At 43.7% G+C, this 141,237-nt stretch overlaps 3 protein-coding genes and 4 long non-coding RNA genes across 11 annotated transcripts in view; 3 read left to right on the top strand and 4 right to left on the bottom strand.

The window, feature by feature from the left end:
• Window positions 1–6,443, bottom strand: part of LOC100710803 (acylphosphatase-2) — a 6,583-nt gene extending 140 nt beyond the window's left edge. The window contains exons 1-5 of one of the 2 annotated variants that reach the window (XM_025897225.1): window positions 6,233–6,443; window positions 5,932–5,948; window positions 5,660–5,734; window positions 5,067–5,176; window positions 1–247 (exon numbers count right to left, since the gene is read on the bottom strand). The exon at window positions 1–247 is cut by the window's left edge and continues 140 nt beyond it. In XM_025897225.1, coding sequence (XP_025753010.1) covers window positions 133–247; window positions 5,067–5,176; window positions 5,660–5,734; window positions 5,932–5,948; window positions 6,233–6,302 — 387 coding nt within the window. In that variant the 5' untranslated portion in view covers window positions 6,303–6,443 and the 3' untranslated portion in view covers window positions 1–132. The remainder of the gene's footprint in view (window positions 248–5,066; window positions 5,177–5,659; window positions 5,735–5,931; window positions 5,949–6,232) is intronic. The other variant, XM_003455685.4, reaches the window with a different exon arrangement.
• A 5,283-nt stretch (window positions 6,444–11,726) lies between these two features.
• Window positions 11,727–14,293, bottom strand: LOC112841924 (uncharacterized). Its single transcript, XR_003213405.1, has 3 exons — window positions 14,161–14,293; window positions 13,420–13,491; window positions 11,727–12,468 (listed from the first exon to the last, which is right to left on the bottom strand). It is a non-coding gene; the product is annotated as an uncharacterized LOC112841924 (long non-coding RNA).
• Window positions 14,294–33,701: 19,408 nt separating this feature from the next.
• foxg1b (forkhead box G1b) lies at window positions 33,702–38,391 on the top strand. The gene is made up of 2 exons (XM_019367119.2): window positions 33,702–35,047; window positions 35,107–38,391. Exons 1-2 carry the CDS (start codon window positions 34,080–34,082, stop codon window positions 35,276–35,278), a joined length of 1,140 nt encoding a protein of 379 aa, XP_019222664.1. The 5' UTR covers window positions 33,702–34,079; the 3' UTR covers window positions 35,279–38,391.
• A 14,941-nt stretch (window positions 38,392–53,332) lies between these two features.
• Window positions 53,333–100,162, bottom strand: LOC102079163 (uncharacterized). Of its 3 annotated transcripts, none has more exons than XR_269717.4 (4): window positions 99,512–99,733; window positions 99,280–99,431; window positions 98,960–99,187; window positions 53,333–54,190 (listed from the first exon to the last, which is right to left on the bottom strand). It is a non-coding gene; the product is annotated as an uncharacterized LOC102079163 (long non-coding RNA). The 3 variants fall into 3 exon arrangements; XR_003213618.1 differs by lacking the exons at window positions 53,333–54,190; window positions 99,512–99,733 and adding exons at window positions 76,784–78,165; window positions 99,753–100,162; XR_001222927.3 differs by lacking the exon at window positions 53,333–54,190 and adding an exon at window positions 76,784–78,165 and having other exon boundaries at window positions 99,512–99,732.
• On the top strand, window positions 56,050–63,736 carry LOC102078897 (uncharacterized). Of its 2 annotated transcripts, XR_269713.4 has the most exons (4): window positions 56,050–56,275; window positions 60,374–60,545; window positions 60,624–60,749; window positions 61,639–63,736. It is a non-coding gene; the product is annotated as an uncharacterized LOC102078897 (long non-coding RNA). The 2 variants fall into 2 exon arrangements; XR_003213617.1 differs by having other exon boundaries at window positions 60,374–60,749.
• Window positions 86,280–90,537, top strand: LOC102079065 (uncharacterized). The gene is made up of 3 exons (XR_269715.4): window positions 86,280–86,704; window positions 88,602–88,765; window positions 90,110–90,537. It is a non-coding gene; the product is annotated as an uncharacterized LOC102079065 (long non-coding RNA).
• A 20,187-nt stretch (window positions 100,163–120,349) lies between the features above and the next one.
• slc30a6 (solute carrier family 30 member 6) overlaps window positions 120,350–141,237 on the bottom strand; it is a 57,650-nt gene continuing 36,762 nt past the window's right edge. The window contains exons 9-15 of the mRNA XM_003455688.5: window positions 137,870–137,964; window positions 134,314–134,362; window positions 125,277–125,396; window positions 124,726–124,828; window positions 124,573–124,620; window positions 123,566–123,634; window positions 120,350–121,303 (exon numbers count right to left, since the gene is read on the bottom strand). Coding sequence (XP_003455736.3) covers window positions 120,671–121,303; window positions 123,566–123,634; window positions 124,573–124,620; window positions 124,726–124,828; window positions 125,277–125,396; window positions 134,314–134,362; window positions 137,870–137,964 — 1,117 coding nt within the window. The 3' untranslated portion in view covers window positions 120,350–120,670. The remainder of the gene's footprint in view (window positions 121,304–123,565; window positions 123,635–124,572; window positions 124,621–124,725; window positions 124,829–125,276; window positions 125,397–134,313; window positions 134,363–137,869; window positions 137,965–141,237) is intronic.

Here is a 141,237-nt window from a genome sequence, read left to right as displayed (position 1 = left end):
CTGAATAAACCAGCGGCAGTGATTCCATGACATCCAGAGTCTTCATTCATTGAATCTGTAGGAGCATCGTTGACCTCTGACCTCTCCCAGAGGATGGTGGAGAAGCTGTTTGCAGGATCTTTGCTTCATTGGTCAGAAGCGAGTCTTGAAGCCGGAGAGCTCCAGCTTGTCGATCGTCCTCTGGTTGGTGAAGGAGGCTCTGGTGATCCGACTGGTGGGACTTCCTTCTTTACTCAGCCACACCTTCCTGTAAAGGACCCAATGAGAAAGAAGAGAGTGCAGAAAATTAGTTCAAGTTTATGGTACAAGGGTCTAAGTGCTATAACCTTCCCCTGACCCTACATGCACTGCAGAAAGATAAGAGATTTTTAGTTTTTACTGTGACAGCCGATGATCGGTCACCAATGACTCTTCTATGGTTGCTGCCTAAAGATTTCAAACATTCTTACTTAAACTAGCCAAAGGTTCCTCGAGGATCGTGACAGTTTTACATTTCCTTCAGCATCAGTCTGGTTGAGACCTGCATCGTCCAATAAAAGATGATTTATGTCTGCAGACATTTATATTCAGCTTTGATAGCAGCATCAACACCACCATACAAAAGGGAAAGAGCATTCATGGCGATTCAGTGAGAAAAAACAAGAAGAGGAAGAACTAGGGTGGAGGTGGGCTGCAAAGTGGCTTGCAGAGCAACTGTGAGCTGGTTAGAGCAGCTTCAACAGTGTCTCCTACTGGCAGATATGGAATGGCTTATGCAGAGACGGCAGCTGATGGTGAGTTGCTTCGAGAGTTCAGTCAGTCCACAGACAGCTCTTCATTCAAGTCCAATAAAAACTGGAACCAGTCGTGGATCCAGTTACTTTTAAGCACCACAGACTGTGATGTAAAACTGTCAGAGCTGCTGTTAGTTCAACTCCACTAACCGACCGTCCGAGAAGGCTGAGCTCCGGCTTTGCGGAGTGAAGTTTTAGGATTTTATTTGGTTCTTACTGAGCACTGATTGGCTGACTTCAGTGTCTGTCTGATGCTCCTACATACAGTCTATGGATGCCGCTTGGGAACTACTCCAGCTACTCTTAGCTGGTAACTTTGCACGCCAATCTCTCGTCCAAATACGGTCACGTCCAGCTCCAAAAACCAACATGCTGACGGCCAAAACAATAAAGTTGTGGATTCAAAATGCAGAGTCCTGAAACCGATGTTCCTGACCTCACGGCTCGTGGGACAAAAATGTTCAAAACAGGAGAAAAGAAGGCCCCACCAGCCGACTGGGGGTCAGGCCTGCATCTGGACAACCAAGGGCATGATGGGTAAATAAAAACATTCCTCTAGTTTTACATAACCCTGGGAGTTATGAGCGTTTGGTCCAGTGCAGGCGTGTGTGTAGATTAGAGGATTGCAGGGGATCAGGGTCACGTCCATGTAGCTGCGAGCAAGAGAGAGTGGGCGAGCGAGCATGAGAACAAGAGTGGGGATGGGGGAGAGAGAGAGAGAGAAAGAGTGGCTGTCCTAGTTTTGCTTTTTTGCCAAACTCTGTCTACAGTGGACCGATCTGCTCCATGACCCACTACTCTACTGTCCACACACACACACACACACACACACACACACACACACACACACACAGCTTAGCACTAATTCTCCAGCAGCTGGATGTTTGCTGGTTTCTAATCTGCTGCCATTTCTCTCTGATCCGCTCACGCGCAGCTGCACTTCGACACTCGCAAGGACTCCATCTATGACAAAAGCTCCACCCTAATCAAGATATTTCCAGTTATTACATCATAAGTGCATCATTTCTGTCAGCACTGACCCTGTGCACAACCACCAAAAGGTCTCATGCAGCGAGTTAAGTTTATTTTTTATCACTTTCACTGTTAGTGGAAATCCTGGTGTTTGTCAGGGGTCTGTGGTCTCTCTAACAGGTATTCTAACATAGTGAAGGTGTTTGACTCACACTCATCAGACATCCTCAGTCTCGATATGTAAATGCACAAAGCCTCATCAGACCAGCTGTGCTGCAGTTTAGCACACAGAGAGACTAAAAATGGTTCCACTTAGTTGTGTTTCTCCCCCCAAAATCTAATTATAATTATTATTATTAATATCATGAAGTGTTGAATTAGGACCCAACTTGCAAGAAGATGGAGGTAAACGGAAAACAAATCCCATGAAGCAAGAACACGACGCCCACGATGAGGGGATGACAGCGCTGCACGTACACAGGGGTAATCAGGGGAAGTGGACACAGCTGGGAAACCAAGGCACAGGTGGTAATAATCACAGAACATGAGCCAGGAGGGCAGGTACAGCTAAACACGAGAGATAAATGATTCCTGAAATCAGACATGAAGTGAGAAGCAATAACTAAACATGGAGAGGCAGACGCGCAGGAGGAAGAGACAGGAAACAGGAAGTCAGAACTCAAGACTGAAAACTGCAAAGAAGAAGCGGCACACGACGTCGTGGGGCGGCTGGCTGACATCTGCTTTTTCTTTAAACATTTTCCTTGTTGTGAAGCCTCAGGTGGAGTCACAGGTGTAGTCCTTTCTCCTGCTCCGCCCCTGGGTGGAGTTTCTCCCTTTGAGCAGTCCTGCAGCTGCCTGTTAATCAGCTGTGAGGAAGCTGCGATGCTTCTCTGCCAGAGCATCGTTGCTGCGACCGTACTCACCTGCTCACCTGCCTGCGCTCCACCTGCCCCCTCCACCAACTCTCTGACCTTCACCAGCTGGCGTCCCCAAACCAACGAATAAACTGCAAAGCTGCCACTGTTGTTGATGTTAAATAAGAGAAAATGTTTTTGTGCAGTTAGTAAAATATGAATATAAATACAGTAAAACTGAACAGATTTCCTGTGTATTTCTTTCATTTTATTGCTTTTGAAATGACACAAATATTATCATTTATATTTCAGTGACCCCAGATCTGTTTCATCGTCTAGCTTTAGTCTTTAGTTTATGTTAGCTACAGTAACCTTGTCCTCATGTACAGTATATTCCACACAATGCCAACAGGAAGTCAGCAGCTCAGCGACTTAGCCACAATACTGCTGATCTGAGCCAAATAACTCTTTACAGGTTTGTGACAAAAACACAACATGTTCATTGACCTGATTATAACTAATCTAAGGACCTGGAAGGTTTTTAAAGTGCCTATAAGTTACATGTATTATTCTAACTACAGGTAGCCTTGAATAAAACAAAGGACTCCCTAAAGTGGATCTATTCTGCTTTTCCTTATTTCCCATCAAACATCTCCTGTTTCAGTGGTGGAAGTTTTTGATAATGAGCTCAGTGAACGTGCTGTAACCTCTGTGAGCCTGAAGCTCAGACTGCTTTTTTCCACTGCTGGGTCTGTATGATGTCACAAAGAGGGGATATCCTTATATAGCCACCTCAGGCACTGAGCTCAGTGCTTTATCTTACAGCGAGGCAGCTCGTCTTGTGTAATCAAACTTTTTATTGCCAACATGAGATACGAGACCTTCCCGGCTCTTTTGGTCACCTCTAACAGTTTGAGGAATTTCTATGTGGAAAAATGTGGAGCAGACTTTCCAGGAAAATCCCCAAAAAGCTTCAGTGTCCATAAACACCATCAAACTACTGGCTCCCAGGACACACGCCCCAACACACACTCCATAAGCTAAACTAAAACATACTTCCTACAGTAACAGCCAACATGTGGGTGGGAGCAGTGGGTTTGCTGCTTTAAATCAGTGCCACATTTGGCCCAATAATATATTTTAATTACATATAAATTTTCCATGCATTTGGATTAAACCCCATATTTCCCACGACCAGCAGGTTGCTGATATCCAGTGTTTTAATTCAGCAAACTGCAAAGCGTTTGTAGTTTGACGTCAGGATTTTCCCTTCTCTTTCTTCGCTTCCATTCCTTCACTTTCATCAGCTCGGCTCTGGGAATTTTTCTCCCAGAGGAATAAATAGAAACCACCCACTGCTTCACCTCCCACCGCCAGCCTTCGCTCTCCATGCTTCCACACAGCCTAACGTTTGCATTACTCTCCTTTCCTCATCTTTCCTTATTTCCCTCCTGTTCCTCGTGCACGCCCGGAGGAACAGCTGGATCCCGTTTCACAGGCCCGGCAGGAAGTGAGGTCGTGGTGAAAGTGGACTCGACAGGAAGGACGTGAGAGCAAGTGTGTTAACATGGAAATAATAGGTGATATAGAACGGAGGGAAACTGTGTGTGTGTGTGTGTGAACTGTATTAACCCTGACCCTTTACAGTCTTATTGACTGTTAGATGTCCTTTTGTTGTAATACAGCCAATCACAGTTCCTCATGTGTGTAACCAGCCTGTAAACACATTGAATGCCTGCAGTTGCTTCTGTGTTCAGACTGAAACATCCAGCTGTGCGTACAGCTCCTAAAATTTATGCTTAAGCTTTAAATTAAATCTGTTTTTGTGCCGTTTCTTCCTCTGGGGACCCCGCCCGCCTGGCTCTGCAAGGAGCCAAAAACAAACAAGCTTTAAGTGATTGTTGTGTGTGTGTGTGTGTGTGTGTGTGTGTGTGTGCGATGTCAAGGAGCATCAGCAGATCCCTTGAGGTGGTGATGTCATCTAAATCGGACGTCCCCACCCGGTGACATCACTCCACCCGGACAGAGTGGGACATTCAAAACAAACTGAGCCCGGCTTCAGTCCCAGATCTGATACCATTACGTTGCATTCACTGACAGCTGGGAACTCAGAGTTTCTAATGTTCAACTGGAAAACAAAGGAAACATCACCAAAGGAAGCAGATATAAATCCATTAGCTCTGCTTGAAGAAACCGCAGTACGGTCACATGTATTTAATATTTAACAATTCACCTGCATTAGAACAAGAACTCTTTAAACTGTTCATAAATCTCCTGAACCAATGCATCTGTGCCTGCAGATCTGCTGCTGCCGCTCTCTGAACGACATAACAGACCTGAAGCAGGTAACCGTTGCGTTGTGAAGGTAAAGGTCGCCATCTAGTGGTTGAAAAAGAGTATCACCGCAGCGCTTTGCAGTGAGAGTTGCACCAGAGGCTGCTGTGGTGTGTCAGTGTGCACTCACATCTCCTCCACCATGTTAGCCGGACCCTGGACCTGTCCCACCACCGTCCCTTTGTAGGTGTTCTTCACCCAGCCGACCAGCCCGAGCCGCAGGCCCTCCTTCTCCGTGTACTGGAGGGAAGAAAGGGGTTAATAAGATCCTTCAACCCCGATGTTAAAAAAGATTGATGTGGGACATAAAAACATTAAGTAAATAAAATAATGGATTAAAAAAATAATTTTATATACTTAATGTCTGTTTTGTGTTTTGGATAATCCTTCTAGATTATTGGCTTATCTCCACAGAGGAACGATATCCCTCCAGTATGCTGTTAATCATAAACGAAGGGGCAGCCAATAACAACAGCTGGTTAGAGATGACATAAAGGGGGAGGAGCTAAAGCAGGTTGTTTCATTTCAATGCTTTCACTGGGATTTTTTTTCCACTGTAACCTGTTGAGTTTTGTGAAATCCACACCTGATCGTGCCTCCAGTTGTGTAAATTAATATGCAAAGTGTCACAATGATCAGTGGTCACGACAGTTTGCATATTTATGGTCAAAAAACTGACCTCACAGCCGCTTGTTAGTCAGCGGCCTCATTGTGCAAACGTACTGTTTGTAAGGCTGGAAACCTGCAGTCAGCTGAGACTGAAGAAGTCACCTGGATGATGACGTAATGTTTCTCCCACTGAAAACGTCCAGATGAACAGAATCAGTTTGTTAGGATTTCCTTACCTGGATGATTGAGACACCGTTTACATGTGCGCAAAAGGCCAAGATGCATAGAAAAAGCTAAGTTTCTGTGCTCATGCAGACTGGGCCTCGAACTGAGCTGAGGGTTTGGTTTTTGGAAGCAGCAAAAAGAAAGATTAAAGGAAAACTCACCATTCGGAAGCAGACTCCTGTCAAAATAAGAAGGAGAGAAAAGAAAGTTGAAATTAGTAGCTGCTATTTTTTAACAGCTTGTTTCCAAAAGTCACATTTTTTGTTTTGTGCATTTTCTTATTTACACAGCCTAACAGAGGTGGTCTGTTTGGGCTTTTGTGAAATTGGTGGCATTCATGAGGCTCTAAGAAGTGAAAGTGAGGCCAGCCCAGCTTGTTCCTAAATTAAGCAGCAGTGGATCATTTTACAGGCTCTCAGAGGCCAGCAGGTCTAAGAAGCAGAGGGAGTTAAACATACAGACCCTGGACGTGACCGAAGACTTCAAAGTCCACCGACACCAGATTGCTTCCGGCTGAGTCATCAGCAGACATCCCGAGAGACTCGAACTCAGAAACGTCCCTTTAACAGAAGAGCTCTGCAGCGTCTCCGTCCACCTCCTCACCACTGCACCAACATGGTCATGTCTTCCTCCTGAGCTTTTTAAAGGAAAATCTCACCACCACCCGAAGAGCTCGTGGTACATGTAGTCCATTAAAAACTACAAACAGTAATGATGGGCAGGTATCCTCCTGTAAACTGATCACATCCTTTGAAATCAGCAGTAAGAACTTCCATGGCTCTGTTTGCTCTTCCCGACTGTTCAAACTGGACTTTTCCAGCTTTCCAACAGGAATGTCTCACACTTCAAATGTATTCAAATGTACGGATAAATGGTTAAGACACTGCAGCTGACCATAACCAATTAAATGTAAGGTAAAAATAAGCATGATCTGATATCGTCGTGTTGGTGTTGTTCAGGATCAACATTGCAAGTGACCAATCAGGATGTTGTGACGTCATACTTTTGCCACTTCGGGAAAAACTGCCGTAAAACAAAAAACTGTACTTAAGCTGTGAGAAACCGCCTCTGTCCGCCGATCAACAGACCCCGACCCTTTAATAAACGCTAAGCAGAACTGATATCGTCCTTGCCACATTGGAATTTCATAAATGCACGAATGGCTTGGCGCGCCAAAGAATAACGTCACAACAATGTGATTGGTCACTTGCAATGTTGAACCTGGAACAACATTTTCATGATGATCTGGGAACAACACCAACATGATATCAGATCATCCTAAAAATAATCACAGACAGCAAATAGTAAACTCAGCTGACTTTAAGTCGAGTCAAATAACAGAAAAAGGTTATAACAAGGTTAAACAGTAAGAAAAAAATGATTAAAATATTTCCGATGGATTAAAAATGGTTTTGACCACTTTCACTACGTTAATATTGTGAGACAAAATCCAGTTTAAAATATTGTTTCAGCATCAGAAACCGTAGCTTCTTAAAGCCCTCTGACAACCTGCTGTGCTGAAACATGTCGCACAGACTCACATTCATAGAAAACAGCAGCTCGTCAGTCCTGTTCCTGAAGGACACTGATCCCAGCTGGAGCCAGGGGGTCCGAATGTGCCGGCACATCCAGTACAAAGAGCACGGCTCGACACACAACACACCAACATGTGTGCGCTTGTCTTCGCAAGGACACTCGCTGACATGATGCAGCCTGATTCCCTCACAACCAACGCTCACCTCGACTGAAATCTGAGCCCGGCAAACGTGTCCTTACTGTCCAAAAAGTCCTCACATCAGTGTTCCTACAAAGACAGATGGAACAGCTCGCGACCTCGTGCATCATCAGAGGAACACAGAGGACATCATGCTGAGCTACAGATACACTCCTACACACGACCTTTAACCCCCTAAAATACAGATTTATGTAAACTCTAGCAGTTTAACACTGTTTCAAAGATCATTCTTATCCACTAAGATTTGCATCTCATTAATTTAACGAGTGTTCGTGACAAACAGCAAACAAAGTTCCTGCACTGTTACAGAAAAATGCAGCAAACTCCACTGAAACAGTAACGCTCTCAACGTGATGGCAAAAACAGCAACACACAGACAGATGCTGATGATCTACCAATGATGGGGTCACTCACACACACACACACACACACACACACACACACACACACACACACACACACACACACACACACACACACACACACACACACACACCAAACCCCACTGTCAAGAGATTTATTCTAAACACTAAACACTTCTTCACCTCAGAATCAGAGAGTGGAGACGCACACGCTGCAGGTATTATTTGCAAGGGCGGGTCACAGAGCGCTCACGTCAGAGTGGGGGCCCTGTGAAGTGCGCTCTGTTCTTGCACTTGTCTTTATTTATACACAAGAAAAATGAATACATTTGTTCAGTGACGTGAGCATGTGAGCATGTGATTGTGTGTGTGTGTGTGTGTGTGTGTGTGTGTGTGTGTGTGTGTGTGTGAGGTCAGAACTGCTTGTTCGACTTCTTACTATCGCTGTGAGAAGACTCATATACAAATATCAGAACATGTTTTATAAAGAACAATCAGTTCTAAGCAAGGAAATGATCATCATGCAGCATTCTATCACAGTTAAACTTATATCATTAAAAGCTTATACTGACTACTCAGTACAATTTTCCATTGACATTCCCTCCTGTTGTCAGTATAACTTTTGAGTGAGACATCAGTATGTAACTTCTTGTTGTACATTTTCTGTCACATCATCATTAATCACACAAAGTCTTCACATTCCAACAGGTCGGGGTCATCATCATCATCATTTGTCACGGCTATGTATGCAGCTACAGTGGAAACGATTATGCGGTTAATCATGAGTTTTAGACATGGCAGGATACATGTTACAAAACACAAAATAAAAGTAAAAATACTCCAACTCCGATGAGTAGTCTTTGTAGCACCTGTAGCCAGGAGCCAGTGTAAAGTCAAGAAAACCAGTCACTTGTATTACTCACATAGTCCTGATTTTGGGCCTGCTGGATCTGTCTCAAGGTGTTCAGGGCGTCAGTCATGTTTGATGAGTGTACATTGTCTGGTATGTAAGTGCAGCAGGTGTTGTTGAAGAGGACGCAAAGTCCCCCTTTCTCTACTAGTATCATGTCCAAAGCTACTCGATGTTGCATCACTGCGATCCGTAATGCATCGATTTCCTGATTCTGCTGTTCGTTGATCTTGCATGAAGCGTTCAAGAAGAGTCCAAAGCGGTAGTCCAGAGTTTCAATCCCCAGCATGTTTTTTCCGGTTCCCACCCAGGGGAACAACGTGTGGAGTACTTTCTGTCCGGTAGTCCACAGTTTGAATTCCTTGGGTATGTCGGCAGATACCAAGATTTGGACCCAAACGCAGACGAGAGACAGCGGTTTCTTTTCAGCATCGATTTTATTAAACTCAGGAAGCTTCAGTCACTGAAAAAGAGGGAACCAGGAGAGGAGATGCTACGGTGCTTATGTTGATGTTTGAGTGAGAGGAGGGAGCGTCTTACTTGGAGCGGCAAAGAAGAGTCAGCCAGGTGAGTGTTTGAAGCAGTGGGGTTGATTCCTGAGACGTCCAACCTCTTTCCACACTTTGCAGTGATGAGGAGGGCAGACAGGCGAGTGTCCAGCAGATCCGTAGGAGCGGAATTGACCATCATTGGGAAAGGCGAGAGAGGAAAACAGGTGAGCAGTGAATACTGAACCCAGAGCGTGGATACTGGAGACACAGGGACAGAACACGTTAACACAAGGAAAACATTTATCGGCACATGAGGGAGCAGAAGGGCGAAGGCTTGCACTGGTCCTTAGATGCTGGTTACTGATGATCTTCTATCCTGTCTTCCTTCTCTCACCCCAACCAATCACAGCAGATGGCCCCGCCCCTCCCTGAGCCTGGTTCTGTCGGAGGTTTCTTCCTGTTAAAAGGGAGTTTTTCCTTCCCACTGTCACCAAAGTGCTTGCTCATAGGGGGTCATATGATTGTTGGGTTTTTTCTCTGTATGTATTTTTGTAGGGTCTACCTTACAATACAAAGCACCTTGAGGCGACTGTTGTTGTGATTTGGTGCTGTGTAAATAAACCTGAACTAAACTGAATCGTTTGAAGGAGAGATGATTCCAGAGCGGGAACTCCGCCCCAGGGGGGAGGGGCCTGGAGCCAGGAGCAAGAATGGAAAACACTCCCAAAAACACAAACCCTCATCCTGGATCATGACACAAAAATCATCCTGAAACCATGATCAGAAATGGACGAGGCATTTAAGGTCAGCATTTGTGGGGCTGAACAATTCAGCCTCACTCAAACAGACCCCACACAGGACTCCTGATCCGACTCCAGCTGCCCAGCTCCTCCTGCAGGTGGTTATGGGGGAATACGTCCAGGTTTCCAGAAATTATGATCACAGGTTTACACTGGGCCATGTTTCCCAACCTTCTGGATCCACGGCACATATTTCATTTGACTATTATGGAATTCTTTGTTCATCTTCTTCTGTTTTACTGGCAGTTGGCAACTGATTTAATTAGAACATATAGTTGTACTGCCCTCTAGTGGAAGAGAATGTAATTGTTCTGCCTGTTACTCACGCCGGTGGCTTAGAGTACTAATCAGGTGGAACCAGATAATCCTGCACAGCACAGTGGTTGGGAAACACTCCTCTAGCCATGCCTGGACTGGGAACTAAACACATGACAACTGACATGAAGGAAGCAGATTAAAAATAATGTGTCTTTTACTTTCCGTGATTGTGTCGAGGCGGAGCTGCCAGTATATTTACCACACGCACACATACGAACACTGTGGTTATAACGGTTTCAGTGGGTGAAACTCTCAGAGGTACTTTGGTACTGCCTGTTGTATTTATTACTATCAAACTATACTCTGCATTCTTTAAATCATGCATTTAAAATGCATGGCAGTGGTCAAAATGCTGCTGACATAAAAGGCTTTAACAGTGACATTAATGTAGAAAAATGTAAAGAGGAAATGGATTCTCGTTTCTGCTGTGCCAGCTCTGAGGCTCTGCGTACATTTAGCAGCACTTTACTTAATTGAGGATTTCCTGCAGATATTATGGTTCATAATGACTTTTCATTATAATCCTCTTTATGATTTCTATACATTTCTAAATAAAACACCAAACAGATGAAACTGTGTTTAAAAGTGTTTTATTTGATGTTTCTGGTGCTTTTACTTGATGTCTAAGCGTGTGCTGTAATATGTAAGTAAATACACACATTTTTGTTTCATTCTTTTGTGTAATATTTGAACGATATTTGATTTTAAACATGTAAAGGAGTGATTCTGACTGCAGTGTTTGAATACTGTGATAACAGATGCCTTCCTGTGCTCGGGGTTTTCTGGCTCTCTCGCTGCTCTTCGTCGCTCTCCCTGCCAGCGGCCCGTGTTGTGCTGACAGCTGAGGACTCTGACATGAAGCTAACATGATCCGTGCTGTAAAAATATTTACTGTACACGACCACAACACACTGAGCGCGCTCCGTGCAGCCCGGCGGCGTCTGTAGCGCAGCCAGGCCGTGTCTGGTATTAAACCGTAACCGGCACCGTTTGTAAAGGATGCCGTCTGCGTGCAGCGGTGAGGCTCTCGGGTCCTGCTGTCACTCAAATGTTTCTGCACGCTCCACTTCCTGTCACATAACAAAATGTGAACAAGTCATTAAAACATGTAGTTTTGCATATATTCTAATATTTCTGTTATCACAGTTACAAACAGACGGAGCTCTAATGGAAGATGATTTTAGAGCCTCAGAGCCGTTTGACAGGGAGAGGTCACGTGGGATTGTGACTTCTTCCCCAAAATTATACGTTGACACACATACTCACAGTAATCAGTCAAAGATTTATCATAAAGCAAAGCCAACGTGCATCTGAAGAGCCAGCGTTTAGACACAAGCTTTGTGGTACTTCACCTGACTTTTTATTTCACACTCAGGATAATGACACACTTTAAAAGGCAAATAAATACACGATTAAATAAGTCGTTAGTATTATTATATTACATGTGCATCTTATTCATGTGAACTAGAACTGCAGGATGAAGCTGTAATCAGCCGCTGCTAGTCTCTTCTTTACCTCCAAGCTCAATCCTGACATCATTGCTCTTGTCCAATCATTTTAATGCCCGCCTTCTGCAAACCAATCAGCCTCTGATCAACTTTAAATCTCAGCAGTCTTTTTTAATTCTCTCTCTTTACTCATCTTCAGCTCAGAGCTCCATCCAAGCCTCCGTCTTCATCTTCAACACCACCATCTAGACTCTGGGGGTCCGGTCCTAACTCCCATCACTGCTGAGATTCTGATCACAGGTCATCACAGCAGAGCGGTCATTGTTCCACATGGTCTCTCCTTATTGGTCTGAGCTCAGTATTCATTTGGTCGCTGATCACTTTCACTGAAATCAGTTTTAAGGGTTCAGAATAAACAGAAATACCACCTTAAATGCTCCCACAGGCGCCCGCCTCATTTTTAAAAGCCGAGAGTGGTTCAGATTATAAATGTGTGTCTGGATTCACGTACACTCGTACAACACAAGATGTCAGCAATGCAACTCTGAATAATTCAGTCTGAGAGGAAGCATGGCTTCCCCCGGTCGTCATGGAGACGCTTCAGTGGTCATCACATGATCTGAATTTCTTGTTTCTGGAAAAGAAAAGATTTGTCAGGCTGAAAGAGGACACTGCACACACACACACACACACACACACACACACCCACACACACACACACACACAGTGTGTGAGGAGTGTGTGTGCAGCACCATTGTTCTCTTTGAGTGTGACGGTTTGTGTGTTAATTTGTCTGCATCTGCTGTGTGTGTGTGAGACTAACTGCATGTGTCCACGTGCCTTGTGTGTGTGTGTGTGTGTGTGTGTGTTCACGCTGGTCTGTACTCTGTGTGTGTTTACACTTGGATGAGCCTTCTGTTCGGCGTGCAGTCGCTCTCAGTGAGCTGGGTTTTTAGGTCGCAGTGTTCTTTCTGCCACAGCCGTGCGCACACACGCACACACACAACATGCACGCACACACACAGACACACAGTCACGTCGGAGAAGATGTTGGGCGCTATTAGACGCTGGGCTGCCGAGTTTGGGTGGATGGGGGCGGTGGTGGTGGTGGTGGTGTGTGTGTGTGTGTGTGTGTGTGTGTGTGTGTGTGTGTGTGTTTAGGGGGTCCCAGAGGTCTTGTCATGCATATGGGCACAGAGCCAAGCTGAGAGGCTGCGAGTGTGTGTGTGTGTGTGTGTGTGTGTGTGTGTGTGTGAGTTTGAGTTTGTGTGTGTGATGCTGGAGGGTTTAAAACCTCCACTGCTGTGTAACATGTCGACTCTTTTTAGTAATGTCATCCAGTACACACACACGCACACACACACACACACACACACACACGTGAAAGCTGGTGAAGTCTCTCTGATTCGTTGTGACTCAGAGCTTTAAACTTACAGGACCTCAATTCATACGTTATATTCATCGAGCTCATGTGTTTGATTTTAAATGCTTAACAAAAATTCAATAAATAAAATAAAACATATGTTCTATCTTATATTCTTAATTATTGTATGCAGCCATCAGCTACGACATTCAAACTAGGCACCTGGTAGTGGGTTGGTCCCACGCCTGCTGCTAAAACCATCAGGGCGAGGAGTCCACAGGCTCTGAAGGTGTCCTGTGGGGCCAGATAAACAAGATGTTTTCACCAGATCCTCAAAGTCGTGAGTGATCAGAGCAAAGATCGAACGCTGTCCCTCTAAACACAGTGAAGACTTAACCAGAGTGAATTCCCTGGCACTAATTTCCAAGTCGATCATCTGCTGCAACCGGGCATATAAAAGGAAGAAATCGCTCAGACACTCAGAAAAAGCTTTATAAAAACTGAATGAAACTCTACATCCTCTAAGTTAGGAGACAGTCTGACGACCATAAAGATGGTAGAGATTCATCCATTTTCTTTTACCTAAAATTACACCACAACTAATTTGATGATAACTGCATATGTGTTTAATAAAGTTGGCATGGCTCACGCTGTTATTGTGTAATCTGGGAATTATATTTGGTGGTCAGTGGTTAAATAAATTCGTTATCGTCTTTCTTATCAGACAGAGATGAAAACAACAGTGGACAGCAAGTTAATAGTCATGTTTACACTCAGATTGATCAATCTAACGAAAAAGGGAAATTAAACCGAGTTACTGGTTTTCACAACAGTCCAGCATATTTTGTGTTGTAGAACAAATCATGTCTGTGATTAGCAGCAGTCTGAAAACACAGACTTTAAATTCCAACAGCTAACCAATAAATCAATCAATAAATCAATAAAATAAATAAAGTCACTCACTTTCAGAAGAGGAAATGGATAGATAACTCAGGAGCCACACATATACGACAGAAGACGTCACATGAAGTCCTGAATTACTTCAGACTCAGTGAGTATTTGAAACAACGCTTTTAGCCAGTCTAGCATGCCTAGCTCTTGGGTTGTAGCTTATGTCAGTAGGTTGCAGCCAACTGAAGTCTGTTTTCTTACTCCTCCCAATCCAAGTGCGACTCGACTCGGATCAACTGTTTTTTTTTTAATCGAGTCCCACTTAATGTGTGAAGTCATCGTCATAGCAACACGGTGAAGCATCACGTCACGTAATTAGCATGTGACACAAACGCTATGACAAAGGCGATGACATACCTGCTGCTCGATCTGTGGCTTTTCATCAGACTTGGGGAACACTGTGTTGTTTTTTTTGTAGCCATTTCTTTCATTGCCAGGTTTCAAAAATGGCAATTTAGATTTTCTTGAACGAGATACTCTCATGACTCATCGAGTGATGCCACTGACCAACCAATCGGTGGCATGCGGTCTGATACCGTCACATTTTAGTACCTGCACGCATGCTTGGAGTCCCAGCTGTGCAGGTATTATTTTAGTACCTTGTACCAGGTACTCTGAACCTAATGGAAAACCCGGAAAACTGCAGCGGACTGTGGTGAGTCAATCCGAGTAGGTACTAATGGGAAAGGAACTTATGTGTCCACGTCTATTTACTGTGGAAGAGGTTGTAAACTTTGGGAAAGGAGTCCGAGTTGGGAATATGAGTTGATGAGTCAGTGAAACTCACTTTTGTCTGATGACAACCATACTGAGGTGAGCTGTTGAGGATATCCTGAACTTTTCTATCAGCATTGCTACTGTTTTTGCCACTGTTAGCGGCAGTTAGCCTCTGTTAGCAGCTGTTAGCCTCTGTTAGCAGCTGTTAGCCCCTGTTAGCAGCTGTTAGTCTCTGTTAGCAGCTGTTAGCTGGCATAAGTGACACTTTCTTTGGACATTTGCCATGGTCATCCATGTCTCTGAGGTTTTCCCATTTGTTTGTTGTTGGTTTTGGATACTGGTTGTTTTTCTCTCCCTCTCTTCCTGGGCAGAACTCATTACAGGTTAGGGTTAACCCTAACCCTTTACTCTACACCTGCAACAAATCGACTCACCGGCTGCTTGTTATGTCCATGTCTCCAGCCACTACTTAACTACTACTACTACCTTATTATTTTTCTCACTTTAATCTTAATAACTGTACAGTACTCTGTTTTTGTAACTATTGTCCATGATGTAAATTTTTTTTTCTGTAAAAATTGTGTGTGCTTTTGTTCTGTGTCCTGATCTGTTTGTATATGTGCTTTCATTCTGCTGCTGTTACAACCAAATTTCCCCTTGTGGGACAATTAAAGGATTATTCTATTCTATTCTATTCTATTCTACTTAAGACGACGGCTTTGTGCTACTCATCGCTGGATCGTTGTACTAGTTTATCATATTCTTTGGATCTGTAACCTGTGTACACGCATATATATGAGTACAATATCCTTTTTTATAGTAACACTTTTTGAATACTAATTTCATGCCAACCATCGATCGTTTGTACTGTTTACACCTGAGCACAGAGTTCCTGTTACTTCTAAACACTGAACAGTTTTTCCAGTCACACAGACCTGGTACTCATCACCACGCTGTGAACATCGCGTGACGCAGTGCATCTTTGAGGGAAGCTTTATTTCTGTTTGTATTTTTGCTATTTTTTTCAGCTCTTCCCTCATTTCCTCAAGAGCGTTTGCGGTTTCCCACGCCGCCATGTTAAATAAAACTGTGTTCCAGTGAATTGCCTGGTAGACGGGCTGCACCATCTCTCTACAGCCTGAGCCTATTTTTAACTTCAGCACAACACACGAGAGTTTGTGGACAGAACAGGACCGCTGTTTCCTCGTATTTGATTTTGGAAGGTTTTAACATTTTAGTGTAAATAAGTTCATTTAAAGCAAAAATACAGTTTTTAAAAAACACGGTCAGCAGATAAAGATGCATGAATCCATTTTTTAAATGACAGAAATCCTGATGTGGACATGAGCCTGTAGATTTTGCATTAATCTTTAACACTTTCATGCCTTTTTTGTGAAAATGCCACATGCTGATTACAGGAAACGTTACAGGACGGTTGATTTGACTCAGATGAAATGTGTGTGTGTGTGTGTGTGTGTGTGTGTGGGTGGGGGATGTGTTTCCAACCCTACTAACGAAATTGACCTTAATCAAAGGACACAGGAGCAGCGGGCCGCTATAATACACACAAACCTGGAGGGTGGGAGAGCATCAGCACACACACACACACACACACACACACACACACACACACAAACATGCACACACACACACACACACACACACACACACAGACACACACACACACACACGCACACACACACAGCCAGCGGCAGTGTTTTGAGAGAAAAAGCAAAAGAACATTTGTCTGGTCAGTTGGTGTCTGACTCCTCTGAGTCCAAACAGCACACAGGACGCCTGGTGTGTCTTTGTGTGTCTGTGTGTGTGTCTGTGTGAGAGATGAAGGATGCTCGTCCTTTCAGTCCAATGTTGACATTAATGCTCAATTTAATGGGTTTGTCATCGTGTGCGAGCTGGTGTTTGCATTCTGTCTGAAGCCCAGCAGGGGGCGACTTCTGTGGTTTGAGTCAGATTGTAAAGCAGTCTGTGGGAAAAGTCACCTGTGTCCTCACGCATTGAGCTCGGTAAACAAGCTTTCCTGATGAGTTTATCATCTTCGTGTCACTGAATCCGACGCGGTGGTCATTCTGTAAATTCTGGTCCTGTTAAAAGAGCATGTTTGTTAGGCTGTAAGTGCGCAGTGTCCTTTGGGTTCTTTGCACATTCACCGAAAACAGTAAATAGTCAAGCTTTCCTGACCAATGACTGACAATGATGAGCCTGGATTTATTCATGAACTTTTAAAGGAATGTGTGCTGATAATCTGCAGACCACACATACAGACTGATAAAGCAAAGATGTAAGTAAAGTAAGCACAGTTTATCCCTCACAAACTCATCTAAAGGTTTTCCAGCACTTCTCTGATTCGTGTCTGCATTCAGTGAAATTGAGCTTGTTCTTTAATCTCAGTGTTAAATGTTTTTAATGCTGCTTTCAGGGTCACTTGGCAGTTTTACACACAAATACATAAATAAGGAGTTTATAGCAGGGCAATGTGGCGGCACCGAGGTGAACAAATGTGTCACTTCATCTGTGTTTAAAATAATGAAGTACAAGGTACAGTATTCACATCCAAAATACAATGGAGTATAAGTACAACATAAAAACACTTTAATATGATAATAACTTACATTCCACCACTGGTCTTTTGCAGTGGTGCTGCTGGTTATGGTGGTAGGAGGCATTCATTAGGTGTTTTCTACACCACAGACTGTATATAAAAGATGGATGCAGCTGCTATGACTCATTGGTTACTGATAGGTTAACACAGCGTTTTGCCCTCTGCTATACAGTATAAACAAGCGGTCTCCAGCTGAACGGCTTTTGTCCGACAATGTTTTCACGAATTTTTTTTTTTTAAATTTAAATATCAAAACTTGTAATTTGTTTCATTTTTAAAATGGATAAAAAACTTGACCCTGATTTAGCTCCATATAAACCCTCCACAGAGTCCACATGTTTTCTGTGTAGCAGTGTGCTCTCTCAGCTGTTGTATGTTGTCTGTTTTTTCTCATCTTCTTCTTTGACCTGAGGCGATGAAGCTGTTTCAGACACTCCTCTGATCAGACTAAATGTGTCACCTGTTTTCCCTGGAAACAAAGTAACTGCAGCTTACTGCTAATACAGAACTACAGCGTTTCACTGCTGTGGACCTTCATCAGGTAACTGTGATTTTTTTGTATGTGTGAGCAGTTTTCCTCCACCTGCAGCACATTCAGAGACATTTAATCTGCATTTTTCACTTGATGAAAGAGAAATTAATAAATATTTCATCGAGCGTAACCACATCACGTCCATCCACCGTTTCTCCCTGTTATGTGGAGTGTAACTGGCATAGCGAGTCATCTGTTTACATCACCAGCTGCTAGCATCTCCTCCTCCACAGCCATCTCATATTTTTTGGTTTTGGTTGTTTCCACCTTTTTGTCTCTCAGCCGTAAAAGGCTGATGGGGTATAGTCGATACTCAAACTCTCAGATGAGTTTGAATACTGGTGACCTTGTCCTCAAGGTCAGAGGTCAGCTTTTCTGAAAATAACTAGGATCATCACATTGATACCTTTGTGGACTACCACGGGTGGCGGCCAGCATTTTCTTGGCTGACAGCAGCTCTCGCCCTCAGACATGTCTGGCTTTGTCTTGTCGTGTGATCGAGCGATACACATGGTTTCATGATATCACTGACATCACATAAAAACGTAGCGGTATTATGTTAGCAGCACTCATTTACAGACCTCAGTGATGTAAACTACACTTGGCAGAATCCTGGCAGAAACACGAACAACAGAAAAGAGGACAGGAAGAGAGATGAACACTGGACCGATCAGTTTCTTCAAGAGGTGAAATCCTCTGTGGCGTCCATACACGACCGTCTCTCTGTGACCTCCGTGACCCCGACCTCACAACTGCGGTTTAACCCTGCAGCTTAAGCCTGAGCTGGGAGGTCGGGGTAGTAAAGCGGCGCAGAGCTGCAGCTATAGCATCATGAATAAGTCAGACACTGTACCCGCCCCCTCCCAATCCCGGGTTCAGCCAGGAACAAATGCTCACACTGTCGTGCATAATTTACCACGACCATAAGCTGTACGTTAAGTCTGCAGTGCAACAGAAAAACTGCGACGTTTATCTGAGTTTTGAGTCTTCATTGATAAAAGCTGAAGGTCAGCAGGACCGACACCTGCATGTTTTGTCCCCTTTTGACCTTTAACACTGATTTAAAGACACTTTTCTCTTCACGCATGATTTTCTGCACACATAATGAACTAAATGCTCTGTGTTTGCATCTCTTCATCCTGTTATTCTATTTCCATATTTCCATCTCTTCAGTCTGCAGCGGTTTCCAGCAGAGCGGCACAGACTCTCCCTCCTCCCACCGTCTCCGCTCGGCTGAACTCTAGCTGAACCTTTACTTGAACCCTGGATGAACTTCGCCAAACTGACCCATTAATCTACTTTGGATGCGAAGTGGACTATACGGTGGCCTGTGAGGGACACCTCGAACTGGTCCAGAGTCAGCGGCCGCAACAGAAAAGTCTGCTAATCATCGAACACGTGCACAGCGGGTAACAAAGCACAAAGGAGAGCAGATTGCATAAGAGGGAGCGAAAGGAGGAGGAGGACGATGGAGGATAACAGCAGATTTACTCTGAAGAGTCACGAGAGCTGATCGCAAATCAGAGAAATCTGTTCTATTCACAACAAGCAGGGGACACGATTTTAAAAAAGAGTCAGATTTTACACATAAAACCAAAGTTTGTGATTATTTAAGAGTCACAGAACTGAAATATGAATCTATAAATGTTTATAAATATAGTTGAAGGATGAAGCTGCAGATATATCTCCTTCCCTAAACTTTAAAAATGTGTTTATACTCGTTCCAAAGTGACTAAATCAGTGACAGAAGAACAGATAACAGAGCGAGCGCTGTGTGTGAACCTTCACCTGCTTAACTGGATTGTGAGCTGTGTGTTATGACACTGTGGTAAGTTACAAAACACAAAGTAATGGTTTTATAACCAAAGAGTTCAGGGCATCCAGTGACTTTTAGTTACTAAAGTAGTACAATTAATCCCAGAGTCGCTGGTTGGTGCGAAACAGTCACAGACTGATGCTGATGTGGAGCCGTAAATCTCAGCCTGCGGGTCAGACTGTCACCGGCAGCAGGCTGATTGTGCAGATATGTTGGAAAACCTGTGTCGAGGTGCAGCCGCTCATCATCCGCCCTCAAACAGGACACAAAAGTCTGGCTGAACAACTTCTACACGCTGAAAAACTCCAGCTCTGTTCTGGTTTTGTAGGAGGCGCTCTAACAACCACGAGTCCAAACTGAATGGCATCCTGAAGAGCCGAGAAATGTTTTAAATGTTTTCCTTCTGGAAACATCCATCATGTTTTACAGAAGTTTATGTTTTAGGTCGCGGTCCTGTTGGACGATGACTCAGACCCAGTTTTACTGCTGAATCTTCACATGTTCTCCTTCCTCCATGATCCTTCCACCTCAGTGAGATTCCCAGATCCACACAGTGTAACAAACTTATTATGGGATAGCACCACTGGGGGGTGTCGTCCTATTATTGTAGTCATTGGACAGTCTCCTAGTGTGAGTACAGCAGCAGCCAACACAGTCGAGCAGGCTGCCCTCCGTCCGTCTGTATAGAGAGACCGTACCATTGCAACGGGCTGGCGTCGCGACTACCTGACCTCAACACATGTATGTGCGGATAGCGTAGAGGCGTGGAGACCTGATTTGTATGGTCTTGTTCTGTTGTTCTATCTAACTGACTGGCCTCCGAGATGTCCGGCTCACCTCCACGTCACATGCCTGCTCGACCTGCTAGCCGCTTCCTCCTCGCCAAACGCCGTTACAACTCACTGAAGTATCCCCACAGCATAATGCTCCCACCACCGTGCTTCACTGTTCTCTCCCTTCTTTCTCCAAACATAAGCAGCATCTCTGTGGCCACAGAGCGCTGGTTGAGTCTCATCTGACTGAAGGACGCTTCCAGTCTGCAGGATCTTTCTCCAGGTCGTCTTCAGTCTGGCTTGAAGGTGTTGCTTCTGCAGAGTTTTTCACCAAAGTCCTGGTGACTGAGACCTCGTAGACTGGTCCTCTGCAGGTTTCTAAGTCTTACACTTGTGTCGTGGCATTTTTTCTGTCATCTTTAGACACATTTCTCATCAGTTTTCCTTCCAGAGTCTTTGAAATCTTTTGCTTCCTACCTCTGCCAGACTTGTTCTGTACTGTGTGGCTCTCGTTGGGTTTCTTGATGCCTGGAAACACTGTGATAAGCCTGTAGCTCCATCTCCTGCTTTGGGAGCATCAGTTCTTTTTCTCAAGACTGAACTGATTTGTTTTGTTTTTGGCTTCGTCAGTAACAGCTTAAAGTAACTGCTGTCATCCAGTTTATCACGTGTGTAAACTGGATGACAGCCCTCATTTCTCTAACTAAGCAATACAAAAAGAACTGAAAAACCACAGGTGACATCATTAAACTACACGAAGGAAAGCATTTGTATAAAGTCTTTTGTTCAGTAATAAATTTACTCAGCAAAATTATGCGAGGCTGGAGACTGTCACAGCGTGAGGGGCGGGGCCAACACAGAGAAGGACAGTCACTCACACTGACTCCGAACCATTTTAGAATCACCAGGTAACCTGACATAAGCCACACAGGCATGAGAACAAAGTGCAGACTCCACACAGAAAGACCCAGCTGACAATGGATTCAAACCCGCAACCTTCTTACTGTGAGCTGTGCACAGACATCGCTCCACCGGCTGTGACCGTGTGGGAAGGTCTCGTTTTACAAATGATGCTTCAGTCCAGTCAGACATTTTAAAAACATCCAAATACAAGAAAACATAGGTTTACTGTGCATATTAAAGCTGAAGGAGGCAAAGACATGATTTCGCTCTCATTTTTTCCTCAGTTTTTATTTCCTGGTACCTGTTTTTTCAGGTACATCTTCAGTTTAGGAACAGTTTTGTTTGGGTCTAAAAATCTTCTCAGTAAGAAAAAGCTCCAAAAATATGAAACTCTTCTTGTGCTTCACGTGTCATAAATAGCACACGTGTGCATGCAGGCGTGCAAATGTGAAAGGCAGGAGTATAAACAAACACTCACGTCCTCAACGTGGCATCGCCAAGAACACACACACACACACACACACACACACACACACACACTATGATTTCATCACAGCCGATGTAGGTCAGTGTGTGAGCACTGTAAACAGAGGAGGAGGAGGGAGCGAAGAAAACATCCTGAAATGAATGAACCAAATGTTTTGTTGCCTCGTGGCCGTGTGACGCTCCGCCACTGTACCAGCGAGGCCTTCCTCCTCCTCCTCCTCCTCCTTCCCATTCTTTCAATGAAGAGTGTGCAGTTTCCCTGCACTGTTGTGTGTTTGTGAAAAGCCTTGCAGGAGACTGCATGTATGAAAGTAAACACAGGAGGGAGTGTGTGTGTTCAGAGGGGGTTTCCACTCCAATGCCAGGTGCTATTAATAGCGGTGAACTCGAGATGACCCCGAAGCTGCCGGCGATTCAGCTTGCTTGATTTAATTTGGCGTGTCTCGGTTTAATGGCTCAGACCGTCATAATATCGCCAACTTGGAGGACCGGGACTCAGCTCCTCCCTGCACTGTACTCTCCACTGGGAGTTACCGCGGTACAGTACGGCCGCCTCACTCCTAACAGGGTCTGACAGCGAGTAACTGCCCGTCTACTGTCCTTGTTTCTTCGCCCGGACTCCCTCCTCCTCTTCCTCAAACAGTTTAAACCACTCTGATCTGGATCATGTCAGGCTTGCTGAGTAAATATGATATTGTTTGCCGATGACGCCACCATATCTGTCACAGTTTGTTTGAGAAGGGGCGGGTGACCGGTGTAAATACCTGAAAAGGAAACAGTCGGGTTGAGAGGTCTTTGTCAAACACGCAGACAGATTATCGGTGATCCTGGAAATCTGGCGCGTGACGACAGCTGCGGCTGTGACCACGTGACCTCCAGACCACGCGATGACAGAGGTCAATCAAAGACCCGCCACGGAGGTCAAAGACACAGTGCCTGCACCGGCATGGGCAGATCATGCTTCATAAATTGCGTTGGCGAGCTTTTACAGTGACAGACAGACTGTCATACCTCATCATAGTCGTGCACAAACTATCGATGAACTCTTTGGCGTACGCTTTCTGGTTCAACAAAACAAAGTCAAAAAAATCTTCCAGGCATTCAGAACGAAGACGAAACATGAGGCAAAAGATAGAGATGATAAACACCAACGAAGCTCATTTAAAATCAAGTGGCCAAGTGTGAAAACTGCAGTTCTTCAAATGTCCAAGTGAGGCTGGCTCCAGAAGTGAGACGGTTAAAACTTTATATCAGAAATAAACAGAACAACAGAGAGAAGAGACTGGACGGTAGGAACAAGAAGAAAAGTGCGACTATACACAGATGACACACGTTTATATGCTGGAGACAGTTTAGCAGTTTATGTGAGGCTCCTCTGGGTTATATCAGGAGGGAGAGAGAAACATGGCTGACATGGACCCCTGCACTGTGTTTGGGTCTTCTGGAGAATTTTTAATGCAATTTTTGTTTGGATGTTACTGAGCACTAATTAGAAGGTTTCCGTGTGATGCTTCCACACAGTCTGTGGATGCAGCTTGCTTGGTGATAACTTAGCGCCCCACCCTCACACACCGTTGCCAAGTCCTAGGAGATCATCTGATTGTTGGAGTGTGACAGGTAGTGCTTTGTGGTTGTAGAGAGAGTGTCAAGGAACGGGCATGTGGCAGGCAGAGGGTGGACCCAGAAGCAGGACTCTTCAGACAGGAGGTAAACCCAAAATCAGAGCTTTATTTGGCTGGAAAAGGGGACATTACTGAAACTGGAACTAAACTGACTCAGGGCTAAACAAAGCCAGAAGTTCACGTACCATGAGGGAGACTGAGACACCGGACACAGGAAGATGTAGAGACTAAATACACAGAAGGGTAAACGAGGGAACAGACCACAGGTGGGAGCACAGCTGACACAAATCCAGACCAATGAGGCAAAGGAAGCAAAACTGAACACACGTGACACGAGGGACTAAAACAGGAAGTACCACACACACTGAGACTCAGACACAAACGGACATGGAGACAAGCACATATCAGACAGACAACACTGAAGACAGAACACAGTAACATAAGTAACTAAAACTCAGAGGCTCTAAATAACTAAACATAACCATTCATTGTTCCAAAGGAGACAGACACTATCTCTACTTTTCAGATTAGGCTTCAAACTTTTTGCTAAAGCATATAGTTAGGGCGAGTTTCCCTCATCTCTGTGTGACCACCCTCAGGGTTTACATTTAAAAACTTTCTGGAATGGGGCCCAGATCACTATAATACAATAATAATGCATATAATGCTTTTCAATGCACTCTTCAAATGACAGTGTCCACATTATGACATGCGACCTGCTTTGTCCTCAGAGTGAAAGCCTTATCCTCGTTACTTCTGTTGGCTGGATCTCCTTTAAATCTCCTCCCTCCTTTGGCTCCTCTCCTTGATGACTAAATCGGATTTTGCAGGTGAAATCAAACAAGAGATCAGACCTTCAACGTGATTCACGTCTTCCAGTTGGTTCTGAAGTTTGGAGCGCTTGGTTTTACATCAGAGGTAAGCAGAGAGGACAGCTGGGAGGTTACATCAGGCGTCTGCGCCCCTCGTGAATGGAGGGCTTATGGTAGCTGCTGAGCGAACAGGGAGTCAGCCAAGTTCATGTTTTGTGAGACCAGACACACGATAATCTAACTCCTGAAAGCTGCTCATAAATACCCGTGCTGTTTTGGCAACAGGGCGGTAATCTGTGCAGCTGGTGGCGAACCCGGCCAGCGGAAAAACTGACACCGCCGACCGACCGCCTCGGAGAGAGGAGAGGAGGGAAGCGGGGATCAGACGAGCTTCTGCTGTCAGAGAAATCTGATTGATTACCCACGGTGAAACTGACTTCAGAAGGCTCTCCGAAAACAAGAGCTCGGTTTGTTGAGGCTGGTGTGAAATCTGTCCACAGTCTGTTTGAGGACTTAAGTCACTTTAACTACAACCTGTCAGAAATCATTCCTAATAAGAGATGAAGAGTCTTTTTGGTCCAAAATACAAAACAGTCACATTTTCGAGGCTTCAGCACACGAATAGTGATTAAACCTAATTCCTCAGTCCACTGTAGTCACCTCAGGTCCTTTCATGCAGATTAATGTACTTCAAAGTGCTTCACAGATAACTGACCAGCTGATAATCAGACTAAAAATCTAAGTGTTACAAAGTGCTTCACTCAAACACAAGTTTAAACAAAAATAAAAGAAACGAGTTTCATGTAAATTTAAAGCAGGCGGCACAAGACTCGAGACCCGAGTGCAAAATGTAGTTAGTTAAGTTTAGTCAATCGAGGACAGCACATGAGACGATGTTGCAGGATAAAACAATGCAACCGTTGTTTTGTACAAAGGTTTTCTGGCCAAAGGTGAATTTGCAATTCACAAATCAAAAGCAGAAGGTTTAGGTTCCTGTTTCAGGATCGAAGCGCCAAACTCAGACTTATTAAACTAAAACTGTCAACAGGAAAAATCGATATTACTGTTTTAAATAAACCATGTACCCTCCTATCTTTATACCTGTTGATCTCTTATCTCAAACCAGATCCGGTGTGGATTAAGTCCGGTCAGCAGCATCAGTTACCGTGGCGATGTAAAAAGTGCATCACGTGTATCACAAAGTTCGACTCATCCTGCTTCGTCATGCAAAGCTCAGGTCACACTTGAAAATGAGACTTTTACTGCATAAAGAATCAGTCGTTTTTCTGTAAGAGACAAACTGCCATCAAACTACTGAGCAGTGCGATTCACGGACAGTCGAGCTTTGTTGGGTTTACAAAGGTCGTTTTTTACCTGCATGTAGCTGTTAGATCAGTGCGGTAACGATGCTGAGCCCGTCACAGAGCCTGCTGGGAGAGCCACGCCTTCACGCACTCCAGGTCAGGGAAACCCACAGTCGAACTCATTCACAGCCTGTGGAACGACTCTTTATGTCAGTGTAAAGAAGTTTAAATACACATTTAATTCTTGAGATATTTTCATGTAAGAAAAACAAGTGCAGCCTGAGTTTTTCCACATGGTGAAGAAATGCTGCTCTGGGCTCGAGGGGGAAATGACTTGTTGCACAGACGGTCCTGTAATTATGGAAGAGAAAGTTTTCATTGACAGAATCTACTGTAAAAATCACACAGATTCTTTATCAGCAGGAAACGTATAAAAATACAGTTAAAAGTCTGAAAAGCATGTTCACCTTCACTTTTTACAAAGCCAGTGGTCCAGATGGGAGACCTTGGCAGGCTGATTCTGCTCCCCGGACCTTATGTTTGACACCACAGGTTTAAGACTCTCCGCTAAAGGAAAACATTTCGAGCAGAGACGTCAGACGGATCGGGTCGATTTAGCAGGAAATAAAAGTTTAATGTTTAGTCTGAATCTGCAGCCACATGGAGATATTTCTCCCCCAAACTGTTACATTTAAATCGTTCAAACTGACTTCAGCGATGTATCGTTTCACCTCAAACATTCTGATGTTTCAGAGCTCTAATGTGGAATAATCAGCAGAGCTGCAGCCATAACTTTGCAGCTTATTGTTGACAGATGTCACTCATTCATGCGAGCACAGAAAGGGTTAACAGAGAAAGCTCCGTCACCACAGCTGTTACGGCTGACTGAGGTTTCAGGTTTGATCGAGCCAGCGAGAACGACCTGTAATAACCAGCTGACCACAATGTTCTTCTAAAAAATCTTTAACGTGTTGTTTTCCATGTTTCTGATTTACAGACGTTTGAGTTTCACCTGCTGGCAAAAAGAAAGGTGAGGCGGCTGCGTTTGCACCACCTTTGTTGGAGGTTCAGATCCAGTTAAACTGAAACACCATCTGGCACAAAAACACAGCAGAGATTTAATAAAGCAGATTGGAGGAGGGAGACCTGTGTGTGTGTGTGTGTGTGTGTGTGTGTGTGTGTGTGTGTGTAATCTGGATTTCAGCTCTGTTGCCCAACACAATCGGCAGTGAGTGTAAACAAAGGTGATTGTAGAGCTCGTGTGTGTCACTGAACACGGCTTGTAACTTGTTCAGTTATTTACTGTAATTAAAAAGGTTCATGTGGTGAAGTTTATGGTGTTTCTGTGACTCTGACCCTGACAATTAAACTGGAAAATCACCATCACAGTCATCTTACTGGCATTTTAACTGGTTTGAGCTGTTCATGTATAAAGAGGACTGATTTTCATGCTCAAAATGGAGAAAACAATGTTTAGTTTTCAGATTTGGGATTTTTCTAGCTGTAATTTTGGATTTGGTTTGGAAAACATGTCTGAGTGACTCAGCAGCCTTTTATAATAAAAGTGCTGTAGTGCGGATTAGCATCCCGGCAGCGCTCCAAAGGCTCAGAAAGCTGCAGGCTTACTGTGTGTCAACAGGTTTTGTTTGATAGATTAGGGAAAATTTGGGAAGATTGAGCCTCAAAAAACAGGAAAACCCAACCAAACAGCCCCAACAGAAGTTCAGTTTCCTGTCTGCTCGTTAGGATCTGTCTAAATGTTTCTTTTCTCACATCAGGCTTTGCAGGAGTCTGTCACGCACACGAATCTGCCCGGACTTGTTGATTTTAATCATCTTTTATATTTTACTTAGAGAAATTAAAGAAATCCAGCTTTCAGTGGCTTCAGTGGCCATGTTTGTGCTGTTTCCAGTCTGTGATAAGTGATAAGTGAACTCTAACAACCTCAGGTGCAAAAACACCTGAAATCTGTAATTTCCTGTTGTGATCATTAATCTGTGTGTTGTGTTTACATGTTGATGTTCTCGTGGATGTGTGCGATGGTTCCCAGTGTTTGTGTGGCCAAGAACAGCTTAAAGGTTTAGCTGTCAACAGGCCGCCATGTCCGAGACTCCTGCGGTGATTAATGCGTCCGCGCCAGCGTTCGTGCCCGGGATTGTTGTGTAAATGTAAAACCCGTGTTCCTGTAATGGTGCCACAAAAGGACATCATTCATTTTGTTTGAAAGAAACACATCTAACAATGATCTAGGAAATTTACTGCAAGTATTTACTATAAAAGATATTTTATGACTTTAAGAGCCAGTTTGTATCCTATGTTTTTATTTGGTCCGTCTGTCAGCGCTTTGTCCTCTGCAGAATATTTGAGGGAGTGTCGGAGTTTATCCAACAAACATGTATCGTAGACTTGGATCTGATCGCATTCCCAAAGAAATAGATCTGATTTGCTTTGGGAATACGGGGGTGTCGGGGCCCATTGTCAGGCTATCTCGTCCCTGTACAACTGTAGTGAGAGCTCGGGTCCATTTCCAGCATAAGTCAGACTGGTTTCCTGCACGTGTCAAACTCAATTCAGAACCTTTCTTTCCAGGCGCAGTCGAAGGGTGGAGTGTCTCCACTTCCATGGCCTCATGTCTCTGTTTGCCGATGATGTGGTTCTTCTGACTTATTTGAAAGATCTCCTCCAGCTCGCACCGAGGCAGTTAGCAGCTGAGCGTGAAGCGACGGGAATGAAAATTGGCACCTGTAAGTCTGAGACCAGGGTTCTGACCCACGGTGCTCACTCCAGGTCAGGGATGACTTGCTGCACTAAGCGGGAGCCTGGTGGAGGGATCGGTGTTTGCAGCGATGAAGATGCTGCGCAGATCTGTTGTGATGAAGTGAGCACTGAGCATGAAAACAAAATCTGCTGATTTACTCTTCGATCTACGTTTCTGCCCTCATGTAAGTTTTGAAAATGAGCTTCTGACAACAAGAGAACCGATAGATTACATTTCTCAACCGGCTTGGGAACGTCTGAGTCTCCCACCAGGAGGAGGTGAGGAGGGAGAGGGAGGCCGAGGCCTACTTAGTCTGCTGCTCCAGAGAAGCAGGATAAGCACCTGGATGGATGGATGGATGCACACTATGGAGTTCATGTAACATATCCTCCTTAACCTTTTAAAGTCTGAACCATAAAATAATTACCACAAAATTTGAATTTATGGAAAATGGAATGTTTATTGAACATTAAGATTCTTTATTTATTTATTTTCACTTGTTTTTTTGTTTTTTTACTTTTTCGTTTTGCAATTTATTGCTTAAAACATATTGCCCACATATTGGGGCGATCATGGCTCAAGAGTTGGCAGTTCGTCTTGGAAGGTTGCCGGTTTGCTCGGACAGTCTCGGTCGTTGTGTCCTTGGGCAAGACACTTCACGTGCCTTTTGTAGCACGATGAGGGGGCCGATGGCGCGATATGGCAGCCTCGCTTCTGTCAGTCTGCCTCAGAGCAGCTGTGGCTACAACTGTAGCTGCCTCCACCAGTGTGTGAATGAATAGTAGAATTGTAAAGCGCTTTGGGTGTCTCGAAAAGTGCTATATAAATGCAATCCATTATTATTATTACTTAATTTAGGCAAAAATCACACCGATGATGTTGAAGTCTCAAAGACTTAACTATGATACACTCGGCTTTACAGGGTGAATTACAGCCCACATAAACAATGCAGTGATCAGTGACTCCCAGTTATTTGTTATCCAGATATTCAAATGTGCAGAGAACCAGTGTTCCTGTAAATTATTTTGAGTTCTTTTTCTACGGTGGCCCTGAGAGGCCAAACGGACTGCAACTTCAGAAAACACCTGCAAAAAGAAAAACGCTGCAAAAAGAAAAACGCTGCAAAAGCACACAAAACACAATGGAAATGTTTCTGGGGAGACAATAACCCGACGGACCAGTTGCACGAACCAAAACATGCTAACAAGTGCGCTGGGACTGGGAGACACTTCAAAGAAGTGGAGGGGAGGTAAATGTGTTGTAATAATATGATTCTAATAATACTACAGATATCTGGAATATACATACATGTTTTGGTTCGTGCAACTGGTCCGTCGGGTTATTGTCTCCCCAGAAACATTTCCATTGTGTTTTGTGTGCTTTTGCAGCATTTTTCTATTTGCAGGCGTTTTTCTTTTTGCAGTGTTTTTCTATTTGCAGTGTTTTTCTATTTGCAGCGTTTTTCTATTTGCAGCGTTTTTCTTTTTGCAGCGTTTTTCTTTTTGCAGGTGTTTTCTGAAGTTGCAGTCTGTTTGGCCTCTCAGGGCCACCGTATTTTTCCCATTTCAGTCATGTTTCAGTTTCAGTCATGACAGGTATGTTTTTAGTTTAGGTTTATGTTTCCGTGTTGTTGGCTTATCTCACACGGGCCCAAGTTTAAATTAAAACACAACAGAGACAAGAAGCCTAACAAAACCCCCCAAAAACCTAAGAGACAGCTCATTAACTGTTTATTTAGATAGATCTGAAACTTTAGGTTATGTTTTATGTCACTTAAATAAAATGTTTTCCTCACACCTGGTTCTTCTATTTTACGATAGAACTTGAAAAATACATTTACCTTAAGCATAAGCAGAGCTTCTTTACTTTGGTGTGCATCATTAAACGTGGTATAAAAGCTTAGACCTTTGGTCCTGTGGATGCGACTTTAACACATCTTTTATAAGCACTGCACACTTAAAGCAAAGGTTTGTTTTAAACGCCGTGTAACTTTCGTCTTTTAACCTGATGTTACTTATTTTTCTTAAATTAACAATTTTGCTTTTTTTAATGCAAGGCCAACTTTCCACATTTTAAGTGTAAAAATTATTATTGAACTAATGAATTTAGAATGAACCCATCATGTAATCCTGTAGTGACTCATAACAGGCTGAACAGAAGCACACCTGCGCTGATGCTGATGAGGGCCAACAGGAGGCTCCGCACAGGGACAACACCCACACTTCCTGTGGACATTTTTACTGTCCAGAGTTTGGATTTAATGCTGTTCTCTGATTCCTGATCCCTCCATCGCCGAGAGGTTTTTAACAATTCCTGAACAGGAAAAAGAAAAAAACAAACACTGCAACAGATCTGGGCATGCTCAGAAACATGCAAAAATATCATCTATACCAAAACTCGCCTCTTCTTCTTTGGTTTGTTGCCTCCTCTCGACTCCACCCTGACCTTTGGCTGTAGGTGTGGTGTTGTGATCTGTCAGCAGTGAATCTGTGTGTGTGTGTGTGTGTGTGTGTGTCTGTGTGTGTGTGTGTCTGTGTGTGTGTCCAAAATGACTTTGTCTGCTGTTAATGTGACTTTATTTGAAAATAAAGTTTTTCACGTGTTTAAATTTCATCTTAATGATGTGGAACCTGTGGATTGTATTCAACACAGGGGTGTTTCCAGAGGTGACCGTGGGGTGCCACAAGCCCCGACCCCGCCCCCACCCAAAATACGGTCTGCGGAATAGCTACGTTTGGATGAAAGCAGGAGTGTAGCTTTGCTGAAGTTCCGTTTTAATGTACTTTCAGTGTTTCTGTGTTTGTTGCAAAAGTTTATATTTACATTTATTTAAAACACAAAATTCTTGTGCCGTCACTTTTTATGTATTCCATCTGTTCTGAGCACAGAACTATTCCTGATCACATATTCAGGTTTCCTGCAGGCGTCCACGTGCCACGGGGCCTCGTGCTGTGCAAAAGTTTAGTTTTTGTGTTTAGAGTTTGAAGCAGGATTGTCCAACTCAGTTTAGTTCATGAGCGACTTTGAACCCAACACACCTCAAATGTGTCAGTACCACTAAATCTAGAATTTAATCTGTCTATTAAAAAAAATAAAGCACAATTTTGTCTTTCTTTAAGTGTAAAGATGGAAGTTATGAAGATGTAACCTGAGCCAAGATTAAAAAGCCAAAAAGCTTTAACAGTTTGTCCACATTCATTGAGCCTGCTGGCGTTAAACCTCACAGATCACAGAGAAAGGCACAAAAACCTTCACATGTAGAGTTTCTGTAACTGATTAATATTTTATGATTCAAATAACTGTTTTTGATCTTTAAATCTCTCCTGTGTAATAAAGCTGCCACAGACGCTAACAAAATGATCCAACCCCTCAGATTAAAAACCTTGTTTCACACTTCGGCTCATGTGACGACTCACATGATTAATGTTAATTCAAAGACCCTCGGACCACCTCACACAGGAGTTAAAGACTCAGGACGTTTTAGAACTGAAGAAAACTTCTGGATGAGAGGCAAACATCCTCGGGAACAAAAGAAGTCGTCCAGCGGCCTTTTCTCATGATCCTGGTGGCTGAGAGTCGACACAGACTAAAAATCTCTTATAACAGTTCAATCAGGAGCAGTTACAAAGAGTAATAACACACAAACACGCAGAATAAGTCCACAAATGTACATATGAGATAATGAGCATAGTAAAGATCAGGTTCAGTCACTGCAGCAGTCTGGGGGTTTTGAACTGCCTGCAGCTCTTTCAAATTGAGATCAGCTCCTTCAACTGAGGGAAGCAAATTCACTACAAGTTCTGGAGCTGGACTGACGGATTAAGTCTGCTGAGAGAGGCTGGAATGTGGACCAGAAAAACAAAAGGTGAAACGAAAGACAGGAAGTAGAATCACGAGAGACACAGACAAAAGCATGATCAAAATAAAGCGAGAGGACAAAGAAGAGATAAGATAAGCTTTACTGTCACCGCACGCTCTGCTGGTCTGCAGTCATACCATTAAAACAGCCCAATGACTGCTCACTGCAAGGGACAAAAAACACGAGAAGTCATAAAAATAACAGGAGGAACTGGTGGCCACCAAAAACTCAGAGAGCAAAAACTTCGATGACTAAAGAATAAAAACACCCCAAAACTAAAGCTGGACTCAAACAACAAAAACACTTAAAAAAATCATCAGCTGGGCCGGATTCTGGCTCCAGAGCCGCATGTTAGACACCACCGATGCAGGGAAGGTTTCAACAAACATGCCAAAGGTTCCAGTCTGACCCAGGGTGCAAAACATAAGGCCCGGGGGCCAGAATCAGCCGGGCAAAGACTCCAATCGGACCACTTTGGAAAATATGAAGGCGAGCATAAGCTTTTGGACGTTTAACTGTAGTTTTATGAGTTTTCTTGCTGACAAATTTTTCCCCCACATCCACACATACTTCACCAAAGTAATAAAGTACTAGATAAACAATTAATTTTTTTCTACTGTCTACTATAGAAATGTTATTTTAAAAAGCCTAAAAAAGAACAACCCTCTGTGTGAAAAGAGTTTGTGCTTTAGGAAATTGCAAATATAACAGGGACGTAGTTTATAAAATTACATGGAGAACCGATCGTTGTTGTTAAAAATGCTTCACAGGAGTGAAAATATCTGAAAGTTTAAATTATTTTTACATGTTGACAGCTTGTTTGAATAAAGTGGTTTTGCATGTAATGACCTGTGAACTGAGAAGGTAAATTCAGTGGGTTCTTTTTAAATCCCCCCTCTGATGGTCGCTCAAACTGCTCTGTCTGCGGCACACAAACTGACACCGGAACCAACTGTTCACATGGATCAGTCCTGCCTGCTGCCGACAGGAGGCGCTCTGGCTCCAGCGTGAGACCCGCCGCCTCTGCTGTGTGTGTGTGTGTGTTACTGCCGACACGATGATTTTTATTAGTAGACAATGGCGCTTCTCTCGGTGCCCTCCTCCTCCTCTCCATCCCCAAACACACACACGCACGCGCGCGAACACACACTGTGCGTGCACGCGCCATGTTTGCCGACATGAATTCAAACTATTATTGTCGCCGAGAAAACAAAGCCCCGACTGCCCGTGCGCTTTTACGCACGCGCACACCTAAAAGCGGACGTGCGCTTTTACGCACGGGCTTGGCGCACACACACGTGGTTGAGGGAGATGTGCGCGCGCGCGTAAATATGGAACGATGGAGAGAGAGATTAAAGCGGAGCAGATGAAGTGACAGGTTTGTGAGGCTCGAGACAGGAAAGGTCGGAGGTTTGGAGACGGAGGCGCGCGGAGAGCGAGAGGAGGAGAAAAGAGGATTTGTTGACAAAATCACCAAGTTGGAGAAGCTCCTCCTCTCCGTGATGTCGTCGGAACCTCCTTAATTACTAATTTCTCCACATCCACGCCACGCTCTCCCTCCCTCTCTCTCTCTCTCCCTCCATCCATGCGTCTCTCATCCTGAGCCTCCTTTCTCTCTCCTCTCTGTCTCTCTCTCGGATCACGGAGGTGGAGGACCTCGGAGTTGTTGTTGTTGTTCATTTTTTTTTATTATTTATTCCTGGTTTTGTCGGGAGAGCCGCCACCGGGCATGGAGGATGTAAAAGACCCGCCGACCGTGCACCGGTCCTCCTCCTTCAGCATCAAGAGCCTCCTGCTGCCCTCCAAGTGCGAGCGTGCGGACTCCGCGATGGTCGCGATCCACGGAGCCCCGTGTCCCTCCCCGGGCTCCGACTGCGAGAAGTCTCTGGACCCCCCGGAGGTGGACTCCGCGGCCTCCACGCTCCTAGAGCCGGAGAAACCGGGCAAGGAGGAGCCGGGGGAAGAGGAGGAGGACGGAGGGGGAGGCGGAGGAGGGGACGGTGGCAAGGCGACACCGGAGCAGAACACCGGCGGCGGCAACGGCGCCAAAAACGGGAAGTACGACAAGCCTCCGTTCAGCTACAACGCGCTGATCATGATGGCCATCCGGCAGAGCCCCGAGAAGCGGCTCACGCTCAACGGCATCTACGAGTTCATCATGAAGAACTTCCCGTACTACCGGGAGCACAAGCAGGGCTGGCAGAACTCCATCCGGCACAACCTCAGCCTCAATAAGTGCTTCGTTAAGGTGCCCCGGCACTACGACGACCCGGGCAAGGGCAACTACTGGATGCTGGACCCGAGCAGCGACGACGTGTTCATCGGCGGGACCACCGGGAAGCTCCGCCGGCGCTCCGCCACCTCTCGGGGCAAGCTGGCGATGAAGCGCGGGTTGCGCTTCGCTCCTCTCGGGCTGGGCATCAACGAGCGGAGCAGCAACCCGCTGTACTGGCAGCTGTCCCCGTTCCTGTCCCTGCACCACCACCACCACCATCACCCGCACTACAACGGCTCGTCCGCCGGCTTCCTGAACCAGGCGGCTGGCTACGGCTCGTTGCTGCCCGCCGTGGAGCAGCTGAGTAACGGGGAGCTGGGCCGCTCGCTGCCGCTGGGCCTGACGAACAGTTACGGGATGAGCTCGTCGCCGGTCGGGCTGCTGTCTGGTCAGCCCGGGTACTTCGTGTCGGGGAGCCAGCACTCGGCGGCGGCGGCCCCGCCGGGGGAGGAGGCGGCCCGCCGCCCGCGGCACCTCCGCCGCCTCCCCATCTCCCGCAGGGCGCGCCGGGCTTCGGCGGCTCCCCGCAGGCGCTGCTCTCGGACTCGCTCAGAAACAGCTCGCTACCGGCCTTCTCCCCCGGCATGTCCGCGGGGTTCCCCGGGGTGCTGTCCCACCAAAAGAGGGTGACCCCTAACGCGTTCCTAAACTGACCCCCCCACGCACACACACCCACACACCCTCGCTCCGTGGACTGCACCGGGACGAGGACGCACAGACGTCACGTTAAGGGCAAATAAAAAGTGGTAAATATCAGAAATGTGTGTATGAATCCATAAATGAAGCGAGACTTCTGGCCACACGGAGTGCGACGCACAGCTCGGCTTCATCTTTACTGGAAAAGGGAGAAACTTTTGTTACCGCCGGTCGTCCAACTGTAAACTAGACTTGCCAAAGGTAACGCTATAAGTATATTTCAAACTATTTATATCTTGTACAAAGATTTTCAGTACTTTGTTTGTCGTTTATTTATGTTTTGTATTTATTGTATTTAAATTCTATTCGTCAGTGTCTGCGCGTCAGTATTAAGGAAAACGAGGGGGTGGGGCTGGAAATATGACAGGGTTAATAATTATTTATGAATTTTGAGACAATCGTGGAGGAAAAAAACGAGACAATCAAAACTTTTATTTTGTGTTTTACTGGGAGGAAAAAACTTGTGAACAAAGCCTTAAAATTGGAAACGATCAGGGTTTTTGAGAGGAAGCAGAAGCCTACAAATCATATCTCAGGTTTGACCTCTGAATTAGAACAATACGATTAAATGTTAAAGCCGCTCTGTGTGAAGAGTTTCCTTCCAAAAATAATTCGATTTTTTTTTTTTTTTTTATTACTGAATCGGCCTTCATGAGAACTAAATCCAGAAATGTGTGTAAATGTTTTTGGAACAAACTCTTCAGCTGAAATTATGCAAACACGTTTTTTTGTTCAGCATCAACACGCAGACTGTTCACTCCGTTTATTTTGCTGTGTGTGTGTGTTTGTGCGTAAAGGCCTGAATGAGCGTAAAAGCTCCTGCGCATGTGCGCTCAGAGCCGCCGCACAGCCCTCTTCTTCTTCTTTGAACTTTCTCTGCCGTCTTCTCGCTTTTTTTCTGGCCCGCTGACCCGCTCTGGTTCCTGGAGAACATTTTTAAGTGACCCGCGGAGGCTTGAGGCCTCTGTGCTGCTGCTGGGACTATTTTCTTTCCTTTTAAGGAGCTCCAACAAGCATCAGGCCCTCACACACGCACACACATAAAGGCCTATTTGCATGTAGCTTTGGTCATGTGAAAAACTTTTATGTCCAGATTTTTTCTTGTCTAATGATTTTTTTTTCTTTGTGATGAGAGAAGAGTTTAAAATAATGAAATGAATGAAAATCAGAGCGTCCTCACAGCCATAGAGTCACTTTATTTTACCTTTAGGAGACAGCCATTAAAAAAACTAATAATTTAATAGTCAGAGGACTCAGAGGTGTGGGAAGAGTTAAAAACGTGCATGACAATCAATGAAACTGGAGATACTTCAGGCCAGCTGAAATCATATATATGCAACTTATTTTTAAAAAATATTCTGGGGAGGAAAAAAGTGCACGAAAAGTTCTTCATGTGGAAAATGTTGGTCAGCTGACCTCAGCAGGAAGGGAGGGGCAGATATTTAACATTTAAGATGACACACACACACACACACACACACACACAGGGAAGCTTTAGTGAAAATAAAAGCTGATGTGGAAAATAAATGAAAAAAAAAATCATATATTAAAATCCAGGTTTTTGCACATTTTTGTTATTTGGAAAAATATTTTAAAGTAGTTTTTGTGACTTTAGTTGAACACGTGGTCCAAAATTTTACTGTTTATGCCTTTATTTATAAAAACAAAAGCTAATGTCTTTCCACTGCAGCCACGTGGACGTATTATTATATATAGATATGATTTGATTCAGTTTCCTCTGTAAATATGTTTACTAAAATATTTTAGCTCACAAAATAAAACAACATAAACCAACAAAAGGAAAAAAGGAGCGAGTTTGACACTTTTAAACATTTTTAATCAACAGAAATTATTTTTAATCTAACCGCCAATTCTTCACTTTAAACGTGAGCAGTGTTTGACAATCAGCCCTGATCACTGTGGTATTGATCCTCAGATCTCAGGTGGATCCAAGTAAAAGCGGCTTTTCAAAAATAAAACACAAAAAAATGTTTGTGATCATTTTAAAAGTTGGATATAAATGTGGTGGTAATTTCAGAAAAGAAGAAAATAAATCCGGGTGAGAACTTTTCCCAAACAGGAATCAAACACATGGATCATAATATTTCACATTTAAGGTTTTATTGTAAAATAAACAGAATTTATTGAGTGTAAATGAGCTGCAGGTTGGATCCTTCACACCGCTGAGTGTGCACACAGGAAACAGGAAGCCCCCCCCACATCGCCAACTTTGTTTTTTATTGTTACTTTTTACAGTGCAAACATAAAAACTTAACCTCGGTGAAATAAAAGCCTCCTGCAGCTCAGAAGACGCTGACCTTCTCACACACACACACACACACACACACACACACACACACACACTGGGTGTACGCAGGTCTGTCTGTGGGGAAACTTTGGGGGAAACTGTCGGCTCGGTTTTTCTCTCTGTCACTTTTTTCTGGGTTTGTAAAAATTGTTTTTGTTTTTTGGGGATTTGTTTGGTTTTTATTATTTTTTTTGCACTTTTGTAGTTAGACATCACTCAGTTGTACAAAGTCTGTAATGTCTGTTTCTTTGCTGTCTGTCTGTTTTATTTTTCCAGAGAAACTAAACTTGATTAAAAAGGATGAAATAACCTGAAGCAGAGTTTCTGCCTGATGATGTGTGCAAACGTCACAAAGCAATAAGTTTTTATTCAAAGTGCACACACACAGAAGCCGTCACTGAGGCTGTGAGTGAATTTGTTTCATTTTACGTGCTGTATTTATTGTTTTTCATTTCTTTGATTTCATTTGTTCCATAGTGAATTCCATATTTTATTTATTTTTTATCTTTTCATAAGTCAGGCGTGTGTTTATCACATGGGAGCTTTTGGAAGATATTTTTATTAGTATTAAATGGATTATTTGATAAATGATTCAGTCATGCAAACTGCAGTTTTTAGTTGTATCGTGACTTATTTGACCGCTTTGGTTCCTTTAGGGTTATTATGAGGCCTGTTTATTGGCCTAATTTATATGTTTCTATGATTTTTTTGTCCCAACGGTTTTCCATAAATATTTAACGTTTTGTGCATAAAATCTGAAAACAAAAAACAGGTTTACTTGCAGTAATATAGATAATTTTATATATAGATAAATATATATATATAGATATATGGTCATTAAGAATATTATTGTGTCTTTTGTACTTTTTCACGTGGCTGATTTTTCTACCTCTTTCATTTTGAATGTTTGGCCTTCACACTCACATATTTACACATTTATTTCTTCTTTTTCTCGGCTGCTCAGGAGCTCAGAGGCTCCTTCACAGCTCCGTGTTAACGCTGATGTTATCAGGAGGGTTTTTAAACTGACTCTTTATCTCCATAACTTTTATTTTGAACAGGACAGTTTTCATGATTCGAGGTTTATTTCAGCTGCTTTATGATTTGTTTTCTTCTCTGTTGTTTGATTTCAGTCTGAAAAAGTGGATTCAGTCAGTTTACACACAGCCTGGGCTTTGCTGAGTTGAAAGTCACATGATCCCTGTGTGTGTGTGTGTGTGTGTGTGTGTGTGTGTGTGTGTGTGTGTTCACCCACTAACATTCAGCTGTACTCAGAAAAAAAAAGACTAAAATGAGAGGAAATTCAAATGTAAATGGGAGTTTGATTAAAGCAGATTTAGTGTTTTATGGATGTTTAAAATAAAAATGTAATAGAATTCAGACGTGACTGTAAATGTAGATTCTAATCTTTGTGTTTATTTTTGCAGCTGTGAAACATTTCATTTTCTCAGAACCTGAAATTCACTGAAAAATATTAAAATTATTATAATGGAGAAAAGAATGAAACTCTCACAGTCGGCACGCCGTCAGCAGGTCACGTTTGTCCTCTAACACCTCAGAATAATATTTGTTTAAAGGGATTAAATGTCGGCTTTACTGAGACAACGTTATAAAATTATTGTGACTTTTTTGTTGTGTTACACTTTTCCAAAACAAACGGAGAACAAAACACATAATAAAGGTAAAGATTAACATTACGACGATATTTTATATCACAATAATATAACTAGTTATTTTGTAATAATTATAGTGTCGTGTTATTGTTATTGGTAAAGACGTTTAACGTTTAAGATAAAGATCAAATTTTTTATAACACAAACAATAATGTTGTTATTTTGAATTCTTTTTATTTGTGTGAGTTTTCTTTTTTTGGAGGGTTTTTGTTACAAATTAGACACAAACAATAAAGTTAAAGATGAATTTGACTTTTGCACTTAAAAAAATTACAATAATGTTTTTGTAAATTCTTTTTGTATTGTGATGTTTAAAAAAATAATAGTCATTCTTCTTTTTGTACACTTTTGTAAAGTTAATCCTCACTTTGCTAAATTTTGATTATTATAAATTAAACATTATTTAAACACAGTAATAACATGTAATTTTTTTCTTTTTTGTTACAAACAACACAAAAAGAGACAAACACAACAAAGCAGTTTATATGGTTTAATTATTGTGATATTGTAAAAATACGTTTATCATGAATTATTTTTGCCACAATAATCATTTGGTGAAAAAGTGATATCGTAATAGTGATATTATGATAGTCCAGCATTTAGCCTGAGCCCTTTGGAGATCACAGTAGATTTACAGTATTGTTATTGTTCCTTTTATATCCACATATCTCATACCTGTGGATAAGTTTAACACTTGGGGGTTTTTTTAGGCTGTTAAAAGTGAAATTTAAGAACAAACTCCGTGAGTGAGATCGATCTTACACTTTTTCAGTGGTCTGAGTTTAAATTAAATCAGTAAATTTGAATCCACACACAGCAAAATTTGCCTTGTTAGCATTTTTCCAGCTTTATTCCGAGTTATGCTTGCTGTCATTTTTCCATTTGTTGTTGTGCTTTGGGGGCAGTGGGGGTTCAGAGGGTCGAGTGGGTTGTGTGCAAAGTGTCCTTGGGCAGGAAGCTGAACCTCGAGTGACCCTGATGCCTCCACTGGAGTGTGAGAGTGAACGTAGGTATAGTAAAGAGGTATGAACGTGTGTGTGAACGAGGCTTGTGATTAAAAAAAGACTTTGAGTGCTGAGTTAGAGTAGAAACGTTTTATAGACGTAAAAGCTCCTTTAGCATTTAGACTAATGAGCAGGGTGGCTAACGTGGCCTCCTTCATCATCTTCACTGTCGCATTATTAACCCGGAGGCCTGCTGATCCCCTGCTGGGTGTAGGTCACCTGGGGATTTTTATATATTAATGTTTTTATTTGATGTGAGCGATAACTGTTAGCTAACGGATCTTATTAGCCAACTGTTGCCATCACCTCTTTTAAATCACAGCCAATCGAGCTGTAAATCTATAGAGGGGCTTTTGATTTAAATAATGTGACTAAAATAATTTCAGAGCCATGCAAACTGAATTTAAGACGATGTTTATGACCTTCTGTTACTTTTTGTGGACCCGTAGATACTCTGTTCCTTTAAAGTCTGTAACTGTCTTTAAAATAAAACTATTAAAATGTTAGTTTTTCAGTAAAGATGACAAAATCAAGACAAAAAGCAAAAACCGACATGCGGCCACCTGTATGTTAATCAGCCAGGTACCCAGACTACAGTCGGGACAATGAAATAAACTCAATAAATTAATCTCAAGTTACTATAAGCACTGAGAAACCAAGTTATGTGCACCACTCATAATAGTAACAATAATAAAAATATCAATCATGACCCCAAACTGCCCCGTTTTATGCACTCCTGCACTCTGTAAGCTGCAGAGTCGGGTGAGGGAACCGTGTCTATCAGGAATTGGGGGGTGTTGTTACTGTTGACCACTGAGTGGTTAGACCAATCAGGAACCAGGACTGTCAGATGTGTGTGTGACAGCATCAGGTACAGTGTTAGCATGGACTGTAGATCTGTCTGTGGGTTGTTTTTAGTGTTAATGTGACCCTGTTTACCGTCACGCACTAACAGTTTAACCGATGAAGTCGAGATGACGAAAAATCTGCAAGACTTTCAACCAGGAAACTGGAGTTCAACTCTCACACGGATCCATTATTTTCTTAGTTTTATTTAGTCTGATTTAAAAATCATTGGTTAGGTTGAGGAAACAGTTTGTGTTAATTCCCTTTTACAGTGATATAGAAGAAGAAGCAATAGAAGAAAACCACGAACGTTAATATCAAAGATATTTGTACAAACATGTCAAACGTGATGTTGAAGCAAATATGTTGTAATCAAAATGTCCCTGCTGCAGTTTGGAGACGGGACTTAGTGTCCGAGTTAACGTGACACTTCCAACCCAGCACGGATCAAAAATCCACAAGCAGACTCAAACATTTGGTGCCCAAACCTCATCGTGTAAATTAAATTGGTGGTGTTCGCTCTCTCTGCGGTAGAGTATCACTTCCTGTTCCTGCTCCAACACACAGTGGTGTTTTTGTGTAGCTTATTTGCTTAGATATCTATTTAAGAACTTATAGATAACCTCTTATTTCATGGTGTAATCTTCACGCTCTTCTTCCGAAGCACTCTCTGTGTACTCACTCGCTAATTTAAAGCCAAACTATTCACTCACTGTGTCTGTACTTTAGCTTAGCTTAGCTCGTAGCCGACTCGCTAGCAGCATGGCCTCCTCACCCGTCGCTCCTGCACTCTCCTGCTCATTGTGTCAGATGTTTAGTTCTCCTCGACCTCCTTCAGCAGTAAAATCTTAGAAAGTAGTTTGGGGCCATAAAACCAAACAAATCTGGTGTGCAAACCTAACTCAGCAATGAACTGAAACAAAAGTAACGTGAGGATCAAAATGATCGCTTCCACTCAGAGTGGACATTGTGCCTGTGTGGACACCTGAACAGGTGTGAGAAAATTAAAGTGACAGGGTCGTTTTTCTTTGGGAATCTGAATCAGTGGATTATATTTCGTAAGAATTTCACACATCAGATGAAGTCAAAAAGGCGGACTGACACACAAATGTGGGTTTTAGTGTATTTCATGTTTCACTGGTATCAGAGCAAAGGCTTCTCTTCTTTGATTTATGGGCTCTTCGGACAGGTGTCTAGGTGTTTCCTGTCCTCAGAAGTATTTCATCCTTAAACACATCTGGGACGGAGGAAGTCTCGGTCTCTGACTTCCTGTCTCGGAGTGCGTCTGTGTCCCTGCAGCTTTAAGAGGAGTCTCTCTGGGAGAATTTAGGTCAGCGCGGCACTTTGGTCTGCTCACTTGTTGTGGCAGCTGGGACAGCCCGGGGGGGCGGGGCTAGGAGGAGGAGGGTGCCTAATGATGTAATTGTGCCTGAGCGAGTGATGTCACACCCAACACACACTGACACACACACAGGTCCCGAATCAGTAAAAGACTCCCCAGAACCAGAGCTGGTTTGGGATTGGTGGCAGAGCACACACTTCCTGTTGGGTCACATCAGTAACACGAATGAAGATCTGACCAACGCAGCTGTGACGCAGGATTTAAGCTTATCCAGCTAACGTCAGGTTTAACTCTGGTTTCAGTGATGCCGTTCGGCTCGCTTCTTATGCCTGCTGCAGAGCTCTTTATGTTCCAGGTAAAAGGACAGCAGGTATGAACCCTCTACTGACCAATCAGATATCTGGACAAACAGCGTCACCATTCCTGAAGGTCCCTCACAGAGAGTGAGACGTTTCACTGTCCCAGTCCGCCTACAGCTGTGCCACATCCAGGGGTCCTTAACCCAAGGCATGGAAAACTCTCAGTGTCCAAGGCCTCAAAGTAATGAGGACCGGGCCAGGAACCACAAAGGAGGGGAAACACCCCTTCAAAATAAGACAGGAAGTGACTTAAAGGACACAAGTGGGCTTACTGGGCTACAAGTGTGTAATCGTGGCTTTATGAAGTTACGATGCAAGAAAATTAATTATCAACATGTAAGAATTTTCCATCGTGCAGATCAGAACCTGCAGATTCCTCTCAGCTGATTTTATTTTTGGAGCTCCTCACTCCGACGCTCGTATCGACCAACGGTTTGTTCCAGTGAGTCACGCACAGTCACCTCCTTCCAACACTGACAATACTGAGCTGTCAGGAGCTGAAACTGGGTTGATGGGATGACTAAAGCATGCAGACTGACCTTTGACCTCCTCAGTGTCGGCTGTCATGTCTTCGGTCCAGGACGTGAGAGACGCAGTTTGCATCACCGATGTTCGTGTTGTTGAGGAGCCGTTGGGTTGCAGATGTGCACCTAAATGATTCAACAGTGAAGTTCAAACATGAACAAATGTTTGATATCCAGGTTTTCACACTCACATTATCTCAGATAGTGTTTCAGTCTGCTGCTGTGGGCTGAGAAAACCGTGTCCTGAAAGATAAAGTGCAAAAAGAACACATCAAACTTTCCTTTCAGTTATTTCTGATCTGAATCTGGTAGCACTGCTGAAGTGCTGAAGAGTGTGATTGAGTGAACATGTTGCTGAAACCGGAGCTGAGCAGGATTTAAGCTGACAGACGGACAGACGGCCCTCATGCAGGTGGATTACTGCGACTCAAAGGCATTCGCAGCCCTCACGGCTCAAACACACAAAGAAAATCTAAAACAGCATCAGAAACCTATAAGCTCCATTTCAAATCTTTTACTCCCTCAAAGAATCAAAGCTAAATGAGAGGCTTTTATGTAGGAGAAAACGCTGGTACCAAACGAGCCAATCGGCGTCACCGTAGGCTGCGATGGCGAATGTGCAGTTACACGAAACCGAGTTTCACTCATGTTCCTGGACACAGCTGAAGAGCTTTGGGTCTAATGTAACTCTTCCTCTTCCCAACTCGATGCTCCTTCAGCCTCTCTGCACGTCTGCTGTGGTTTTGTTATACTGGTGCAAAGCAGGAGATCCAGATGTTCACACGAGCCAGTGGCAGCGTGTTAACCTGAGCACGAGCTGATTCCAGCCTGCCTGGTGTCTATGAGCGCGTGATTCTCTAAGTGATCAGAATCAAACACAGAGGTAAAACTTTTCTGGCATTTGGTTCAAAATAAAAGTCTGAAAAGACACATTCAGGTGCAGAGAAGCGATTTTTATTAGTGACAACAGAAACATGAAGGTGGGTTCGGTTATTAGCTTATTTATAGCCAGAGTTACACATGATGAGTCATTAAAGGGAGATAAATATATGATTAAAAAACAAACAAACTGTAAATGTGTCGATAAAACAGTTCAGATTTTCGTCAGTGTGACGATTTGAAGGATGTTGTTTAAAGTCTTCAGGTTTCTTTGTGTGAGGAAGATGAAGACATCTCAAGCAACCAATAATAAGGAAGCCAGAGGTCAGAGGTCACACATCCCAGAGCTTCAATCCAATTTAACGGGAGGCTTAAAAGGAGTTTAAAGTTTAAAGTTCAACCAGAGTTGATCAGTTAAAACAAACTTAAATCCCTCCAATCATCCAGTTTGTCTGAACAGTGATAACTGCAGTCTGATCAAAGCTCCGAGCATCTTGGCGCTAATCAGCCGCTCCTCTTCATCGATGGGATCAATGAGGTCCCAGACAGGAAGTGTCAGCGCCTCGCTCTGCGGCGGGGAGGTGACTCCTTCTCAAACAGCCTTCATCCTGTTTTTGAGCTGTTAGTTATGTGTCTGCAATTCTCAACAACTTCACAAAAAGACTGATCCAGTCACAGCGGACAGCTCCGGATACAGATGTGAGATCCAGACACCTGCTTATCATCCCAGGGAGTGAAATACTTCACGGCATCTCTGACATAAGCTCGAGGCGTCCCTCCGTCAGTTCACTGTTCGGGCAGTTCGACTTTAGTCGCACCAAAACTGTGTGGTCAGTGCCGGAGAAACCAGTCTGGGACTGGGACGGTTTCTGTAGAGAGTTTTGATTATTTCAGTATTTTTGAAGATATGTTGTCTAATCTCTGAATACACAAATCCTTCCACAGATTCCTGGATCCAGCTGTGAACTGACATGTGGTCAAACATCTGTTTCACCACATCTGGTAAAAATTTCAATTTCATGCAGAACTTTTCTTTTGAGTAATCTTCAAACTGACCGAACCAAAGCAACGGCGGCTAATTACTGCCATGTTTCTTTGAATGCAGAGCAGGCGGCGTTATATCTGAAGAAGCTTGGTGAGCCTCTGCTCTGTTACTGCCACGTCTGTAAGGTCCTGGCACGCCCATCAGCTGACCTGCTGAGTATTTAAGGACCGTCTCTGTCGTACAGATCGTTAGTGCTAACACGGTAGTAATGAGTTTAGGCTCTACCTGCCTTCATCCTTAACTACATGTTCTTGGTATTTACCTGAGTTCTTCCTCCTCCTGTGTTCATCTGCTGTTGGTGTTTCCGTCAACCCTAAAAAATATACTCACCTGTTCGATCGCTCTCCACTCTCCAAGCTTCTAGCTCGCCCCATCCAATGCTTCGCCACCTCTGTGCGCACCTGTAACCTGTGAATGTCCCATGTATTGTACTCTGCTTTTGATTTCTGTTAATAAAACGTGAACCTTGCTTCCGTCACACTGTCTACATTTGATCATGACAGTGGAACGAGTGAAATAAACACAGCGTGGGTCTGATGGGTCTCTAATGATGGGCAGTCTTGTCTGAGGACAGATTTATGAACTAATACAAACATCTCTACAAAAATGTAACAAACAGTTTTGTGTTGAATGCCGGAGCCTGTAATTGTCTTCAGCTCTCAGCCTCTCGGGTTTGATGCCCACAATGTCACAGGTGTTAATACCTGACTCTCTTTTGTCTGCCGTCACATCAGGTATTTCTGCCCGTAATCTGTTTGATAGCGACGGTTTCAGATATCAAAACACAAGCCGGCAGACGTCGTCTCTGCTGCTCGCCCGTTCACGCCTGACTGATCCAGAAAAACCTTCAGGACAGACGCACTCAGCAGCGGCACCACAAAGTCCTACAGGAAATTAGACTTGATGCAAACTGTTTAATACAATTCCTGTATTGTACATTGTAGATGTATGTGGAACTAAATTATATCTGTTGCTCCTAAAACAGTAGATGTAAGAAAATAAAGTAAATATATTTCATAAAAGCATGTATGAAAATATTTTGTTGCATTTGGTTAACAGTTCTGAATCAAGACTTTCACACCTGAAGTCGGTTATTCTGTTAAAATAATGTTCATTTTCCAAAAGAATAGAACAAATATATAATATAACTAGACAACCCAGTATCACAACAAAGTGTGAAATCAACACGCCAGTCCACGCTTTGTCTCTGCAAACATGAAATGTACACGCATGCAGACGTTACAGTAGGCTGCAGTAACAACACTGGACATTATTAACACGTTTACATGTTTCACTTGAAGTGGAAAGTTCGAGATCCTGACATGTTAAGAGCCTGAGTACCTGCAGCTTCATCCTGTTTACATTATACATGCTTCCCTTAGGCAGCATCATCAGAAGACATAGTATACATTTTCACTGCTATGCAGATGACACGCAGCTCTATCTATCCATGAAGCCAGGTAACACACACCGATTAGTTAAACTGCAGGAATGTCTTAAAGACATAAAGACCTGGATGGCCGCTAACTTTCTGCTTCAGCAGATGGCCCCGCCCCTCCCTGAGCCTGGATCTGCTGGAGGTTTCTTCCTGTTAAAAGGGAGTTTTTCCTTCCTACTGTCACCAAATCACTTGCTCATATGCAGTGTTGGGAAGGTTACTTTTAAAATGTATTCCATTACAGAATACTGAATACATGCCCCAAAATGTATTCTGTAACGTATTCCGTTACTTTACTCAATGAGAGTAACGTATTCTGAATACTTTGGATTACTTAATATATTATCGTGCTGTTTACAACTACGTGAATGTACTATTGCTGTGATTTATTACTGTTACTGAAGGTCCGCGGCTCCGAACAGTAGTAAGGGACCTCTGACTAATACAGTGGGTTCCGTGTCGGGCTCATAGCCGAAAACTAGCTTTACTTTGTTGTCTGGGTCAACTTTGCTTGCCAGAGACAGAGAGAGGCGTTGAAAGGCTGCTCCAACGGAACTTATTTTTTCCGGAGGAAAACACGAACACAGTGTACAGTTGAGTCTTAATAGCTTACTTACAGCTGGGCTCGTCAGGCACTCTTCTTGGCTGCAGTGGTTATTATTATATTTACATGCTTCCAGCTCCCGTTTTTGCTCCGTGACAGCTCGGACTTTTCCTTTCTCTCCCTCCCTCGCTCACAGACACATAACGTGTATGGTAGTCCATTCTCCCTGCAGCACGGACTACACTGCCCATCAGGCTACATGCTTTAGGGCCATGCCTGTAGCATTCTGCCTTTTAGCTTAGCACAACAACAACAACAAAAAAGCGCTCTCTCACCCAGGAAACACGCATGGTTACCCTGTAACCATGGCAACCGTAACGCTGCAGCCTGGAACAACATTACGTAGCTGTCAAACAAACCCAAACAGTCCTGACCCGCGACAATATGAAACAGGAAAGTACCGCCGTGTAATCCATTTATTTCAACAAAGTAACTGTATTCTGAATACCACCTTTTTAAACGGTAACTGTAACGGAATACAGTTACTCATATTTGGTATTCTAAATACGTAACGGCGGTACATGTATTCCGTTACTCCCCAACACTGCTCATATGATTGTTGGGGTTTTCTCTGTTTTCTTTGTATTTCTGTAGGGTCTCTGCCTTACAAAATAAAGCATCTTGAATCTGTTTTTGTGATTTGGCGCTGTATAAATAAATCTGAATATAATTCACACCACAAGTTAAACTGCAAACATCTAAAGTCTGCAACAAGCTTCTCCTCAGTTTCCTCTGTTAGAGTCAGTGATGGCACTGGGAGAAACATTGGCCTCATCTGCTGAAGGCTGCTGGACTGCAAGTTGTAAAAATGACACTAAAGAGGTTAAACTGTGATGCCAAGAGGTCCTGACCAAGAATCAGCATGTGAAGAGTCGGGAGTGACAAATTTTAGCGAGTGTCAGTGATTTTGTGTGAAATTCCCAGAGACAAAGGCGAGGAAACGATCAGATAAGCTGCTGGTTTGATCCACAAACGGAGGATCAATGTGACCGAAAACAAAACTAAAGTTCTCATTTGTTGAGCTCAGACTGAAGATCGCTGCTGCACCGATGACTGATTTTCAGTAAGTGACATTTGATGCTCATTACTCTGGATCCTGCTGATACCGGCGTGCTGTTCATGTGCTGTTTCCCAGCATTCTTCCTCACTGTCCTCGGTTTGAATTAAACTCAAGCGAGCAGCATCACATTGGTAGAGTGCTCTGTGAAAAAGATGAAGATTATTTTTCTGATTTGGTGGAGGGTTTTTGAGATTTTGGGAAGTTCATGAAGTGGTCAGAACATAAAGTTTTTCACTTCAAGTTTGGAAACATGAGACAAAACTCCTTTGAGGTAAAACATCTGCTCGTTGCTGAGTAGACCCGGTCACGTCATCCATGCTGCATCTTTACTTACCCGACACGCCGCGCCGTCTGTTAGTAAATATCAGCGCTGGAGGCTGGAGGCATCACTGGGGGACGTGATGCTGGCAGCTGACTACAAAATGTGTGATGAAAATTTAAAAAGTGAGACAAGGTTTCAAACAGTGTCTACTTTGGTGTCTAGTTTCTGCCACGCTCTGCTGCCCTTTATTTACCACACAGCGTCTGCGAAAACAGAAACACTGAGCGCGAAGCAGGCGGACGATCGACGAGCAGCAGCAGTGAGGATGCAGTCCACACAGGAACGATGTTTGGGTGAATCTATGAAGACTGAACCTCCACAGCGTCTTTAGTCCTCGACAGTCAGAGTTGTGCACAGGCTGGCATAATGAAAACTGCTCAGGGCACAGTGTGAACACCACAACATATAGGCTGACATATTACACAGCCTCAGACTTTCTCTGCAGACTCTGAAAGTGCTGATGTGCAGCTGCACGGCTGTAAAGACCGAGAGCTGAAGTCCTGTGGGGAGCATATATGTTTGAAACATAAAGTCGGGCTGCTTGGACTGAAACAGAAATCGTCTCCTTAAAGCTTGAGGCTCCTCCTTTTATATTTAATCCATCATTGTCAGTTTGAACAAATAAAAGTCAGACAGTGAAACACAGACACTGTTGTTCTTCTCTGTAGCAGAAAACCCAGCATCAGACTGTAAGCTCTGTCTGAGCACTGAGGGGACACATGAATGGAGAGTTTGCAGTTTTCCTGCATTCTGGTGAATTTTTACGTATAAATTTGTGTAAAAAAGCTGATGATTCTGTCTGATCAGGCTACTTTCTCTCTTCTCTTCCCCTAACCCTTACTGCCCCATCCTGGGGTTTACTGGAGGTCTCTTCCTCCCCACCATCACCAAAATGCTGCTCCCAGCATCATCTGATAGTTGGGTTTTTTCTCTACTATTGTAGTCTTACTTTATAAAGCACCCTTCTGCAGCTGTCAAAATTAGTGCTACAGAGACTGAGATGATTTATGTCTATGTTTTTGCTTAAGAAAGTCATTTTCTTAAATGTGCACGTCTGTGGTACCTGTTCAAAAATAATAACACCTGGATTTTAATAACTCAAAAGTTCAAAGCTGAACATCTTAGCGATATCTTTAATGGTGTGAGGCAGGAGAGGATCAGGCCCAACATGCACACTCATAGGCATTTTAACTAAAACACAGCTTTATTGCTGAATTACCAAGAGAATGAACCAAGAGAGACAGGAAACCTAAACTGAGATACACTAACCGGGCAGAACACACAGCAAGAGGATGATGGAGACGGCGCCGCTGGACAGAGCGGAAACACCTGGGGAACACAGCTGAACTTAATACACGCAGGACAAGAGGCTGTCAAACTAAAACAGGAAGTATGAGAAACACACACCAGGACACAGAGGGAGGAGAGCGAGGGCGAGAGACAGAGCGAGGGAGTGAGGGAGAGACACACACAGATACACAACTGAGAAAACAGACAGCTAAGCAAACATGGAGACAAGATTTAACAGGAGGAACGCTGAGGGAAGGACACGGAGACGAGACAAAGACATGAACCGGACCAAATACTAACCAAGACAACCTGAACTAGAAATACTGAATGAAGTCAAGCAAACTAGGAAACATAAGATATACAACAAGACTCCAAAACACCACAAACACAAAACACCAGCTCACCGACCCAGGAACCCTGACAGTCTTACCTTGTACTAACGAGGCATAATTAAAATCACGACCACGGTTAGAAAGACAGCAATAACTGTTTAAAATGAGACACAGGCTTAAAACTTACCTGGATTTCAGACTTTATCAGAAAACATCCTGATTTCAGAATGGCTCCTCTTTCCTTATGCCTAAAATTCAGAGGTCGTCAGTAACAGTGACCAAACTTTGAAGAATAAAAACCTGCGTCTGTCTGAGGCTCGGTCTAAAACTTCTTTCACACGTTATTTTACAGCAGCTTAGAAACAGTTAGAACATTTCATTGGTTTATCTATCCTGGGAACATGTTTGTTCACCTACTGATTTGCATCCGTGTATGTGAAGTGAAGATTTTCACTGTTAAAAATAAAACATTTTCACATATGGCGGCTGGAGGGAGGGGCTGACAGTGACATTATCGACTCCTAAGACATTTTTCGGTGATTTAAAACAACTCAGCTTTGGAAAAAGAATTAACTTTTTCCAAAACACATTTTCTGCAGATATCACATTTTCTTCCTAATGACACCGAAAACGGACCAAACTTCAGCAAAGAGAACATCTGGGAAGGTTCATCAACAACACTGTAAAAACCAGGAGTCCTTAAAAGCTGAGCTTAGAGACGTGCAGCACATAAACAGAGCTGATAGAAAGAAAAAGGGGGGGAGAGGAAGAGGACCGAAAAGTTTCTGGGGTCTTGTGTCTGTTTATAAAAAATCTCGTGTCTGCACGTTAAAAACACGTGAGCGTGACATGACTCTGGGTAGCTAATGGGTAACTGCAAAAATCCTTTAAACGTGGAAACCACGTCCACAACAGAATTAAAACTTGATCTATTTCAGGGGTTTGAATTATTTTTGATTAGAGGAAATTCAGATTTACATCATAAAAACTTCTCTTGAGCTTCTTTGACTAATTTTAAAGAAAAGAAAAATGATTTTAAAAAAAGCGTAAAACACTGGATGGCGGCTCTCTGATGGGCCCGCCTCTCTCCTGTGACAGCTGGGCTCTGGCACCTCCCACAAACATGAACTGAACGATCGCTTCAGAAAACTGATGGATGACCAGCAGAAAACTACAATGAAAAATGTATTATGACGATGTGTGAATGCTGTAGGGAGGGCCACTGGTGAGAGTTGAGTCAGTAGTTAGAAGAACGAGTCCATCAAGGAGCTGTGGCATGAGTACCACCTGTATTACTACACCACTTGTTCTCACGTGGTATCGGACAGGATTATTCCAACAAACCGAGGACATTGTGCCTGAAAATTATTTGTATCCTTATGTAACTTTACTGTATAAAGAGCTAAAACCTCCAAAGTGTCAGGAGTAACAAGTCCTGAGACTTTGGAGGTGTTTGTGAACTAAAAGTCAAGAATGTGGGATACTGTTTGTCTGTGATTTGGACAGCCCAGTGTGTGCTCCAGACGCAGAGGAAACAAATTCTGTGGTGGATACCTACCTTGGCATGACATCGACAAACAACCCACTGACCGATGATTGAAAAACAGGTCAGAGGTTGAAGCTGCACCGACGTCAGAGATGAGAGTTTGCCATCAGCTGAATATACTTCTCGAATCCGTGTCAGGCTTTATAGAGAGAGAAAGTTTGTGTTGAAAAACTAATTTACGTCACGTTTTTATCAGCTACAGCAAAATCAGATATTCTCTGTGAGGAAGGGATTTTTCAGATCCAAACTTGCCGTGCGACATATACACACATCGAACGCGTTGTCTTTCTGAGGAAAATTCTTCAAATGCAAAACATGAAGTTGACATGAAGCCATGATGAGCTGGTCCTGATGAGACTGAGCGAGAAAAAGAAGAAACAGATTCCTCAGGAGCAGCAGGGAGAATTTCACGGTTTGATCCAGGATTTGAGGCTTTTGTGCTTTTCAGGACGTCAGTGGGTCAGTTTGGGCCTCTGATAGTCATTTCAGAGAGGCGACTGACCCGGAGCAGCGTTTAGCTGTGTTATTTCACTGTTTCCATGTCACTGTGTGTTCAGTAACCGTGTGCAGTTTGTGTTACAAAACCACATGTTGTCAGTGGTGCGATTGGTCACATCTGTTTTTTCGGATTCGAAAAATCGAAAAACTCAAGCACGGTTTGAAAAATAAATTCTGCAAATTCATCCGGCAAAATGACGCCGTCAGCGTGAACGGCTGCATCAAGAATGCGTGAGTCTAAAAACTGGAACACACAAAATATTTGCACAGATTTTAAATTTCTGGTGTGTAAAAGCCAAAAGAAGGAAAAGCTACAAAGTGCAGCGCCGCTCAAACACCTGAACTCACGCCTCACGCTAACTGACGGCGTGCTGAACTCTGCTAATACGAGCCTGTGTACGTGAAGTAGATGTTCACAACGGTTTATTTAAAAAAAGATGCTTGTGTTTCGTTTCTTCGTTGCTATAATACGATTGATATTTCTGCTTTGTTGTACATGGAAACAGCATCAACATCTTTCATCTAGTTTCAGTTTTTTGCCCGAGAGATGACGTCGCTGTTCTGTCCATGTTCGCTGGTTCTTCTCCACATACATCTCACTTTAAATTTTGGTGCTTTATTTGCTCGAATGTTACGACGCAGGTCTTAAATCCTGATGGTAATACCGCTCAACAAAATCCCCGAGATATGACATTTACAGTTTGTCAAAACCATTTCGCCGTCCATAAATGGAATTCACTTTATGTGCTGCTGTTGTCCACACGATGAGCTTCAAACGTCTCGATGACTAAGCTAACGTCAGTGTTCGTTTTCCTCATCGTAAAGTCGACTTTGTGCGTCAGCGCCATCACGGCAAAGTCAGAAAACTTTGCTAAGAGAAGCACAAGCAAAGCAAAGGGTCTTATCTCAGTCGCTTTATTTCAGATGGAAGCATAAATCATATAATTTACTCTGTATTGATTTACAAGGAGAAAAGTCCAAAATCAATTTGTGCCTCAAACACGAGCCAGCGGGGCAATCACCTCCGACGTGGAGCAAAGGGAGAAAACATGAGGAATTTTATAGGAAGTGACTCAAAGTTTGAGTATTAAAACAATCTGGAGCTCAGATCGAATGATCGGCCAAATTAAAAACATCAAAGAGCCGCAAAAGTGAAACCAACAAACGAGAAGTGATGATCTCATAAACTGAACAAGAAACATGAAAAAACCCAAAACTGTTACTACTGTATGATTATTATTATTGTTGTTGTTACACTGATTCACTGGATAATGATTTCTTTCTTTTTCCCACTATAATTAGAAACTAACTTTGATTATTTGGATGTAAATCATCCAAACTTACAGATTGATCTTTACCTTTATTACCAGACAAAATCCAAACAGTTCAGAACTTTCGTTATCATTATTATTATTATTATGGTGACATTTTATAGGGGAATTAACCATCGTCATTAAATGATAATTGAACAGTTATACTCTTAGATTAGAACTTCACTGACTTGAAGTGTCGGGGCTTCTAAATCCGTAGAAAAATGCTTTGGGCTTCATCCTGAGTCCCCCTCTGCGCGGGCGTCAGATGGTGTGTTCTGGAGGTGTGCGTCCGCACCGAGGGTCATTCTGGTCAGCGGCCTTCTAAGTGGCATCTAACGTGCCGCGGAGCTGGAGTGTAAAGGGTCACCGATCGGGTCGCTGCTAAACAAAGTTCATCACAGGTCGTTAACACTGAATTTCATTCGTCCGGTGCTGCAGCTCGGAGAGACGGCGAGCTTCAGGGCAGAGGACAGGACGCCATCAAGTCTGTGAGTTCAAACAAAAATGAGGAAAGAAAAAGAAAATGACTTGTGTTACCAGAGTGTGAGAGAAACCTTATCGTACAGGATGAACTGTTGAGCCAGGATTCAACAACCAAAGTTTTCTCATTTCCAGCTTCAGGTGGTTTTGGTTTGAGCCTCGTTAACGTATCAGGTTATTTTACTGTCTTTCATCAAATCATTTACATGTTTTTCACATGATGAAAACTTCAAGAAAGCAAACTTTGGTCCCACACTGAGCGAGTCTGATGTTTCAGATTAGAGAAGGAAGCCAATCGAGTCGTTTTAGATTAATAATCATTTTACTTTAAACTTCAGAAACCAAACCGTCATTAACGATTTACGGCTGTTGTTTAAGACCTGCGTTCAGCATCTGTGTTTGGTTTCTAATATTTTATCTTTGTTAAGATTTTGAACTTTGACTTCAGATTATGTTGTGGATTATTTTCAGAGTATTAAAGTTCAAATTGAACATTATTTGTTTGACTTTGTTACTTTTTCAGAGGTTTGTTACTTTTTTACACTATTGTTTATTTTTCCAGATTACTGTTACTCTCTTAAATAGAATCTGTTACATCGTTCAGATTGATTGTTACTTTGTTACTGTTACACACTAGAATCACCTTTAAAATGGACTATTGTTTCTTTGTAGCTAATATTTTTGAAGTAAAACGGCTCAGACTGTATAAAATGATTAAAACACTGACTGCACTGTTTTTCACCTACATGGCGAACGTTAACTTAAAGATGTGAGTGAGCGTCTGTCTGTCTCACTGTGAGCTCTCGACGCAGCTCGTTTGACTCGTTTTTATTGTTTTATGTTTGGTTTTTTAAATGCTCGATTCATTTACCATTCAGCTGCTTTACACAAAATAAAGAAATCACAATTTTCATATTGTTGATGGAGCAAACCCAGAGACAGTGAAAGACCATCCACCAACCCCCCAAAAACCTGCAGCTGCTTTGGTTTTTCATTGAACTGACTGGTGTTTATTAGGCTGATGAATTTGAACCATTAAATTAAATGGGCGACCGTGGCTCAGGGGGGTTGGGAAGCGCATCTGCAACCGGAAGGTCGCCGGTTCGATCCCTGGGCTCTCTGTCCTGGTTGTTGTGTCCTTGGGCGAGACACTTTACCCTACCTACCTCCTACTGGTGTTGGCCAGAGGGGCCGATGGCGCGATATGGCAGCCTCGCCTCTGTCAGTCTGTCCCAGGGCATCTGTGGCTACAACCGTAGCTTGCCTCCACCAGTGTGTGAATGTGCGAGTGAATGAATAGTGGAATTGTTAAGCGCTTTGGGTGCCTTGAAAAGCGCTATATGAAATCCAATCCATTATTATTAAGAGTTTTCAAAATCCTGAATTTAGCCCATAAACTCTCCTCTGAAACCAAAAGATGGCACTCACTCTCATTTCAAGTCCGAACTGATAATGTAAAAAAAAAAATTGATTATTTTTACTATTTCAAAGGTCCCCGATTTATGTTTTTAATTTTCGTGGCTGAATTTTATTGCTTCATTTCCCTTTTTGATAAAAATACAACACTTTAAACTGTGACTTCCAGGTGTGTAAGGATGTTACAGTTATTAATGTCAGCGTTGTGTTTTTGGGGTTTCTGTGTGAAAGCCAGACACTGATGTTGATGTTTTGTGAAATTAAGCAAAAAGGTTTGAAGTTTTTATAATGTAGTCGTTCACGTGAGGTTTTCCACTCGAAGAAGAAAATAATCCACAGTTTTCATGAGTGAGTTTTGCAGAATTAGAAGCAGAGTTTATGATCTCGGTTTTATTTAAAATTAAAGCGAATGATTAAAACCCTCAAACAACCTTTACAGCATCAGCAGGTCACGTGAGCACAGACCCACCTCAGGTCGAGCTCATCGTCACTAACACGAGCACTGAGACGGACAGCTAACAGCTAACGCTAACAGGTTGTGTCACATCGTTGTTGTTGTTTATGACTGACGTGTGCAGAGCTGCAAACACCCGGATGGGTGTGCAGCTTTTTAAAAGATGACAAACCCCCTCGAGGATGAGAAACGCCACGAGGACACGAGGAGGAGGCGTGCTGGTAAGAAAGCACCGCTATGACACTCTGATTTGTTTCAGGTGAACAGATGCTGACGTATTGAGGAGACAGTTTTTAGTCTAATTTGCACACATAGAAGCTATTTCTGAAGCGATGAAATTTTGTTGCAGAAAGAAACTTCTTTAAACTGAATTTTGTATTTGATACTTTTTGTATGTGTAAAGAAATCCATGAACTTAAAAACGTAACAGCTTCAGATGGTTTTAGTCTTTTATCTCATGTCTCAAAATATCTTCAGAATCAGGAAAGAAAAGTCAGAGCTGGAGGAAATAGACTTCAACACAAGTTATTCTGAATCATAAACGCGTTTCAGGGTTTAAACAGAGCTGGAAGTGTTGGTTTGTTTGATTAGACACCAAAGATTCTGCCTGTCAGGATGTGGTGATTTCCAAGCAGCCAGAATGCAGCACTGTGTGAATGCAGCAGGTAAAATCATGTGGAACAGTGCAAACATTAATCTCAGGTAAAGTCTGAAAGAAATGAAACGGTTCAAAAATTATTTTGTTTTATTCTGATTTTCATTTTGAAATTTGAATATTTAAAAAGTTGTTTTTGGTGAAACAAAAAAATAAAAAAATTAACCAACTTTAAGAAAATGCTGATTTTAAAACAAACAGACTCCTAAAAACTGTCAAATGCTAATTTGAACCTTTTCTCTTTGCAGAATTCATGTAAAATATTGTTTTTACCCTTTTTATTTATTTATTTATTGTTTTTGTGGGCGGAGCCTGGCACATCTCCACCTGCAGACGTTCAGTCATCGTGGAAAAAAAACTGTTTTACCTGTATTCAGCTTTATCCACAGATATCAGGAGGTTACTGTATGAATGCAGAAGATTTTTTACTGAAATGTTTTATATTTGTTTGACTTTTTCATAGCTGTTAGTGAAACAGGACAGTGCTGGTATTTTAAAAAAACACTGAAATGTAATGAAGTTAAAAAATATTAATCTGCAACATAAAACTTTAAAAGTTTAAATGTTATGTACACACAATTTACAAATGTGTTCATTTATTAAAGGAACAATTTAAAGTATTATATGGCAGAAATTATTACGAAACATTTTGTAATTTTTATTGCAAAAGTAAAACTAAGCTGTTAGCCAGTAAAATGTATTTTTAATGTATTTATTTTAATCTCTCAGGAAAATGTTGGTACTTAAATATTTAAATGCAAAAGGACGGTTTGCACACATTCGTTTTCAGACATCAACGAACCTAAAACGGCAAAACTGGAAAGTTAATTTTCTGTTTTGTTTTTTTTAATTACGTTTAAAATTTTTGAAGTGTAACTTTTTTTAACCAAAAAGGAAACGGGAACTAAACTGGCATAAATGGAAATAATAATAAGGAATCTCATTTTTTTTATACATCTAATAAAATTTTGGCATTAAATGTGATTTTGAATAAAGACAAAGACGTCCTGGTGACTGTTCTTCGTCTTCTGCAGAGAAACATTCAGAGCTGATGGAATCAGTCGGGCAGGATTTTAGACTTTACAGCACACAAGAGGAATGTAGAGCAGCCAACCAACCAACCCCCCTCCATCGCACACATACGAATGTAAAACAGCACCAACACGCTTTAACCCCATTAAGACGCGGCTTTAAATAACTTCCTGCTCCTGTGTTTTGACAAATGACTCACTTGCTCACAACATGATGAAAAAATACCCACTCGGTCGTTCTTTGATACTCAGTATTTACACATATTGTGTCATTTCTACTCATTTCTATTACTGTTGCAAAACAGTAAAGAAGAAGCAGGTTTCTGCTCATCAAACATCAGATTTTGTCTTCGGTATTCTAACACAGATGTTTCCTCTGGTTTTAATCATTTGCACGTTTTTGTAGTTAAGATAGTTTGTTATGATCAGAAGATGTAACAGCAAAGAGAAAGCAAGCTGATTGATTTCTTTTAAAGGATTAACAAAAGGCCATAAATTGCTTTAACGAGCTGTGATTGTACCAAACATCCTGGAGTCCTCCAATCTCTAAATTTAACACCTCAGACCTGCTCTAATGGCACGATTAGGCTCCCGTGAACCTTAAATTTGGTCATTAAACTCCTAATCTGGGAGATTTCAGGCTTCACTTTGGTCTTTCGAGATCACGTTTGGTTGTTTTGACACGTAAAGTTGTTCGTTCTGCGTCACTTTTAATCTTCGTGTCACTATGAAAAGTTTACAGGGCTTCGTTTCCTAAAGCAAAAAGGTTAAATGCGCGTTTGAGCGGCTTCGACACGTCAGTTTGGTTTTTTCTGCCAGCCGTGTTTTCTTTCGAGCTTTCATTTGTTGGAGTTGAATCGCTCGCGCGGCGGTCGTCGGGTTTTGGCAGCGACCGATGGCCTTGAACTCTCGGTGGCCTTTTTTAAGGGCATCGACTTTGCACGGCAGCCAAAATGCAGCAAAACTGTTCTGCTGTATTTTCAAACAAACAACGCAGGAAATGGGAAAAAAAGCTCTGACCCGGGCGGCCGCAGCGCCGCTCTCACCCCGCCCCCTGGTGAAGATCGCGTGCAGAATCTAGGCAACCCTGAGCGTGCTGAGGGAGCGCTCGCTGTTGCGATGTGACCTTCCGTTCCCTTCGCCAAACAGCCTGTCGATGTGGGGGCTGCCCGACTTACCGAGCATGCCCAGTAGCGTCCGCAGCGTTTCGTGACAACACTAATAGTCTGCATGGATCACTGGCACGCAGAGTCACTTCTAATTAGAATTATCTCAATCTTCTGCAGGATTTCAGGCGTTTTTTCTCTTTTTTCGTGGAGCACCGCCACCTGAGTGGTCCACCCAAGTGCCAGTTTCCCCTCTGACTCCGCCCCCTGCTCCCTGCCTCTGAACCGTCACTCGCTTTCCGCAGCCCGGCCTCCCTCCCCTCCCCCAGCTTTCCTTTCCTACTATGAAACAAGAAAACACAGGAGGGGGAGGAAGGGGGCGATCCTGACCCGCTCTTCATCCTCACCTCGTGGCTTCACACTCTATTACCTATGCGTGCTTCATCTCGACCGCGTGTTTGCTGCACGTTCCTGGCCCTCCATCCATCGTTCCTTCCTTCCCGTCTTATGACCGTCTGCTTTCACGCAAATGTCTGCAGGTTTTCCAGACGTACAGTTAAAGTCAGCCGCCTTCCCTCCAGCTGACCCTCTCCTGAGACGTCAGCCATTTTTAACCCACTTCCTCCATCCAACAGAGGAAGGCAGCAGGGAGTCGAAATCAGAGAGGAGGTGAAAAGTGATGGATGTCGCCTCAACCAGCTCGGATTATAGCTGGTACCTCACCGAGTAGCTAAAAGTGGGAGGAAAGGATTCATCCTCTGCCGATTAACTCTGTTGTTTCTTTAAAACCACCTTCGTTTGTCCGGGTTTAATCTCCGTTTCCTCCCCCGACACCCTCCTCTGAAAGGAAAGCACAAAAAGCTGCAGGGCTCCAGCTTTACGAGCAGGAGGTCAAAGGTCAGAGTTTCACTCAGAAAACACCTCAAACAGACAAATAGAAATCTTCACAGCTCCACTCAGGATGAGAGAAAACTGCGAGAACGCTGGACAGTTTCAGACGAGTCGAGAGCAAAAGTTCAGACGACTTTCTCTGATTTTTACGCCCGAAAAGCCGAAGAGTTCAGAAGGGAAGGCGAGGCCGGATTTTAACTGTCCGCCGACAGACAGACGGACGGGCCGGCGGGGCTCAGACAGGCAGGGAGGGAAGAGCGAAGAGACAGAAACGAGAAGAAAGCGTCAAGCCGGGCAGACGGCCGGTCAGTCAAAGAGACAGAGAGACAGACAGGTGTGTGCAGCGATCGGACGGCGAGATTTAAACAGGCAGGCAGTCAGACGGACAAACTGCCCAAGAGTTAGACGGACAGGCCGAGAGACAGGCGCAGGTAACGCTTCCTCAGAAACACGCCGCAGATCTGAGAGGCTTTTTTCACGTTTGGGTCTGAAACTGTCCGAGGTTTCGGGTAGCAGCGAGCGTGGGGGGCGGGTTTTTGTTTCTCGTCTGCAAATCTGTGAAATCAGATTAAACATGTTGAGTTTTAAAGGCTGATTCTGATGTCTGCTGATATTGTGTATTTGTCTCACTCTCAGCAAATCCCATGAAAGCAGCAGACCCACAGTAAATGTTCGCTACACCACCGTCTGATAGATCCTCTCATCCCTCTGCACCGCCCAGCCCCGCCACTGTTAGTTTCACCTCAGGTCACCTCGGCTTGCTCGGACACCGTCGCCAAAGTGTTTCTGAACCATCAGCATCATCCAGGTTTCCATCTTTTCCTTCCAAAGTCCAACCGAAAGCTCTTCTCCTTCTTTCTTTAACTCTTTAATCTCCACATGGAAGCAAAGTGGAATCAGCTGCTGCTGTCTGACTGAAAGCATCAGGAGACGTCTGTGGCAGAACCTGACGTGTTACGTGGAGGTCAGAGGTCGTGTAGAGGACCCAGCTGCAGGATGCTGAGGCAGGCAGGTAAAATCAAAAAGGTGAAACCCACAAAAACACGAAACATGAACAAGACGGTAAAACCATGAACTAAGCAGGAGACAGTCCTCCTGGATCACTGAAACAGCTGATTTGTATTTCCTGCTGTCGAGCAGGTTTTACACTCGCGTGCATCGTAACGTGCTTGTTTCTGGCTCCTCATCCTTTTATAATCCTTTAGTAATAATTCACCTTCCTGTAACATGTAACTAATCAGACTGCCGGGACAGACGGGCCGACATGTGGACGTTTCCACAGCCGAGCGGCTCCAACAGAGGACATGCAGCGGTTTCACTGAACCTGTCGTCACATCAGGAGGACTCCCTCATGCGTCACCTACAGTGAGATCATGCTGGCACACCAAAACTCTACCAGCGCTAAACGTCCGAACAAATCCTGGAACGATTTCATCCCGTTTGTTCCAGATTATTGGGAACTTTCTGAGAAAGGTCTGCTGGTAACATGGCGGTCGGTTTCACAGCTGCTGAAGGATGGTGAAGGTGATGAAGGAGAAGCTCTCCACAGAGGAGGCAGCGGGACGTGGAAACTGTATTCGACCAACAGATTTGGGTTTTTGGCTGGGTGTAAAGTCGTGAATGGACGTTATTAAGCAGAGACTCCAAAGATTCTCTGCTTCTAGCTTCTCAAATTGAACATTTCATTTATTCAAAAATGTGATTGAAATTGTGGATTTTTCACTGGCAGGTCATCTGCCTCCATCATCTGAGGTCTTCCTCTTTCCTTCCTGTGCGGCAGCTCCCCTCTTCACATGTTCAAGTTTTATTATAATGATTCATTGTTAAATAATTGAATCATGGCCATAAACACCGGGCTAATTTGTAATAATAAAAAGGTTTTGTTCCACTTTTACACACAGAAACCGACATCAGAAGGTGGATGAAGCAGGAGAACATGGTGTGTTTGTAGGGCAGGCATCACAGAGGAGACGGAGCAGAGGGGACGAAAGCAGGACACGGCCGATGGAGTGTGCAAAGAGAGGAGGTGGAGGATGGTAGAGCGGGAGGATGGTTGGTTAGTTGGTTGGAGGGGGAGGATGAAGAGACACGATAACAGCAGGAGGGAGGAAACAGCAGATGAGATGAAGACTGCAAAGACTCGCGGGGGGAGTAGAAGGTTCATGGAGCTGGCATTTGGAGGACAGGAGCAGGCTAACGAAGGAAAGGTGAAACTGAGACTAATGAATGAAGGGGGGGGGTGAAGTCACGAGCTCGCCCTCAGTGCCCGTCGGCCTCCTCAGGCTCGATGATTATTGACGTGTTTCTGAAAGAAATGCATCGTGGGAAATGTGGTCGAAACATGGCATGAAACTGTTCTAAGATGTTTTCTCCAATAAATAAATGGAAATGATATTTATTATGGAGAGCAGTAACTGCAAGCCAAGGACACAGGTAACAACTTCTAACACTGTAAACATTGTGTGTATATCATTTATTTGTACTTTAATAAGATCGATAGTTCCTTTGCACTGAACGGGACTGTGTATGATTTCGTTGTGTTTTTTCAAAATAAAGATTCTGATAAAAACTAAAGGATGTGGAGGATTAACGAGGTAAATATATCAGAGGACAGATGCTCAACCTGAGGCGGGAATATCAGTCAGCTACAAACCTCTGCTCAGTGAACGGATGTCTTTATAGAAATGTGTTTTTAGGGAACGTGGGTGCACCGTGATTGGCCCACCTGTAAGTCCGTCAGCTGTTTGAACATGTGAGCGCAGGAAAGCATCAAAAACATTAGTAAAAAAAATTAGAGACAGCTGTGATCGTCATCCAAATCCCAGCGAGGCGACAGGCGGTGCCGACATCCAGCAGTAACAAGAACCATCAAAAGTTCCTGTGAGAAAGAAACGAGTACGAGGAAATAAAAAAACCCACAGCGGGGATGTTTCACAGCTGCAGAGAGCGCGCACCCCAGAGGAAGCTTTGAGGTTTTATTCATTTAAGTAAGTGATTGAAGTAAAAGCACCACCTTCCTCGACCTAAACACCGACGCTTTTGTTCGTGAAGGAGCGGCAGGTGTCCAGACCTGAACCTCGACCTCTGGGGCTTTGCAGGGCCACCATCCACCCCGAACACCTCCAACTCACTCGTCCACGACAGCTGAAATGTGACGTCTTTATTTTAACCGTATTTATTCCCACAACAAAGCGTCTCACTGGGATGTTTGAGATCAGCGGCGTGTTTAACCTGCAGAACCTGACGGGTCATCTTTGGACGTGTTTTCACTGATTAGCGGTAACAGATGACATGATTCACTTCCTACATTTTTATTTCTGTATTTTTATTTCTGCACAAACAAACATGTCTGACTCTGACCTCGAGCTACAGATCACATGACCCTGAGCCGAGAGCTTCCTCACTCCTTCATCCTGCTTCGTCTTCATCGGCTTTTATTGTCCTTTATAATCATGTTTTTATCATTTCTGTTGTTTTTCACATGTTATTTGTACTGTTTTTGTAACTTTGTGGCTTTTATGAACATCCCGGTTCAGTGTTTCCACGTCTGTCAAAGCACACTTGTATAAATAAAGTTATTATTTATTGCTGTTGTTATTGATTTGGGGAGAAAAGGGAAAGGAACAGGAAGTGATGGGAGGGCGAAGCAGAGCTGTAGGAGAGAAGGAGGAGGAGGAAAAAGGAGGCGAGAACACGAGGATAGAGGAGTGAGAGGAGGAGGTGAGGCAGGTGGGTAAACCAGGATCAACTAAAGGCCTCTGTGCTGGAAGAGGGCGTGGCCAGCTTGACCTTCCTCTGCGCCCTCCTCTGCCTCCACCCCCGTAGAGCCCCGAGTGTTCATGGGAACTTTCTGCAGCCAATAAGAGCTCACTGGAAACCAGCATGTAGACCAATGAGATCCTCTGGAAACCACCGACCCTTCCTTCACTCGTCCTCCTCCTCTTCTTCGTCCCCTTTTTCTTCTTCTTCTAAGTATTTGCATTCAGGCCCGTTGCGTGACCACTAATCACCTCAGAGGTCGAAGCGGCTCGAGCAGCTGGGCGCCGTCCGCCGCCGCCGCAGCTCTGATCAGCTGATCGGCTTATTAACCACAAGCTTGGCTTGTGGTTAATAATGTCGCGGCAACGGCGAGATGTTTCGCTCCGAAAGGACACTTCCCCCTGCCGCTGAGGGGTGGCGCCGTCTGAGAGGTCAAAGGTCACAGCCAGGGGTTAGGCGCTGCGGCAGTAAACACGACTTCCTGTAAATGTTTGAGGAGAAGCTCGTGAAGACGTCGAACTTTAAAAATTTCATTTTATATCCATCAGGTTCACTTCAAACTGTGTGATGGGATGTTGGCACGCACAGGCTTCCATACATGGAAACACGCACATCCTGATTTTACATCCGAGGACGTGACGCAGAATAAACACTAATGCAGTTTTTTTACCTGAAATATTCATCAGCCATGACTGTTCCCACATGAACACACAATCTGTGTTTTACACACAAACACATTTATTGGCATTTCAGGGTTTGCAAACCTTAAAATAAGCACAGCTACATTAAAAACCACTTTGATACATTTACTAAATACTGGTTTTAAACCAGTGGTCTAACTGGGTCACTGTGCATTCATAACGTAACACTAACGTATCATCGATTATTAATGAGCTCGTGAAATGAACGGAAAGCATCCATCCAGCCTGCGTTCACTTTAAAAATGATAATTTTATATGAATTCAAATTAGCAGCTAAAACCTATAAAAGTGGTGCAGATCTATTTTAATTTAATTTAGTTTAATGTGTCATTCTGTGTGTTTGTTTCTGATTAGAATTTAATTTTTTGTGGTTTTTGGCTGATTTTTTTTTAAATAATTCTAAAATGTGCTTTAGAAATAAACTTGACTTTTAATTAAATTAAAGTAAAAACAATTATTGGACTTTATATTCACATATTTTTAGTCATTTATGTAAAATGAAAAATCACTGATGGATTCTTTAAAGTTATCTTAAAAATAAAAATAAGATTTTTTTTGTTTATTTTGGTGAAACAGGAAGCCAGGAACAAGTCCTTTACTTTTTCTTTTACAATATGAATATTAATGCAAGTTACAGACTGGTTTGTTTTTGCAGAGTTTTTAATGTTATCCTGACACAACATATAATAATGTAATAATAATACTTTCCTGTGTCAGCAGCGGCGTCTCGGTGTGATGACAGGATGACAGGAGAGCTGTTCTTCAGCTGTGAACAGCACAAATCTGTACTTTGGTCTTTTATTAATCAGCCTAACAAAAAGAAACAAATAAGCAATAACATTAATAATAAAAGCCTCGCAGGTCTGCGGAAAACGCGCAGAGCGTTTGATCGTTTTGCGCTGTTCTCGGTTTGAGAATTTTTTTTCTTTTTTCTTTGATCCCAGCTGACTCTTTACTTTCTTTTTCTTTATTTCCTGGTTTTCATAAAAATCATTTTATTACTTTTTACAGAATAGTACCCTTTTTTTTTTTCTTTAATTCAGAATTTTCTGAGGGTTTTATTTTTTCCGTTTGAGTCTCGAGCGGCTTCTTTGTCTTCGGAATAAAAATGAAACGTGTTTCAACTTTTTTTTCTCCTCCGAACAACAAGAAAATAAAGAAATCTATGTTTCCTTTAAGAGTGCGAGAAGCAGCTGCCGAGGCTGAAGTCTCAGTTTGGAAGCAGGAAAACAAACCTGGAGCCTCGACACGGAGATCAGGCTGTTTGTTAAACGTCTGGAAGAGAAATAAAGGTTCAAGTTTGAGACTTTTTAAAAAAGGAAACCGTAACTTCGTCCGTCAGAGTGAGGAGACAGAAACGCAAAAACACGGACGGCACAGATATTTTTTTAAATGATTTAGTATTATTTAGTTATTACCGGAAAAAACGTGTTTTTAAATTTAAAAAAAAATGATTTTGATTTGATTTTTTTCGTAAAATAAAAAAGAAGCAGCAAAGAGTCACAGTCAAGTTACCAAAGTGGAAACTTTGATGGTTTTCCTGCAGTGAGCAGCACTGAAATCAGCCAATTATTCATGATTTTCACTTTAGAATAATAAACTGTCCGAAGGACAATTATGCATATGCGATTATGAATATGATTAAGCAGCTAAAACTTATTAGCTGATGGAATAATACTTTTTAATTAAGTTTAAATTACATTAGAATTAATTAAAGTTTGTCTGAAGAGCTTTTTATACGTTTTTAAATAAGTTTTGAAGTTTCTCCTGTTTGAAATTGTATGTTTGTGTATTTGCATAATTGTGCAAAGAAATAAATTCTTTAAAGTGACAAATCAGAAAACACGTTTTTGTTTCAGATAATAAATAATAATGATGAACATTAAACAGATATTATAGCTTCCATGAGACTTTGTCTGGAATAAAACACAGTTAAACTTTAATGTGTTTTTTTTTTCTTCTGTTAACCAGAAAAATAAATCCGAACTAATAAAGTTTTGAGCTCATGGATGTGAACTTTATGAAAACAGTTTTCAGAGAGTTTATGAAGCTGTGAGCAGGCGGGCAGACAGAGGTGAGCTTAGCTACGATCACATCCACAAGCACCAAAACTGACCACACTGATCAGTAATCAGATTACAATGACAACAGTTAGTGTGTGTGTGTGTGTGTGTGTGTGTGTGTGCAGCTGTAATCAGGCTGTAGTTATGATGCTAAAACAGAACATTGATCATGATGAATCTGAACTTTGCTGCTAAAAACATTTCTAAAGTTTATTAAATTATAGATTAACCATCAGAAAGTGTGAGTACATAAACAAGTGATGGAAGCAGCATTTATATTATTTACTTAAACAAAAGAAACAAAAGCATGCTGTGGTATGCTAATAATCTTCTTTTAAAAGTAATTTTAACCTTAAATAAAATAAAACACTACCACATGTTTATTACTTTACATTTATTGGTGTATTTGTTCAGACGGAGACGCTTTTAGCTGTTTTTATACAAAGTTTCTCGATTTTTAATCTTTAAAAATGCAAAAAATCTTTGTTGTTTGTAAGAAGGAGGAATAATGACAATAAAGGAGCAAAATGCACAAAAATAAATAAATGAAAAGCAAAATTAAAAAATACAACACACATGGGATTTTATTAAAAGCAGTCCAGACGTGTTTTAATTGTAACACTCGCTCTGGGAAAACTGACAGACTGAAAGTAAAAGTCATTTCACCAAAATGCTCTGAAGCAGCACATGAACGGACACGTGTTGGGACTTTTATTTTGTAGGAGGCGTGTGGCTCTTGGCTCCCGGTGGTGTCGGGCATCGTGTCGCCGAGGCTCATTTTAGTGACACTGTGGATGAAAACAACATCCGCCGCGTGCCCAAACTGCGAAGACGTTGCTGAGAATTAGAGGATAATTAGGCAGAAAAAAAACGAGCTGACCAGCGGCCGTTTGCTCACATCCCATTTCTTCTCCTCAGCTCAGCGTAATCTGAGAGGACGCCCCGGGCTGCACTTTACAGTTTGAGACGAGTTTAAAGAGGGGAGGAAAAAAACCCAAATACAGCAACCTGTTATCCAGCAGGACTCGGCTCAGTGAAAGCAGTGTGTGCAAACATGAGGCCGTTTGCTGCCTGCAGCCATGACACCAATCTGTGACTGTAATCAGCCCACCCCAGAGGACTGATCGGTCCCATCCAGCCTCACGCCAACGTAATCTTCCCTAAAAGTGTGCAGACACCCATATGATGGATGTCACTCCGATATTCCAGCCTTAATCTGCGGCTCTGACAGCTTCCACTCTTCTGGCTTCATTCTTCCCACCAGATGTTGACCCTGCAGCGAGGATTTGCCCCCACGGATGAAGGAGTTATCCCTTAAACTAAAAAACAGGCTGAGCTTCCAGGTCTGAAGAAGGAAGACTGCGTTCTTTTAATGCCCAGCAGGGGGCGACTCCAGAGCATATCCGAGTGTATAGAAGTCGAGGAGAAAATGAGCATACTTCTCATCTTATTAAAACAGTTTCCTGACGAGTTTATCGTCTCGCTCTCTAGTTTCAGAGAGCGAGACGATAAACTTGTGAAGACGAAACACAACGTGAAGTTCACTTTGTAAAATATGATCACATTAGAGTCAACACGGACAGTAAATTTAGGGCTGATTTAGGGCGGGGCTACCTCCTGACTGAAACACCCTGAAACTGCAACAGCATCAAAGGTCAAACGAGAGGTCATCATTTAGGTTAGTTTGCATAAACCTCATGTCGGATCTCTAATCTGCTGACTCAGGTCCACAAACGTCATTTGTCTCCTCTGTAGAAGAATTATGAATTATGTGAAGTACAAGTTATGAAAAGTTTATTATGGGGCAAATTCTGTGAATGTTTGATAGATTTTTATCCAGCTCGACTGCTCATTCTATACATGCATGTTTTATAAAAACACTGAAATCAAATCAAAATGAACTTAATTCTACAAAATAACTGCCCGAAAAACAACCCAGAGCCATTTCAAGGCTGCTGCCTCTACTGCAGGAAGCAAAGCCTGCGTCATAAATGCCCCAAACGCACCGCAAACGGCATCTTCCTCCTCCATGAAGATCTTTTGAAGGAGGAAGTCATGGACAGAGACCAGACAGTGTTTTAACATGGGAGTCTATGGGGACGGACTCACTGCTGCCTCTGCTGGACATCAGAGGAACTGCAGGGTTAGGGACTTCCAGCTTTGTACCAGGCAAAGTTCGACTTTATGATTTTTGTTAGTAGCAACACAGATTGGAAAACGTGACTGTGGCAGGTTTCATAACTGATCTGGTGATAAATGTGTTGTCCAACAATATTCACAGCTGAGCATCAGCTTACATCTACTTCAGGTTCCTGTCTCTTAGCCACGAAAGTCTTCATCTTCAAAAAATGTGGTGATAAAAACGAAGATGAAAAAGATAAAAGAAGATTTGTAAATATCTCAGATCTGCATGGTTTGACTTTAAGTGGAGCGGTTCCCTTCAGTTATGTGGTGCAGATGGAGGAAACATCCACAGCACACCGACCGTTAGTGAACAGGATGCAGCTGGCACACAGCATCACGGGGCAGATGGTGGAGGAACACTAAGCAACAGGGCTGATGGGAAATGTGGTCCTAAATCAGAGAGAGGAGGACCCAGAATACAGCAAAGGCTGCAGGCTGTTTACAAACCCACCAACAATAAGATGCATAAAACAGAATCATGTCGAAGGTGTTTCCAGGTGTAAGCGATGATTAAAAGTCTTTGAAGGATCGAAGCTAACCCTAAGCCGTTTGCTGTCATGGAAACAGCAAATCCCCTCCACCCAACCCCAACCACCATCTTTACTGAGCGCCACTAGCTTGCTATACATTTGCTCCTGACCTGTGCCAAGACAAAGGCTTACAGGTCACTAATGTTAGGCACTGCTGAGGGATAAAGGTCTTTAATAAGCCTCACAGTAGATATAGAGTTTAGGCTTAATGGACGAGGGAAGGAAACAGAGGGGAAATACACAAATACCTGTGGCATCGGTCCAAAAAGGGAAGCACGTGTGACAGCACATGTGCTCCCATCCACCTGTTTAAGGCACATTTTTAGTCATGATGGAAAACGCCCAAAATTTCACAATAAGAATTCCATTTTTCTCCTTTTTAAATCAGATGGATGAAGATGATGGAAAACTCCTTTAGCAGCAAAAACCCAAATCGGACACTTCCTGTAGCATTTTGAGATTTGCACAATGATAAGAAGGAAATAACTCCAGAGTCGCTCTGTTCATTATGTGTCTGGGATTTGTTGCTTGAACAGCTGTCTTTGGGTCATGAGCAGCACCTCAGCTGGGCTTTCACAGCGATTACTGTCGACAGAGTCGAGCTGTCCGACTTCCCGATACTGAAGCTGTCCATGAGATCAGCTCGGAGTGCCGGGAAGCTGTTCCTCAGTGAACTGGAGGAAGCTCACTTTGTATTTGTTACGTCTGATTTTAAATGAAACAGCCCTTCTGTCCTCCAGTTTTCCTTAAAACTGGGCGATCGTGGCTCAAGAGTTGGGAGTTCGCCTTGTAATCGGAAGGTTGCCGGTTCGAGCCCCGGCTCGGGCAGTCTCGGTCGTTGTGTCCTTGGGCAAGACACTTCACCCGTTGCCTACTGGTGGTGGTCAGAGGGCCCGGTGGCGCCAGTGTCCGGCAGCCTCGCCTCTGTCAGTGCGCCCCAGGGTGGCTGTGGCTACAACGTGTGAATGTGTGTGTGAATGGGTGAATGACTGGATATGTAGAGCGCTTTGTGGTCCTTAGGGACCATAAAGGCGCTATATAAATACAGGCCATTTACCATTTACCATTAAAAGGATGCAAATTAAAACATCAGCATTGTGCTTAAGCGTGCTGATAGGCTGGTTTAGGATTGAGGCCGTCCTCCCTCGATGGCGCTCATTTCCAAACAATAACTATAGAAGCGTAGTTACAGCGTCAGTCACACAGGTGACTTCCTGTGATCGTTTGCATGAAGGACGCCGTCCTGTCTGCTGACACTCGCCATGAACTCCACGAGCTGTAGTGACACGAGCGAGAGCACGTCCGGGCCTGAAACTCAAAGCTCGAAGAATATCTGTGCAAAGATGTGGACTACAAGGGAAAACTGAGAATATGGTGGACGCACGATAAAGAGGGAAAACAGACACGGAGGTAAACAAGAGGAAAAGCAGATACTGAAATATGTCTCTAAACAAGAAAAATATGAAACTGCTGGTTGGTTGATTAAATTGTTGACCATCTTCTACTCTACAGATGAGTGGGCGTGTCCAAACTGAAGAACCTTTGTGATTATTACGTTTTATTTTCCAGAGAGGTGCAAAGTTTGGCCTCTATGTCTAGTTATTGTTCATTATTTCACTGATATAAAAATATAAATAAATAAACATCTAAATATAATTTCACTAAATGTCTATTCTTGGATGTCTTTAGTCACAAAGTGAGATAAACATCCCTCCACCCTTCACTGTTCTCTCCTCACAGGTAAATTAACTTGCAGGTTCATTTCTAATAGACAGAATGCTTCACTAAAGGCGGCAGCTCTATTGCTGGAAAAACAAACTAAAAACATAAATACATGAATACTAAAGAAACAAACAAAACGTGACTGGTCAGTAGTGACTGGACTAGACTTGACAGGACTGGAGAACATGGACCTACACACAGCAACGTGGAGGACGCAGCAACAAACGGGAAGACTGAGGACTCAAACACACCGGCAGGATAACGAGAGGAACAGGTGGAAACACAGCTGGGAGTAATCAGACATAACAGGACGTGAGACTGTCAAAGTAAAACATGACGCATGCACAGAGACACGGACGCTGAGACATGACTGACATGAAACACAGGGACCGAAACTAGAAGCTAAAAACAACAAATATAACATGAACAGAAAACAATCACGAAACCATGAATAACAATAATCAAGGAATAATTAAACACACAGAAAACACTGGATCACAGCTGCAGTGCCGTGACGGGGATCCTCGGACTGGTCAGTCCTGATCCTGGTCTGTTTGTGGCTCACTGAAGGCTGTAGTTCATCACGTGTGTGCTGATTTCTCTTCATATTTCTTATTGCTGACACAGACTTTGCCTTCTAGCACTCTGATATGTTATAAAAACAACTAAACATTCTTTTAATACATTTGTTTTCTGGAAAATCAGGATATTGTTAACTTTCCTGCGCATTAATTAACTGAGGTCACCAACCTGCATGTTGCTTTTAAACTAAGTTAAAATCGGACTAACAGACGTTCTGTTTTCTCTCATGTTGAGGTGAAGAAACCAACAATCACAGCATCATCAGCAAACTGGAGCCCGACACGCATTAGCATCACGAGCAGGTAAAGCTGGAGGTATGACCCAGCTCTGTGTGCTCAGTAAAGTGTGTTTGATTATAAAGACCACGCAGATGAAGCTCAGACCAAACTTCTTATAAAAAACTCTCAGACTTTTGCTTTTAGCGTCAGCGGGCCTTCAGGGGTCGCACGCCTGGAAACACCGACAGTAAAAATATCCCTTTGTTTACGGCGAGTCGGCATAACCGGACCTATCGCTCAGAAGCTCGCCGCATTAGCGCAGCTCTGAGGGAACGTCGTATTTTCTGTTTACTCATTAACCTGCAGACTGGCCGGACTCCAGCACACAGGCTCACAGGTCAGCCAGGTTAGAGCCTCCTGAGGGATAATGCTGCCTGATAACAGGAGGCTTTACTGCCCAGCTTAATCCTGTGTACCAACATTAAGAGCTGCGTTTGGCCACAGAGTCCACAGCCAACAGCTGCATTAACACTGCACGACTCGAGGGGATGAGTCGGATTTTTGTTCGTTTATGGAGGACGGCGTGATGTTTTGTGCTGGTGGCGTGCGGCAGAAACAGGAAGTTGGCCTGTGTAAACACCTAGAATCTTTTTTTTTCTTAAGATGAGCTCAGGGGCAGATTTGGTCACAAATAACTTTTTTTCCCCACCAACTAAATCCTCCAATGGAAACAGGATTGGAAACATTTGTTTAGCCTAGCTTAGCATAAACCCCAGCAGCACCGGGGAGCGCAGCGACTGATTAAGTCTGATATCTGAGTGAACGTCACACTCTTGGACCAGAAGCACATAAATAATGTCCTGATATGACACATTATTCAAACAGCTTCATACCCTGAAGTTTATCTGGTAATTATGTTAAACTACTGTTGAAGTGCCAAAACATGCAGTTCCTCTGACGTCCACTGGAGGCTCCTGCAGTGACTCAGTCCCCACAAAGTCGCATGTTAGCAGAAATAAACATGTCGGGGCCTTCTGGAGCATTTTAATGACATCATCTGACCAAAAATATGGCTGCAGTGACGTCACTGCACTAACAGGCCATCCGAGATTCTGAGCCCAGTTTCCTGAGTGAAATATGGGGATTTTATTTGAATGTTACTCGGCACTAATTCTGTCGGTTTAACGCTCTTACACAGTTTATAGATGCAGCTTGTTAGCTAACATACCTAGCATTAGCTCATGATGTTGTGGATCCAAAATGTAGACACAGAAAACAGGTGGGATTTTAAAAAGGCAGGAGTTTAATGAGGCTGCTCAGGGAAGTGGAGACAGCTGAAGACAACGGGAAGGAAACTAAAAGTAAGGCACTACTAACTATCAAAATAAAGCAGGGAGTGAGAAGTGATAACTAAACGGCGAAACGCAAACACACAAATGAACCTCATGCAGGAGGAATAAGATGAGGATGAAACACCGAGGGAGGAACTAAACTCAACCAGGATCTAAGAACGGACTAAAGTCTAAATACACGATAAAAGGAGACTACATGATGAAAATATTAACGGTGAGCAAACCAAGAATCAAAATATCTAAATAAGCAAAAATGGAAAGTCCAAAAACTCTGGGTCAAAAAATCCAGGAGCGTGACACTGAGGGGATTCACCAAGGCAAAGTATCAGATAAATATGGCTTATTTTGAACTGTGAATCATGCAAAGCTGCTCTGGATGTGGAAATGAGCAGCTGCCTTCTTCAAACTCCAAAGTACAGCAAAGGAATCTGCTTCATGTTTCTGAAAACGGGGTTAAAGAATGACGACTGAGCACTGATACGGACTTACAGACATCGTTGACTCTGCAGTGTGACGCAGGCAGCAGAGTTTACATGTCAGTGACTGTGACAGCACAAAGGAAACTGAAACTGCACGATCGACTCTGCTGAAACGCTTTCACCAGACAAACTTCCCGTTTAAACCTTGGCAGAGAAGAAAGTGGAGATTAGGATCTCACAGGCATTTCCTCCACAGCCAACCATATACTTGGCACAAGGGAAAACCCGAGCAGGCCAAATCCCTGGCGTGCTTGATGACATGTGATGTAATTGAGGTAACGACACGGCGTGGGAAGCGAGAGGAGGTCTTTGTGGGTCTGTATGAGAGCGGGAGGGGAGCAGCGGGAGAGGACATGGACAAGAAGAACAAGGAGAAGAAGAGGAGGAGGAGGAGAAAGGGGGTCCTGCTGGCTGGCTACCTCGACCTCTCCTCGGGGGTTGGGTGAAGAGGTTAAGCAAACAGGTCATCGGCTTTGACAATAATCGCGGCGGTGTCGCTCCTCGTCCGCGGGCGTCAGCGGGCATCCCAACGGCCACTCGGTGGCCTGTTGTTGTAGGAGCCGGGGAGGGAGTGACGGTGACCTCCTTCACCCCGTTACTCCCTCCATCAGCACCACATGAACATGGAGCAAACATTTCAGCGTGGTGGGCGTGGCCCGTTCTGCCACCTCAGATGGTTACTGTTATTCTTTTAGTCGGAACATTTTGTTTCCAGGAAATTTGCAACACAAGATGTTTTTAAAAATGACCAATTAAATCAGTATCGATGACCTCAGAGGAGGACTGTGCTTTTATTCTCACCCAGCACAGCAGTAATAATAGTTGTAGCATTTGTAAGCAGCAGGTCGTAGACGTTTGAGCATCTGCACCGTAAATCATAATAAATGATTTATAAAGCAGCGGATGTAAAAACAAACACGTCAAACACCAAAACCTTCGTCCTGCATGGAGATGACGTCTGTTGTCGCTCGCTTTAGCAAGAAAAGATCATTTTTGCAAGAAAAGCCAAAGCACATTTCTACATGGATCATTGGGTTTCTCTGAGAACATCCAGCTTATTTCAGCAAGACGGTGCCAAACGTCACTCTGACAGCGAGCTCTGTAGTTTAGGTCTGCTCACCCACTGAAGACATGTGGAGCATTTTGACCCATAAAGCTTCTTTAAGGCTCTTTAACCGGTTTGGCTCGGTCCTGTTTAACTGAGCGAGGCTTCCTCTAAAACACGCTGTTCCCAAAGAAGCACGCCGGTGTTCCAGGTGGACTTTTACATGCTGGTGGGAGAAAACTTAGGGTGGTGGTTTACGGTGGAGTTTTGGGAAGTGCAGAGTGTAAAGACATATTCAGGGTCTGCTCTGTTCCTGGCAGCATGATTGATTCTGTTTTTTGATTTTGTGGTTTTTGTGATAAAGCCAACAGATCACAAACACTCGTGTCGCCTCTGAAGTCAGTGCACCACCATAAAAAGAGGCTTTCTATGCTTGTGACTCAGGCAAAGCCTCATGTGGAAAGACGGTGATACATGGTTGTGTGACAGCCAGTTAATCAACACATCAGCTCTTTAATAATATAATATTGTGTAAGTGAATCGAAGCATTGCAGGTCTGACTTTTCCGGTGCTACCCACATGGATTATTTCACCTCCCAGTTCAGGTTTTTCTTCTTCTATGACCTGAAAACGAGGTGCGCCAACATCGCCGCAGCAGAGGTTGAAAGCAGGATTGCAGAGCGTGTGAAATGTGAGATGGAAGCAGAGTTTTTAAATGCACGTCGGTGCTACGCTACACTGACCGGACCAACTTTGCTAATGGTCTCTCTGGCTTGTGGCCAACGCCGTTCCCCCCAGTAATCTCCTACTTTTCCCACTTTGCTCTTTAGTTTAGTTACTCTCCAGTGCAAGGCGTTCAGCCTGACCTCTGCCACCTGTCCTTTTATTCCTCCTTTTCCTGTCTTTCTGTCAGTTTAACTTCATCTACCCGCTTTTTTTTTTGGTCGTTTTCTGAGCACTGCATTGCATTAAGTTTGACCTTTTGACTCTTTTCTCACGTCCATCAGCTTCCTCTCTGTTTTCTTTCTCTGTCCGTCTCTTCCTTTGTGTAATTGGGTCTGTTCGTCTCTGTGCTGCCTGAATGGAGGAGAGGTTTAACTCTTCCTGGATTAGGGACCCCTGTGGTGCAGTGACGGCATGACAGACAGAGGAGAGGACACGCTGATGCTGACATTCCTGAGTTTGTCCTTTGGCTCATCTGAAGCCTCGGAAGGTTTACAAAATCTTTTCTTAAATTTTCAAGAACCAACCCAGAGAGATGGGAACAACCTGAAGCCCGGATTCAGACTTCAGCTTGAAAGATGGAGTAAAAAGTAGGAGCGGGAATGTCGATGTTGTGAGTTAGATCACAGCGTTCAGTGTTTTTCTTTGTTCCACTTAGTGTTCAGGGTTCAGCTCTGCCTCAGCTCAGCGGTTTCAGTAGTAAATCTGACCTCTGAGATGAAAGCCTCGCCGTCCTCGTCCAGCGGTCATGATAACTCTGTCAGGAATTTGTCCCAGGCGGGGCGGCGGTCACGCCTGGTCAAACCTCTTTGCTGGTCTTTCTGCTTGCTCTGTCACCGGCTCACTGAGCCGTCTCACCAACGCGAGCTGTTAAAGGCAGAAAATCACCCCAAATTAAGATTTACTCCTCCAGCATCAGTTACTGGAAGTGCTCGTTGTCATGAGGTCAAACTGCAGATATGATGCTAATAAAATGAAATCAGTAAAAGACTGATCCAAGGTTAGCCTTTTCATTAAATGCAAATCAAATCAAATTCAGTTTGACGTCACACTCACTCATGCACAGAGATCATACTGCCAGGGCTGGAGCCCAATGAAGTACAAAGAAGGCCTTTGACATGAACATGAATGTGTACTTTTCTTCTATCAGGAAGGTTTGGCAAAAGACGCGAACATCATCTTTCCAAACATCGCCCTGCACAAAGTTTCCAGTCTTAGCAGACTCGACTGCCGGACACAACAAGCAACTCTTATCGCTCGATCAAGTCTTGATAGCAAATACTAAGTCTGAATAAACCCAAACAGGAAGATGCTTATTTGCATCCAGAGCTAGTTTAGAGATACTGAACGTGCAGTTTGACCAAAAACCTGCAGGTCCTCTGATATCCACGTGAGACAGCAGTGACTCAGTCACAGACTCTTTGGTAAAATGCACAACTTTACAGCAAAAATACACATTTACAGCCTGCATAAGCATGAAGGTTTGTTTTTTTAAACTCGCCTGTTTAATCTGCTAGACGCTCCTGAACTGGACCCGTGTGATGGTTCTTGGATTAGAGGAGGGGCTCATTTAGAGTCATGTTTGTCACCTGGGCTGACTGATTGTCACAGCACAGGTCCAAACATTACATGAGTTACCGATGAACTAACAGCACATTTTCTTTATTTTTTAAAAATAAAATTCCTTGATATATAAGTGAAGTACGGGCTCTCTGTGCACAGACTGTGGATTAAAAAATTGTGATAACATTAAAATCATGGTTTTCAAACAGAACTCCACAAACCAGCGGGTGACGTGTTTACTTCCATCTGTTATTTACAGTCTTATTTTTACAGTACATCACTCAAAGTTTAGTTTACTATTTAGTGACAGTTCAGGCTAACGGATCAGATGCTGAAGCACTCGACTCCATCACTGAAGCACTCCACCCTCATGGATGACATCATGGATATACAGTCTATGGCTGGACGAGTGATACACAGAAATAGGAAGTCATAATATCTATAGTAAAATATTAATCATATATTAGTATAAAAATATAATACAATTAATATGATAATATTAATATTTAGACACAGTGAATCCAAACTGCTGACAGTTAAATTCAAACAGGGTGGGCCAAAACTTTTAGGGAATAAATTGAGAAACAGATTAACACGTTTAATTCAGTTTCATTTATGCAACAGGAAATCTCAACGATTTGGAGGAAAATGAAAGTTATAAATCAGAGAAATCATTTACATTTGTCATGTTCTGACTTTTAAACAGGCTCACACAACCGAGTGAAACCAACAGCCTCTCTGTGTTGAAGGAACTGTTTGCAGAAAGATGAAGGCGTCTCTGATCATAGCTCCATGCTTTAACATCATGTCTTAAAAAACATTCTGGGTACAGCTGAGGCCAACGATGCCAACTACTGATCATCAGGTTTCCAGGTGTTTGGGGTGGGGGGTGGGGGGTTATAGCTGGGGCTGGAGGGAGGAACATCAAAAATAAACAGTCATAGTTTCTGTTTCTTTTTTTTAAAATCACACAACAGGGACGTCTAACAAAGCAACACCTTCTTGGTTCACCATCAGCCACCTTCAGACCATCGTGGTGCATTCACTCGTGGCAAACAGACTGCTAAAGCTTGTGTGCTTCGATGCCTGAGCTCATGCACGGGCACTCTGTGCCCGTTCAGCTGGTGTCAGCGGGTCTGAAGCCGGTCTGGGCTCCACCCACTTCCTCTCATCTTCCTCATTTCCATAAAAGTGACTTCACCTCTGGCTGTGCGTTGATGGTCTGTTAAGAAAAGATGACTCTCTGCACGCTTTGTTTCCAAACGTCGGCTGACAACAGGCGCACGCCGCTCCGCTTCCAGGGAAAAACTCTGAGGAACAAACTGTCCAGGCAGAATCAGACAGGCCTGATGCGAAGTCTGCATCACGCTGATGGCACAGATGTTTTCTTTAGATTTCAGATTTACACACTAATGGACGGCTTCGTGTCATCTGAGTCAATTTAAGTCTTCCACTTTGGACTCGCGGGTCTGTTTGGCATTTCTTGTGGTCACATCATACGACTGTACTGTAAATAGAGCAGTTGGAGAGGTAATTACCAAGAGTTCATCAGCAGATCATTTGATTGTCTCAGATTTCTCCTCCTTTGTTTTAGAGCCCGTGAAGCTGGACGTCTCTCAGACCGTTTAAATTCTGCATCAGAGGATGGTGACATGCTGAGTAAGCCTCACGATAAGCTCTTATGGGATAGTCATGGTTCTGACATCACATGTGAAAAATCATTCATTCAGTTTTAAGGGACTTGAATCTGCTTTTATCTGTGAAAGCTACCATTAAAAAAATCCTCTGAAACTGAACCAGACTGCACTGAATTGTCTCGTACGAGACTATTTTATGTTTGACAAATATTTTTACGTTTTTTCCTCAGCTATCACTTTAATTACATTATGGGTCAGAATATTAGGAACACAAAGGAGAAACAGGGCTTTTGTGATTTTTCTGTTTTCAGAGAAGATCGTAAACATTTATAAGAAGATGTTTAAACTCCAAAAAAGAGCAAAAATCAAGGTCAAAGGATATTTATACGTTAGGTTCTTACTGACAGCACTGAAGGGTTTTTACTGTAAGCAGATTATTACCTATATTCTGATTTCCAATAACACATATTAAGACAAATTTACTCAAATCTGCTTTTCATGTCACAATGTGCAGGAAACAGGACAGAAATAAACTGAAAACACAGGTTTTATTCAGGTTGCTGACAAATCCACAATACAAAGCCTGCAAGGTGAGGGCCAAAACCTACCAGAGAACACCCCAAGGACACCAAAACGAAGACTGAGGGGAAGGCCAGGACTATTTATACACATGAAGGTAATCAGAGAAGTGGAAACACAAAGATAAGGAGACACAGCTGAACATAATCAAGACGGTGAGACAAAAGGAGGGAAGTAAGACTAAACATAAAACGGTCGTTAGAATAACTACATGAGGAAAAGCAGAGATGAATGAACTTAACGTGGAGGCAAAGGGACAGGACAAAGTGGAATAAACCAACCAAACCGAATAAAATAGAGAACTAAAAAGAACTAAAGACTCAAGTGACCAAGAAAACACAAGAAAATCCAAACAGATACACCGACCAAGCAAAGGAGCACCAGAGAAAAAGAAGAAATCAGAATGAAACCCCAGAAAACTCAGAAACCGTGAGAACAGTTGCCATCACAAAGTGTTCTCTACTTTATCCGCTGCCTTCTATTGTCTCTTTATCATTTGGAGAGCCGCTTTAAGCTGTAAGCCTGCCGACCTACAGAGTGTTTGTGCAGCAGACACACAACTGCTGCGATCAGAAGTAATCCATGAGCTGACCGGCTTATCACTGCATACAGGAACGTCCCAACTGTGGGCGATCTGAATGACTGAAAAAAAAGATGACCTCACACAAGCCCACTAAAAACATTTAACTTGGATGTGAAGTTTTCCCATCTCGCCTCGTTCTGAATGTCAGTGTAAAATTATACTTCAGCTGATTTTAAAGCGCTGGCTCTGTGCTGACCTGCCAGGCGAACTCAGGTAGTCGGAGTCATTCACTTCCTTTAGAAAGCCGTCCCTTTTTATTTTACTCACATTTCCCACGTTAGTTTTATCCTGTTGCTCCTGAGAAGTTATTAGAATTATTCATCCTAGCAGCATGCAGGGCTTATTTGCTTCTTATGAATGAAAACACAGACGTGTATGTTAATTTACCACGTCATTCTTTTATGCTCATTATATCGCTGTAAATAACGAGATGGCAAATAAGTTATAAAAACATATTTCTTCCTCTTCTTCTTTGCGAGCTACATATTCATAGTTTAAGGCAGGGGTGTCCAACTCCAGGCCTCGAGGGCCGGTGTCCTGCAGGTTTTAGATCTCACTCTGGGTCAACACACCTGAATCACATGGTTAGTTCATTCCCAGGCCTCTGGAGAACTTCAGGACATGTTGAGGAGGTTATTTAGCCATTTAAATCAGCTGTGTTGGATCAAGGACACATCTAAAACCTGCAGGACACCGGCCCTCGAAGCCGAGTTCCCCAGGATTTATTTAAAGATATGTATGACAACATATTTCTGTGGACTTAAAGAACCACTGCACTAAAAATAGTTTACCAAATAATCTATTTACAAACAGCAGCATACACATACTGCAAACATATAATTTCCAAGGGCTCTATAGATATTAGTACAGATAACATATATACAGATATGTAGATGATCCTGGTACCACGGCCGGAGTGAGCTTCATCCAGACTGATCAGCACCTCTGGGAGGAGTTGGGGAGCAGACACACAGACACTGTGATCGTTACGGTAAGAAGATTTTTATCGACGATGATTTTGGGTTAACCGGCGAGTACATTTGTGTTCCCATTTAGTAACAGCACGTTTACTTTAATCACGCCTGCGCTCTTCCTCGGTCGACGGCTTCACCGAACTATAATTTGTTTTATGTTTCGCTGTCATTCTTAAAAGTTTCATTTCTTCCTTTTACTTTTGCCGCACAGTTAACTTCCTGTAGTTTTCATGAACCTGAAAAACATGTTTCTGTATTTTTGTGATGAAAACACAAAGTCAGACCAGAAAAAATTGTCACAATAATCAAAAGAGGAAACTGTGAGGATGTGTGAAATGTGTTTGATTGTATCGGTGCTGCTGATTCGCTCTTTGACATATTTCTCCCAGACTGGACTGAGACCTTATTTTCCAGCCGGCGCTCCACCGGGCAGCGTACAGTAGAGAGCAATTACACCACCATCTGTCCTGCAGGGATTTACTGCGGTTTACTAGTCGGGATTTTACAGGCTGCGTTCAATAAACATATTCAAACATTTTCAAACAGCACGCAGCCGTCTCTCCGGCCTGTTGTGTCTTTCTCGGCTGTGATTACACTCGTGTTTCCACAACCGCCGTCTCAGGTTTCAAAACGCGGCAGGAAGCAAAACGCAGCGACTAATCAGCTGTAATGGAGGAAAGAGCTGCCGCAGATTAAAGGCTGCTCACGATCAATATGGCCAACATTTCTACATGTGCTTACACATGTCATCGCCGCCAGGGAAAACCTCGATGGCAACGGAAACATGAAGACGCTCTGAGAAGTTGTCGGCGCCCTTGGTTTTCTGAAAGATTATTACCATGTACTGTGAAAGGTGATATTTCTGTTCTTTTCTTTCACTGCTAACGTTTGTTAGAGCAACAGCAGGCTGGAAACCGAGGAGCAGCACGTTATGTTGTCACAGCAGAAAGTGATAAAGCAAAAATCTCATTTTTGTCAGAAAATGCTGAAAACCAGCCTCCAAACCTCTGTGTGCTTTGACAGGATCTTAAGGAGAATCCAGAGATCTTCAGATCCACTTTGAACTGTAAACTCTGGGAAAGACCAAAAAGTACCACAGAGCGTACTCTCAAACTTCTTCAGTTTAAAAGGGACACAGGTTCTTTAGATTTGACTTAAAAGATGCACCAAACCTCTAAATGTGAGGAGAGCTGCTTTATGGTGACATGATAAAGCACAACATGAAAATATTTTGTAAAATATTTGTCCTGGATGATGAAGCAGGATCAGAGGGAGAGTTTCTGGTCCAAACTGGCATCATGATGGACACATTCTTCCTAAAAAATGGAAGATTGACAATAATGGATTTAACAGATGTGTGACTCTTCATCCGTCTTTGTGGGAGTGCTGGTTCTGTGATGCCATGTGATAAAGACCAGAGGTTTGGCTGCCTGACTGCTAACACGCAGGTTGCTGGTTTGAGTTCCTGTTGAGTCGACTGTCATGTGCACCATCACTGAAAAAGTCCCCACAGTGTCGACATGTGGCAGACGCGTACCAGCTGATATTTAACAGCTACAGGACGGTTTCATCCGTCTACAAACAGTAAGAATCAACATCTGCACATTTACTTTCTGTTGCAGTTAACACACACACACACACACACACACACACACACACACACACACACACACACACAATGTCTGGTTTGCTACCCTCGTGGGGACATCCCATTGACATAACCCTTACCCAATCAGAATCCTGACACTAAAACCACATTTTGAGTGTGAGAAATGGCTTCAAGCTCGTGGGGACCTGGATTGTGGTCCCCACCAAGATAGTAAGAACCCGTACACGGCTCTTCAATAAACTCTCAAAACAATCATACTAACAGACGACTAACATCCAAGAAGTCTGAGCTCCGGTTCTGGTGAGAGAAATTCTGGGATTTTATTTGATGTTACTGAGCTGCAGCTCAGCTCTCCACCCTCACATAGAAAAACAGCAATACTATTGCAGACCAATAGGTGATGTCACTACAGCCACCTTTTATATACACTCATGGAAAACAAAGTACACCTTCTTTCCATTCTCAAGTTTTCTCAGGACATACCAAAAACCATCTGCTCGTTTGCAGGTCTTAAATAAAGACAACCTCACCCCGTGTCGTTAGTTCTTTAAAAAATGAGGCCAAACTGCAGAAACAGTGTGAAAAGCTGGATTCATCCTTCACTGCTTCCACAGGAATAGAGAGGGCACGTTGCATTCAGGTGCTGCTAATCAGATACGCTAATTAATGAATTCATTAGTGAGCGTGAGCGCCTCTGTGAAGCAGAGGTGTTGCAGTTGTGTTCACACAATGTCAAAAGGACATCAGTCTGGAGAGTGTTCTGCAGCCCGTCATCAAACAGTGACAAACATTCACAAGTCCAATCATCAAGACGGCTGCCGGTCCTCCCAGGAGTGGAGTGACCTCAGGTCACACCGAGCGCTGCTCAGGGGAACTGCAAAAACCCCAGAGCTCCACCGCAGACTCTACAGGCCTCAGTGAGCAGGTTGAAGGTTAAAGGTCATGGCAGGTTTGGAAGGGCTGGCAGCGCAGCTTAGGTTTGCAAAGCTGCATCTGAACAAAGCTCAAGACTGCTGGAACAGACGAGACCAAAGAGGAGACGTTTGTCCTTAATGCACAAAACCAACTCCTCAGACCAGCTGTGAGCACAGGGAGGAGTGGACCGTCAACTCCTCGGTATACCGAAGTAGAGTCTAATATGTCCCACAGCTTGGACCAAACTGGGTCATCAGCAGGACAAAGATCCAATCACAGCAGCAAATCTGCAACAGAACAGCTGAAAAAGGACAGAATGAAGCTGCAGCGATGGTGATGTCACAGCGCAGAGCTCAGAGAGCTGTGCATGAATGAATGCTGCAAACGTGAATGAGCTGAAGCAACAACGCTGATAAAGTCACACAGGAAGCCATCACTGCTTCACTGACAATCAGGCATCTGGAAATGATGACAATCAGAGAACAGGAAGTGCTCAATCATACGGCACACACGTATGATCATAGCACACATACAGAAAGAACATGGACACACACCGAAGCTCACGGAGACCGCAACAGTCACACCTGCTGTTTCACACAAACACACGGACAGCACCGTCGTCCAATCACAGCTGCTTATAATCATAACGAGGAGCGGATCGCAGTCACATGATCGCAGACAAACCAACCTGCAATAAATCCTCCAGAAACCAGAGCAGCTAGTCTGATTATTCACCCAAACTCAGACACCCACTTCATTACATCAGCGCTAATCATATCACATCCCCACAAATGATTTTTACCCTCCCCCCCCTCCCCCGATGGGCAGCTAAAATTAGATGTGTGTATTGATTTCAGGGGAAATAAAGTCTGAGGTTTAAACGGGAACAAAGTCTTTTTTTTCCCAGCACGGAGACGAAGCCGAGACAGAGACGAGAGGAAACGCGGTCAGTTTGAGTCATTTATCAAAGCAAAAGCACAAAAATACACTGAGATATTAAAATAATATGGAACAGATTCAGGGTCACGTTTATTCTTCTGCATTTTAAAGTCTGTGAGTATGGCGTTATTTTTGTGCCACTATTCTGAGCGCACGTAAAAAAAGTTTGCAGGTGCAAGTGTTGCATTTTGAGGAGAAATTTATTTTCAGCGAAGAAAAGCTAAATTTGAGTGAACAAAATTCATTGCTGCGTGCAAAAAATGTATTTCAGTGTTTGCTATTGTCCACACACACACACACACACACAATAGCAGCCCCTGTCGCTCAGTTTTTGCATTTGCACTTGCTCGCAGTGTGTTCTCTACCCCAGCACACACACACACACACACACACACACACACACACACACACACACACACACACACACACACACACACACATGCAGTCAAGCAGACAAACGTGTATGAAGTCACATTTTTTTTAATACAGCGTCTCAGATTCTACAGGAACACACAGAGACGTGGGCGTGATGACACACAGCATGTCTTATCCAAACTGCAGGCCGGGACACAGCAGATGAGTCCTGGGGCAGAAACAGTGAACCACACGGCTAAAAATAAACACAAATATACACAATACAGCTAAAGCGAGTGCGGCGCTCACGGTCGCAGGGTTGACAGTCATTCGCTCGTTAAATCCAGTCTTCCTAACTGTTTATGGGGCCGGGTTCTGTTTTCATGTCCCCAAAACTAACTGGGAACCAGTTCGAAACACTTAGTTCTCCCAGGTGTTAGAGTAAAGTCTGACACCCATGTAAACTAAAATTTACAACGACTGCCAAGTTAGGAGGAAGTTAACTACAGACGATCCAACTGGAGGATTCCTAAAAACCGAAAATCTTCAGCTCTGCTGGAAGAAAGAAAAGACGATCTGTTCAGCGTTCGGTGAGGCTGTGAGCTGAGCGTGGACACAGCCGGAGAGGCCGAACGAGTTTTTAAGGACTTTAAAGAGTTAAAAGGACGAGAACCTCGTCCAGTGCAGGAGATGCTCAGATATCAACACTTATTTTCTATAAATATAGTAATATTTAATAATAATAACCAGAGTGTTTAACACAATCCTGGAGAGGGAGGAGATGATGAGGAGAAGTGTGCTGGTGATGAAGCTGATGAGCCACGCTGTGAAGCTGAGGGTGAGCGAGCAGCAGTGTGGCTCCATGCTGATCACGGTCCATTATAAGCAGCAGAAAGGAGGGTTTCTATTATTCGATTTGTTAGCACGCGTCACAGTCGTTAGTCGGTGAGGTCACCGTCCATGTTCACGACAGATGCAGGTAACTAAGCATGCAAGGTAGAAAAATGAATGAATACTAAAAGTAATAATAAAATCAGGCAAATTCAGAATAGAGAAGAAACAACATCTTTGCACCTGAGAGTTATTCTGGGTGCTGTCAGTGTTCGCAGGGTGCAGCCTGTAGAAAGAAACGCTTCCTAATATGCCAGCTGTGCTTTTGATGCTTCTGTACCTCCGTCCACAGGACAGTGATGGATGGAGGCACTTCTTCCTGCTGTGGGGAGACATCGCAGAGGTTGGAGGAGTCGTAGGGACTTTGTTTCCAGAGGTAAGAGTTCTGCTGAGTTTGTACATTTTTTCTTTTTTGCTCCGCCTTCCACTCGATGGTCATGTTGATGTTCTCAAAATGACTCAGTGAAGGATTGGGGAGATTTGTGGTTTGGGTTAAAACGACCCGTTAACGACAACAAGCCTGTTTATTCACACATAATGGGAGTGACTGATCGCTGTCACCTTTGCCATAAAGCACAGAGCCACAGCACGCACCCCTGCAGACACCCATCAGCCACGCCGGCACCTTTGAGGGAGCGGTACTGACCGAGGCCTCGGCGATCAGCGGTTCCAAGTGTAGGTGTCTAAAATCAGACTGATGTGCACATAAAGCCTCGAAACAGCAACAGAAAGCTAACAAACCAGACGAGCTGCGTCTCCGTAGAGTGACGAGGCGTCGCTGCTCTGCGTTACGTTTCAGTCACGTTTAAAAGCTTTGATCAAACTCGTCTTAAACTTTAAGAGCTCGCTGCTCCATTTCTGATAGAAAACACATTCAAATGTGTGAACTCAACATTTTAAACACATAATACGCCCGAATGCTCACATACACACACACAGACACACACACAGACTTATGGCTCGCTGCCAGGGTCCAGCTGTACAGCCGTTAATGATCAGTGAAGTGCTGACCACCAACGGACTGGTAATGAACCGAGCCAGACAATGACAGAAGCGTCTGCACGCACCGCCCCAATGCGCACACACACACACACACACACACACACACACACACACACACAGTTACACTAAATTGTAATGGAACAAGATGGCCGATGCTGGAGCGTCAACACAGAGGTCACTGGGTGTGTTGGGGGAAAAGCGAGGCTGTTGGGGGTGATGGCGCGAGGGTTTGGGGTTCACGCACACACACACACACACACTCCCACGCACTCTGGGGTTTGTTTTCGTGCAGGTGTCGTCCGCTCGCACACGGAGGGAAGCGAAGGTGGCGGTGAAAACAAGGAGCTGCCTTCCAGTCTGCAAAAGTTTTCCAAACACATCAACTGCAACTGAAAACGGTTTGCGGACACAAAATGGCGGCGCTGGCTGGGGGTGCTTTGGTGCCACTGTAGTGCTGCAGGAGGGATGCGACGCTCGAGCCTCCTGGTTTTTGCTGCAAAAAGAACATTTTTCCTCCTCCAGTCCTTCTGCCGTCGAGCCCGAGCGGATCCAGGTTTTGTGAGGTGCGTTCAGGGTCGTCGTCTTCTTGTTAAAAGAAGTCGTTTCCACTCACAGTCTTCGTTTTAGTCTCTCACAGTGGAGTAACTCTTTGTGTGATCCTCTCAAAGGGAATTAACATCACGGCTGTTTTGGTTTTCTTGATGCAATAAAATATAAAAACCTACAGAAAGCGTGTGAGCCGCTGTCGCAGTTTCACGTTACTGAAAAATCCTGAAAGTGGAGAAAAAATCGTCCCGTTTAAATCGAGATTACGTTCCTGTTCTGTTTACTCGACTGCAGAGCGGCGACCTGGTGATCGTTTGTGTCCAAAACTTCTTGAAATAATGTACATCAACCTAGCTTTAATTAAAGAACAGCATGAATGTAAAACTAAACTCTGAGAGCTTCAGGTTGAATCCATTGTTTGAATTTACTGTCAACAGTGCAGCGATTTCATATTTCTGTTTTTAAACCGTCGCAGCTTTGATTCCAAACCACAGTCAGGACATCAGAGATTTTATGTATGAATACTTCAATGACAAAGACGTAAAGGAAATACGGAGAAATATTGAAAGTATAACAAATTTAAAAATTATGAATTTTTATTCTGTCACTGAGTTAATTGACTTCAGTGTCAGACAGGTGGATTTTATTTTAGCAGAACAAGCTAAAGACACACAAAAAAACCCAGTTAAAATAAAAATGACTACAACAAGATATTAAATAAATTTATGAATATTTGTGTATTTTAATGAGACGTTTCATCTCTGGAGGTAAAAATGAAAAAAAAAAAACTAAATATGTAAAATATTTCCTGACGAGTTGCTATTTATTTAATTTATTTAGATTAATTAAGAACTAATTATAGAGTAAAAAAAATTCTCTGTTAATAATTATTAGAATTATTAAAAATATACAGTTACACCTCATTTAAATAAAATCAGCACTTTTGCAGCTTTTATGCAGCTCAGTGTGTTTCATTAAAAAGTTCGCTTGGATAAAGAAATAATATAATGTTTGTATTTTACACAGCATATCTTTTTACTTGTAATAAGCAGCTGATCGATGCACATTAACTACATCACTGTTTTATTTAGGTTTCACTATCAAAGAACTCTGGATGCTTCCTTACTTCTGTGTGGGAAAAATGAGATTTTTTTAATCACTTTGATTCGTACATGCATTATTACGGCCTTTCATTTATTACTGCAGAAATGCTTCACGTGGTTTGTGCAGGATTAAAGGAAAAATAATAATCTGCAGCAGGTTTATGATGCATAGATGTGGCCAACGTTGATGGGACATTGGTGAATAAATCCGTGCTTCTTTATGAAGTTCAGCTACATTTAAGTGTAGATGATGGAAAATAAGTGCAATAGTGAAGTTAACTGACTGTGACGTGGCGCGACTCCGGGAGCAGGATTATAATCGTTTCCTAAATGTAGTGAAAACGTGGTGCGGCTAATTGATGTTTTGGTAATAACTGTTAATAAGCAGGATTTGTGCGGTTGTGCTCACAGTGTCGTGTCCACACAGACGACAGACGAGCCACCGTTAAAAAGAGGAACTTCCTGTTGGGAGCTGAAGCCTCACGTTTAGCGCGACGTCTCATCGTGTTTTCGACCCCGTGTTGTTGTATAAACTCGTGTCAGGTTATGTCAACATTAAAGTAATGTTCAGCCATCCACACTTCCTGTAGAGCACCTGCCAATCACAGGGTATGGGCGGGCCCAGTGACATCAGCACATGTAGCCTAGGATGTGCCCCGCCCCTCGCCCAGTATGAGCTGGGAGACGCACTGCGACTCTCTGCCGGGTGACACCAGTACCACTGTGAAGTGCTTTGCTTCTGATTACAGCAACTTTATTTATTTAGTTGTTTCTGATATGAAATGAATAAAATAGTAACTTTGATTTTCAGGTTTCAGTCCCGCTGTGCTGTTTCGTGTTGGGCAGAAGAAATCCAGATTACGTCAGGAGCTCACCTCGACGTCTACGTGGTTCTCAAACGCCTTCTGGTCAACGGGGGCAAAAAAGATTTCAAATTTTAAATCTATCCACCGCTTTAATCAATCATGAACAAAGGTAAATATAACAGCTGTTAGGCTACAGATGACCAAAACTACAAATACAAAAACAAGTTAATGTGGAGAATATTACACAAAATTCAAAGACTTCTACGTTAAGTGGATTCTGTATTGATTTACTTTGGTATTCATCCCCCATTTACTCATTCTAATATTTATATATATAAATAACTCTAATATTTAACTCTAATATAATTATATATATAATTAACTCTAATATTTAACACAGTAACAATTTTCAGCTGTTTCATGTTAGAATATGACGGGTGTAACGCTGAATTAAAAGCAGAATGCAAGTAAAATTAATTTATACATATTAAATAAAATAATAACACAAAGGTAATTACAGACGCAAATGTCAGAAATCCATTTGTCACATTTTATATCTGAACACCCACACTTTTTTTATATATTTATATTATTACTATATATTTGTATCATTATATTGTCTCTGCTGAGGAGTACAGTGATCAGGTGTGTCCCTTGTGGGAAACTACTTTTATCCCGTCTCTCCTGTTCTACGTTTTGGGAAATTTTCCGAGGGATCAGCCGGCTCTAGTTCAGAAAGTTAAGAGCTGTGAGTGTGAACAGGAAGTGTTTAAGTCACAAAGAGTCGCACTGAACTCTGGATCCATCCATACTGAAACTCCAAGGTAATAAGGAGCTGAAGTGAAAGCTAACATAGTAAAGTGCTGGTTTAGTGGAAAAGTGGAAACAGGATATGACACGGTTTATCTGTGAGACAGGTCCTAATCTGCTTTGGTTTTAGAAAATGAGAAAAACTGGAATAATAAACTGTCATTCTGGTCTCACAGGCTTACTTCAAGTCTCACAATGCTCTGAATGCTTTACGTGATCTTCGTTTCGGCCATGTCGGCCCTCCGTACAAACATTTTCCTGACACTAACAACACGTGCAGGAACACCGTCCTGTCCTTCAGTGCTGTTCTGTTTTGTATTGTTACAAGTTTGAGGGAACCGTTCCTTATTTGTGTGATCTGTTGTCTCAATGTTCAATCACCAAGGTAGGAAAAGCTGATTGTGTTCATCTGGATGTGGTGAAAACTCTTCTGCTGATGTTACTTAAAAAATTAACTAAAAGAAGGAATTTGTTTTATTGAAAAGTGTAATTTTGCACAGATGGATCAACAAACACAGCCTTTTCACCCTTTTTAAAACCCATCACACTTCACTCTCACAGAATGTTAAAGGTTTATTTTATTTATTTAACAAATGTTGAATTTGTTTTTAAAAACATTGTGTTCTTCCTCATCTCATTTATTTCTTATTTTTTGATTTATTAATTAATCTAAGTATTTCTTTGTACCTAAAACGGGGCAAAGCCTGCTCCGTCCACGGCGCCTCCGTGTGAGTGTACTTGAATGACCCAGCACAGAGGAGCCCACCTCCCTGCCCCACGCTGCCCCCTGGATGTACAGAAGAGAACAAGCGTTGCTGGGACCTGGAGCACAGAAGCTGCCGCCTGGTTTTATTTCAGACTTCATGTTCTTTGTGTTTCCAGAGAAGAGCACGGAGCTGGTTTCCACTCTGCTGCACATCCACACTGGGAGCTGCCCAGTACGAACACACGCTGTGCCTTTAATAATTACCGTCCACTTCCATGCATGATATTATTGTATGTATTATTGTAGGGTCTACCTTAAAAAAATAAAGAGCCTCAATATAAAAAAAAATGAATTGAATATTATGATCTTATAGCTGATATCTGTAATTATAGTTTAATAAGAGGTATTTTGTGAATAAATAAAACCTATAATTTATTTATACTGCATAAATATTAAAAGTACTTCTACAGTAAAACATAAAAAATTAATAGTTTCAAACAGCTTAAATGAAAAAATACTTTTACATGTATTTATGTGTAAACTTAAAACATGATGAAGCTTTTTCTGTATATATTCCTGAGATTTTACAAGCAGTAAAAAATGCAAATCTGAAATCTGCTAAAAATAAATAGATAAATCCTCCACAAACACTTCCTTACGTGTAACAACCGTTTTCAGCGCGCTCTTACTGGGACCTTTCAGAAACATGACAGCGCTGACGCTGGATGCCAAAAGGCACCAGTGTGGCCCCCAAACTTCATGAACTGGTCTGAGTCTGATGTACCGTGTACGGTATTCTACACCAGCCTTTAACATTTGGTTCTTTCTCACTAGCCCGCTGAAGACGTTCTTTGTAGTACTGATACACAAACTGTACACTGTATGCACCGTGAGTGTATTTTAAAACTGTGTTGCTCGGTATGACTGGAAACACAAATCAATAACTGATCACCACCATTGATTGTGACACAGAGGCTGTGTTCACATTTACGGGAAGATTTTTCCTCAGCACAGGAAATTCAACTGTAGAAGAACGTGAAGAAGAATTTACCTTAAAATCTGAGATTATTGTACAAAATCTGTCACGTGTTTGGACAGAGGGAGATGTTAAACCTTTCTGTATTTGTAACATGTGGTAGTGCAACAAAACGTACACACACACACACACAGACCTACGTTAACATGAATGAATCTAATGTTTTTGGCCACTTCAAATAATTTAAGATTAAAACAGGTCAGTGAAAGTAACATATAACATAAATATATGCGATCAATTTTAGATTAAAATATTTGTAAGTATTTAAATTATTTTCATTCGTTTACATTCACAATAATTCATTTTGATAACGTACTAACATTTTGTTTCAGAACTGTACCGTAAGGAACCATTCAAAAGTAAAAATATTCTGGGACTTTGTTAAAGTATAAAAGTGTTCAAGTATTTTCAGCAAAGTATTAGTACATTATATGCATGTAGTAATTATTCAGCAGAAAAAACAGTTTAAAACTGTCAGTCATGTGGAAATATCACGTTTGGGTTTTATATCAATCGTTTGCACTTTCCCAACTTGAAGTTGTTAAAATAAAGTTCAGCTGTCATTAGTAGTACAGATGAAGTAAAATTAAAATGTAATTACATGATATTAAATGCACAGATAATAAAGGCGAGTTTGTTTTTTTCTATTATTTAGGAATTAACGGGATGGACAAAATAACAGAAACAGCTCACTACAAGAGCAATAACCTCATATAATTTTCTACATTCTCCTTTTACATCCTATAAATCCTGTAAATGAATTTTCACTGCTAAATTTCACCAAAAACAAACGTAATGTTGACCAACTGTTGGCTTTCTTTGTAACCCGACTCTGAGGTATTTTTGACAGTTGGATGTCTTTTCTGGCTTCTTCTTTCTTAAACTGTCTCTCAACTTTCAAACAGTTTCTTACCACGACAACAAAGTTGATTATTATTTTTATGTGTTGTACATCAAGTTTAAAATATTAGCATAGTGTGTTGGTGTCACAAAAGGTCATACAACCCCTTTCCACGATACTTACAAGGAACACTGATCATATAACTGTAATAAAGCTGTAATGTATCACAGGATAGTTCCACAAGTGGCAGTGTGCCTAATAAACTGGCAGCTGAATGCCTTTCACAGATTCTTGCAGTGTGTTTGTAACGCTGTTTGTTTGAGTCATAGCTGAACTGTTCGTACAGAGTTTGGTGCGTTTGTGTAAATGAAGCATGAAGGAGGTGTTTTATTTTTCATCCCCGCTCCTAAAAAACTGAAACGTACAAATTAATCCTGACCTTACAGGCGTAATCCAGGACTTAAACAACATCCAATTCTTCCTCGGGGTCACTGAACGCAACCGAGGTCGGCCTCTGAAAACGAGATTTGCACCTAAACGAGCGAGTGTGTGTTTGGGAGTAAAAGGATCGCTGATTTGAAAAATACAATAACTGTTTCTGCTGTTAATCTTTCACCTCCAGAATCAGACTGAAATAATAACATGCAACAATATTTAGAGACTGCAGAGCTCCTGTAATCTCATTACAGTGAAGTCTGAAAAGCAAACCTGCACTCGCATGTGTTTTGTCTGTTGCTGAATGACCTCGGCTCGGTTTTAATCCCATGAAACTTCCTGTTATTTCCATTTTATGATCCAGATTTAAGGTCAGATCTCCTTCAACACCTCATACAACAACAACAACCAGCACATGGTCCTTCTGCTTTCATTTCCCTTCCACCTCCACGTTTTAGACTCCCCCAAACACACAGGCAGAAACAACCTCAGACCATCGGGTGGTCCAGGAGGGACTCTACTGCCCCCTCATGGACCCCAACTGAACAGTTCCCACAGCAGCTGGTTCACATATGGACCAGTATGCAGACAGATTTGGTCCTGTGCTGTTTACTCTGTATGTTAGCAACCTGAATTAAAGTAGACGACCTACTACAACTTCACAGATGTATGCTGATGATGCCATCAAATACCCACACACTAAACCAAACAGGAGACTGCAGAAGAACTCTGAGTTATACTGGTCCACATATCTGATCCATGTTTGCATCCCAGTGTCAGTAGAACACTGGAAAGGGATCCAGATGTGTTTCAGTGACAGGAAGACAGAAAATATAAATGTAACAAACTTAAAACACAGCGAAGAGACTTAAAAGTAGTTTGGCTAACATCAGACATCTCCTCCTGAGAACTGAGGAAAAAAGAATCTGCCCATTGGACATTTTTTGTGATTTCCTTCCTTTTTGAGCTAAAAGAGGTCGCCCAAACACACCGGATATACAAAAAGCCCAGGATGTGTCCTCGACAACGGGGTAGCTCAAAATCAAATGTGCATTAAAGAGGACATAAATTAGTTTTCATGAGGACATTGTAGGGTCTTTAGCTTCCAATATAAACCATCTTGATGTGACTGCTGTTGTTTTTTGGCACTATGTATATTTAAGTGAATTAAATTGAATATTAGGAAGAATTTGTGTTTGTTAAGTTTAACAGGTTATATGGTTAAATGTTAGGTTTATCATCCACGTGCTTCTGGCTCTTGTCTGTGAATAGATTTCTAGATTTAGCGTCTACAAATAGGCTGCAGATAACAAAGAGCAGATAAATTACACAGACTTTGAAACTCTCCTGCCTAAAAAAGCAGCTCCGAAGTGTTCAAACCATCAAACCTGCAGCATCTGCTTTAACATAGAACAGCACAAACCTGTCCCGTCTTATGTGGGACTGCATTGAGGTTACAGTCTTTTTTCCTACGTTCTGATGGTGTCCAGTATTTCCAAGTCAACGCTTCTTTAACTTCAACACCACAGCAGCAGTCGGCCTCCTTCAGACACGCTCAATCACGGATCATGTGCCCGAGTGGTGATCTGGAGCAGTGATGGAGCACCAATAAAGAGTGAAATACTATAGATGAGTGAAGCCGGTGGGAGGTTATTTTTGCTATATTATTCAGTTATGCAGAGTTTACTGTGCCAAACAGCTTCATGGCCCTATGCTGATACTCACATAGGACTTTCAGACTGCTAATACTTCTTCTAAAAGTTACATAAAAGGGAATAAATGAGTGTAGTAATGTATGTTTATATTATTCACATAGGGATGGAGCTGGGGTAAAATACTGTATATTTGTCCGTCACATGCTGAATACCAGACCTGTAACCTGCACACGAGTCACATTTTCACCTGCCAAACTGTGGGCAGGGTGAACGGGTCAGGGGGGGTCTCAGATCCAGGAGTAGATCCAGTCTGGCCTAGAGTAGACCTCAGATCCATCACAACTGTTTCCATATCCCAATGCATTATTCAGACTTTCCTATCCTATCTTTAATTCCTCTGGGTGCATATCCGTGTTCAGTAGTGTATGCTTTAATGTTCTGTTAATCAATAATTCATTAAGTTTGTCTATATTAACAGCTCGTGTGGTCATGTCTTTGTTTCTCTTTTGTTTAAGTGTAAGAAAATGTGCTATAGAAATCAAATTTTCATTTCATGTCACTCCTATTTTTCCTCTTTAATGAAAAATACATCAGTTATTGCTGCTACTAAAAAATACAAGTTATATTATCTTTTGCTCTTTTTAATAAAGATGTGCATGCTCATACTGTGAAGGAGTGAAATTACCATTCTTGGTAAAATAACTCAAATTATGGGGGATTAAGGTTCTGCACGTTCTTTATATCCTTTGTTGAAATCGTTATCATCAGTAGGTTTGGTTTTTGGTAGCGTTGGCGTTCATTTGTGTCCCTCTGTAAACACGACAGCTCATTTTCAAGTTATGAATTTGAAGTTTTGCTGATAAAACTCAGTGGGAGTGAGTGGAGTCGTGTTTACGATCCATGAAAAATTTAGCTTACATCCACTCAGGTCTTCAAGGTCAACTTAATGAGTTATAAACATTATTAAATGTTTGGTGCTTCTGAATTTATTAATGTGCTTTTATTTGATCTTAGATTTTTAGAATATTTGTTCATATTTAAACATCCAGTAACGTTGACCTTATTGGTAATCAAAAGATAAATATTACATCTAATTCGCACAGTTTTTCAGGTGACACGTGTTGTGAACATCACAGTAAACTAACTTTCAGCTTCTACTTCCACTTTAAGCTCTCAGTTGTGTTTGTATGAGTCGTATGTCATAAATTGCTGCAAATATTTTTAGAATCACTAACCAATGACAAAAGCGTCAAGTCGAGTAAGTCTGAAAAGCTGCGTTCAAGAAAAAAGCCCAAACAGAGCAGGACTGAAGGCCTGCATGATGCCGTCCACGTTATTTCGAGGTCCAGGCTCCTCTTTTTCCCGCGTGGCTTAAAAAATTCTAATCTAAAAAATTCAATATAACGTCAGTTATTTATCGATATGATGCAACACATTTTAAGACCACATTTTTGTGTTGAATTAAGCCCGAAGCTATGGCTCGTTTAAGCAGTCAAACCCCAGCAACACTTTTGACGATGCAGTAGCTTCAACACGTGTATATAAGTTTATAACACGTTTATAACCTGAGAAAAGTCCATTGTGATGTGAAATTGGCCATACTTGTAATGCTGAGATATGCTTTAACATGCGATAGTGGGACAGTTCCTTACACTGCAGGATGCAAACAGAAAAATCGAATTAAATGGATTAAATTCAGTTTCATTTACACAGCACCAAATCACAACATGTCACCTTATACAGTAATGCTACTGCGTGCTTCACTTTACTCACAGGGGTAAATTTATCTGTTATCATGACAAACATGAGTCAACTTTGACCTCATGTGGGCAAGACTAATAAAATGACTTAAAACATAATTTTGCTTTAGTGTAAAAAGTTCATTGTAAAAATTCAATCCAACTTTACTTATAGAGCACTTTACAAACAACACGGTGACCAAAGTCCTTTCCAGTAGAAAACAGAGATAAAACCCATTCATTAAACAGACGAAGAAAATTAAATAATATAAACAAAATGAACAAAATAAAGAAGATTAAAAACCCTGACTACGAGCTGACTCTGGTACTACTCCTAAAATGGAACAAATGGAATGGTGTGTTTTTAAACGGCCGAATCGGCGTCTTTGGCGGGGCAGGTCTGAATCCGTGACTCTCACAGCGAAGACCATCCCGATGGGACAGAGCGGCTGCAGGGGGGAACATGCACTAATGAACTCGACGGCTAAATAAACAAGATGACACGGTGCCAGGTTTGTGTTACTGCGCTGAGTTTTTGTGATATAATTGAGTTTTGGAGCCTGTTTGAGGTTTTAATTCCTGTTGTTGGCCTCCTCAGAGCTCCCACTCTTTGGATCCCCCTGATTTGTTTCTGCAGGTTTGGTTTCTTTGCTTTATGTCATTTTTACATTTTTTTAATCATTCATAATTGGGCTTGCTCTAAGTTATTTTCACTTTCTTGTCCCGCACATTTAAATCTACAACACCGTGAAAAGAGTTTGCTGATGCCATCCTGTTGACCTTCGTTTGACTCGAAGTCGACGTGTTTAAAATCGCAGCCACGGATTGTTTTTGATTTTTAAGGGATGAGGGAGAAATACACCGACAGGGCCTTAAAAGATGTGACTGTACAAAATAAACATAAAATAATTAAATTAAAAAATATGGTGGGGGTTGTAAATTGTTGAATTTGAAAGGTGTTTCATTTCGGGGGTGCTGTATGGTTGGGCAGTATGAGTCATTTATAATATGATAAGAGCTGTATACATTATTCTGTGAAACTTTAGTTATGCATGGTTTTCGATATAATTGTGGTGTTCAAAAACAAATTACATTCATCTGGTGGCTGGGAACTGAAAAGAAAAGCCCGACCTGTGTAACGTAATAAACACCCTCAAACACTTTGCCAGCAAACCAACAAACCACACAAACTCAGCAGCTCTGTAGGAGCTGTAATGACGGCAGTTTCATCAAACACCTGGATGTGAGCTCAGATTCACAGGCAAAGCCAACAAACAGGCCGATGAGCCGGGAACGCTGGTGTCCGCCCACTCAGGACTCACCAACGACATATTTCACAATACATTAAATCTGCGCTCCCCAACCTTTTTCCGCCACAGACCAGTTTATGTCTGGTTTATGACCGGCCTTTAAGGCGTTGCGGATAAATAAAACAAAATAAAACCAGTACCGGTACCAAAAAAAAGAAGATTTATTCATAACACACGGGAAAAAACCCAGGGAAACCAAGTTAACGATAAAAACAATTTAAAAAAATAACGCTAAAAACCCTGAAAACCATAAATTTCCCATCCAAGCTTCAACTCTCGCGGGCTGGTACCAAAAGACTAAGGGACCAGTACCAGTACTACCAGTATTAGGGACCGCTGCATTAAATAACCAGCTGCTAGCTTCCTGCTCTCTTAGCACAGGCCTTTAGGCCGTCATCATGTGATCTGATGCTAACAGTCAGCTAAGGTAAAGAATATGACTCCACCTGTGAGCCAGTATATCGGCTATTTAAAATAGCACAAATAACTGATACAACAGAGTCAAACACAGTCCAGTCAGTAGCAGCTGGAGGTGCTGCAACAACCTGGCTTGAGCACCACCGAAACAAGCATTTCAGCATTTGAGCGCTAACGTTTAATTTATTAAAACTGGTGGAAAGAAAAACAAGATGTCAGCCACAGCTAATCCTGCAGTCACACGAGGGAAAAACAGAGGGTGCTTTAGTGACGAGGACCAACCACTAACTATAGGACTTCAACCAGAATACAACCAGTTGGCACCCAGCTTAGTCGAGTCCCCTACTGCAAAGACACGTCATAGATGATCCGAGTTAATTGATGCAGACCAGCTTAGATTGTTTACAACATGTTAGCAGCCTGTCTGCATTTATAAATCAGACTGTAATTATTTAGACAGTGTTTGTTGGACTGTTTGCAGACCGGTTGCTTCCTGCCAGGAAACTGTCAGGAAACTTCCACCAGTCAGTCTCTGACAGCAAAAACACTGAATGCAACCTGTGATTTTTGGTCGTCACGGGGAGGCTCTGTGCTCTGGTGTTCACTCTGGTGTGACTAAACCATGATGATAATTATGAGCTGGTGTTTTGGAGCCATATTACAAATTGTAAAACAGACAGAAATGTTGGTTAAACAAAGTCTTCCTTAAAAAGCCTTCAGCTGGACTTTTAGACGTCGACTTCATCGATCAAAAGTAGCTTACCTGAAAAACACGCTGCTTTATTGCTCTTTGTGTCTATAAAGTGGTGTATGGGATTATAAATTACAAAACAAACTCATCTTATATTGATTAAGCGTGATCAGGGAAGTGTTCATAGAGTCCATAGATCAGCTTTGTCATGGACAATCTTCTTTTTGCAGCCAGAGAAGTCGCCCCCTGCTGGATATTGGAAAAAATGCATTTCCTTTGGTGACGATAAACAACATTGACCTTTTATTTATTTTTTTCTTTTTAATCTCCTTTAATCTGTTTTCAGATTTCCAACTGAACCAAACTGCACGGTCAATCCACTGTGACTATGTACTGTATATAAAAGATGGCCTGAACCACTGTGACATCACCCATCGAGATGTCCAGTTTGGTTTGTCGTCCTTTGATTGTTGCTCGTGTTTACAGAAATAACCTGAGATCTCTAGCTTCTCCTTAGCTGAGGACCGCCTGTCATTTGTTACTAGCACAGTGATTGATATTGGCAGAGTATCGCCTCCACAGGTGTCCAGTTTTTAAAAGGTAATTCACACCTTCCAACCAGTGAGAATTCAGAAGTTTCAGCAGCATAACAGCACCGAAACCACCAGCCAGACTGAGCTGAGAGTCAACAGCTGTTGTCTCAGTATGAAAACAGAGTCTTACCTTAAACCTCTCCGTCACCTGAAGGCACGCTCAATGGATGTTTATGTATCCAGGCAGCCAATCAGAGCCACCGCGGTGCCGCTCGTTCAGAGCCGATGAGCAGAGCCAAACGCCCTCCAAATCTGCTGCCGCTGTTGTGCAATGCTGGACTGAAGACCCACGGCGAAGCGGGTCCAGACAGAGACACCCTCCCGTGCCTCTCCCAGCAGCCTTCAGGAGTGTGTGTGGCTGAAATACAAAAGAAGAAAGAGGCCGAGGGACGAGTGAGCGCTTCGGCGTGCAGAGGAATGTCTTAATGACTGTCTGTCTGTGTATCTAACCTCGTGTTGGTCGTCCTGCTGCTCTTTTATGCTCCAAACCGAGCGTGTGACCTCAGTGCGTGTGAATTAGAGCTTAAACAGACATAAATGAGGAAATGTGACGCACACAGGGCCTGAGAGAGTCTGAGTATCGTCCACAGTCAATAGAAAACCTGCAGGAGGTGAAAACATGACATTTAATTTCATGCAAGCAGAGAAACACGGATACGTTAAATACACTCGACTGACTTACAGCATCACATCTGCGTTGTACTGTCATACATGTGACACACACGGTAAACTATGCTGACAGTACTGGCTGTAATATTCAAAGACTGACAGTAAAAAATGTGTTTTTTAAATGTATTGAAATGCACTCACATTAAATAAAATTAGCTATTTGTTAGTTTTTACTTTAAATATATTAGCTAGCAAAGCAAAGCAGGTGCATGTGGTTGTCATTTGATGAGGTGAATACTAGCGTATTGTTTTACTTTGCTTGTTGTTTCGTGCTCGAGGGGTAAAAATCCTTCACTGATGTGTTGATTGCAGTGTCACATTATCCATTAACACTTCAGTGGAGGATTTTTTTCACCTCTTGAGAGAAAGAAATAACGTGTACGGTAAAATAAAAAATAAGGAAATGCAAAAAGGCTGAGAGAGTAGAAAATGTTGTTTTACTGAAATCAAATCTGCATTTTAGCATTTATGTCACTGAACTGATACGAGACAGCGTGCCATCTTAGGACAACCTGATAACACAAATCCATTAATGCTAACCTTCACTTCCTGTTACAGAAAATGTTTAGCCGGTAGTTTCAAGAATTCTGTTTTACCCCCGGAAAGGAATAAAAGTGGGATTTACTTAGAGGGGTTAAAATATTCATAAATCAATAGGCTGAGTGCTTGTTTGAAGAGATGATTATGAAGCTACGTATCAGACTTTAGTATTTTTAATTTTAACCTCGCCCGGCTGATGATCCTTGGTGCGGAAAAATGCTCTGAGATGCAGTTTTATCCATTTAAGTATCAAAGTATTGAATCTGTGAAACTGTATCTGTGCTAAAAAAAAATCTTTTGGGTGTATTTCCCAATTGTTATTAATATTATTATTATTATTTTACCATTTAGTAATTCCACTTTTCCATATTCCAAATAGGAATTATTTTATATACTTTTTAAAAATGTATATTTATATAAATATTTAGATCAAAACGTTATTGGAAAACTTTGTGTTGTAATACTACAAAGACAAACACAATAAAGTCCACAGCACCAGATATAAAATCTTCATTTAAGGATTTCTGACTTTTATTAGGTTGATGGCAAAAATGATCTACTAAGACAACCAGAGTCCAAAGAACAGCTTTGCTAATCGAAGCTCAGATATGGAAACACAACAAAGACGAGAGAAACACGAGGTTTAAACAACATTATGTGTCATTTTACACGTTTGTTTCTTTAACTGAAGCCCAAAAAGTTGTATTTGTCTATATTGAGAAATCTCAGGGATTAAATATGTTCCCAAAATTTGCAGTGGGACAAGTGAGGAAGTAATGAACAGCAGGTGAACCAATCAGGGAGGAGCAGACCGTCACAGACACTGACATGAACGCTCAACAAGATGTGAGAGACAAGGAGGCACCAAGTCCAGTAAATAAAAAAACAACAACTTCTCAGTAGAAACCACAAAGTAAAACAGAGAAATAATGGAGACATGAACCAAAACACAGGATCGCACGACAGCCAATCAGAAAACCACAGAGTCAAAACAGAAGCAGAATCTCAACAGTATGACAAGAAACCAGAGTCACCGTTAGAATAATAACGAAATCATTCAAAGCTTCAAACACCAGAATAAAAATCCCAAACAGGAAGTTAAACATATTTCACCAAGACCTCTCACCATCACCGACCTGTGCCTCCAACAAATACCAAGACTGTTTTATCTCCAAAAGTGAAAAAAAACCAAAACCTTTAAATAAAAACTCATTTTTCTTGGGACCAGTTTGGCAGCGTGGCTGTGATGGTAGCAGCAGGCATGCGTCAGTCCCAGGAGAGTCTGCAGTCGTGGCTTGGATGGTGTTGCTAGCTAGAGCAAACCCAAAGCAGCAGATTTGCTCCGTCTCCACATCGCTGCCATGATCCAGTGGAAACACAGATGCTTGGCTCCATCTCAGGAAGTGAACAGGAAGTTGAGGTTAGTGTTTCCTGCACTAAAACCACTTCCTGTCCAACATTAACATGAAGCAGTCTACCTGTACCCGACATGATGAGGTTAAAGGTCATCCACAGGATCAAATTAGATAAGATAAGATAACCTTTATTAGTCCCACACGTGGGAAGTTTGTTTCTAAATCCACTGATTTAGAAACAAATTTTTTCTTATTGTCCAGATGTGACTTTGTGTGAAACACGCCTGCTCCATAGACATTAAAACTACAAAGCTGACAAAAAAACTACAGATTTAAACATTTAGTGACGCCATGCATGTTTCCCATAATGCAATGCAGTCTACATTGCATTCCCTAACAAGAGGGTTCAAAGTAAATGTGCATGATACACAGCACCTTCATGCAAATAGGAGACATGTAGTATAATCTGTGTGTGTGTGTGTGTGTGTGTGTGTGTGTTGGGACAGAGGGGGCACCATCCCCCCCCAGACAGTCTGGCGGTCAGCCAGGACTGATCGGGGTACCGAGACGTCCCAGAGAGTGACCCGAAGACTCGGCTGTCGGTCCGCATGAGCATCAAACACACACACACAGAGTAACGTATCGCCACCCCCGACTAACTCTACTGACTGCTCTGTGTGTGTGTGTGTGTGTGTGTGTGTGTGTGTGTGTGTGTGTGTGTGTATTGGGGGGGGGGGGGGGGGGGGGGGCTATCTGAAGGTAAAGGAGGGGTAAACTCCTCTCTCTCTCTCTTGGCTCCCTCTCTTGGACCAATCACAGATCTACAGGCTGATAGAGCTTAAATCACAGAACAATAAACTTCTGATCAAATAATCCTTAAAAATAAGTAAAAACTGGAGACGTGAGTGCAGATACATGAAGAAGAGGAAGGACTCGCGCTGCAAAGGCCGAGGCACCGATTCAAACTACTCAGTGCTGACAGATTAGAGATTATAGCATCATGTGAGTATTTATTTGAGTTATTTCACAGTCAGGTAAACCTTAGACACCGCTGTGTGACACCACAGGTTTCTCCTCCGTCCTTGTGCTGTGACCTCCAGTCAGTGTCAGTGCTCCACCCTGAAGGATGCCTTTATTCCTAAGAGAGGCAGCTGCAGCAGGAATTATAAAACACGCCTCTTTTTGTTTGTTTGTTTTACTTCTGCACATATTACACCTGTGCAAAAGGTAAAAAAGAGGTAGAGTCACCACCAATCAGGAACGAGGTGTCGCCCTGTCACAATAATGTTTGCAGATGTCACACAGACTCTAACTGTCAAAATCAAGACGGAATAACTCCAAAATAAAAATCATAATTTATCAATCAATAATTTATTTGTTAACTGACACATACAGACACCATCACAGCAGACGTACAAAAGCCTCTGTAGCCGTACTGAAACACGTTTATGCCTTTATTTTGAAGGATGAGTTACATTTTGAATATGGTCAGTACACAAAAACTGAATGTAAACAACATCTTGTCACATCTTTATTTATTTTTTTATTTACTTTATTTATTTGCCCATAAATAAAGTTTTAAAGTTCAGCGTCTGTCACCAGCTTCTCTGTTATTGTCTGCTGCCAGCAGTGAGCTGAACATTACAGTAAACACAGTTATCAAAGTTTGTCTTTTTATATTAGTGTTTATTTTTATTTTGTTTTGAGTTTGCTTCACTGAGGCTACGTCCACACGTACCCGGGTATTTTTGAAAACGGAGATTTTTCTATGCATTTGCACCTTTTGTCCACACGTAAACGGCGTTTTCGGTCACTGAAAACAGAGATTTCTAAAAACGCCTGCCAGGGTGGATATTTTCGAAAACTCCGTTTTTGCATTTACGTGTGGACGAGGAAAACGGAGAAAACGCAGCGTCAAAGGTGTGCGCCTGTTTTGACGTCACACTGTGCGCCACGTTATTGTTTCGGTGAAATGAATTTCTACAATACTGTTAATTGTACTCTCTGCAGTGTTTAAATGCTTACATATACACACACAGTTACTGTCCCTCCACACATACGACTCGGTTCTGCTTCTATGCCCCATCTTTGTTTACTATTTCCCACCGAGGCTTCTAGACTTCTGATTGGGGTTAGGAATATAGCGCCACCTGTTGTTTTGGCATGTTCCTAGCAGCGTTTTCCTTCATTTCTGCGTTTACGTGTGGACGGGATTATTTTTTTAAACGAAAACGGAAAATCTCAGTTTTCAAAAATACCCGTGTACGTGTGGACGCAGCCTGAGTTTCCACTGTAGGTTTGCTCGTTTCCTTCATTGGTTTCAGTGTTGACAGAGTTCAGATCTACAGCACAGGTGTTAAATATAAAAACACTGATTTTTGTAAACAGTCGACTCTCACTCTTCTACACATCAAAGCCTCGTTAGTTTAGTGGTGATAACAAATTTTACAAGATGAACGAATTCTAAAACTGAAGATATTTATTTCTTTATTTTTATTCATCATTTTTATAAGGATATTTCTTTTCATAATATGCTTGTTTCAAGTGTAGATTTTATTTTATCTTTGGTGTAAAGTCTTATTATTCTAATAATCTTGGTCCAGTCATAATTATTGTTTACTGTCCTTTCCCCTCTGGAGAACATCAAGCTGTTGTCAGATGTACAGATCCAGTGTTTGACTTTTACATATCGCCTGTAAACGTCACATGCTGAGCAGTCCTTACTGTGTTTCCGAAGTTCCACATGAACCCTGTCCTATGGAAGCCCGTTTCCGCCACTAAAAAAAAACAAAAAAAAAAGTATCCATAACTCGAAATTTCGAGTTATTTTCTTGAAATGTCGAGTTAGCTCTGCCAATCAGTAATCTACGTGAATGAGGTCACTTTCCTGTTACCTGGAAGCATATGGCGCAGAGTAGCCACACTCAAAACCGGATCGCAACAAATTGGCGCTTTTGCAAGTACGTTTGCTGACAGTAACGCCATGTGATTCAGCTAATAACACAAGGATTTCATCATTTTTGAGGCCACGCTGAAAATACTCAGCAATCTGTGCTTTCATGACTGGATGTAATACTGGTAGCTTTGCTGTAGCATTTGTACCTGAAGGCTTCAGCTTCCAGGTAACAAGGAAATGATGTCATTCATGTAGATTACTGATTGGCAGTGCTAACTCAAAATTTCGAGTTACTTTTCTCAAAAGTTTGAGTTAATAAGTCGAAATTTTGAGAAAATTAGTCGAAATTTTGAGAAAATAACTCGAAATTTCAAGTTATGGATCCTTTTTTTTTTTTTTGTGGCGGAAACGGGCTTCCATACTTTTCCTCCCAGGAACAGGCAGCAGCTGAACCCTCACACACAGTCAGAATGAGATTTGTTTCTCTGGTCAACGAGCTGTGTTAGAAACGACGTTCAGTTTTTAAAAGGTTCCTCCGCTCGCTCGTCTTCAGCAGCGCCTGAGAGGAGCAGGTGGAAGGAAGAAGGTTGGTCTGTGGCAGTATTTACTTAAAAAAAAATAAATCACAATTAATATTATGACGTCTGTCAGATTTAATTATTCGTTTATCACCTCTCTGAATCATTTTACCTAAACTGCTGATTACAGATGATCAGCTGATCACAGAGCTGAACGGGACATCGTCAGGTCTTACATGAGCTTTGATGATGATGCTTCTCTGGATTTCTTTCCTTTATTCAAAGACTCTCTGACTCTGTCTGAAGCCTGACTCCACTCTGCCCTGTGTGACCGGAGCATGGACGCACAAACCCCTCCACCCTGATTCTCAGAGGCTCGCCGGAGCGCATACGGGGCTTATTCCTGTCTGTTCACAGGTGCATGTGTGCTCCACAGATATCAGCTGTTTCCTCACCTGAAACTAAAAGTATATTTAGAAAACAAACATGTCGTACGTGTTATTATCCTGCCTCCAATTTTCTGCAACATGCAGTCCGACCTTCAAACCGGAGATATTGAGGTCACATGTTCGGATTTCTGATCTCTGGGCTTTGTTTACCCCTTCTCTCCCTCTCTCCCTCTCTCTCTCTCTCTCTCTCTCTCCATCCCCTTATTCACACACACACACACACACACACACACACACACACCCCTCAACCCTCTGGCAGTTATCTGTTGTATGGAAACACAGCTAACCCTGTTGCCCTCCGATTGTTCCTGCTAAACCAGCCAACCAACCCAGCTGTCCATCCATCCATCCATCCGTTCATCCACAGTCGATACGTTACCCACTGTTAGCCACACACACACACACACACACACACACGCTGACATTTGCAGCTGAAACACGGTGGAAACTCAAGCTGGTATCGACTTGAAATTTGGAGAGATTTGCTCAGTGCAGCAAACTGCATCCACACACTCAGCTGCTCCCATTTCTACTGCCCCAGGCTCAAACGCTGACATTTTATCTGCCGCCGCATCACCGCTAAAAACTTCTGACTGTGATTGATTAATCTGCCAACGCAGAATTATGAATCTGCACTTCTGATGATTAATGCCAAACAATTTTAAAGACTAAAGGCCGATAACTCTTTAATGGAAGCGTCTCAGGTTCCAGAGGTTTGTGTTCGCTGTATTAAATCGCAATAAATTAAATTTGTCTGCAATTGGGACAAAGCAGGATAAAACAGGACACTGTGTGATGTTAACAGGTCGATTTTAGTTAAGTGAAAGATTAGTTGTAGTTCTTCGTCACCTTTAAGAAAAAAGTGATATTTTTGTGCCATTTCCATTCGTCATTTATATTTAAAATTAAATAATAGTGTGTTTTTCAGTTTACATTTATTTAATCCCATTGAATAATATTATTTGAATTAATAATATTTTATCATGAATAAAAGAAAGGAAATGTTTAAATAAAATATGTGTTTCGATAAATTATTATTAATAAAACAAGAATACAAATATAATCAGGTATTAAACTTGTAAAAAGTTTTTTTCCCTCTCTATGAATTTTAAATATTTCAGGCATTTTTAAGTCCACAAAGGTTTAAACTGACTTCCAAATATAGATTCTAAAGAAAGAAACCTGCAGTTCCTCTGACGTCCAGCAGGGGCTGCAGCAGTGAGTCGGTCCCCATAGACTCCCATGTTAAACCTTTACAGCAGAAATAAACAAGTTTAAATGCTGATACACAAACTGATTGGTCTCTATAGATAATTTCCTTTCATAACACCTGCACATGTTTTTATAACTCACCTGTTCAAATCGTATTAAGGCTCAAAATCTGTATCATTAAGGCGGGGCCTTTAAGCTACCAGTGTTACCTGATAACTTAGTGGTTCACCTGTCCAAAAGGGGTATGGCTCTTTAAAACCAGGATGGTGATGACCACAGTCGGGTCTCAGATCAAACCAGTGACATCACCACTGGGTGGTGTCTCGGTGGCTACGTCCATCATTAATATATTACAGCCTATGGATTACTATTAAGGCACATTCTCTCGTGACGACTGCAATTACTGTTAAAGAATATGGAGGAGGTGGGGCTGATGGATGGGCCGATAGACTTTAACCAGAAACAGGATGTGGTGGAACGGGAGATTCACATCATGGATCCATGGTGATGATGTCATGTCGACATGGAGCTAAGTCTCTGAGGAATGTTTGTAGCTGCTTGTTGAATCTGTGAAATGGAGAATTCAAACAGGTCTGAAGGTAAAATAACAAAGTGTACCTAATGAAGTGGCTGGTGAGTTATTTTTCATCGGTGGAATACCTCCAGCTGTGCAGGACGGGGATAATCAGTGTGCAGTTCTATTACCAGCAGTGGTACAGCAGAAATACTGCTTGTAGTAATAATGCAGTTCAAGAAAAGATGGAAGCAGCAGTGTCACAGTAACTGTAGGATCAAGTACTGGAGTCAGCATTCAGAAAGCCAAACACACACACACACACACACACACACACACACACACTCCCTATCCATTGTTAATGGGAGTGAAGCACTCAGTGTTTGACTGTGGGCGAGCGAGGAGGCGGCGGGACGTCAAACAGCATCAACGTCAAAACGAGCAGCGTTCAAACTCAGCTCAACGGCGCCGCCCTGCTGCTGCAGCAGGAGCACTGCACCTCATCTGACCTCAGCCTGTGTTGTCTTTAACTGCTGCAGAAAACTCACGCTTAGTCTGCAGTTTTACATCATTGAATCTGCTCTCTAAACAGGGTCACAGCTCACAGTTACAAATAAAGGAAAGCAGTTTATTCTCATGATAACTCAGTTTATAAAGAAATACTGACATGGTTGTTGGAGCTAAGACATGACCCTCAAATCTGTGAAAGTATCTGTGACCCGAAGACGTCACTCCAACCTGCGCTGACCGACAGCTTTGGCTGGTCATTGTAGGAATGTTTGTACTTTGAGGAAAGTTTCTGCAGGAATAGTGTGTTTGTGCATCATTTTCTCAAGTTCAAGTTCAAGGTTCTTTATTTGTCACATGCATAGTTATACAAGTATAACACACAGTGAAATGTATCCTGACACGCTCCTCGACATGTGCAAAAATGGGGGGGGGTAGAGGAAGAACATTATAAATATAGATATATATATATAGTATATACATTGGGTGAATGTGCAGTAGTAGCAGCAAGCAGGTGAGTTCTGTACATTAATAAGAATAGACATCTGACTATTTTACAGAATAGACAATATAAACATATTTAAAATTAAAGGAATTTGAAATGTACATTGTGCCTGGGTTTAGAGTGTCTGGAAAAGAGTCCTGTCTCAGTCAATTATAGATGATGTGAGAGAGCGGGTGTGTGTGTGTTTAGGGCCTGGATGGCTTGAGGATAAAAGCTCTTCTTGAGTCTCTCTGTCCTTGCCCGGATGATGCGGAACCTTCTACCAGATTGTAGAAGTTGGAACAGTTTGTTGCCAGGATGGGACGGGTCCTTCAGAATCTGCGCTGCTCTAGTCCGGCATCTCCTGGTGTAGGTGTCCTGAAGTAGGGGGAGAGCAATCCTGCAGCAGCGTTCTGCTGTACGGATCACTCTCTGGAGAGCTTTTTGGTCCTTCACACAGCTGTTCCCAAACCACGATGTCATGTTCTGTGTGAGGATGCTCTCCACAGCGCCTGTATAGAAAATCCTGAGGATCTTTGGAGAGACCCTGAACTTCCTCAGTTGTCGTAGGTGATACAGGCACTGCCTAGCCTTTTTGGTCTGGACCTGAATGTGGGCAGCCCATGTCAGGTCTGAGGAGGTGTGGACACCAGGATACTTGAAGGACTGCACCCTCTCCACTGGAGCTCCATTAATGATAATGGGCTTGTAGTCTCTGTGCTGACTCCTTCTGAAGTCCACCACTGGCTCCTTGGTCTTGCCGACGTTCAGCTGGAGGTGGTTGTCCTGGCACCATGATGCCAGATTCTTCACTTCGTCCATGTAGGCCGCCTCATCGTTGTTGGAGATGGCACCCAACACCACTGTGTCGTCAGCAAACTTCACAATGGTGTTGGAGCCGTGGGTGGCCACACAGTCTGAAGTGTAGAGGGAGTAGAGCAGTGGCGAGAGGACACACCCCTGTGGTGCTCCTGTGTTGATGGTGATGCTGTCGGAGACACACCCACCCACCCTCACCACCTGAGTTCTGCCAGTGAGGAAGTCCAACACCCATGCACACAGACGGCTGTTGAGTCCCAGATGCCTCAGCTTTGTGAACAGTCTGCTGGGCACTATTGTGTTAAACGCCGAACTGTAATCAGCAAACAGCATTCTCACATAGTTACCCTGTTTCTTGTCCACGTGGCTGAGGGTGGTGTGCAGGACCTGGGTGATGGCGTCCTCAGTGGATCTGTCGGGTCGGTAGGCGAACTGGAGCGGATCTGTGGTGTCTGGGATGGAGGAGGAGATGATGTTCTTCAGCAGCCTATCAAACACCTTCAATATTACCGAGGTCAGTGCAACTCGTTCAGGGATGAGGGTTTGCTGTTCTTGGGCACAGGGATGATGGTGGATCTTTTGAAGCATGTGGGGACCACAGACTTTGCCAGGGACTCGTTGAAGATGGACGTGAACACACCTGCTAGCTGGTCAGCGCAGCAGCGCAGCAGACGGCCGGTGATGCCGTCTGGCCCCGCCGCTTTCCTTGTGTTCACTCTCCTCAATGCCGCTCGGACGTCATGCTCCGCGATGCTGGTCACCGGTCTCTCGCTGATGACGCCACTGTCCTCGGTAGTCAGGCGGTAGATAGCATTAGCCGCCTGGCTAACCTCGAAACGGGCATAGAACTGGTTCAGCTCATTGGTGAATGCAGAGTCGGCGTTGATCGGCGCAGTGTCCCTGGGTTTGTAGTCCGTAATGGTGCGTAGTCCGTGCCACATACTCCGTGTGTCGCCCTGGTGGAAGCGGGACTCCACACGCTCCCGGTACCGGCGTTTGGCATCTCTCACCGCGCGCCGCACGCCGTATGAGGCCGCTTTGTAGGCGCTCATATCGCCAGTGGCGAGACCCGCGTTGTAGGTGGCGGTCCTGGCGTTTATTGCAGTGCCATCATGGGTTCAGATCACACCAGCAGCATTTCAGAGGAACATTTTATCTGCAGAGTCTTTTGAATTGAAAGCATTGTCTTCAGTGGGAACGATCATTGTCTTCAGCTGGAACGTAATGGAGCCGATCCTGGTGTATTCCTGGGAATTCTGCTGTCAGCTACACTTCTTGTCTTTGTCAGTTTGCCCTCCTTTCTAACTGGCCCATTTCCTGTCTGAACCCCACACATTTGTATCATCGCTTGGAGGCGTTACCTGTTCCTAAGTAAACTAGCCTCAGGTGGAAGGATGTCATAAAGTCCTCCAATACAGCGTCTCCACTGATGCTGCCTATGAACCGCACTCTGAAGGTGCTGTTTGTGTCTGAGCCCATAATCTCAGACCGGAAGTCTTTTTGCAGCTGCAGTTATCGCCCCCCAGTGACCATTAAAAGTAATGCAGGTTTAAGCTTGCAGTGCATAGCACAGAAATGCTGCTGGCTTTAAAGCAGGGATGTCCAACTCCAACCCTGGATCAAATGATTAGTTCATTACCAGGCCGCTTGAGAACTCCAAGACATGTTGAGGAGGTCATTTAGCCATTTGAATCAGCTGTGTTGGATCAAGGACACATCTAAAACCTGCAGGACACCGGCCCTCGAGGCCTGGAGTTGGACACCCCTGCGTTAAACCCATTGGATGGCTGGGTTTGTGTCCCAGGTTTTCTCTAAGTGCTCCGCTTCCAAACATACATGTTAGGGTTAACTGGTGATTCTAAACTGGCCATAGGTGTGAATCCTTGCCTGTCTCTGTGTTAGCCCTGCCACAGACTGGTGACGAGACAAGGATATATCCTGCCTCTCTCCCCGTGATGACCGGGAGAGGCTCAAGAGTTGGAGTCGCTTTTTTCAGACCAGACCAGTATAAGAGATGGATTTTGTGGAAAATTTGCACATTTTTGAAAGGTGCATAAAAATGTATTACTTTATATTCATATGTTTTTAAATACAAAACAAATAAAAAACCCGATCTTGTTACGTGATGCAGGTTTTCTTTATGCTGTCAGCTGGAACAAGCAAACTGGTTGATCAGCTGCTGAAGGTCCACCTCACTGATATCAGCTCCTAAGAGAACTTTACTGTCCTTCAGAAGTGCCCACCTGACGACGTACATCCCATGATGCTTGGGGCTAAAAATGGGAATATGACATCATTATATCCTGATGATGTAGTGCTGTTTATTACATTATTATTAAGAACATATATATATGATTTGCCAACATATATCATACGCAGCACAGAGGTCAAATTCAGGGACTCCAGTTAGCTGAGGTGAAGCCTCGCGGACAGCTAGCACCTTCTCATCTGTGACATCATTCAGTTTTCAGTCAAAGAGGCCACGCCCCTAATAATGCAAAATTTAAGCCTTAACACAATCTACACAGGTGAGTAAAAAATAAAATCTCTCTCGGTTGTTATAAAGGGGGGAGTAACTATAGCGACCACAGCATCAGGCTGCAAACATGTTGAGTTCTGTTTAAAGGTGGATGTTTTTTCTACAGCCCTGCAAGTTGGTGCTGGGTGCAGAATGATCCCTGTTTTAATTATTGAACATTTAAAACACAAAGTAGGTCTGAATATTAAGATCCTATTATCACTTTTATCTCACTGATCTGGAGCTCTCAGAAAAACTTTTTTTCAACAGAGAGAAAAAAAATCCAGGATTTAAACAAGTTGACAAATCAGCTACAAGAAAAGCAAGTCTGTGTGTGTGTGTGTGTGTGTGTGTGTGTGTGTGTGTATTGCTGGATGTTAAGCAGACAGCGTCTCCGTGATTGTGGCTCTGATTCTAAGTGTTTCTATTCGACCTCGGGGGATTAGGTCGTTGACTTTAATGTTCCTGCAGAGCTCGCCGCTGTGTGTGTGTGTTGCGTCGGATTAGTCTCTATTTGAAGTGTGAGGTCGCATCTAATCTGCAGGTCGCTGTAAACAGATGCAGTGATCCCGCCTGTCTGAACACAGTGTTCACTGCCAGCGTTACACAACACGTGGAGATTAACACAGTGATTTCATTCTGATCACACAACTGCTTCCTGTGGAGGGCCGATGTTTCAAACGAGGCGGCTCTGAGGAATCAGAAAATGACAGCAGGAATAATTACAGCGTTAGTGACGCACAGCCTCAGCCACAGGTAGAGATCGGGTGATTCACGTTCTGATTTTTAACCGACGTTAACAAAAAAACGTGTCCTGTCCACAGGAGTCCCAACACAGGTGCTGCCCCCTAGTGGTTCATTAAAGAGAATACAGTATCAATACACTTCCATAACAGCTCCATGGTGCTGTGACCACAGTGGAATGATGCGGTGTGCAGGCAGACCTCAGTTCACAGCTTTGTTGCTATGCTGCTAACGTGCTAATGTTGCTAACATGGCATCTACGAGACTGAAAAGTCGACTCTGGCGTTCCTGCCGGCTCAGATTTCTCTAACCTGGAAACCTGCTCGATATGAAATGACTGAATTTAGTCTAAACGTCTGTGTTCAGCCTCAGAGGGCGTTATTGACAAAGGTATTTTATAACAATTGACGGCTGTTTCTTTGACTCGTTTCCTGTTTTTCTGCCACCAGAATCTTCCTGCACAGAGTTAACAGGAGTTTGTGATGCCTGGGAATTAGGAAATATTGATAAAGCTCGACTTTACATCAGCCAGAGGGACCCATGTGAGGCTAATATATAATTTATCACACTTAGCTTATATATCTCCTACAGACTGCGTACAGAGGCAGCTTTCCAGAATGATAGCGCCGTCTCCCACAGGACACAAGAAGTCACTGAATGATTTACTGAGGATGAAAATGATGTGAATCTCATGCTCTATAGTGGCAAAATCAATACAGCATAGTTTCCTGATAATGTATCGATCCAGGGACGAAACACATTGCATCTGATTGGCAACTCTGTAGCATTCATTTGGAGACTGATTGCAGACTGACATTAGTGACAGCGTTTGTTTGCTTCACAATCTCAAAAAGATCAAAGGTGATGTGAGATAACTAACAAAAAAATCACAATATTAGTTATTCCGACACTCTGCATTTGACTAAACTTCTAGCTAACACTGATGGTGGATTTTGAATCTTCATCCTCATCATCAAAACATGAGGAGAAGCAAAGCCGCAGCCTGAAAAGCTCGATGTTGGCTTTTCCTTTAATCTGTCACCCATCTAAACGATGCGATCACCTCTGAAATCACGACCAGACGTCAGTGAGGTCACAGGCCCCGCCCTTCCCCTGCAGTTTTTCTGCTCCAGTTGGCACAGCTGAGGTCAGGGTTTGTGACCTCAGAGGACCTCTGACATCATTATCGCCCCCGTGGCTGCTGCTGCCACGACCGCACTGAGCACGTGCACCACATCTCTGCTCTTCATGCAGATATCCTTCCACGCTGTAATCCTTCTTAACCCGACATATTCCTAAAAGACCAACAGAGCCTCAGTCACCTCCCTGCAGCCGCCCTCCACCTCCAGCCAGCTGCCCTACATACGCCACTCTCCTCCTCCTCCTCCTCCACATCATCATCATTGTGTTCCAGTCAGTTTTTTTATCCTCAGAAATCACACAAGTGTGGATAATATTAGATTAAAACCGACGTGTTCACCACAAAAAGCCTCGTGTTATTCGATTCTCCAAAAGAAGGAAGAAGAGGAACAGGCAGGAAAACTCCTCCTCCTCCTCTTCCTCCTCCTGCTGCTCCATCCTTCAGGCTCCATCATGTGTGTCATCGTTGAGTTTAGTTGTTGTACAAACTCAAACTTTTAGGCTTAAACTAAAGTGTAAACAGTGACTTTCAATGTCTGCTTTTTATACAGCCTATACACTCAGCGGCCACTTTGTTAGGTACACCTGTTCAGCCACTTGTTCATACAAATCTCTGATCATCCAATCACATGGCAGTGTCAGGGTGACACATTCAGGTGAAGGTGAAGTTTGTTGCTCATCGGGGGAGCTGTGCTCGCCGAGTGTCTGTGATCACGCGTCAGGCTGCTGATCTGACAGTGTGGGAATATTTCACTGGCACACCGAGCATCGTTTACACTCACAGCTTACCTGAGTGTTGTTGCTGACCGCACCCATCCTCTGATGACCTCAGTGAACCATCTTCTGATGACCTCAGTGAACCATCCTCTGATGACCTCAGTGAACCATCTTCTGATGACCTCAGTGAAACATCTTCTGATGACCTCAGTGAAACATCTTCTGATGACCTCAGTGAACCATCCTGTGATGTCACAAAGCTCAGATCATGTCAGCTTGAACGTGATGATGAGTTCGCTGCACTCAGAGCAGCGTCAGGATGTGAGAGATTCTCATCATGGATGCAGACGACAAACGTGTGATGATATCATGTATGCACTGTATCACACAATACTTGTTACTGTCTTTAAAAGTAATGCAAACCTAACTTAATTACTCATTGCAGAAAGTAATTTGTTATATTACCTTTGCATTTCTCTGTATCATGACCTGAAACCAATGGTCACATGACGTCACAGTTCCACACTGGGACAAATAACCATCATAATGATCTTTCTCTTAGTGTTTATGAATGAACACAAAGCAAAGATGAAAACCTGACCAACAAAGAGACTGTAAAGTGATCGCCACGGTGATTCCACCATAGAAACATGAACAGGCAGAGACGGCGGCTGCAGGCTGGCTGCTCATCACTGCCTCTGTTACCTGTTGAAGGTGTGGCTCTGGCTGCAGGACTCGGGTGTGTGCAGATGTTTGCACAGAGCAGATGTTGAAGGCAGTTTGAACTTTGCTCTCTTGTCCTTTTGTGCAATAAAACTAAAACTAATTAACTCATTTTAGAGACCATGCCACCGTTTTCCTTCTGCCTAGCATCATCATCATCACTATCATCAGCTGACTGTAACACAGGAAGGTGCAGAATGAGCAGATCTGTAACTGTGAATACTGAATGTAGTTCAGCACCTCGTTACGTTACAGCCTACACAACGCACAGTCGGACGCATCGCTGAAAATTTTAAACCTGGAAAAAGGTTTTCAAAAGCTCTATTTTCAGCGTCCTAAAACAGCGTTGATCTAAAACAGTGTGTACGTGTGGACGTAAGACCGAAACGCAGCAAAACAGCTGACCCAGGCGCAACAACGGAGGGAAAAAAGGAGGGAAAAAGGCAAAGGCAGGAAGTGAAGCAGCCAAATAATAAAACAGGAAATGACAAAAACAGAGAAATACTAGGACCTCTGCTCCCTCTCATATCCTCACCTCCTCGTTAGAGACCTGACAGTCAGTCAGCTCGAACCCAACGGCAGTCTTTGGAACTGTTACAGGAACTATTATTACTACAGACACTGAGACCGTGAAGGAGATCAAACAGGTGTGCTCGAAATAAAGAGATCTTCACTCTGTATATGCATTAACTTTACATCAGCAGATGTTTGCTTCTGCATAAACCCTCCAACGCTGCCTATAAATACCATCATGGTCACTCAATTAATCTCTAATAAGATGCCCAGAGACTTGTCCAGATCACTTCCTGACAATTTAAATTTCAGAAATCTATTTTTTTCAGCTTTTTTGTTTTTTTAAGGTGAGATCCTGACTCCGCCCTCCTGAAAGAGTAGTGGAATGTCAGAAAGCAGTACAGTAAATGTACTTCTACTTTCCTCGTTAGGTTGCGCGTACGCAGTCGGCCGGTGTGACCTGAGCTGACCGCGGGGCGGGCAGCGTCGACCTCAGCGGTGTCAGATTTGACCCAGAAAGCGGCAGCGGTGCACTGATCCCGTTCATTTGGCGGGGATTTTAGTCACAGATTACAAAAGCTCGATACCATTTGTTTTGTAACAAGCATGTGAAGTCAACACTAATAAAAACGCCGCCGCTCCGGACTTTGAAATGCTGCAGGACCTCGTTAGAGGCTTAAGGGCTGTTGAGCACATCCAGCGCTGAGGGAGCAGAAGCTCCCGCTAAGCTTTCCAGGGCAAAGTACTTCTTTGATTGTTTGGTCAAAATCTCCTCCGAAAGCCGCAGAACAAAACCAGAGGAGGGATTATCCTCCTTTGGAGAGGAAATGAAATTCTTCAGACGAGGCACTTAAATGGGTTCCAGCTTCTACGAGTGTGTGTTGGGGGGAAATACGAGCGGTGCTTTACGACTTGTTAGCTCCAACAATTTGACACATCATCCAAAGAAAATGAGGCTGCAAAGCTCATTAGAACAACAGAAAGTGCAGCTGTGGGCTCAGCAAAACCAAACATCAAATGCTGAAAGATGAAGCCAATGAGGAAGGAAAAGCTGCAGTTCCTCTAACGTCCAGCAGAGGCACCAGCAGTGAGTCAGTCCCCACAGAGCAGAAATAAACAAGTTTACAGCCTGATACACAAACTGCTTCATCTCTATGGATAATTGTTAAATGGTAAATGGACTGGTTCTTATATAGCGCTTTTCTACTCTCCTGAGCACTCAAAGCGCTTTACACAACTTGTGCATTCACCCATTCACACAAGCACATTTGTCTAAGTGCTTCTTTTAGCTAACATTCACACACCGATGGATGCATCGGAGAGCAATTTGGGGTTAGTATCTTGCCCAAGGATATTTGGCATGCAGACTGGGGGAAGCCAGGAATCGAACCACCAACCTTCCGATCAGTAGGTGACCTGCTCTACCACCTGAGCTACCGCTTTGGTAACACCTGTACAGGTGGAGAATGTTTAAACTGTATTAAAGCTTAACATTTGCGCTAATAGAGGCGTGGCGTCTTTGACTGACATCACTAGCATTACCTGATAACTTAGTGCTTTACCTGTCTCACAAAAACCAAACCGGTCATGACCACAATACTTAAAACAGGCTCTCAAATCAAACCAGTGATGTCACAGTAGCTACAGCCATCATTTATTTACAGCCTATATTTTTAGGACACACCCTCTAATGATAGCTGTAACAATGACTAAAGGATAAGGGGGAGGTCGGGTTGATGGAGCCAATGCACTTGAACAGGAAACTGATGTTTATGTCCAGTTTCAAATCAGCTTCTTAACCACATCTGTGCCTGTGTGATGCACAATTACAGTTTGTTAGTGCAACTTCTTAATAGAGCTTGCTAGCATTAGCTTATAGTGCAGCACTCCACCCTCGGGTGCTAAATGTGGTCCCCTCTGGCATCATCCAGAGCACTAACGTTGAGACTTCAGCCTTTTATGTACAGCCTAAGGTTTACTATCAAGTGACACTGCCCTCTAGTGGTGACTTGACAAAGGGAGTTAGCGGTGGTTAGGGTGGATGGATGGGTCAGTAGATCACAAAATATCTCGTTTGTGTCACATTTCAAAGAATGTCTTGCCGTTATCTATGTGATGTATCCATACAGTCCAACACTTTGCATCCCATGCTAGCTAGCATTAGCAGATAGCTTCCACACCATGTGGGCGAACATTTGAGCCCAAAATACAAATGCTGTGGCTTCAAAATGTGAAGCCAAGAAACCAGTGAGTGACCTCATGATGATAGCATGGAAGCTGGATCCCCATCTTTTATGTACAGTCTGTGTATTCTAACTAAAGACAGATTGTTGAGTTTGTAGCGGAGCTGTAAACGTGAAACAAAGTGGGCCAGTTTAAGTGGCAGCAAAGTGCAGTTTTGAACCCTGCTCAGTGTTTCTGACACATTCAGATTCTACAAAAGTAGGCACACCTGTGTTCTTCTGACAGGTGTTGTGCTGAGGACATAAAGAGTCCCGCTTTGTGACCAGCTGCCTCTTCAGCAGTGTTGGGCAAGTTACTTTGAAAAAGTAATTAATTATAGTTACTAGTTACTTCTTCAAAAAAGTAACTGAGTTAGTAACTGAGTTACAATATTCTAAAAGTAATTAATTACTTGGAAAAGTAACTATTGCGTTACTTAAAAAAAACAAAACAAAGAACGTTTTGCCCCCTGAGCTCCAGGTGTTGTGCCAAAAAGTGATCGTACAGCCTTAAGCGCGCAGCAGCTGCAGCGTCCAGATTACTTACAGCTACTTCCGTGCATCTGATATAAGATGCGGTAAACTGAACACAGCTTCAGCCGTCTGTTGAAAAGTAGTAACGGACCGCGTTACCTTGTTAGTAACTGTAACGGCGTTGTAACAATAGGAATAGTAATTAGTTAGATTACTCGTTACTGAAAAAAGTAACGCCGTTAGTTATTCCCATAACTGCTCTTCAGTGAGTTTTTTGTCCCAAAGATGGACTCGAGCATGTCATTTATCCTCAGTGTTTTACTTCTGCTGCTGAAATTAATAATAAAGTTTCGTTTGGGTGGAGAGCTGTGTCTCATGTGTTTGAAAATCCTCAGATTTGAGCCGAGCCCTGCAGGGATCCTGATCACAGAGGAAACATGAAGCTTGGAGTAAAGCGTGTGAATGTTTCATGGGGAAGGAAATGCTGTTGTCAGTTTGTTTGAGGCTCAGTGATGCACACAGTGTGTTTCTGTGAGAGACGAGGGCCGCGAGCATCACTACGTTTACCGCAGGAGGAGCCTGAGAGGGGACGAGGTGTGTCGGTAAACATTTGGTCGCGCTTGGCACATCTTGGGACAAAGTTTTGAACACGCACCTCGTTAGTAAACTCTGGGAAAACGGCGAGCTTCCCTCCGTGCCCAATCTTCTCCCCATCGTTGGATTTGAACAAACACAGTGATCAATGTGCGCCGAGCTGGAAAAAAAAGCGAAACTTGGGCCTATTAGTGGTTTTTGGAGACCAGGCGGGTCCCTCAGTAACGGGGTCAGGAGTCTGTTGGCCTCCTAACACGTTGCGACTCCGCCGGCCTCGAAGCTGTCTCCTCGCTTCATTCTCATTCGCCGGCCTGCAGCGTCTCTCACTCATTTGAATATTTTCTGGGCTGATGAGGATGCGAGGGCGGCGAACCGAGGGCCGAGAGGGTAACGTAATTGCAGGGGACAAAATAATGACCAGTTGCAGCAAAGTCGCTAAAGTGTGTCATCCATTATAATGCAAGCGTGTGGCTGAGCACGCTTTGTGGCGTCGGCCTTGTTGGAACAGCGACGCGGAACGATGTCAAAGCAGAAACGAGATGAAGTGAGGACACGCCATAGCAGCGTGCTGCAACCTCAGACCCTCCGTGATCCTTCGAGGGTTTTGACTGTTCGGGACCTAACAGGTCCATGAGAATCACAGCTGGAAGATGAGCCTGGAACCAACAAGCAGGTAAAAATGAGACTTTTCTCACTTTTCTCTCGAGTCAGCCCTGATTTATTTTAATATGTTGCAACATGTGCAAACATACAAGTACAGAACATAGCGCAAAAACAGAGCTTGAAACTCAATATTTCATAGGACCACCTTCATCCTTCACTCATGTGAGCAGCTCTCTGTCAGCTCTGCGAGGATCCTCAGGAAGAGGATTGTTCTGTTCTCTGTCAGGATGATCCCACCAGAGATGGGCAATAATCCGATTACTTTTTTACAAATAACGAGTAAAGTAAGGGATTACGTTTGCAAAAAAGTAATTAGATTACTGTTACGAATCAGAATCAGCTGAGCACGGGCTGTTTCAGTAAAGACAGAGGGAGGATAATGAGGCAGAAGCTGAGAGGTCAGAAGGTCACCAGCGTCCTACAGGACACGATGAGAATTCCAACAAGCTCAGCTCATGTTCACAAAATCAGACGAAGCTTCAGATTTAACAGCTCGATGACCGAGCAGGAATCAAGGATGTCTTCAGTCAACTTCCAACCTGAGAAAACGACAAATTTAAGAAGTCGGGAAAGTTTTCCTGGCTTGGACTTCAGAACTTCAACGATTTGTTTTTAATGACTGGAGCAGAAGCATCACAGTCCGACATTTAGTGTCGGAACTGTTTGAGTTTGTTTGGCTTTACTCTGTTCTCCTTCAAACATTCCCTCGACCTCCTGAACCTGAAGGAGAACAGAGTAGGAAGAGGAGGCAGTTTGAGCGACTGTATCCAAAGCCTCATGGCCTCTTCGTGAGCTCGTCTGTTTGGGACGTGCAGCCCCGATTTCCTGATTAGGACCCGCCTAAATAAAGGCTGCTTTCCTGCTCCTCCTCATCATCTACACACGCTGTGACACGGGAAACCTCGTACAGGGGCGGAGTCACTGATGGTGTTTAAAGTTTAATAGTTGATGCACTTTTTTATGGACTGAGCAGATCGGATAAATGGATTTATGGATCGGATAAAGATCTGGGAAGTTTCCTGATCACTTAGTTCTCACCTTTGCCCCGTGACGCGGAGCTCCACCACGCTGGACGAAGTCGGTCTGTGAGGAAGTTCTTTGTTAATACAATCTGCATCAAAACGACTCAAAGACGAAAAAGATAAACGAGGATTTCTGATGTTTGGTGAATCTCAGGTGGGACGTGGAATTCACTGTGATAGTTATTTCACGTAATGCTGGAAATATTAAACATCAAACTCTTAAAGGATTCAGACTCAAAGACTTTTATTTTTTTAAAGGAATGTTTGCAGGAAAAAAAAGCTTACAAAGTACGAGCACGCCACTTTCTAACCGTCAAACCCCGCGATCAGTCCCACAACGAAGAAAGCACTCAAAGATACGCGCTGGTCCCCTCGTCCGGACAATAAATACATCATCACCATCGCTCCTCTGAAGTCATCGACATCTAACACCAGAAACTGGCACCGTCATCGATGCTGTGGCGCCGCTGCCTGACTCGACATTCCCGAGGAGCCGACTGTCACGAATGAACTTCAAGTATCCGAAAGTCCTGAACCCGCCGGAGCGGTCACGGCCGGTACTGTCGGTACTGCGACTGTGAAGCCAGAGGGTTTCCGAAGCGCAGCGGCTCCGTCGACCCGCCAAACGCAGTTCTGTAGCTCTGAGAGGATGCCCCCCCGCCGCTGCCCACGCCCAGTCCGAACCCGACCCCCAAACCCTGTGTGCCCAGTCCCATCCCGCCACCAGGCCGCGCCAGGCCCTGATTCAGCATCCCTGTGTAAGGGGTCGACCCGTAGGAAAGTCCCAGGCCTCCGTACGGCCTGTGGGTGTGGTGTCCCAAAGTGGCGAGGACCACTGGCTGCACATTCCTCCCCGGAGTGTTGAAAGAGAACTCCGGAGGGGGGCTGGTGGGTTTGGAGGGGGTGGAGGTCAGCGGGTCGAAGTCTCCTCCTGAGGACAAGAGCAGAGGAGGCAGCGAGGAGGTGAGGGCGGCGTAGCCCTCGGCAGCACCCAGCGGCGAGGCAGCGGGCGAGGAGGATGAGGAGGAGGAGAGGGCCCCGGTGAGGAGGGGCCGGGACCAGTCGTCTTTGAAGATCTGCACGGTCAGCGTGGAGACGAGCGGCAGCAGCCGGTTGGTGACGTGAGCCAGAACCAGCTGCTCGTTGGCGTCACGGCGGATCCGGACGTGGGCGGAGCCAGCCTGAAACACAAGAACAGAGAGAGAGAAGAGTTAACTCTTCAGTAACTGCTCATCAAAGCGATTAAATATAAACACGCTCCAGACCAGAGCAATAGATACAGATTACAGTAAGCCTGATCATGCAGTTCCTCTGATGTCCACACGGGGCTCACTCCACATACACGCCTATGTTAAAATGCCCATACGATGTCTATCGATGCCCAAATATGGTCATATCTGGCTCCAAAAACCCAAAATGAAGCAAAAAAAGCTTCAAAACGCAGAAACCAGCAGGTTATGTGATGGTGGCCACGCCCACATGGCCTGAAGTGTCTTCCAGAGAAGAAGAATCAAGTTTTTATAACTGCCCAGTCCGTGACCCCGTTATCGGTGCGATCTCCGCAGACACGAGAGCGATCATCTGATCCGAAATCAGGCAAACAGTTCAGATCCGAACTCGGAGACGAACAAAGACGTCTCCAGTGTTACTGCAGCGCTCCTCGGGCAAACCGAGCGGCGTCGCAAATCTGAAAACGTGCGCTGAAACGAAGCTCACCGGATTATTAAAAAAGCTTTCCCTGTTTGGGAATTTAATTGGACTCTAAAAACTGTTAAATTCAACCTCCCTGACCTGAAAACATTAAACACAGTTTGTCATTTCTGTTGTTGGGAATATTCAGACCTCACAAGGACAGACTCCCTCTCTCGCACGCACGCGCACACACACACACACACACACACACACACACACACACACACACACACACACACACACACGCAGAGCGAATCGCCCCATGGGGCAGAAGTGCAGTCAGGGGGTCAAATCAGTTTGGACAGCTGCTTTGTTAGCAGTGGGCCAACAACCAACAGTTGTGTAACTGCAGCAGCATCACAAACGACAACACGAGGGGCGGCGGCATCGACAACACGAATACAAACAATAAAAACAGCATCAGGGCGAGGTAAACACGGGCGCTGCACCACCCAGAGGCAGGCAGAGGAACGGCGGCCTTCATCCTTCATACCAGAGAGGAGCTTTCAGCGAACACGGACCTAACACAGAAGGTTTCGCCTGTAACCATGGATACTGTGGTGATGTCATCTTTAACCCCACCGACACGAGGCTCGGCTGGAAAACACCTCCATGCCTCACAGCTCTTTTACAGGAGATCCACAACGAAGTCTAAACTCATCATGAAGTCGCATATTTCAACCAAATTTAAACCTTGAAAGGCTCAAAGTACCCACCCCACCTACCCATCCCCCCACCTGAACCACCCACCCCCCCCACCTGAAACACCCGAACCAATGGGTGTGTTCACTGAAGTCTCGTGGGCGCTGCAGGGTGGATAAATTTGACTAAACGTTGTGTTTTGGTTTTATTAACATCAGGTGTCAGGTGATATGAAACTGTGCTAGCCTTATGTTAGCGTCTCAGTACAAAACTCCAATAGGAAAGCTGCTAATTTAAGATAATTAGCAATAAAGCAGAACTGAAAGCTGACTCATGGAGTGCAGATGAACTATTTTATCCCTGTTTGAACTTTGTTGTTTTTCATTAGTGTCTGCTTCACTTTTACTTCCTCACTTTGTTTTTGGGACGTTAAAAAAAAAACGCAGGAAGTGGACAGGAAGTCTTCCTCGTGCGAACCTTCAGGCTCAACAGCAGCACGGTTAAATTATCCATAAATTATAATGAGCATCTGAGCCCGGCAGAGGAGCGCGCTGCAGAGGAGACAGAAAACTGTCGGTGTGTGCGCGCTCCTCTCCGTGTGCTTCCCCGAAAGCCAGCTGGGTTTGTTTGTGTCGCAGCGACAGCAACACGAACAGCGACAACAACAACGCACCCCCAAAAATCAGAGAGGGAGAGGAGGGGGGAGCCAAGTCTCCGCATGAATGACTCGTTCCTTCTTTTCGTCTCGTTGAACAAATCCCTGCAGATCATCGCTCCAATCCCACGAATGAAGGAGGAGGGAGACGGGACAAACTCAACAGGAAGAGGAAGAACCATCAGAGAGGAATTGATCAGCAGACCCTGAGAGACCTCTGACCCCGCTCACAGCGAGCCGGCTGTAAGAAACCTGATTCATTTCTTTATAAGAGATTGGCGGCTCGGCGGCGCCCTCACTCATGTATTTACTACGAGTCCGCAGAGCTGCACTCGGGCTCAGCCCAGAATACTTTTTCCTTATCAGGCTTCACTGATTCTAACGCCAGCGATCGGACGGCACGGTTAACTGGATAAGTTAATCCAGAGTTTCTCCGTCCCCCTCTGTCACTCACCAGACATCCAAAACCAACAGTCCAGAAGTGCTCGTTTCGGACCTCCAGCACCCCGTCCAGAGTCGACACCTGATTGGACACAAGAAGGTACAATTAGCCAATCATAACCAGTCAGATGACACCTCAACATCATCAGTGTAATCTTTTTCTTAAGCCTAACCTCCTGTTGAGGTTGTTGCTGTCGTTAGTCAGAAGGTTCAATAAATACTCCAATAATTTAAAGAATAATTATTATTTCACAGTTATGGGTTCTTCTCTCAGCTATTAATAGTAAAGTTTAACGTGTCAGGATGGTTTACGATGTTTGCTCGCTGGTTTTGGTCTAACGTTGACCTCATGTTGTGTCTGAAGGACTCAGAAATGGCGCTGCTGTCACCGTGGACGTGAATGAAGGAAACCTGAACAGCAGCCATGTTTAGAGGGTTAGCTCAGGACTCGTCAACTCTCTTTAATTAAAGTTCATGTTGGGAGTCCTTGATGGGCGGAGACGAACGCCATCGTGCGACAGGCAGCCAACAACGGAACCTGTGAGATGATCCGCCCACAGCAGGAGTCAATCAGTAATCTGCTACTTGGTGTTTTGGATCGACTGTGAACAAAGTTGAGATCCTGAGCTTCAGTGAAATCACAGTCGGCCCCGAGGCGTTGGGTTGTTTAGGGTCGGGTCAGCTGCAGAGGTTTGAAATTCTGAGAGTTTTTGAACAGTTTAATGGTGCAGTGTGCTGGAAACCCGATCGATACGTCAACAGTTACATTTGTGCTTGAAAATTGATCTTAAATGCCCAAAATTACAGTATTTCTACAACAATCTGGACTCATTTCAATATAAGTGATTTATTAAGCGGAGCGCCTCATGGGGAGAATTTGATTTGTGGATTTGATCCAGTTTGTTTGGATTTTAAACTCTGGTTATGAAGAATTATGGGATAAAACTAAGCAGTAAAAACACTTCCTGACGTTCAGAAATGCTGACGTTACTAACGCTGCGATGAAGCGCCGGCTCTCACCTCTCTCAGAAGCTTGTCCAGCTGGCCGATGATGTGGGAGGGCGTGGTCTGTGGACGAGAGGCGTTTAATATTCATGATCACATGGCTTCCATACCTGCGTCCTATTGTGGGGTTAAAGGTCAAACGGGAGCGCACTGTCCCGTCTCTCTCACCTGCAGCAGCACTTTGCCACTGTACACGCTCATGGGATACATGGTGCCGAAGGTCATGAGGGCGATGGCGACCGCAGACGCCGTGTCCACCGCGTTGTAGTTACTGAGAGACACGAGAGAAGAAATGGTTCAACAAACATAAAGAAGATTTTGTTAAGAAAAATGTACTTTTCCCAGTGCTTATTGTGCTTTATGCATTTAATAACTTAATAAATGAACCAAATAAATCAACGACATCGCTCAGAACCGTCACCACCACAGATAATCCAGTAATCAATATCACCCTGTAATCGATCCAATACATGCTCACAGTTCACTCTGAGGAAGACTTCAGAGTAATAAATGACAATATTCATGTTATTTGTTGATGCTGGTCGACATTTTCATCTGTGCATGTTTCAGGACGCACTCTAAGCTCAGCACCGATGAAGATAAAACAAAGGGAAGCAGGGATGGAAACACGGCATCAGCTGAACAAACTCGGGCTGGTTAAACAGATCGCGGACGAGGGTGAATGTGGGGATTTATGTCCACAGAGATTAAATTCTTACTTGATTTCGATGAGCATGTAGGTGATGCACAGGGACAGAGCTCCCGCCATGTTGATCAGGACAAAGGGGTTCATGCGAGGCAGCAGCACGCTGCTCAGGCCTGGAACGATGCCACACAAACTACACACACACACACACACACGGGGAAACAAACAGAAACAGGATTAGTGCACATGATCACCTCCACATTCTCCCACTGAACAAACAAAAACAAAAGCTCCTCCAGCGTCAATAAAGCACGACTGAAATCTGACACAGGTTATTTTCTGAGGAAGCTTCCTTTATGCATGTTTCCTACATCCTAATTTTTCCTGTTTCATATTTTTTGTGATTTATAATAACCATTTTTTAGATTTAACTCCATATTATTAAAAATAAGTCAATCAATTTTCCTGTTGACTCCTGGGGGAGCATAGGTCCGCAACAACACCACGCCAACGGACTCTGTTCTGGGCTGCTCTCTTCAGCTGGGTCCACGTCATTCCGGCGGCCTTCACTTCGCTCTCGACAGATCTTCTCCACGTCTGTTTGGGTCTCCCCACTTTCCTTTTCCCTTGTGGGTTCCGGTCCAGTGCTTGCCTTGTGACGTTGTCGAGTGGTTTTCGAAGTGTGTGGCCAATCCAGCCCAATTTTCTCTTCTTGATGTCTTGACCGACCGGGTTCTGGCTGGTTCTCTTCCACAGGTCTGTGTTTGAGATCTTCTCAGCCCATCTGATGTTGAGGATGTGTCACAAGCACTTGTTGACACGCATGTAAAGATAACTACAACTGTACTTATTATATTAAAAATAAGTACAGTTGTAGTTATCCTTACATGCGTGTTCTTTATGATTATAATGTAGTTGTTTTATGTAGTTTTAAAGTAAGGTGTCCTTAAACTTGGTGAAGATGCACCTGAAACCTCTTTGTTCAAAAGCAGAACGCCGCCGAAGCTTTTTTCTAACCTCTGCACAGACAGCATGCTAACGCTAAGCTAGCCAAGAACCCAGAGTGATGATAGAGCTGCATGCAGACCCCGGCACGGCAGCCAGAGCCTGTTTGGTTGAAGATCGTCAGGCGATCATTGTGCGTGCAACTGTCATTAAAATCAGACCAACACTCGGAGGAGCAGCAACTTCATCAGGACGGATGGGTGACAGTCACCTCCCCGTGGCACGAGCTCATTGGTCGTTCAGCGAGCGAATTAAAAAAAAAACTAAACATGATGTATGATGCGTCCCGGAGGCGTCCTGGTCAGATGAATCAGGAGTAGCAGATGTATTAATCCATTAATCACTCAGCCCTCAGCATTAATAACTCCACGTCTCACCAGTTGCTCAGGTTTTGCGATGCAGAAGAAAAATTTCTGCTGAAGTTAAAATATTTGCTTGGATTTGCTTCTGTTCACGTTTGCGCCGGTTGGCTTCGCTGCACAAAATCAGACCATGCAAAAAGTGCTCAAAAGGTGTGAACGCACCTGAGGGGTTCTCGACTTACTGATGATGACCTCACAGGGTTAACAGGACACCTCATTGGCTCATCGCAGACACAGCAGCAGGTTCAACTTGTTTAATAAAAAGTCAAATTCTCACACCTCTCTGACTCTGTGTGCTCTCAAATCTTTCTGGCGTCAAACAGGTAACAGGTGCGCAAAGGTACGAATTTAAACTGACTTGATAGTTTCGCAGCGCTGTTTGGAAACATCATCTGGAATTCCTGAAACCCAGCAGCGTCACTGGAGGCAGAGCGCTGAATCCTCCCGTGTTTATATTTGTCTTCAGGTTTAGGCCTTTAACCCGATCACACCATCATAATGGACTTTAGGGGGATTTGAACTGGACCTGATGGGATCATTCTTGTTTTGTTTCATGTTATGTTAGTTTAAGCTCCGATCGAGCTCCCACACATCCTGCCTGAGCATCGCCGAGCCAAAAAACTCCCTCTGAGTTCATGCCAATGGCAGCAAGCGGTTTAATGTGGGAGGAGCCAACGGGAACGCTGATCTAAACGATCCCGGGAGTTAAGCGCTAAGAACCTGCTCCAAGAAGCAGCGATCCCGACTCCCTGATAATCAGAAGGTAAAATATACTTTATCCCACAGTACAAACGAAAACCCTGATAAATGATAATAATACAGTAAAATATCAAAAAGAATTTAAAATGGTTTATTAAATAGAGTAAAATGTATCAGATAACAGCAAATATATTAATATTCATACAGATACATGTTCATTATCTTAACTCCTGGTTGGATAATAATAATAAAGAAGAAGTGAATAAACAAATATCATAAAAGTGTGTGATGAAAGTCGACCACCTGCAGGAACAGTTCGACCCCTCGACCTTTATTGTTCCTCTCAGCTGAGGTCAAAGGTCACGCTATCGTAAAAAACAGCACCTGTGGAGCTGCGGAAAGTTTCAGTTTCTTGCTCAAAGGCACTTCAGCGGGAAACGATGCATCTGACAGGACCTAATGTGATGTGACAGCGTGACGTGATGCAACACGGCGTGACACACGAAGACGCGGTGGCGGGATGGTGTCCCGATGGAGCGTCACGTGTCGCGGTTCAGAGACAGCGGCGTGGCGCCGGATGTTCAGCCTGAGAAGACTCGACTGAACGAGGTCAGAGAGGACGCCCATCCTGTGGACGGACTTTAAAAAGGCTCGCCGTCGTTTTATAACCAGCTAAAGAGAAACGTTCGCATCAGGACACGCTGCCAAAAATCCTCCTCTATAGAAGTGAAATATCCTGTAATCTTCAGACAATAACTCGTATGAAAGCAAAAAAAGAAAGAAGGATGGCAGTGGATTAAACAAACGTGCCGTATGGATGCAGAGCAGCTGTGTTTCTTGGCTGTTTTCTCTCAGCTGTGACAGAAGAAAATGACATCCTCCGTCCTAATCCTGCCCCAAAACCTAAAAGAGCACCGCTGCAGAGGGCCCAACGGCGAAAATTCATAAGATGAAACGCAGCAAAAATCCCCGTGTATGTACTTTATGCATATGTACTATTCTCTAAAACCAGGTTCTCCAAATACAGGAGGTCATAGGTCACTTAAATGTGACATCTGAATGACATTTGTTACCCAGGATCACCGACACCATGGTGTCTCTCGGTTAATTTAAAAACACATTTTCCATCATTAAATCTGAAGATTATGCTTTTATTGTTTTGGTTGAGCAGCTGCACAGAACTGTGCAGGTGTGCCTAATAAATTGACATCTTTGTGCCCCTGAAACACCAAACCGGTGTCGAGCTGGGCTGACAAGCCCCGCCCCACCCAGCGCTACAGATTCCCGGGTAAACGAAGGCGTCTCTGGGCGGTTTGACCTCGCGCCCCCGGTGAGACTGAATATGTCACACGGCCGCACTCTGCCGCCGCTGCCTGTATCATTAGATGATGGTTAGAAAGAACGCAGCGACACGCATGTCAACACGTAATTAACATCAAACGTGTCATTCAGAGAGGCGTGTGCTCGCCGCAGGCGGAGCTGGAGGAGCAGACGGGGGGGGGGGGGGGCATCACATGTTTAGCAGCAACAACAGAAATGCACGTGCTCCTCCTTCAATGTCTTCAAGGTCAGCTGACGGCATCATCAGATCCTGCGGCGGCTGCTCGGACGGTGAATAAAGGAGGGACGGGCGGGACCGCAGTGATGGTAGCGGGATACTCGAGCACATGTTGTGATTCACCGGAGGACGCTCCGCGTTCGTATCTGAGCCACGGCGAGGAAACCTGAGTGGTGAGTCACGACACGGGAGCTGCCGGGTTCCCCTCGCCAGGCTTAGGAGGCGCTTTTATGTCCCCGCAGGACCTTTGAGGCGTGCAGAAAATAAGGTTTAGGTGTCTTCCTCCTCCTCCTCCTCATCATCATCATCGTCACTGCTCGTAGCTTAAAGATTGTAAAGATTCATCAGAATCATTTAATTAAAGCAAAAATGGATGTTTAAAGAGTTTTTCCTTTAATTTACGTAAAACTGAGACACAGACGATAAAACAACATGATCATCACGGCTGATGTTGTTACTGAAGAAAAGCCTCCTCTGGGCTCCTTAATCTGAGATTCAGTTTGAAACTGAGTCTGTAAACTGTGAGACTCCTTCTCTTTAGTGTTGGACTGGAAAGAGCAAAAGACAAAAAGGAGGCGAGACTCAGAGTGTCGAGGATGAGCCTGACAATCCCAGCGATCCCATAATCCCCGCTGATGCATTGATATAATTTGACATGTGACCTTGTGTGTGCTCATCCAGAGCGGATGCAGGATTTAAGCAAAGTCACAAACAAACGCTTGGTACCCCGTGGCGCTCTGCCGGCTCCACAGCGAACCCGATAACGAGAAGACAAACGGCCAAGCTGCGATCGGTTTGCTCGATAACCTGTGGAAAACTCCAGTTTAGGTAAGGGGCGGAGCCTGGACACAGCGCTGCAGGAGGCAGGATCACGACTACTCGATCACTGCGAACTCTCCAGAATGAAGCGCCGTCCGAACTATGCAGCGATCTGCTCAGGGGACCAATCACATTTCAGGGGGGCGGTTGCAGCCAATCACATTTAAAGTTGCTGCTGGTTGAAGTTGCTCACGCCCAGTGGAGCTGGACCGTTCATTTGAAACGATGATAACATGGTAGGTATAAATGTACGCGAGCTAGCGTTTTCACTGATACCATCTGAGGAACACCTGCACATGACACCTCATTAACCACTGAGTACACCTGGGATAATCCTCTAAAGCCCGTCCACGTTTAAACCAATTAACTTGTTGCGTAAACTTTGTGGCCGGTCACTAGTGGACGTTCACTTTGCTGGTTGCATAGAAAACTCTTTAATGCTTTTACTACCTCGTGCATCCATCAGCAGCATCCATCAGCAGCATCCATCAGCAGCATCCTTCACTCACACTGAGAGAAGCTTGATGCAGGTTTGACTCTCTGTCAGAGGTTCTGATGGAGCTGCAGGGAATTACGATCGACACGTACGGACATGTTTCATTTCTACGCTGCAGTTTATTTATAAATAATGTCTTTCTCGTGGCTCTGCTTTTAGCATCCCAGCATAGTTCCAGAAAACATCTGCAGTTCTTCAGCAGGAAAAACTCCAGATCAACATAATTTAAGACAAACTGGTTTCAAGTCTCAGCTTCCCATCACAAATATCAGGTGTGCAGATATTCAGCTCCCTGCAGCCTCACTGGAGTTCACAGTGAGCTCTGATGGACCCACACAGGAAGGAGTCTGTACTCTAAAAAAATAACACGTCTATCACATCGTCACTACTGGTTGATTAATTTTGCAGATTTTGTCGCTGCATCGCTGCTCGTCTCTTCCTCGAATAGGAAACAATAATTTACATCCAGCCTGTGAGCACATAAAGGCATCAGGACGGGTAAAATTCATGCAAGGTGAAGTGTTATTGGAACCAGTGTGACTGCCCCCTGCTGGCTGTCAGAAACACTTCTCTGTTTGCGACACGTCTCAGATTCAGGAGCTACGGCCCGACGGCTCCTGAGGGAAACGTCCGCTTTTCGAGCCGCTAAAAGCTTCTCCGTGTTCAGCAGCGAGCGTCTGACTGAGCCGTGTCTGTTTGCTGCTGAGCAGGTACTCCTCTGTGGCTTTTTAAAGCTTCTCCTCTGAACACAGACGCCTGCTGCGAGTGAAAACAACGCTACGGGCAACCGCTCTCGCGCTGTCACAATATTTTCACATCGTCATTAGCAAAAAATGTCAGTTTAAAAAAAGAGAGAGAAGAAGACGCTTAGTGATACAGCAAGTGTCCTGAAAAATCAAAGACAAGCTCGATCAGAAAAGCGAAATACTAAACTCCGCCCACAGCAAAGACTACATACAATAACCTGAAATATGACACAACACAGCAGCTCAATGTAAACATCACATGGTCTACAAAGGTAAACAGTTAAATATGTGTAAAGACTTCAGCTTATACAGAGGTTCAGTGATGAACATCTGCAGTCACACATCTGTCTGCTGCCCAGGTGTTTGGTGGCTAATCTAAACTCAAGCTCATTGTGACATCACTGCTCTAGTCCAATCATCTTTGTGCTGGCCTTCTCCAGGCCAATGAGCCTTCATAAAAGCTTTCAATGGATTTAGATGGAAAAAAGAAAATAAAGAGAAAATTAAATTACCAACTGAGTTAAGCTGAAGGATTTCTAAATGTCTGACCACAGTCAGCCTCCACAGACAGAAAGACACGGAGACGTGGGACTCCGTGACCTCCGTGGCACAGCCTCCATCAGCCAATCACATCTAGTTCCTGTGATCAACAAGTCGACTCCATCAGAGGTCAACCATTCATCATGTTATCAAGGTGATGCAGAGACTAGTCTCCGCCCACCTGAGAGCACAGGTAGAACCTCTCTTGACCCTGGGAGGTTTGCATGCAGACTGGGGGTGGCTGATGCAGTCCTCTGCATGCACGGTTAGAAACGCCTCCTCTGGTTCCTCCACCTTCGACACTTTGAGGTCAGAAACACTCTGGATGTGTTAGTGATGTTCAGCAGGAGGTTTCTGTGAGGAATCATCTGCTTCTGCAGTGACAGGAGCAGAGAGATGGCGAGGGGACGGCTACACGGCTGACGTCTGGGACAGGATGTCAGGGAGGTGGAGGAGTGCGCGTACCTGGGCGTCCACATTGATAACGGGCTGAGCTGCAAGACCAGAGCAGAGGCTGGATCCGAGAAGGATCCGAGCAGGCTCTGCTTCCTGGGGAAGCATCACAGTGGATTTATGCAGGAAGCTGGGGGAGCAGCACCGAGCTGCAGGCTCCAGCAGATGGGGTAAACTGATCAGGAAGTCGGGCTCTGGGATTGGAGGTCACCAAGAAACAGTGATCCATCACGGATAATCCCGACCACCTCCTGCTCTAACACACAGGAGCTGCCTCGAGCGCAGATGCAGGAAGACACATCTGCCAGATGTTATTGTGACTCTTCATCATGTCTGCTGTAACAAACAAACTCCACAAATCCAGGAATAATAAAGAATTTCTCATCTCTGCATGCAAACATGGACGGATGTGTTGTATTATGTGGATGTATGTTTTCACATGTGCTATAAATAAAGTTATCATTTAAAAAAACTGAAGACAGTGCAGCGATGCTTGGAAGTAACGGGACAAGCAGGATCAGGCTTGTAAATCCAAATCTGCACGTTTTTTACTTCCTCTGTCTCTCTCCTCCCCGGTGGCAACTTACACACACACACACGCGCACACACACACACGCACGCACACAACACACACACAGCTCAGGCTTCTGGCTGGTGAGGCTGACCGAGCAGCAGGCTTTATATAACCCAGTTGGCCCTCAGACCATGCTGGGGTTAAGTGGGGACAGGCTGTGATAACACACACACAGTAACACACACTAACACACACACACAGCATCTCTGTGTGTGTCTCTCCCACACACAGTCAAAGAGTGGAAACTAGGCTGGGACGTCCTGTTCACTTCTGCCCTCTCAGCCAATCACAGCGCAGTTCTGTTGCACAACTCTCCAGGCTGTCACCCTGAGTAACCCGCGCCGACTGAGCCGCTGACTCTCAGCGTGTGTGTGTGTGCGCGTGTGTGTGTGTGTGCGTACGTGTGTGTGTGCGCGTCCGTGTGTGTGCACGTGTGTGCGCGTCCGTGTGTGTGCACGTGTGTGCGCGTACGTGTGTGCACGTGTGCGCGCGTACATGTGTGTGCGCGTACATGTGTGTACGTACACACATCGTATATTTCACCCACTTCGGATGCTGGAGCGATGCAGCAGCATGGAATATTTATCACAGGAGCAGCAGAGGCTTCAGAGCCGGGCGACAGGTTGCACACAGGAAGTTGCACTTTGGTGTTTCATCAGATGCGACGACACAATTATTAAACACCGATTAAAGCTTCATGTTTTAATAGCATAACTTGACATAAGGAAGCTGAATTCTGGGAAGCATTTCAAATTTCTGATTCCATGTTTCTATTTTTGGACTTGACTGCAGCAGCTTTGCACGATTCACTGTTAAAAATAATCAATGTTTACCTCACCTGCTCGATAAGAAGCCCCGCCCACATATAAAGCACATCGTGCATCACCTGACTGCCACCTAGTGGACAGTCCTGGCTACACTCTTGTTTATTTCCCGCCTCTCACATGTCCGTAAAGAGCATCCTTTGTTCTCATTGGCAGTCACTGGGTTTGGACTGATTTCATCAGCCAGCAACGACTCGCCAACCACTCGGGGAACACAAACTTTTCCTGGAGACGTGTGGCTGTCAGAGGGTCATCGACCAGTCTGTGCGTCTGGGTCACTGACGCCTTATTTCGCTTTCATTTGCTGAATGTCACTTCCTGTGTTACACCCCCCTGAGGTCATCAGCCATTGTCCAACTCTAAATTCTCCCTCAGCTCTAAACATCAAACACTGCGGTGCCACTGAGACTCAAAACGTCCAAATTCCTCCAGTTCAAACGGAAGGATCAGTGTGGCTGTTGCCCCGAGTTGGTCATGAGTTTTTAGAAACAGGCTGAGAGCGACGGGTGCAGAGGTTTGATGATGCTGCAGAAGAGTCGCTCACGCCTGTTGTTGCTGACGTCTCGTTCTCCTAAACCAACCATTGATCGGCCACAGAAAGACTTGCGGTTATGATAATATTCACTGAACTGACGCTGCGTCAGTGGCGTAGCTTCGGAGGCTTTTCCTTCCTGACCAAAGAAAACGTCTGCAGTTCTTCTGGGCGGGAAATCCTCGGGATCAACAGAATTTAAGACAAACTCTGCTCTGGTGCAAAGTCTCAGCTTCCAACCACAAATATCAGGTGACCAGAAACTGTCAGCGGGTGGATATTCAGCCCCCTGCTGCCTCGCCTCTGCAGTGAAGAAAGAAACTGATCTAACAGCTGTTTCTGAGAAGACAAATCAATGAGGGCAACCTTTGACCCCAGAGGACATACACCTGGGCACACACAGGGTGTAACATACAGGATGGATGTGTGTGTGTGTGTGTGTGTGTGTGTAAGCAGATCTGCTGAGTGTAAGAAGTGTGAGGAAGCGATGAGACGTCCTTACCTTCGACTTAAATCTGCCACATGCTCCTGAAGCCAACTGCTGCTAGCCGCTGAGGAGAGAGAAAGATCAGTTTAATACATCAACAAAACCCATTGGCAGCCTCTCTGAGGGCCCGAGGGTGGAGCGGTGCACGTGCACGATGAGCCTGGACTAGCGTCCCATTTAAAACCAAAGGAAGGTCAAACTGTGTTTTTTTTAAACTGAGTCGACCTTCTTCTTTTTTTTTTTTTGCTTTTCTGTTTTGGAAAAAGCGGTTTCTGCCCTTCGAGCCGTTCATGATGTTAATCCTCGCCCTGAATACAAACGTGATTGGTCGGATCAGCAACACTGATCACAGACCCTCAGGTGCCCTCTCACCTGTGCCATATTAATCTTACAGTTCTCATTGGATAAGAGCATGAACGGTGCTGGAAGGTAATGCATTACATTTACTCGAATACTATGGTGCCATCTGCTTCTGCTCCAGTGTATTCTGGAAATACATCAAATACTCAACTTTGTACTTTATACTTTTACAAGGGTATTATTTTAACTAATATTGTAAGTATAAGATGCTGTATTATTAAAGTTCATAACGGTCATAAGATACTTGGGCAGAGAGTCCAGAAGGAACAAAGGAGCATGCCGATGTTTTCTTATATTGGTGTGCTCCCCACACACGTATGACCGCAGCTGTAGGACTATGTGCTGTTCTGACTGTTAGAAATAAAACTGTTTCCTGTTTCTCCTCCTGCAACTTTTTACTGCAGGCTTTGATTTTATCGCTGAACACAGCCGAGCTATGAGATTTACCGCTGCAGGTACTCAGTGCTCAAAGTGACGATTAAAAAGAGCTCAGCTGACAGAGATGAGTCGGGTTTAAGAACAAAATGATAGAAAACCATACTGGATCTGAGTCAGCTGTAGAGGAAGCAGGTGTGACAGACACCGCCCAGCCTCCGTCATGACCCGGGTCCTTCAGCGTTACAGGTAAGTTTCAGACACGGCGATGCTTGTTGTGGAGGAACGGAGAAGCTCGAGACGGAGAGCGGAGGACACGTTTCTGTCTCTGTGCTGCGTGAAATATTAAGTTCCAGCTGTTTCACTTCACAGCTGCCTCCGTCAGCTCCGTCCTATAGATCTGACACTGGCACACTCCCGCTCACCCAAACCTGCAAAACTGTACATCGCAGTTACCAGATTACTACTTCTTCTTTTTTGGTTGTTGGGTGGGCGGGGGTGGGGGAATCTGATTACAGTGTTTAAAGGTAGAGGAGGGCGTAGCCGCCTCCATGATGAGGGATAAAAATACCTCCCACTCGTCTTTAAAAAAAGATAAGCGCTCTCGCTCGGCTGCGCCGTCCCACCTTTAATGTTTGAAGACGCCGTGAGGCCCGAAGGCTCGGCGTCGGGTCAAAGGCCCTTCACATCCCATCCTGCTCAACCCCCGAGTGTGTGTGTGTGTGTGAGGGAGAGTGTGTGTGCTCTGTTTGTTTTGCTAGCAGGGTGAGTCAGTCTAAACAAACATTTTAATGGAGTGACTTATTTATGATCCGTGTGTACGAGGACGCCGCGCAGCGTGTGTGTGTGTGTGTGTGTGTGTGTGTGTGTGTGTGTGTTGGCATGTCTTTCTGCTCGCATGGCCCCCTGGCACACTACATTACCACTGTCTGGAACATGGTTGCGTAATGCACTTTTAGTCTCGCTCCATCAGAGATGGCGTGTGTGTGTGTGTGTGTGCGTGCGTGTGTGTGTGTGTGTGTGTAATGAGTGAGAGATTGTGTGCTTCAGCAAAGTTAAGTGCCCGTGTGTGTTTGTGTGCGAGCGTGTGCAGCTTCATCCCCCTCCTGTTCCAAAATGTCAGATGTTAAGTGATGTTGAGACTGCTCCGAACGCAAGAACAGACAGCTGACGAACACACACACACACACACACACACACACACACACACACACACTCTGACCTCATTCATCGGTAGACTGTTCATGCAGTGAGTCAGCCGGAGAGGAGAGGAGACGACGGGAACACATGAGAGGAGAGGAGAGGAGAGGAGAGGAGGAGAGGATCTGTCGGTCTCCTTCCATCTTTTTATTTCTCCCTGATAACGGTTTTGATTTTTAAGGAGAAATGATGGAAAAAAGGAGGCTGGAGTGAAGGAATGAAGGGAGCAAAGAAGGCTCTAAGCTGTATGGCTTGTGGTTGGTTGTTTATGGACCTTTCAGAATCCTCCTCCCTGCACAGGTGTTCACCTGGTTGCCCAGGTATATTCTGAGGTTTATTTTTACTTTTTCATCCATCAGATTTTTAAAGTTCAGTTACTGCTATGAAGCTCAGGTGGATTTCAGCCCCAACATTAGTCCTTTTTCTGCTCTGGAGAATTTTAATTCCAGTTATTATAGGCAGGGTGGAGCGGGTGGAGACGAGTGTCAGGGGTGAGCTGTGACAGAAAGAGAGCAGGAAGACTGAAAGAGAAGATTTAAAGATGGCACTGGGAGCTGCTGTGATGGTTTGGAGACGGTGGAGCTGAGCTGATGTTCACTGGGAGCGAGCAGGACCATCAACTCCACAGAAGTCTGTATCCTGGGTGGGTGGACGGCCAGTCGACTCCTGGTGCTTTTAAATGTTCTTAAAAGGGACCTAAGGAAACCTTCAGGAGTTCAGCTGTTGGCTGGTTTAAAGCTTCAAATCTAAAGTAGGGCTGCCACAAACGATTATTTTGATAGTCGACTAGTCACCGATTATTTTTGCGATTAGTCGACTAATCAGATCATGCATCGATTGGACGTAAAACTTACAGCTTGAAAATATGTTAAACGTTTATTTTGTGACCCAGAAAGAATAATAAGAGTAATATTAAAACTAACTAGCTGCCGCCATTGTTGACAACTGCGCTGGGCCGCACTATGAATTCTGGGACACAGCTTCTTCTTCTTCGGGGTTTAACGGCAGCTGGCATCCTTTACATGCAGTGCTGCCATCTTCTGTTTCAGTCCGTTATTACACTTTTAAATCCTACTACTTATTCCTGCGTCTTTTGTGATCTTACAAAGCTTCAAACGACGCGTCGACTATTAAATCAGTCGTCGACGATTTTGATAGTCGACGTAATCGTGACTAGTCGACTAATCGTGGCAGCTCTAATCTAAAGACATTCAAATTCACTCTAGTTTGTAAAAGGCTCTGAATCCATTAGGTTTGGGTTGAACTGGGTCCCTAATTCATATGTGCTTCAAAACGATGCCCCAAAATCTTTAGATATCACGTCTCACGGAAATCTTAGTGTTGGGTTCAGAATACAATAGCAACCGCATACACACATTCTCGTTTTGCTATCTTAGTGAGGACATCTAATTGAAAAGTAAATGCCTAACCCTGACACTAAAACCACATTTTGAGTCTCAAAAATGCCTTCAAACTTGTGGGGACCTGGACTTTGGTCCCCACAAAGATATGAATGCACACACACACACACACACACACACACACACACACACACACACACACACTCACTCACACACACACACACAGCAGGGGAGGACATGCACTGGTTTAACTGCGAGGAAGAGGCAGGACGTACCTTCTGAGACGTAGGCGAATGGTTTGTTCCTGACTGACAGTAAAGTCAGCAGGTTGAAGAAGAGAGCGACGAAGGTCCCGACCAGCAGACGCCCGCTGCAGACAGAGAGAAACACGTTCAACATGTTATCCGGACACGGTTAGGTCTGGAAACGTTTCCACAGGAACACGGGGTTCACATGTAGGCACGACAGATCTGAATCAAAGGATCGGACTCTGATCGCCTTAATTCAGGGGCCAAACACAAATATTGCTTTAAAAGTTTATGACTGCAGTCGCTTTTATACATTTTCAGATGAAGAAGTTGAAAAAAGTCCATGAAATAAATCTGAGATACACTTTTTGTATTTTAAATAAACATGTTAAAGGAATGACGGTAGATTGTGGATGGGATTAAGATGCTGGGATGGCCAGCAACCACGGCTAGGTCTCCAGGCTTTACCTTATATTTGCTTTTTCTTTCTGTTTAAATGGAATAATTTGTGCCGGCAACCTCAGGTGTGCCATCTTCTTTATATATTGCGTTCACTGAGATTTTCGTATTTTTTAGCTGCGACTCTTTGAGCATCGAGCTCTGATCAGCGTGGATGGATTTCCATCGATCTGAGTCGGATTGAGGAGCTGATGAACGGCGTGCTGCACAGAGCTGTAGAGGTTATGAAGAAAGGTGAACGCTGTGAACTCCAATAAAAGTCTTTGAAACATTTGAAATTCCTATGATTGGTCACGAGGTTATTGTAGTTATCTAAAACTAAAAACTTAAGCTTGACCTTTAAAAAACTGAAACCTCGAGGCTTTCACTTACTAAACAAACACTGAAACAGTAAAGTGGAGGAAACAGACTGCACACTTGAGCCCCCACGTGGCCACGCCCTCGCCCTCCGAGACCTTCTCCAGCGATTGGGCCCTCAGATCATCTGATCAGGGTCCAGATCGACCATGCTTTCAAGGCTGTAACTCCTAAAGTGGGACGCAGTAAACTCACGTTTACAGGGTCGCCTTTCCTTCATCTGTCATCACTGATCTTATTCAGCTACAGCCATGGATGCTGGGATATGTACGCCTCTTTAATGGGTGTTTATCCGATCTGAAGCACTGCTCTAAAACATGCTGTACACATAAAGTTAAAACCTTTAGAGTTTGTCAAAGCAAACCAACAATTTTAAGGTTTGAAACATTTTAACAAGTGAAATCTAAAAAAAGACGTAGTCAGCAAGCTAAACGGCTGAAGTACAGATTAACGTTTTTAATTAACATCCTTGCAATAAGAGCCTGTAAATAGATGCTAAGTAAACCATGTTAATGAGACTAAATAAACAAACAAACACAGAGTTTGAGGACACATTAACATCTGCGAGCTCGACGGCTGTTCGAGTGATTAAAATTTAACACTTAATGTTTTTAAGGCTTTGTCTTTGTGTCCCCAGAAGAAGTCGAGTGACTGTGCAGTATGAGCACAGATTTACACACACACACACACACACACACACACACGCACACACACCAATACACTAATCACACGGGACAATCCATTTAAGAGCCTAAAAATTTGGTCCAAACAATCAGCGGGAGGCGAAGCGCTGCCCGACGGTGAGCCAGAATAACTGGATGATAACCTCCTCCTCCTCCTCCCTTTATAAAAAGGAGATTAAAGAGAGAGAGAGTGTGTGTGAATGTCTCTCACTCGACAGACACCTTTCATGCCATCCAATCACATCTAGTCAGAGAGGAGCAAGAGAGAGCGGAGTGGGGGGGTAATCTCGTCACAAGAGACAGGTTTAAAGCTCGCTGTTTTAGTTTATAAAAGCCGTCGCTAATCTGCTTTAGAACCGAGAGATGGACAAAGATGGAGAGGGGACGAGCGAGAGAGGAGAAATTATATTGTAGAAATCAATAATCATGATTGTTTTGGTCAGATTTTAAAATAACTCTCGGGGACTCAGGGTCGCCTGGTAGGGAGTTTAGGGGAGTTCACAGTATAAAAAGTGGGACGCAGTTTCTGAATCGTGAAGCCGATACTGCCTTAAACCTGCATTCTATTTAATATCCACCAGGGGGCAACAGGCGCGGGAAGAAAAAGACTTCCAGTCCTGCTGAAGTCTACGAGAAAACTGTCAAAATCAACAACCTGTAGCGATGACTGGAAAAATAACGATTGGTGAGTTGTTTTTAAACGTGACGTTGAGACAAGCGATGGAGGCGACCACCAATCAGAGTGAAGGGTATGATTGACTTATTCAGAGTGGTAAACATATCAGAGGATGCTGAAGTACCAACTGCCAGATACAAAACAATGCATGAAACTAAAGTTATCGAAGAATCGCTTTGGATGAACGCGGGACATCAGCGCGAGGTGTTTCTGACCTGGAAGGCCAGCCTGAACCCTCCACCATGAGAAGTATGCTGTGTCACGTGGGGGTAACAAGAAGCTTGGGCAGCATCAGGTTATCCCTCAAGTTCCTGGTCTAACCCGGGGTCTCCTTTTGGTTGGGAACGCCAAAGGGAGGCGTCCTGACATCCCGGAGACGACCTCGGCTGACCACTTTCATCTGAGTTCACGACCGTTAGCGACTCAGCTCTCTTTACCGCGATGGTTTGGTACAGCGCTCGCATCACTGGGACCAATCTGGAGTCGGCGTCTCACTCCATCTTCCTATCACCGGTGAACAAAATCGCAGTTTTTCTAAAGTCCTCTCGCTCGTCACTTCTGGTTCTAAAAGACCAAGATGGCGCCTGTGAGACTTCTCAGCTCACAGCTTCAGAACACGGCGTCTGCGTCCATCATTCTGCTGTCTGTGCTGAAGAGACTCGCACTAGTGTACCGTCGAGAAACTGAAATATCAACCAGTGACTTCCCATTCAGACGCAAACTGAGCTAAACTTAGACTTTGATGTTTGGCTGCGTCGTCGCCTCAAAGGTTCAGTAAAACCGCCACGTTCCACCTTCCCAATGCTCAAATCTCGACTCTGATTCCCTTGATGTTTATTTCAGACTTTACAAGAAATCTGAAAAACATACAGAAAACTCTGACACCGGGAAAACGCCCGGTAGGTATGGAAAACATAACCGATACCACCGAGGGAGGAAGTCCCAGCAGTCGAAGCATGGACAGATTTCACTGGTCTGCTTTGGTTGGTGGATTGGTCAGTGAAGGAGGCGAGGGTTCGACATGCTGCTGTGGACAAACACGATCCTCCGACTCCAATCCCGCCGTGTTTGTGGGCCTGTCTGACCCAGTTTGTTTGGGATGTTCTGTTCTGACAACAGCTGGCAGGCTCTGTGTGTGTTTTTACACACACACACACACACACGGGGGTATCATGCTGTGTCTGTTTATTTGACAATGTCACATGGGAATTTGTGTGTGT

The sequence above is a fragment of the Oreochromis niloticus genome, linkage group LG13, assembly GCF_001858045.2.
Source record: "Oreochromis niloticus isolate F11D_XX linkage group LG13, O_niloticus_UMD_NMBU, whole genome shotgun sequence".
Taxonomy (NCBI): domain Eukaryota; kingdom Metazoa; phylum Chordata; class Actinopteri; order Cichliformes; family Cichlidae; genus Oreochromis; species Oreochromis niloticus.
The sequence above is the reverse complement of the archived record's forward strand: the minus strand, read 5'-3'. Positions and strand labels throughout refer to the sequence as shown.

Excerpts from the sequence above, each read along its gene's own strand:
- foxg1b (XM_019367119.2), top strand. The coding sequence starts at position 34,080 with ATGGAGGATGTAAAAGACCCGCCGACCGTGCACCGGTCCTCCTCCTTC. Across the intron at positions 35,048-35,106 it reads TTCGTGTCGGGGAGCCAGCA|GCCTCCCCATCTCCCGCAGG; the intron begins CTCGGCGGCGGC and ends GGCACCTCCGCC.